The sequence below is a fragment of the Vanellus vanellus genome (assembly GCF_965231255.1).
Source record: "Vanellus vanellus genome assembly, chromosome: 4".
NCBI lineage: Eukaryota > Metazoa > Chordata > Aves > Charadriiformes > Charadriidae > Vanellus > Vanellus vanellus.
This window is the reverse complement of record NC_138909.1, coordinates 83,177,200-83,321,378: the sequence shown is the minus strand read 5'-3', so window position 1 is coordinate 83,321,378 and position 144,179 is coordinate 83,177,200. Positions and strand designations below refer to the sequence as shown.

The window sequence follows — 144,179 nt, the reverse complement described above, 5'->3', positions numbered from 1 at the left end:
GGGTGCTGTTGGTCACTATTACCATACTTGAACAGTTTTTTCTAAATGCACCTTAATACTAGTGTCATGCAGAAAAATGTTTCCCCCTCTATGCAGTTGATATCAAGTAGGTGGAAAGTGAACCACAGAGACCATCTCTTTCATGCTTATGGAGCCTTGTTTGGGTTGATTTAACTTCTCTGTAGAAGTGGCGAATCCTTTTTGCGGCTATGTGGACCTTGTTCTGCCATTTGGATCACCGCACTGTTGCGGGCTGTGGTCTACCTCGTCCTCATGGTCAACCTCAGCTGCAGGTGTTTGGCCACCTTCTATACTGGTGGTAAAGCCACAATTATTTCTGCAGGTTGGTGGAGCAGGCATTGCGTCAGTTAACAGTTGGCTTGAACCGAGAAAGCTGGAGAGGGACTTTTTACAAGGGCATGTAGTTATAGGACGAGGGGTAATGGCTTCAAACTGGAAGAAGGGAGATTTAGATGAGATATTGGGAAGAAATTTTTCCCTGTGCGGGCGGTGAGCCCCTGGCGCAGGGTGCCCCGAGAAGCTGTGGCTGCCCCATCCCTGGAGGGGTTCAAGGCCGGGTTGGACGGGGCTGGGAGCAATGTGGTCTAGTGGGAGGTCTCCCTGCCCAGGGCAGGGGGTGGGAACTGGATGATCTACAAGGTCTCTTCCAACCTAAACCATTCTGTGATTCTGTGTTTGTGTCACATGAAGACTGGTTTCTAAGCAAATTCAGAGATTCTGTAAAAAACAATGGCCTTCCCTACTTGTCTGCTGTAAATAAATGCAACAAGGCTCATTTTGAACATTTTCTTAAATCACAGAATCACCGAACGGTTGAGGTTGGAAGGGACCTCTGGAGGTCATCTTGTACAACCCACTCAGGAGTTAAGTTTTAACAATACCTTTGCAAGTGCGTGCGTTCTTGTTCATAGCGGAGTATGTAAATGGGCTATAGAAAAATGGGCAGGCATGTCTGCTGTAAGTAACATTTTGACATTTTTGTGAATGAAATGTTGGCTTGGTGGGTAATTGGTCTGGCCGGGCAAAGCATTGCTTGGGTTTTTATGTTGAGGTCAGTTGTTGTCTCATTCGGAGCAGAGCTGGGAGTTTGAGACTTGGTTTGGACAGTGAAGGCGTAGTTTGCTATACAGTAATGTTCCACTAAGCTTTGCTTTTTATTTTCCAGTTTTCTTCAACTTTTTTGTTAAGCAGTAATTATTAAGAAAATTGAGAAAGCATCTGCAAAAAGGATGATGATAATAAGTAATGCATAGTTGTTCTGTGCAAGTGGTTTGAAGACCTTTTTAGGCACGTTGCTTAACTTAAAAGTATTAGCTATTTTGTCAAGCTGTCTTTGTGGGGCACGAAGGGAAGGAGAGAGCAGAGGGGGCCTTACTCGGTGATACAGAAAGTGTTGAACCAGACTGCAGTAGAAAATGAAAGTGATGAAGATCGGCTTCAGCTAGTAAAAAATCAAAAACTATTCATGTGCTGTGTCTGTCCCTGTCCACCCCCCCACCCCCACCCCTTTTTTTTTTCTCCCTAATGGATTCCTGTGGATGGTATTAAAATCCCTTTCTTGTGTAGCACTGGAGCCTGCGAACACCTGCTTGGCTTTGTTTCGGCTACCTTCATTTGTACCTCATAAACACAGGATGCTGCTTTTAAAACGTAAAGTCTAGCTGTATTTTTAAGGTATATATGTATACGTTATTCATGGGTACAAAAATGTATTATTCTGTTCTTTAACATCCTATTGTCTTGCTGTCGTCTAATGGTTTTCTCTCTTACAGGCAAAAATGTCTCACGTTAAACAAGTGGGACTTCTAGCTGCTGGATGTCAGCCCTGGAACAAGGATGTGTGTGCTGCTAGTGGGGACAGATTTGCCTACTGTGCTACCCTTGCCATTTATATTTATCAGGTAAGACTATTTTTATTTAACAGACTAGTTACATTTTTACATTGCTGTCTGCCTCGCTTTGAACACTTTCAATCAATGTTTCTACAATGCTTTTGAAAGTATGATTGCTGCTGAGATGATGTCTACGTAAAGCTCGACCTTCCGCTCAAGATACCCCTTCCATATTATTCTTTCTTCTTGTCACAGCTGGTGCAAAAGATTGATGTGAACTTTATATTTCAAGTTGTATGTGTCAAGAATTATTCGTAAAAGACAGGCTCTCGGTGCAGCGAACACTTGAGATGAATGAAGTGCAGTGACAGAAGAGTGGGTTCTGAGGGAGAAATGCAGCAATTCCGCGGTTTCATTTGCAGCTTAGTGTACCAGTAGTCTTTTGAAGTAGTTTAATCCACTCTGCGGAGTTGTGGATTCGGTGGCCCACCTTTCTTCGGTTTGGAACAAGTTATTAATGTCTTCATTTCTGAACTGCTCAGCACCGTGGTCTTCTGAAGTTCGCAGTTCCTATACATCAGCACCTAACAAAGAAATACAAATGCCGTGACATAGAATTTTGAGTCTGAGAAATATGTCAGGAAATAAAGGATGCGCTTATTTTAACTTCGTGAGTTATACCACCAGTAGGATTAAAATAAACAAAATTTACTGCGTCAGGTTTGGGCATTTGATTAATTTTTTTTTTAATTGTACTAAATTATTTAAGAAATGAGAAGGATTTCAAACTCATTTTCATATTCTATCCCATTTAACCCCTTGCAGATTACTAAATGATTGTTACCATGCCTATAAATAAAGCATTTTAGGATTGGGTTTGAGTGCAGTTATTAATGGAATATAATAGTTTATAAGTGATAAGAGGATAGACTATGTTAGTACTGATTGGGCTAATTGAATATTTGCCAACTTTTCTGTCCAAGTCAAATGTATACGCATTTAATTTATTGAGGTGTCAGGTACTGACATTTGTTAAATCCACTATAAATTCATCTGTGAGTCTAATACTGTTGTATGAACTATTCTCTAACCCAACAGTACTTACAGTGAGTTTACGTAATGTGTATTTCTAAAATGATTTCTACTTTTTGTTTAGCTGGATCACCGATACAATGAATTCAAGCTCCGGGCAATTATGTCTGAGCATAAGAAGACAATCACAGCCATATCTTGGTGTCCCCACAATCCCGACGTGTTTGCAAGTGCCAGTGCAGACAGTTTGGTGATTATTTGGAATGTGACCGAGCAGAAAGTTGTGGCCAAGCTGGACAATACAAAAGGTATTTCAGACATGGAGATCTATTTGATCCATACAGCTTTTCATCCACAGCTATCAGAAATACTTGATATAGAGTAAACTCAAAGCAGTTGGTAGGCCAGAGGTTTAACAATTGCATAACGCAATATTCTTGTCAGATTTGTTGCAGTTCATTTTAGAAAATAATGATAGTGTGTTTAAGTAAATTGCTCCAATTGGTAAGGAAAGAGGGTATTCTTTTTTTCTAAAGTACTTGACCAATTCAAGAATTTACTTTGCCATTGACTTCTTGTTGAGCAGGAAAACAAGAAACAGTTTTTTTCCATCGCTGTATAAAAGCATAAATAATTAAATTTTAAATCTTGTGTGTTTTCATGATAATTTGTGGAAGTGAAAGCAAATCACAGAATCACAGAATCACCAGAGTTGGAAGGGACCTCTAGAGATCATCTAGTCCAACTCTCCTGCTAAACCAGGATTGCCCAGAGCACATTACTCAGGACTGCATCCAGGCGGGTCTTGAAAATCTCCAGGGAAGGGGACTCCACCACCTCCCTGGGCAGCCTGTGCCCGTGCTCTGTCACCCTCACCGTAAAGAAGTGTTTCCGTGTATTTGAACGGAACTTCCTGTGTTCTAACTTGTGCCCAATAAAATGTAGCCTTCAACAGATTCAAGTACAAATTATCAGCAAATCTGAAAAATGTTTTTTGTTTAAATACCCTAATTCTTGCATACCTGTGTCTTCTCTCAGGGCTTGAAACTGCTGATTAGGAGGTTGTAGTAGAAGTTTAGGGGGTTAAAAGTCTGTATTTTCCACCGTTCCCTGCTCAGTTCGGATTCATTCCCTTCAGTCAAAACCAGTACCTGTATTTCTGTTCTTACAGTCAGGCTCTTGACATTTGCATTCTTGGAAAACAGGTGCTACCCAAGAACAGTCAGTATCTCAGGAACTTCTAAGACATTTCAGGACCCTCTATTCTGTTCTTTCTAAAGCACTTAGGATACCTCTGAAAATCTTGAGCATCTTGTATATCTCGCAAAAGGAATAAGTAGAAAAAAACCCATATTGATTTATTCTAAAAGGAATATTGTACCAGATTATGCATTAATATAAAAACTGATACTTATTTTTCAATACATTCCTTGTTTAAAAAACTACTTCAGCCAATGGCTACGTGTGAAAGAAGTGTTAGTATTATCTTAAACTTTTTACAAGCTGATTTACTTTTAGAATAATATGTTTGAATCTCCTATTAATGCGGCTGTTACTGTATTTGACACTGCCATATTAAAGTGTCTAATAACAAACAGGTTTGAATTTTCAGCTTCAGGAGTTTGTCTTGCTGTTACTTATTTCTTCAGACACGCACTGTTAAATTATGAGGATAATGATGGTCGGAGATGTTAAGGTCAAAATCCTTAAACTGGCATTGTTACACTCAGGTGTTAGGCACCTGAATTATAACTGTCATATATCCAGAAGGAAGCTCTCAGGAGTTCCCTTTGATTACAGAGCTAGCATTCTGATTTTGTCACAAATATCTGCCTCTGTTATATTTATCTCTAAATTCAATTTCATCATGTTTTTCAAAAATAGACATTTTAAAGTTTTCAATATTTTACCAGCTTAGTGGCAAAAAGCTTACAGTAAAGCGTAACGGTGAATGGAATTGTGAAAGAATGAAAGTGTTGTTTATAGGATGAGGATTATCTCTTTCATATGTGTGATTGTCTTTGGCACTAATGAAATCGAGTATAGGTATCATAAAATACAGCCCATCAAAGTAGTATTAAAATAATTCTACGTCATGCCTATGGATATATGCAGTTTACTTTCACACCGTAAGATGTTCACACAGTTGTCTAAATTTCATCTGATCATTTTTATGTAGAAGAATATTTATTTCTACAGCTTTTCAAGACAATTGTGGATACTGAGTCAAGCAGTAAGACCCTGAATTTCATATCCTTGGTTCTTACAAGGTTTCCCTGTATGTTCCAGGAATTCCTGCCTCACTTAGCTGGTGCTGGAATGCAGGTGATGCAGTTGCATTTGTGTCCCACAGAGGTCCCTTGTACATTTGGACTATCTCAGGACCTGACAGCGGGGTAACTGTACACAGAGAAGCACATAGTTTCTTGTCAGATATCAGTCTGTTTAGATGGCATCCAAAGAAAAAAGGAAAAGTAGTATTTGGACATACTGATGGAAGCCTATCTATTTTTCAGCCAGGTAAAAACTGATACGGTAAAATATTCATTTTTTATATATATATATATTTGTATATCTTATTTTTGTCTCTGTATAAGTGTGTAATTCTGCAAATTTTTTTCATTTAGGTTTTATAATGTGTGCACATACATAAAACTTGTTCCTCGTTCATAGTATTCGTACTCCTTCCATATCACAAAAATATTTCCTTAGATAAAGAGTGAAGAGCATTTTCTTTGTATCTTCTCCATTTTGTGACTAAGAAAACATTGCATTTTTCAACAACTACAATAAGCTGCTTTTTTAGGGAATAATAACATCCATGATCTTCTACTGAACTATATTTCCCAGCAAGTTTGTTCTTCTGAATGGACTGACTTGCTTTGTCTCTTACTTTGTTTGCATTTGTTCTAGAGTCTTCTGCTTCAGATTCTAGAGTCCTCTGCATTTTTGTAGGTAGAATCTCATGTCATGCTTCATATTTCAATATTCTGTTCTACCAGACAATAATAAAATATTTATCTTTATGTCAGAAATCCACTGAGCACATTTGTGCATACTTCATAAATAGTCCAGTGCTCTGCTAATGAAGGTACCTTGTTAAGCTCCTCGGAAGCTAAAATTTAGCACTGTTTTCTAAAAAGATAGATATCTGTATGAGCTGGACTGTTTCAGTTGGTTTTTTTTCTGAATACTTTTTTCCTCCTGCTTTTCAACTTTGTGATAAAAATTGTTCTTTAAATAATTTTACATAGTATTATGCAAAATTTATTCTCCTTCAGTTCAGTCTACCAAATTTTCAGTGAAGATGTCACAAAGAATAGATTCTCTTCCTTCAGTAGCACTGACTGGATTAGTATTGGCATTGGGAAAAGAAAATCTATTTAACATGATAACTTCTAAATATGCATCGAACCGAGACTTTTCATAAAGTTTGTCTAGAATGACTTGAATATGAAAATAGAAATAACAGGAAAAGGATTTAAAATATCAAAATTATATTCTGCAAATGCAAATATAATATTGGCTAAAAAAGGTAGCCGCAGAGGCAGTTTTGTGTGTACCACACGTATGTTGCTATAAAAATATGTTTATTGAAAATTGTCCATTACCGCCGGGGAAAAAACTATTTGCACCAGCTTGAAATTGAGTTTAGATTATCACAGAAATTTTGCCTGTCTCTGTATTTAGGATAGCTTTCCTTAAATTGTAAATTAAACCTATCCGTTAAGATCATTTTAAAATAAAAATAAACCATAAAGTTTGTTTCCTGTTCTTAATTTGTATAATCTATTTGGTTTGAAAAAGAGAAATAAGGAGTTGAAAGTTTATACACAGTTGGGGGAAATTTTTTGTCAGAACTCTTTTACTGAAAGCCCTGGATTTAAGTAGCGCAGTTTACTTCTACTTAATAAATTCTTTAAAACTAAAGAGAAAATGTTGCACTTTGGCTTTTAAAACTGAACTTTCTAGGTTTTTGTTTTTAAACTGTTTAGAATTTCACACAGTAGGCTTCCTGTTGGATCATGTTAAGTGTTTTTCACTTCTTTTAATGAAACGGGTGTAAAAAGCTTTTTAGTCAAACAGGATTTTTATTTGATTTTATGTAACAAAAACATCACTGATCTGCAGAGGTCTACTTACAAATTAATTGTCAGAACTAAGCAGCAAATTTTACTATGGGGTAAATTAGTACAGCAAATTCAGATGCATTCAAGAACAACCACTAATTGAAGTACCATATAGCTGTCATTCTAAGCCCCGACTTGCGTGCAATATGAAATTTAAATATCATAATGACTTCGGAAGAACACAGACCAGTATTAGTTTTCTTTTAACTTGCTTTCTTTACACTATTAGAAAAAGGTGAAAAATTTGTGTACATAAAGACCTAGATGTATTTAAGAATAGAGCATGAAAATTTTGGTGACCAGATAATTTCATTGAAATATGTTTCAAAATTAGGTAATACTGACAAATAGGTTGTGTCACTATAATCAAAGTACCATTAATGGGGTTACGCTTTCATAAATTATTTTAATATGTGTCGTATCATTCAGATATAATTGAAAATGTAGGCTTATCCAAGTTGCCTATTTTGTCAACTGCGGGTTTCTAGTTTGCAATTTATAGTTGAAATTCAGCTGACTCTTGTAGATAGCTTTAAAAGGTAACAATACTTAGAAGAAAACCGTATCGGTGGGATGACTATAGGGCCTCTATGAAACAATAAAAATACAAGGGACGGGGAAAGGGACACAAAGAATTGGTACTTTTCATTAAAGAGTAGAAAGCTAATTTTTTGCTTTGATCTCAAAGTTCAGCCCTCACCTACCTCATGTCAAAGTCCACCATTACTGGACAGAATTGAGTTTGTCACCAAGTAAAATCAATTAAAAAAAAATCCTATTCCTTACTTTTAAAGGTTTCAGTCCTTTTGTAGCATGAGGAAAATATTATCGTACAAAACACTGTCTTGAGGGAACCCGAACCTGAACAGGTTCCTGTTAATTGCTTGAAAGTTCGGGGTGACTGACTCTATTTTGGAAGGCTCTCAGCTTTCCATTTAGCTGTGACTCACTGCTACATAATTAGTAGATGACAGAACTGTTTGGGTTTTTTTCCATCGTTGTTACCTATTCAGGTTTTTCTCTTGTGGCTGTACTTTCTTTTAATTAACTCCAGACTATCCATTATTGTAGCAGAACGTTTAGTGTGAAGAAAAAAACATGCGAGGATTTAAGATTGGTACCCTATTTTTAAAGAAATCCAGCGCGGTCACGTAGAGCCACGTGTTCCGTACTGGTTTACCTTTCATTTGTTCTCAGAATAAGCGGAGCTTGCTTAAATGACCTGTGACTCAGCTGCATGATTCACAGGGCTGATGGCTTCTTTTAAGGGAAAATAAAAAATTAACAGTTAGGCTTTCCGTCAGCTTTGCTGCCAGCCTCTTTTGTGAAGCCCAGGTGGAAGTGAGTGGCCCCTAGATATCCATACTACCCCACCAGCCGATCGTCCTCTCTCGGGGCTGGAGTGTTTGGCCATGACCGGCTTTCATCGCTCGAGGAGTTTTTGCCTTTGGTTCTTCCAAAGCTAACGGGAAAACGACAATTTTGCTTGGTTGTCAGTTCTTGGGTTTCATTTGAATGGTGATTTTCATTCAATAAAAAATCTGAACCGAAATGTAAGTGGGCGACATCGTTAAAGAAGGTGGGAATCCCCAAATTTTTGGCAAATTTAAAGCATTTCCCTGGTGGTATTTCTGATGTTATTCCTGTTGTTTTTCCTGATGCTTCAAAAGAGACAACTGCACCTTTGCAGCTGTCTTATAGACAAACATAAATGGAATGGAGAAATCAGTTTATGCTACTAATTGTTGTGCAGTCTTAAATTATTTTCCCCATTTCTGGTAACTGATTTATAAAGGTAGCCTAGATATAATGTGCACTAATAGCAGTTTCCCTAGAAAATCATAGTGAGAGTTATTTTAATATTCAGGGTGTTCCCCAGTGACCAAAAAACTTTCCAGCATTTTTTTTAATATGTTTTGGAATAGGCTTTGTTCTACATCAATCATTAAGGAATATAGGTAGGTCTTGGCATTTATGACAAACTAACTGTATTCTTCATTATCAAAATTGGAAATTAGATTAAAAGCTGAATAATGGAAAATGTCAATTCATTAGTTCTAGAAGAGGGGTACAATATTAGTTTGTTTTTTTTTTAATACAAGATCACAACTTAAAAAATACAGATCTAAGATGTTAATTTGTTTGGACTGTACACTATCTTATAAAACTAAGAGGCCGCTCTCTGTAGAAACAAAACGTGGGAAATAAACGTGATGTTAAAAATTGTGGTTCTTGATGATATCGATCATCAAGGGAAATATGTCTTCTGTTTTGCAGGTGTCAAATTAGGTATTTAATGACCTGTTCTGACTTCAAAATCTATGACCGCTTCATAATTGTGCACACAGTTTTGAGGAAGAAAAAAAATCTAAAGGCAGTTGTTCATAAACACCTTTTTGACTGCTACAGTTTTTTTTCTAGTTCATACTGCTCTTGTTTTGCTGGTATTTGCTGTGGTATGCAGATTTATGTATACTCAAATAACTTGTATTTTTGGCTGTGCTGCAGCCCTTTAATCATGGAAATCGTTAGGGCAATGTATATGATGTAACATACTTTTCTTTAGTATAAGATTATGTTAATAAACCTGACAGCTGTCTCTGGTTTTTGCTGTATTAAAAAGAAAGTTGGATCTGTGAGCCAGAACTACTTTAAGTCAAATATTGCTAAAAATTCCAGGGAGAGACAAAAGTGCTGGTTGCAAACCTTGTGACTATTGAAAGGGTAGACTTGATTTAATTTTGACATAATCTGTTTTCTTGTGCTCCTGAAGGTTCTAAAAATCAGAAACATGTCTTACGACCGGAGTCTCTAGAAGGAACAGATGAAGAGGATCCAGTAACAGCGCTGGAGTGGGACCCTTTGTCAACTGACTACCTTCTTGTTGCGAATTTACATAACGGGATTCGACTAGTCGATTCTGAATCTCTGTCCTGTATCACAACTTTCAATTTTCCCAGTGCAGCAGCGTCTGTTCAGTGTTTAGCCTGGGTTTCCAGTGCACCTGGAATGTTTGTAACTGGAGGTAAGCCTTTTTTTTTTTCTTGATTTATATAAAGGTCATAAATATAGGACCGAGTCTTCCAAATTGATAGTTCAAGTTTGGTCTTTGTTTCTTAACATTTCTACAAATAAAAGCATACATGCATCGTATAAAAAAAAAATACATTAAACTGTAAAAAAGAACGGAAAACTACTGAGTGTTTTTTACTTATTTTGTATTTGTTAGGTACATGAACGAGTGACTTGAAACTATTTTTTTAATACTAAATATTTTCCTCATGCACAAATTAGCAACAAATATGAGAGTTACTTTGGGAATAGGAATAAAATGCGCTGTCCTAGTAGTGGATGTCAGTTCTTGCTCCCCAGCTTTTCTTTCTCTATTTTTTTTTCTTTCTCTATTTTCTGCCTTTTCTACACCATAGATGTTAGTGCTCAGATTAACTAACGAATAAGGAGACACTGAGAATATTTTATAATGAGGGAGGTTCCTCAGAGTTTTATCTACTGAAATTTAAATAACTAATACTAATAATTATTGTTGTTAACAGTGATACCACCATGGAGATGACAGTGCCTGCTTATAAAATTCTTCTTAGGTTTCTAAGTTTAATTCTTTGTTGTATTTTTGCTTTAATCAGTCCTTAAGCTGCATACCTCTGTGTAGAGTAAAAAGAGAAAAATCAAAAATATAAATGTTTCTGTATGTTTCTTTAAACCTCAGATTCTCAGGTTGGTGTGTTACGTATTTGGAATGTTTCACGTACAACGCCTATAGACAATTTTAAATTGAAGAAAACAGGTTTCCACGGTTTGCATGTGCTAAGTTCTCCTCCAAAGAAAAAGTGTAAGTGTAACTTTTATTGTTACTCCTTGCAATGGCTGCAAGTCAAGAAAAGTCGTCTTTGTGATTCTTGTTATATCTGAGTCGATTTCTGTAAGCTTGTGTTGGCTCTGTAGTTCTTAATTAAACAACGTACCCTCTGGTGCCAGTGGACTAGACAAATGTGTAAAGCATCAAGCGCTTTATAAGGTCTGTATTTAGTAGGCCAGGCTTCATACAGGAATCCTCCATTTCGTTTGGTTTTAATCTCATAGGAATACAAAGTATTTTACTCTTTATATTTGTTACTTATTACTGAATGAAAAAAATATTAAAAAATAATCATATCTGGTTATATCTCTTCCTTTATTTTCTTAAGCCTGTTCATCACAGTATCCTACTAAAAATCACCATACATCCTCAACGAGTGAGGCTGTTCCTCCTCCAACTTTAAGCCAAAACCAAGCATTTTCTCTTCCTCCTGGTCATGCTGTCTGTTGCTTCATGGATGGTGGAGTGGGGCTTTACGACATGGGAGCCAAAAAGTGGGATTTCCTTAGAGATTTGGTACGTTTCACCTCTGTCTTTGAAATGAGAGTTTATATGGCTTATACACTTTCTTCTAAGAGCAAAAAAAGGAGAATGAAGTCTTTACAGCACTGTAAAACAGTTTCTATCATTAAAAAGAGTCTAAATTTCTATGAAACAAAATGATGGTTCTGAAGTCGAAAGTAATTCCTTATTGCAAAAGACTGAATCCTGTTGGAAGTATTCTGGCAGTTTTCACCCAGAAATAAAGATGCAAAATAAAGATTTGGGTTTGTTTTTTTTTTAAACTGAAATTTTATTTTGATGGCCTTCTCAGAAGTATTATCTGAAGGGTTTTCTGTAATCCAGATTATAAGTTCTGGTCAACTCCGAGAGAAAATACATGCAGCCTGGATGGTGATGTCACTCAGTTTAAAATAACAAAGACCAAATTATTAAACCTGCTTTGCAGCAGAAATTCAAAACTGGGTTTATCACATACTAGGTGAGCCTCTTCTTCACTGGGCTTTTGGTTATTCTTGAGGATTTTTCTCTTTTCCTCTTTCCCCATTCCCGTTTCATTGGAAGAAATTGAATAATTGCCAGCTGTACTCCCATGCGTGATTGAATAGAGGCTGCTGTGCAGTGTTTGTTTTCCATTTTTAATGGTTTTGGTCCTATAAAGCAACTGAGGCTTAAAAATTTTTTTTACATATTATCTGTTTCTCATGTAGGTGTCAAGTTAAATACTACAAATGTGTGTCTTAGAAAACAATCAATTGACATGAAATTTCTAATGTTTAAAGTGTAATTAGAATACAGAAAATTCAATGGAATCTGAGAAAACTTGTAGAACATGTTCAACATACAAAGCTTTATTTTTTCAGTCAGATACTTTTTACCTAAAGGGCAAAATTATTTCTGTTTTAAAAAATTCTTTTTGTTCCTGGTTATTTTTTTTTTTAGCTTAACTTTTTAAATTCTGGTTTTTTAGCAACTCGGTTCCAATGGCAAATGCTAACAAGTCCTTGGCTTTGCATCACCCTGTTGTTTCAGAGCAGAAATTTTTCTGTCTTTTATTAATGATCTATGAAAGGGAGGAGTGTTAATAGTCCAAACTATTTTATGCCTTCTAATTTTGACTGATGAGCCAGGGTTTTTGGAACTCATAATTGATCTGACAGGTTATAACACAATATATTTTAGAGTTTGATCTAGAGTGGAACTTCTGAAAAAAAGCAAACGTAATAAAAATGGATTAAATATTTGTTTCATTTAAGGGACATGTTGAGACCATCTTTGATTGCAAATTCAAACCTGATAACCCTGATCTTCTTGCTACAGCTTCATTTGATGGCACAATAAAAGTTTGGGACATAAATACTTTAACAGCGGTTTACACATCACCTGGTAATGAGGGGGTTATTTATTCCCTTTCTTGGGCTCCAGGTAAGAATATTTTTGTTTGGGTCTGAATGTTCTTTGAATTAACACTGACTAGCAGCAATTTGTGTTACAAAAGTATTAGTTGTAGATAGAAGTGTATCTTATAAGGTTTAAACATAACAGAAGTGTTATCTGTGAAACCTGGTACCTGTAGAATTCGGTGCTTCAGACATTGTTGAGGCTTACCCTTATGCAGAATGATCTTGGTATTTCATACGGGGTCAGGATGGAGGGAGGAAAATCTCCGGAGCCTTTCCAGTGTTATGTTATGCAGACAATGAAGAGGCTTTCTTTGCATGGGAAGCAGCTGATTAAAGGAATTCAGACTCCATTGTGTGCTGAAGTGGGACATACACATTGAGTTGTCTTCCTCCTTTGTGTAGGATTCTAATCACCGAAGAGCTCTGCTTTTACTTTATTAGAATAGGGAATACTTTTTCTGCTAAGCATCTACTTTTTCTTAGAGAAGTCACTGAAGATAGGGGGAAATTTTCTTCTTAAAACTGTTCTGCGACTCCCTTAGGTAAACCTCGGAGTAGATTTCTGATAGTTACTGAGGTCAGTGGTTGATGATAGAGTAGGCTTTCTTGTTGTGTTTTAATTCTTTGGAATCACGGAGTTTTCAGAGTTGGAAGGGACCTCTAGAGATCATCTAGTCCAACTCCCCTGCCAAAGCAGGACTGCCCAGAGCACGTTCCTCAGGACTGCATCCAGGTGGGTCTTGAAAATCTCCAGAGAAGGGGACTCCACCACCTCCCTGGGCAGCCTGTGCCAGTGCTCTGTCACCCGAACCGTCAAGAAGTGTTTCCGTGTATTTGAACGGAACTTCCTATGTTCTAACTTGTGCCCATTGCCCCTCGTCCTGTCCCTGGGAACCATTGAAAAGAGCCTGGCTCCATCCTCCTTCAGCCCACCCTTTAGATACTTGTACGCCATAATAAGGTCTCCCCTCAGCCCTCTCTTCTCCAGGCTAAAGAGTCCCAGCGCTCTCAGCCTTTCCTCGTAAGGGAGATGCTCCAAGCCCTTCATCATCTTAGTTGCCCTTCCCTGGACTCGCTCCAGCAGTTCCCTGTCCCTCTTGAACTGGGGAGCCCAGAACTGGACACAGTATTCCAGTTGTGGCCTCACCAGTGCAGAGTAGAGGGGGAGAATGACCTCCCTCGACCTACTGGCCACACTCTTCCCTATGCAGCCCAGGATTCCATTGGCCTTTTTGGCAACAAGGGCACATTGCTGGGCCATGGATAATTTACTGTCTACCACAACCCCCCAGATCCTTTTCAGAGCTACTTCCCAGCAGGTCAGCCCCTAACCTATACTGGTGCTTTGCATTCTTCCTCCCCAGGTGCAGGACCTTGCACTTGCTTTTGTTGAACCTCATTAGGTTCTTCTCTGCCCAGCTCTCGAGCCTGTCCAGGTCACGCTGGATGGCAGCACGGCCCTCTGGGGTGTCAGCCACCCCACCCAGTTTGGTATCATCAGTGAACTTGCTGAGGATACACTCTGTCCCCTCATCCAGGTCATTAATGAATATATTAAACATAATTGGATCAAGTATTGACCCCTGGGGGACACCACTGGTTACAGGCCTCCAACTAGACTCTGTGCCGCTGATCACAACCCTCTGAGTTCTGTCCCGCAGCCAACTCTCAATCCACCTCGCTGTCGCCTCATCTAGTCCATACTTCCTCAGCTTCCTAATGAGAATGTTGTGGGAGACAGTGTGAAAAGCCTTGCTAAAGTCAAGGTAGATGACATCTACGACTCTCCCCTCATCCAGCCAACCAGTTATAACATCATGGAAAGCTATCAGATTGGTCAAGCATGATTTACCCTTGGTAAATCCATGTTGACCACTTCCAATAACTTCCTGTTCCTCAACGTGTTTGGAGATGACATCCAGAATGAGTCGCTCTATTACCTTCCCAGGGACAGAGGTGAGACTAACTGGTCTGTAGTTCCCTGGGTCCTCTTTCTTGCCTTTTTTGAAGATCGGAATGATGTCAGCCTTCCTCCAGTCCTCAGGCACCTCTCCTGTTCTCCAGGCAGATGCAATTTTAAACAAGTCTAAATAATTCAGCTCGTTGCCTTTCTCTAAGAAATAATAGCTGACAGGAAGGAGAAAAAGTCTGGTGATGAGAAGTTTAATGTAGTTTGCATATGTGAAATGAATATGCACTTTTTTCATTTCAGAGCATCTCTTGCACCTTTTTCCTCTTCACAGATGATTTGTCTTGCTCTCTGGAAATTCTGACAATATGAAATACGATGTTTTCTTTTGTGTTTTTTTGTTTGGAAATTTAAATTCATTTTGTAGTAGTATCTCACATTGAGAGAACAGTTTATTCACTTGGGGTTGCTTTGCAAGTCTTGTATTCTGATAGTTATTTCTTTTTAAGTAAATTTAAGCTAATTGGAAGCATGTGCTTCAACTTCAATTCCTTACCATCCTGTCCAAAAGTTCCTGTCCATCCCAGACAGAACTTTTCCTGCTTCTTTCACATCCCTTACTCCCAGCAAGTTCCTCTCCACCTTATACTACAATTTATCTTCATTCCTAATATATAATCTGATGCACCCCACCATTTGTATTTGGTCTCAAAAGACCTTTGAACATAGTAGTTTTCTTTTTTTTTTTTTTTTCCCCTGTCATTTTCTTACCTGAATCCATCTTATACATGTACCTTTCTAGACTCTTCCTGCATAGATTGCGTTTTCCACCTCTGAAATGTGGTATAAAGTAACAGTCAAAACTTACATATAAGTATGCCATATGGGTATTTAGGAAAAGTATAGCTATACGGGGACAGAGGCTCACTCTGGTGAGGAGAATTTGGTGCCTTTTGGATCAGGCCTGAATTCGGTTTTCAGGTTCTCACTATGGAGTCCTATATTCAGATTTTCCACCATGTAGAGTTTGGTTACAGATTTAAGTACGTTCTTGATGGGTTTAGGTGCTGCAGTGGTGCAAGATTAAGAAAACAAAGTACTGGTACATGTTCTGTCGCATTCTTCCCGATTTGCCTTAGTACGTAGGGAACTTTAAAAGAAAATGCTCTATTTGCTACAACTTTAAGCTTGAAACATTGAGTTTGTATCTCTTGTTCAATTTGAGTCATATGCATCATGAACGTTATTTTCTTGTCACCTTAACTTCAGGAAGACTTTCAGGAAGCAGAGAGAGTACTTTTTGTGACAATACAACTTTTATTTTGCCCTTTCCTCAAAATAGGAGCGTAGAAAAGCAGGTCAGGCTTTTGTTGAAATTCATATTTGTGACTTAGCATCAAATGCTGGCCTTAAACTATGAAAAACTCTTGTTTCTGTGCCATTGATGTCTTCTGTTTATATTACATTTCTTGAATTTAAAGTAGAAACATATTAGTGAAACAATGTTGTGATCTTATATTTATTGTGAGATCTTACACATATCTTTCTCTAAAGGAGATCTGAACTGCATAGCAGGCGCGACATCCAGAAATGGTGGCTTCATCTGGGATGTCCCAAAAGGCAAAATGATAACCAGATTCAGTGAGGTAAGATGAGATTATATTGGTTTTTGTCTATATGAAAAGTTAGTCATTCCCTCTAGTGTCAATAAAGAAAGATGGGTCTAAGTTCATAAGTTTTTAAAAGGTGCTATAATGTAAAAATCTATAGAAAGAATTAAGTAGGTGCCAGTTTATCTCTGGGGCAGAAGTATTTCTACTTCCTCAGACTGGGTTTGTGATATGAGAATGATGAAGCACCAGGTGGTCTCCAGTATCTTAAAACTGGTCCTGTAGCGATACACAGTAAAAGCATAGCTGATTCTTTCTTAAGCGTGTACATGTATAGGGACATATAGACTTTAAACTGGGTATCAAAATGTAAAATCATGTTCTGTATTTTCAAACGTAAGGCCCAGAAAAAAATTTCAGTCCCTGAAGTCTAGAGCAATAAAGCTCCATTTTGGAGCCCACCAAACAGTATGCCTTCTTTAGAACCTTGCCTCGTATTACTGGAAATCTCTGCAGGCATTTGCAAGCCCTGCAGCAGGAGCATAAATGTTAGTGGCAGAAGGAGCTATTTAATACTGTCTTGTAGTATTTTGTGCTATTTTCTGTATTCTTAGTATATAGCTGTAGTCTTCAGATTATACAGACAAAATTAATTGTAGAATCTGCATTAGAGGACAAAGGATGCTCTTTAAGAAGATGGAGGTAGGGGGGTGGGCAGAAAACAAATATACACACATACATTTGGGAGTTCCTGAGGTCTAACACTCAGAAGATTTTGCACTTATGCTACTAAACGTCTTTTCTCAAACACTCATCCTGATACACGTCCCACTGAAGTTGTCACTTAGCGCAATTATTCATGCCCACTCACTTCATTATTCCGACAAGTAGCTAACCTCTACTCAAGCTTCAGGTCCATATAGCTATGGGTTGCTCATTCTTCAACTTAACCCGTTTTGTCTCTTGGATCCTGGAGGTTATGGTGGTTTTACTGTCCCTCTTCTCAGTCGCAATTTTTTGGGCTTGGATTATCAAATATCCCAACTGTACTGGGGACTCATTATAATGTGTTTTTGTACTGTGTACTTTACTGGGAGAAAAGGGCTGAAGCCCGTAGGAGAATAAAATAAAAAAGAGGAGTCAATAGATGAGAGAAAAAAGGGGTGAATTATTTCTTATTGATAGGTATTTTGCATTTTTTGAAGCATGGAAAGAATGGAATCTTCTGCATTGCCTGGAGTCATAAAGATTCCAAAAGAATAGCAACCTGCAGCAGTGATGGATTTTGGTGAGTGTTATTGGAAGAAAAAAAAATTTCTAATGCACTTCTCAAGTCAGTAAACCTTGACACTACTATCAGTGATTAAGTTTAGAACTGTCCTTACTGGCCAAAACTTGGATTATATTAGTCTCCTGTACTTGTTGCATGTATTTTTCATGATTTTAAGAAAAAAGTAAAGGAAATGTTTACAAAAGGGACTAGTGTCTAAGAAACTCTGATAGTGACAAAGAATATTGATTTTTCTTTAGCCAAGAATATTTTTCTGGGTTTCTTATCAGTAGATATGGAAAACACTTCTCAAAAGCTATCCCACTTTTCTAGTCTTCATTTCTTAAATTTTTTTGAAGTTTGTTGTTGCAAGGACTAGGAATCACTATTTTAGAACAAAGTCATGGCAATTGTACTGTTACAGGGGCATAGTAGTTTATTTGTAAAAACTTGCAAATGTCCATTGAAAACATTGTTGCACGTATTGTGTTTCAGTACCTTTTTTAAATCCTTGTTCATTCTTTTCCTTTGCAACCCATGTTATTTCAGCTCAAACATAACAAAAGCGTGAATTTTAGAAAACAATCAACTTTTTTTTTTTTTGTTAGTTCCCTAAAGATCTATTTATACCTTAAAGCCATAGCAACTTAGATTTTAGGCTGTGAGGATCCTTTCGGGGAGGAAGGTACCACGGTGGCCATCTTTACAGCTCCTCTGAAGGAACGTGGGCTCTGAAGCCCAGTTAAATGTTTTTTTGGGAAATACATAGTTAGCCTTGTAGTTGAAGGGCTGTAGGAATAAAGTTTTCTCATATTCTTTCTGTATACATTTTTCACTATCTGATTTATTTGCACAGAATCAAACTTGACTTGTGGGTAGCCTACTCAGAATCCTTTTTTCCTCATAATGTTACATTGTCATTGGTTTCAGTATTATTCGAACCATCGACGGCAAGGTTCTCCACAAGTACAAACATCCAGCTGCTGTGTTTGGCTGCGATTGGAGTCAAAACAACAAGTAAGTAAAATTAACCCAAAAAATCAATAATATTTACTATTTAAATTGATTACCAATAAAATGACACAAAGGTATTTAGAACGTGATAGTTACTGTGATACTAGAGCTCTGAAATTGTTTCTGTTCCACAGTAGGATATGTCTGTGGCAGCTGTGTATTCCCAGTAGTGTATTTCATTGCCCAGCATATTAATGTGTTGAGCAGGACAAGGACTACTTCACTTTCAAAAGAGGATCTTTTCATATGGATGGGAGGAAAAAAGAATAATTCTCTGGCTGAGTATATAATGGGAGGAGAAAAAACCAAACAGATATTCAATACCAGTAAAGGGGGGGTTAGACTGGCTGCCTTTTGATGACTGGTAAGCTAACAATATAGCAGGCAACTAAATACAGTATGATATGTGTTAATTTTTCAGATAATTCCTAATAACAACATGAGAACTTGTTGTCAAAAAACAATTATACGGTAATTCAATCTAATAATTGTTGTGTTGGGTGCTTGATCAGACTGTAGTGCAAATACTATTCCCTGTTACAACTAATAGATCTTTATGGGGGGGGGAGTGTTCTGATTTAGTATATTTAATATGGTTATCAATAATTGCATCATGAAGAGACAAAGGAGAAGCAAAAATAAGCTATTTTTACAGTCAATTACAAAAGACATCATGCTTATTTTTAAACTAAAAAAAGATGAGTACTTTTGATGATCCCAATTTACTATTTTTATTTTGCAGAGATATGATAGCTACTGGTTGTGAGGATAAAAATGTTCGTGTTTACTACTTGGCAACCAGCTCAGATCAGCCGCTGAAAGTTTTTACAGGGCATACTGCAAAGGTGTTTCATGTGCGGTGGTCTCCCCTGAGAGAAGGAATCCTCTGCAGTGGCTCAGATGACGGGTGCGTAATTCTGAACTGTTAGAAAACTTAAAACCTCAAGCAGGACTATTAGAGAAACTTAAGATCTTTAGTTGTGCTGGTGCTGGCACCTTCAAAAACTCTGTGAATAATACAATAATCTAAGAATTATGCCTTGTTCAGATTCAGGCTGTAGCTTTGCTGTTAGCTTAATATAGTACCTGGGTGGCAGGATAAAATTATCTAAAATTGTCACAACTGCTGTAGCAACTTTCCAAATGCTTTCCCAAGCGTAGTCAGTGACTGGTACCTGTGACACCCAGGAATGATACAAGGAGGATACCACCTGCTTACATTATGTCTAAAGATATGGGTGCAAGACCTGCTCTTACTTAATGTTTTTCAAAAGTACATTTACGTATAATCAGTGGAGATTTTTAATGGGTGCTAGGTACTTCTGTTTTCTTGGTTTTGACATTTTTTGAGGGAGAGCGCATCAGTCTATGGTAAGCAGGAGGAAGAATTCTTCTATGATTCTAAGCCACTTCCCTGCAGAGTGTGCAAAACACATCCGTACAGGATCGTAAGTTTGGAGTATTGGCTTCTATTGCTTTCCCCAGTATCATTCGTTAGATGTCTATGCTTATGGCAAAAGCTGTTAATTCATATTGTAATGATTCATGAAAGAAACCAACTTGACAACCAACTTCTTATGTGTAAATCCTCTCTGTTTCACTTGAGCAAGAAATAGTGAATCCAAAATTCTGTCATAGTATCAGCATGAGATAGTCTGATTTTATTACCAATCATGGCTGTGTAATAAGTCTTGATTACAGAGGGATTTCTGGAACACAGTCACACCTTCACTTTGAGGGAATGGGATTGTTGAATAACTCAGTCCCAGGTAACACAGAAAACAAGCAGTCTTTTGAGTTTATTGTACTTGGTAGCATTTCTGTTGGTAGTCAAACTCAGGACTATTTCAGATGACCTGTTTAGCACCCAGGCTTACGCAGTACAGAGGAACAGTACGCAGGGGTCACACGTGAGCACATATTGCTGTAGGACAATATATATGTAAATACATAAAACAGCCTTCTACTTGGTTAAAAGGGAACTAAAAAATGGTGAGAAAGCTGTATGAATTCTTTCTCATTACTTGTGTAATTGTGGTGGCAGTTTCACAATTTAAGATAGCGTGGTGTCCACTTCTCAAGGTAACAAATGCCACGTTCAAAGGAGAGGAGAGAATATTTCTGTTGGAGGGGACTTACAACAATCATCTAGTCCAACTGCCTGACCAGTCCAGGGCTGACCAAAAGTTAAAGCATGTTATTAAGGGGGTTGTCCAAATGCCTCTTAAACACTGACAGACTCGGGGCATCGGCCACCTCTCTAGGAAGCCTGTTCCAGGGTTTGACCACCCTCTCAGTAGAGAAATGCTTCCTAATGTCCAGTCTAAACCTCCCTTGGTGCAGCTTTGAACCATCCCCGGGCATCCTTATGGATCTCAGCACCTCCCTCTCCACATCCCCTCCTCAGGAAGCTGTAGAGAGCCAAGAGGTCACCCTTCAGCCTCCTCCTCTCCAACCAAGACAGACCCAAAGTCCTTAGCTGCTTCTCATAGGGCATGCCTTCCAGCCTTCACCAGCTTTGTTGCCCTCCTCTGGACACATCCGAGGACCTTCACATCCTTCTGGAATTGCAGTGCCCAGAACTGCACAGAATCCTCGAGGTGAGGCAGCGCCAACGCTGAGTACAGCGGGACAGTCCCCTCTCTTGACCGGCCGGTCATGCTGTGCTGATGCCCCCCAGGATGTGGGTTGCCCTCTTGGCTGCCTGGGCACACTGCTGGCTCCTACTGAGCTGCTGCCCACCAGCACCCCTGGGGCCCTTTCTGCAGCGCTGCTCTCCAGCCACCCCTCTCCCAATTTATACTTGTGGCCGGTGTGACTCCATCCCAGGTACAGCACCCGGCTCTTGGACTTGTTAAATTTCATCCCATTGATCATTGCCCAGTGCTCCAATCTATCTAGATCCCTCTGCAAGGCATCTTGTCCCTCAAGAGATTCAACAGCACATCCCAGTTTCGTATCATTGGCAAACTTGCTCATAGCGCATACAACTCCTGCATCTGGATCGCTGATAAATATATTGAACAGAACCAGCCCTAGAGTTGAGCCCTGAGGAACACCGCTGGTGACCGGTCGCCAGCCAGATGTAACCCCATTACTACAGTCCTTTGAGCTCAGCCCTTCAGCCAGTTCTTCACGCGGCGCACCATGAACCTGCTCATCCCACAGCTGGACAGGTTGTCCAGAAGGGTGCTCTGAGGGACGATATCAAAAGCCTTGCTAAAATGCAGAAAAACTACATCCGCTGCCTCCTCTTCATCCACTAGGCAGGTAACCTTATCACAGGAGGATATCAAATTAGTTAAACAGGACTTTCCCTTTGTGAACCCATTGTGACTGTGCCTGATGATTGCATTGTTCTTTAAATGCCTTTCAATAGTACACAGTATGATCTTCTCCATATTTTTTTCCAGGAACTGAGGTTAGACAAAGAGATCTGTAGTTTCCTGGGTCTGTTAGAGGGCTGATAAAGCCATAGGAAAGATAGATCTCACAGTTTTGATTTGGTTTTCTTTCATTTTTTTCCCCTTGAGAGTCTTAACAGGCAAATTTATTATGCGTGCAGGCGTGTGGGCGAACTTGTCTCTCACTGGCATGTAAGGTAATGGTGCATGAGAGATTTTGAAAGACTATGTGGTGGATCACAGAATCCCAGACTGGTGAGGGCTGGAAGGGCCCTCTGGAGCTCCCCCAGTGCCACCCCCCGCCAGAGCAGGGGCACCTCCAGCAGTGGCACAGGACACCCCCAGGTGGGTTTGGAATGGCTCCAGAGGGGGAGACTCCCCCCTCTCTGGGCAGCTGTGCCAGTGCTCTGCCGCCCCCACAGGAGAGAAGTCCCTCCTCAGGTTGAGATGGAACTGCCCATGGTCACGTTTGTGCCCGTTCCCTCTTGTCCTGTCGCTGGGCACCACTGAAAAAAGACTGTTCCCATCCCCCTGGCACCCTCCCTTTAAGTGTTTATAAGCACTGATAAGATCCCCCCTCAGTCTTCTCCAGACTAAAAAGTCCCGAGTCCCTCAGCCTTTCCGCATAAGAAAGATGCTCCAGTCCCCAGTGGATGGAATAGTTTCTTACTGTGGTGAACTGTCTTTGGTCTATTTTGTACCCCATCCTAAACGTGAAGGGCATTGACTCCAACCTCTCCTGTTACAACTTCTATAAACATACTGCAAACAAATATTCTGATAAATTTGAAGCTTAGACTATTGCTGAAGTAGACAGAGAATCATGTTTAGTCGGTGGTTTGATGGCCATAGGTCTTTTTATTCTGTTTCAGTACTGTTCGAATATGGGATTATACACAGGATGCTTGTATAAATGTTCTTAGTGGACATACAGCTCCAGTACGGGGACTGATGTGGAATCCCGAAATTCCTTATCTTCTAATATCCGGCAGTTGGGACTATACGATTCGAGTGTGGGACACAAGAGATGGAACGTGTTTGGACACAGTTTATGATCATGGTGCAGACGTATATGGTAATATTTTAAAATGTGGTTTTATTTCTGTATTGAAATGCATTTTTAAATATTTTAAGCTTTATAAAATAATTTAATCAAACTGGTTATTAGATAGACTTAATTATTTGACTACATTTTTAAATGCCCTCTCTGCTAGGATTAACGTGTCATCCCAGTCGTCCGTTCACTATGGCCTCTTGCTCTCGGGACTCCACTGTGAGACTCTGGTCCTTGACACCTCTTATAAACCCTCTGCAAATAAATATCTTGGCAGATAGATGTTGGGATGAGATTATCGGTAATACAGGTAAGTAACTTGTATATACCGTTGTTTTAATTTTCTGTATGTTAGTGTACTTCTTTTTCTTTTTTTTCTTAATTTTTAATTGTCATGTATAAATCTTTCTGTGTGTTAGATCGTGCTGTGGAATCTGGGGCTCCTCCTTTGCTGTGTGGTAAAGTTTCCAGGGATATTAAACAAGAAGTGGAAAAATTGACAGGAAATCCTCGAGGAAAAAAACTACGGTGGTTTTCAGAATGTTTTTCAGTAAGTATGCTGCAAACTTAAGGATGTTGTCAGTGTCTGTGACTTTCTCTTCTGAAGGCAGTCTCCAAACTGAAATTTCTTTTTTCTCTACCATTTTTTTTCTCCCTTTCTTGAAGGGAGCTCAGAAAACATGCAGAAATCGATTCTATCACTTAACATTTCGGCATGTAAAAATGTCCATGACTGAATTGTCAGTTGTGAACTCCAATTTTTCACAAATTTAAATAGGCGGGATAGTGAAATAGGTGGGATAATTTAATTTGCCATAGTAAAAGTTTGATTTGACAAGAATTTTCTATTGAAGAAAATGCCGAGATGTATTTTATCAAACTACATTGGAGTTTTTAATTTCAGTCCATCAAAAGGATACCCTCATTACAGGTTAGGTTTGAACTGCCCAAGTGTCAGTGCCCCAACTGCTGTGTTCCCTTCCGGAGCTGTAGATCTGGATGACCCGTGTCCCAGTATCCATCTCTTGCTTTTGCTCCGTTGCACAGTAATATTTCCTATAAATCACTGCACCCTTTCTCTGCAATTGAGTTAAAAATGTAAACTGGGAGTGCTTACCTGCATAGGAGCTGAACTTGAGGTAGAAGGAGGACAAAAATGACCAAGATCTACAGCTTGTGTTGAGCACTGTTGTAATTTAAGTCAGTACACTGATCTACAAAGACATAGTTCATCCAAAATACTTGGTTTGATTTCTAGATGAACTGAAGTGTATGATTTAGAAATGCTGAAGCAATATTTCTCACTTAAAAATCATGGAATTTCCTGGTTTATTAAAATATATGTTTTGAGGGAATTCCTTGTTTTACAGAAGTGATACATTTTGATGTCCCATGGTGATTCAAGAGTAAAACTGTTATAAGACGGTTAGAATTTTCAAAGAACAAACTTTTTTTGATCAGCTGTGTTCAGTGCTTTTTAAGTCCAGAAAATAAAATGTAATAAAATGTTGTACTTAAACTATGGGGAGTGGGGAGTCAAGTAAGAACTTTAAAAGGACTGTAAAAAGAGGGAATAGCCTTTTTTTTTTTTTTTTTTTTTTTTTTCCCCCCCCGGAGGATCTTCTGCTTTTTACCGGCTCAGAAATAATTGAACTTCTGAACTTGTAATCCTGTTATTCTTAGAAAAGCTCCTTCAGGTCAAAGGTTGAATGGTTGTTTGGGGTTTTTTTAAGCTTTTAATTACTCACTCTCTTCTAGACCTCATTGACTGTTAAGCCATTGTCCTAGTTCTACAGAAGGATTCAAATGCTAGACCAATAAAAATATTAAAAAAAAAAATTACCTTGATGGCCTGCAAGATTTTGTGCATATACAGTTATACTATACGCGTCTGTTTTAAGATTTAATATTAAGATAGTAAACCAGATTGTGGCAGTCATGCCTTGAAGTTGTTTTTCACCTGGCCCGCACCTTTGCTTTACAGAAAACTCGCATGGCGTGCCCTCAACTATGTCCGCGCATAACCAGATACCTCAGTTGTGGATCTTGCTGTGTCTTCACAGCTTTTAAGAATACTGAAGGAGTTGTAGTATCTTAAATAAACATGAGAAAGAAGTTCTTTCCTGTGCGGGCGGTGAGCCCCTGGTGCAGGGTGCCCCGAGAAGCTGTGGCTGCCCCATCCCTGGAGGTGTTCAAGGCCGGGTTGGACGGGGCTTGGAGCAATATGGTCTAGTGGGAGGTGTCCCTGCTCATGGCAGAAGGGGTGGAATGAGATGATCTTCAAGGTCCCTTCCAACCTAAACCATTCTGTGATTCTATGATCTTGAACTAATTCACATCTTCGTAGTAAAGCTTCTAATCTATAATTGTATTTCTTAGAACTGACTGACAAATGTTTTCCAATATCTTCATAAGTTCAAGTTTCTCTCTTGAACATGACTGTAATACAACTCTTTTTTTCCCTAATAATTTTAGCCTCCAGGAGGCAGCAAAAATTTATGGGATTTAGTCGCCGTGATAAAAGGACAGGATGACAGTTTGCTTCCACAAAATTACTGCAAAGGAATTATGCATATGAAACATCTCATTAGATTTAGAATGGTAAGTGAAGCATAAACAGTATGTGAAAATGGGAGTTAATCCGTATAGTATTTCACTCTTTAAAAATAACGTTTAATGCTTTACAGAAGGGCCACAATTTATTTTAGGTCCAAATGTGTTTGTGCAGTATCGGTTCTCTGTGCAATACTGGTCTGTTAGAACAATTGCAGCTAGCTAAGTCTGCATCAGTTCATGCACACGCGGTGTTCAAATGCTAGGTTATGGTTTTAGCTACAAAAGCATTTTTCAAAATAATGAAAAGAAATTGCAAAGCAAGCATTGCTACAGCTTGAGCTGTGTAGCGAGTTGGTCTTCCCTGTTATATATACAGTACTTCCACATTCAGTAAAATCAAATTATTTGGTTGTATAAACATGAAGTTTGTAGTTCTGTTCAGACGCAGGGACAAGGGAATTCATGTCTGAAAGTGGAGGAGAGTCAGCGAAAATATGCGCTGAAGCTGTCTGGAGGAAGGAGTGGGAAAATTTGAACCTGTCGCTCTTCAGCTGTAGATCTGTATTAACGACTCGGGCGGGAATGTGAGATTGGAGTACTAGAACACAAATTTAGTAGTAGCTGCATGTGCGAATATGGAAGCAGGCACACGATTTGTGCAGCGTGTGGTTCAGTCAGGGACACCTTAGGGATACTACACAATCCCGTACGATGATGTCTGGGTTGGAAAGAGAGGAAAAAGATCTATTGGTATGGATCAGGACCTGCCTAACTGCCCTGCCACCCCCAGGGCTAAACACTGCCAGCGCTTTGCCCCATCCCTGGAGGTGTTCAAGTCCAGGCTGGACGGGGCTTGGAGCAACCTGGGCTGGTGGGAGGTGTCCCTGCCCAGGGCAGGGGGGTTGCAACTGGGTGATCTTTAAGGTCCCTTCCAGCCTAAACCATTCCATGAGTCTGTGGTCACCCGGGTTGCTGCTGCAAGCTCTCTCTTTTGCAAAATCACAGACTTTTCAAATGTCCTACATACCTTGTGACTCTTTAGTGGTGGAAGTGTTTAATTGGTGATGTTAACTGTAATAATAGCAGCTACTCTGCTAATACTGAGACGCTCGAGACGTGTGTCCGTGTGTCCGAAACCCAGTTTTCTCAGCCAGTTAGCCCAAGGAGAAGAAACTCATTCTCGACTCCTGCAGTGCAAGCAGGCTCTTTATCCCTGCGACGTGACTGCATAACTCAGGTGGCCTAGAATAACTGATCGTTCTGTGGGTCTGGATGAAGTGTTCAATTTAGAAGCGTTTTGTCCCCTTTTTGCTGACTCAGAATCTTGCTTGAGAGCGCTAAGAGAAAGTAAGGGTAGGGTGATGCTGGCTCCTTGTGTGCGGCCGCTAACACCATTTTTTCCTTAGGAAACTGGGTAATGGCATTGCAGCACCTAGACATTTCAGGATGAAGTAGGGACCTGAAGCAAGTGTATTTTTCTGTTTGTAGCAGACAGAGAAGGTACACTGGAGACTTCAGCCCAAAAATGACAAAAAAGAGGTGCCAAATAAAATAGTAACATAGTTTGTTTTAAAAAAACAGATGCTCTGCCTTTCTCGGCAGCTGCAGTTGGTCTGCATTGCAGTTTACTTTGGTGAAGAATGTTCAAAATTTGTTCTTCATCCTCCATACATGGTGCTGTAAAGCCATGAATAGCCAAATGCCGTCTCACGTGCATTGATGATAGAGTTAAACTGAGAATTCTCGAGATGTGGAGTGAAGCTCCTTTTGCTGTTTTGTATGTTAAATGTGCTCCTGTTGCAGCTTGTTTCTCAGACTCTGCCAGATGGAGAAATTTAGTCTTATTTCTTCAACTGATATAAAAATTGCAGTGGTTGGGAATATAAATCTTTTATTGGTCTTGTGTTTAACGTGGTATGACAGATCAGGACACATGCTGAGCCTACTATCTTTCTTCTTTCTTTATTTGGACACCATTATAATGGTAATAAGTACAGTTTCTGGCTCTGTATGGTTTATGTTCACAAATTTTAAAAAAAAGAATTCAAAAATAGCAAGATTTTTTATGATGGACATCTGTGTGGATTACTATTACATATGAGAAAATGGTTGAGAATAAAAAAATATGTAAAAAAGATTAAAGGAAGGTAATGGAGGAAAATGTATGTGTGCAACAAAACACTAACACAGTTACTTCAACAATATAAATAGTTCTCTGTAATCTCATTGTAAGCTCTTCTAATTAGTTCGCTGTAATCTCATTGTAAGCTCTTCCAATTAGCCTTTTCTCAAAAGATTTTTTTTTTCTTAAATGCTAGCCTTTATATTCCATTGTAATGTTTGACTGTAGTTCATTCTTAAGAAAAATTGTTTTCGTCACAGAAAACTGTAATTTTTTTTTTTACTTTTTTTAATGTTTTTTTTCCCCCTCAGTCCAAGGCACAAGAACTGACAACAGTAAAAATGTCCAAGTTTGGAGGTGGTATTGGTGCACCAAGCAAAGAGGAGAGGCTTAAAGAAGCTGCAGAAATACATCTAAGATTAGGACAAATTCAGCGATATTGTGAACTAATGGTAGAACTTGGAGAGGTAAAGTATCGGAATGTTATTGAAGAACAATAAAGCATGAGGGTTTCTAAAAACCAGCTACCCTAGCAAAGATGGGGTAGAACAAAATAAGTGCAGAAAAGAGTAATCTTGCTCCAATTATATTATTTTTAACATATACAGTCTAATGCATGGCTCATTCCTTATTTAACCTTCTTGACAAATTTATTTTTAATGGAAGAAACATGAAAATAGTTAAAAATACAGCTGTTTCTCAAAATAAATTGATCATGTTAAATGTATTGCTGCTTTCTTCTAGTGGGACAAAGCGCTCTCAGTTGCACCTGGTGTATCGATGAAATACTGGAGGAAGTTAATGCAAAGGTAAGGTAATAAAAATGTGATGCTGCATTGTAGGTTCTGTCCATAAAAGGACACAGACAAGTGGGAAGAATGGATACCTACGTCAGCTGTGCTTGGCTTTTCTTACAGCATTCTAGTGATGTTACTTTTTGCTCGGTAAGCTTTGGGGTGGAACTGTCGGGGTTTCCAACAATGATTTTGTGTACAGAAATCAAGTTAAAGGGTTGAGCATAAATTGCAGGTTTAACTGGAAACCCTTTAGCGCGGTATCCGTAGTTTGCAAGTCTCCTGAGGTCTGGAAAGGCAGACGGGTTTCAGTGAACTTTATAAGGCTTCATCTAACACCTATACCATAGAGAGAGGTTTAATGATCCATTATGTATGTAGATCTTTTCTTGTTTATTTATTCGTTTGTTTAATTAGGAGAGCTGATCAGTTAATTCAGGAAGAAAATGATGATGTCATCCCATACTGTATAGCTATCGGAGATGTGAAGAAGCTAGTTTCTTTCTTTACTTCAAGAGGCCAGCTTAAAGAGGCTCTGCTTGTTGCACAGGTATTATTATGGATAACCGTGGGAGATGTATTTAGCTATTCATTTCTACCTCCGAAGATGACAAGCATATTTAAAAGGCTACCTCTGTTCACTTCTGCAAAATGGCTAAATAATCATACCCTGCTCTTTACTTTCATATTCTATTGGCCAACTTTTATGCAGAAATCATAAAAAGGTAGCTCATGCTTACAGATTTTAAGCCTGATTCTTCTAAATTGCAATCAAATGCCCATAATGAAAACTGATGTAGTCAGTTTTGGTTGAAGTAGAAAATTAACTGATTTTCAGCAGTTAGTATTGCCCTTGACATCCAAGACATGTAGGATTTCTCTTGCATTTCTACTGAGGTCTTGGTCATACTACTACTTCCTGTACAATTTTGGGGTGAAACCGCTCAATTGCTGCAGTAATCAATATAGGAAATCAAACTTTTAAATGAATGCAGAAAGCAGTACAAGAAATTACCAAAAAGTACATATGTCCCTTCTGCTTCCTAATGTAAGCACAAATTAAAGGGCACACAAAACATGCCAGACCTGACGCTTTGTTTCACTCTTTCTCACCTTTCCTTTATTCTTTTTCAGTAATTTCTGCACACTTAATATCGTTTGTTAAATAAACTGTCAAGATTTGTCCCTGGTTCATTATCTCATGCGTACATGTCCTTGAACGTTCAGTTGCCTCAGAGATAAAAACTTTAATAATTCATGTGAATTTGTCCTTTAGGAATTGTCTGTCTGTACGTTGTTGTTGTTCTGATAGTAGCTGAATAGTGCCCAGAATGGAACTTTGAGGTACACTTAAATTTAATGTCATAATGTTTGAACCTCAGAGCACCTTAAAGCTTTGGAAAGATCTTCTTCTTCTAAGAGAGACATTGCAGGGGTTGCTTTTATTCCAATTCATAGAATAGTCTTTGTCTCAAAGGTTTAATCAAATAATATTATGCGATAAAATAACAGGACTGTTCTGTTTTCACTTTTAACTGAGCCCTGGGTTTTAATGTTGTTATCCCAGCTACATCTTAAAGCATATGAAAGAACTTCCTTTTAAAATACACTGATCTCTTCTCATTTAATGTTAAAAATAATTTATTGCCAGACACGAAAAAGTTTCAGCTTATGCCACTCTATAAACCTTTCCAGATTTGCTGTTATACCTACTGGGAAGTATCTATGGAGTTCATCCTTCACTCGGAGCCACTTGCTCCCTGGGCTGTAAAAATCTAGGACAGCTCTCACTGTCCATTTTAAGTGTATTCAAATGCTGGAAAAATCCTGTACGAATTCCTAGGAAGGAAGAGATCTTGTGCTTTTGTAGAGTTTCTTGTATGGCTGGCTAAAACTAGCCTAAGATACAGCTATGAGTAAGTTCATTGGTTTAAACATTTCCTTTGTTATAACTAAGCTTTAGAAAGATTTTTATAGATCTTAGATGATTTTCTTTTTTTGTTGCTGAAAAAAATCACATTTCATATTCATTTTGGTTGGTGCACTAATTAATCCATTTTTTTATTCACTTCTAGGCAGCTTGTGAGGGAAATATACAAATGTCACCACTCTCCACAACAAGTGGATCTTCAAATGCTGGTGGAAACAATACAGACGATTATAATGAGTAAGTTGTTCTAGTTTACATCCAAAGCCTCATTTTACTGCAGGATATAAAGTTATCAAGGGAGATATACCTTAGTGGTTTAATTTGGCATCAGCAATGTAGAATTCGACAACAAAATATTACATCTTCTAGTACTTAGTTGATAGAGTTACTAACTAACTGAAGCTAGACTGAATAATTCCGCTGTTGTGCCTCCTTTTAGCACCGAATGGATTTTTCATGTGTACGTATTATAATTATAAATATCGTTTTCATTTGCTTGATCTTTAAGGTGTATTGCTGTGCACTTAAATATGTTTTAATATGTGGCATATTGACTTGGAACTTTTGGTAAGGAGAGCAAGATTTAGCATTAACAAGTATCTGTGAGACTCAGTTTTTTGCATCTTCTCCTGAAGCTCCACAGTTTATCATCAGTGAAGTTCTGACGGTGTGCACTCATAGCCATATTTTCCCTGTATTTGCCCACAAAAGAAAACATGTGTCTCCATGTTTAGGACAGTGCTCAAAAACCTAAATCACATTATCAAGTGATATGTGTAGTAACAAAAGCAATTTGGAGGCTGTGTAGTTCCTTCATTTACATGTGTGGCTTTTGACCAATGAGAGATTTATGCGGAGTTCACAAGTACAGGATGAATACCCAAAATATTTGATTTCTCTTCTCTCGGTCTGAAGAGGCATTTCCAGACTGATGTAGATTTTGAGAAACTGATCCACCTGAATATGCTCCAACATAAGTAGTGAATAAAGCTCAAACCGTATTTTGAAAGCTAGTGGTGTCATTATCTGTAAGTCAAATGTAGGAATTTTAGGGTACAGAAGCAAATGTGGTGATTTATATATAAATTAAGAACCTAAGAACTCCACCCTTTAACTGACCTTGCAGAATCCATGCCTTATTTTTGCAGGCTCCTGCACAAAGTCAGCAAAGAACTGGCGGAATGGTATTTCCAGGATGGCCATGCAGTGCTTGCAGCATGTTGCCATCTGGCGGTTGAAAATATAGAGGTAATTATTTTTTTTTTCTTCCTATTTAACTATGGAAGGGCCAACATTGACTCCCTTTTTACATCTCCACATTAACTGTTTTTTAACGTGTATGACCACGTTCTAAAATGTATTGCTTATACTTGGTATTTGCTTTGTATGTATTTATATAGAGTTTGATCCTTACAATATTGAAGTTAGTAGAAAAACTCCCATGATTCTATTAAGTTCAAGATTTCTGTCGTGCACAGAAAGTAGTATATTATTATTAATTGTATTTTCATATATACAGCATCTTGTTATATCAGAAAATATAAGGTACCGAAGTACCTTACGTATATACATATACGCATAGGTATTGCTGTTTACTGTTTATGGTCACTCAAAAGACCCATTCAGAACTGGGACTTTATTGTACTACATAAGATGCAGTCTCAACCTTGAAGAAGTTGCGGTCTAAATGGTGAAGTAAATAGGAAAAAAAAAACAACCCCTCAGCACAAAAATAGGGCTGACATGTAAGAAACATTTCGTTAGCTTTTCTTTTTCTTTTTGTAGTTTTACAAATTGTTTCTTTTCCTCGTTCTGTCTGGAATTTGTTGTTGACTCAACATGTTCTTCCTCCTCTATCCCCCAAAATAAGTAAAATTCCATCTTAATGAGCTGTTCCAAGAGAAAGCAATAATCAGTTAATGCCTGTATTTCAAAATAGACATTTCGAGTCGTTGTGTAGTCTATTACTGTTTAATATTCTGTTATCCCTATCAGCAACTCCAGTTGCCCAGAGAGAACAGGAGAGTCCTTCCTAGTTTGGGTTTTGAGGTTCTTTGTTTTTTGGGGGTTTTTTTGAGTCTCCTTTCATTAAAAGATAGGGGAAATATGTATTCTGAAAGCTAGTATCCTTACTTAAGACTAAAAGGAACTGCTATCACGCTTTTTATGCCTGTGTAATCTCTTTGAATAAAGGAAGATTCTGCTAAAGGAAATCTATTTGGTTATTTAAAAACTAACACGTGGTGCACAATTATTGACTCATTCAAGAGACCCAAATTATATGTAAAGTTTAATTAATGCGTATTTTGTCCTTCTGTAAAAAGCAGCTTCATAAATGAATGTCAGATACTCAATGTGGTGAATCCCCAAGAATGCTTGTGTGCCTTAATGATATAATTTTTTCATTGAGCAAGCTTGCGATGGCAAACCTGATTCGTGGAAACGAACTGGAGTTGGCAATCAGTGTGGGTACTGTCTTAGGAGAAAGTGCAGCACAAGCAACACATTATGCCCTAGAATTACTAGCAAGAAAATGTATGACAGTAACAACATGGTAAGAATTTCTTAATCCAAAGAAGATTTTTATTTTTTTTTTTCCTCCCCCTGACAAAACGATAAAGGTCTTTCATTCTGAAACTTTCATAGACACCAAACCACTGTGGGTAGGTAGAGTAAGAATTGCTGCTCGCATATGAATCGCTGTGTTAGACCTCTGAAGCACAGAGCGCGTAAATGTTCTGATTTAATCTCTAAATATATTATGTATGCATTGCAAATGAGAGAAGAGACGTTGTCAAACAGAGTAAGAAACCCGCTGAAAAACCCGAGGTACTTGGGCACTAGGTAACATAGTGAGTCCTAGTCTGTACTGAGTGAAAATGACTGCTTCAGACAAAGTAAGGCTAGAATTGAATTATAAAGTCAAAGGAACAGAAGCTTAAGTAGGATCTGTGAAGGGATTGTTAAGTACTTGCTTGAAAAATGTAAAAACCTGAGAGGCTGAGGAATTCTTTTGTATTGGTATTGGGAATACAAGGGAGCTGACAAAACTTAAGGATGAAACAAGATTACTATTTAATTCTGCAGGAGCAGGTCATTTCTCTTGCATAGAGGGGAAACTTAGCTCTGCTAAATTTTCTTTTCCTCCTTGCAGTGGTTTCACTTTGAAGGATACAGTTCTGGTCTGGTTTTTGTCTTCCAATGAAAAGCAGAACATCATTCTAAAGTATATTTGGCAGCTGTACAGGTGTTTCAGAATTGACATTTCATAGAAAACAGATATTGCAATTAAGCATCAGCTGGTATTTGCTTAAGCATGTAGAGGTAGCCTGGGAGAAACATAGTGGACCTCCTCCCTACAGAGCATTTAGCCTGCCTTAGACAGCGAAGCGTTGGAGAAAAAGACAAAATAGGACATGGATGACTTGCTGCTCTGGTTTTGCAGTGATTTAGCATGTCTGCATTGCACCAGTGCTAACAGGGTGGTTTTGGTAACTCCATCTGCAGCTTTTAAACTCTCTGAAGCTCTTTCTCTGATCTCCCTGCCTTCATTGTGAAGAGTGATTTTTATGTAGCCTCTGATGGGAAGCACTGGACAGGGAGTTAAGAAGAACAGTGTATATTAGTGCGGGGTCCTGCACCCGGGTCTGGACAACCCCCGTATCAATACAGGCTGGGGGATGAAGGGGTGGAGAGCAGCCCTGCCAAGAAGGACTTAGGGATGTCGGTTGATGAGAAGCTCAACGTGAGCTGGCAACGTGCGCTGGCAGCCCAGAACGCCACCGGCGTCCCGGGCTGCATCCCCAGCAGCGTGGCCAGCAGGGCGAGAGAGGGCATTCTGCCCCTCTGCTGCGCTCTGGGGAGACCCCCCTGCAGTGCGGCCTCCAGCTCGGGGGGGTCCCAACAGCAGAAGGACATGAAGCTGTTGGAGCGGGGCCAGAGGAGGCCCCGGAGATGCTGGGAGGGCTGGAGCCCCTCTGCTGGGAGGACAGGCTGGGAGAGTTGGGGGTGTTCAGCCTGGAGAAGAGAAGGCTCTGGGGAGACCTTAGACCCCCTTCCAGTATCTGAAAGGGCTCCAGGAGAGCTGGGGAGGGACTCTGGATCAGGGGGTGGAGCTATAGGATGAGGGGGAACGGTTTTAAACTGGAAGAGGGGAGATCTAGATAAGATATTAGGAAGAAATTCTTGACTGTGCGAGTGGTGAGCCCTTGGCGCAGGTTGCCCGTAGAGGTGGTCTATGCCCCATCCCTGGACACATTCCAAGCCAGTTTGGAAGGGGCTCTGAGCAATCTGGTCTAGTTGAAGATGTCCCTGCCCATGGCAACAGGGTTGGACTAGACAGCCCTTCCAACCCAACCCATTCTGTGATTCCACGATTCTTTTTTTTCCAGTTCCATAACAAAAGCTTGGTCTGTCTCAGTGCTGTCACACGTACTTACAGTAGTACGGCATCACGTCTATGTACATCAAACTTCTGCAAACTTACGGCATGTGTACACTGGGGTCTACATGGGTATATGTGATAAAATTTCAAATTGGTGTTCTGCATATTGCCCAAGTATCGATCTGGATTTGTCAGTGGGTTTCATACGCTGTACTGAACGGCTGTCACAGCTGCAGCCTGCGATCCCGGGCTCCGATTTGGGGCCTTTACAGGGTATTTTCCTATTCTGTAGGAAAAGATCAGAGATTCCTGAATCCCTTCATATTTTGTAATAAAGAGATATACTGGCACAGCGTAATACCCCTTCATCTACTGCATGTGTGAGATCATGTACGGGGAAGCTGGAGTTCAGGGGCCTCCGATATTTGCGGGGCTCCCGTTTTGGTTTTACTGGTGGTTATGCTTAGGGATATCCATCAGTTGGAAACGTTTCGTTGTAGAGAGGCACTTCATTGTAGGCACCTCAAGGAATACCGAAAGGACCTTGATTGGTCAGTAATGAAATCAGTTATTGGTAGAATGGATTTGGGGGTTTGGTTGTGGGGTTCGGGTTTTTTTTTTATTTTTATTTATTTTTTTAGAAGTGCTCTGAAATATAAAATCCAAACAAAAAAGTCAAAGCTAAACACTCATGCCCTTCCCCATCTTTCCAAATCTACAGCCTTGGGAAAAAGTGTGAGTCTTTAAGAACACCATTTTAATTTTATTTGCGTTCAGCACGTAAATACTGTTAAAAGCAACCTTCTGCTCTTCAGAAGGCTCATGGTATTTTACTTGAGATACTGAATATTGCATATGCAGACTCAGCCACCTGATTTCATTATTTATACTGACAGTGTTTTCAGTTTAATTCTTAAAAAAACATTCCGGGTAACACAATTTGTAGGCTGTTATATGAGAGCTTCTTTGGATTTTTTTTTTAAATGAACATTTGATTGCAGTTTTTTGGCTGAGCAATTTTTAATCACTTTTGAAAAAATGTTTAAATTGCCTGTGAAGATTAGTACATGTGAATAACTCATCTGGAAAATGGTTTAAGAACTTGTGAAATACACTGTATTCTGAACGAGCCCGTCTGTAACTTGGAAAAGTGGCTATTGCATGGTAATGGTATAACAGGTTTTTCCAAAGACCTTTAGGCTGTCCAAAAGCATTTTGTTATTGTTGTTGTTAAACAAAGTCGGTTAACCTGACCCTTAGATCTCCTGTTGTAGTTTAATTATTTGCTATTAGATTATTTTTTTTCCTCTGTAAAGTAAGAATACAAACCAAATTTTTGTTCATTACTGTTTCAATGTCTTCCTTTTAGCTTTCCATCACTTGGATACAGGCATTTTGCTTGTTTATAGAAAGAGAGAGTTGAAAAGCGTGTGACTTTACAAATGCTAAAAATAAGCTTAAACTAAACATTCTGATTTTTTAATTGTGATGAATACTTGGCAGCGGGCTAGAAAGCAGTTGCAAATATTGGACAGTAGCTTACCAAAACATTTCTAAGCCAAGGACCGCACTCTGAAAATCCAGGGGAATCCAGCAGGAGTTTTGCCTTACACAGGGGCGAGTCAGTCTTGTGGGTCACAGGAGAAATGGTGTCTGCAGGAATAGAAGAGTCACAGAACAACCAGAATAATCAGTTATTAAAAGCTCAATAGAATATTTTTTTTCAAAATAATTTATTAATATTTACCTGTGTTCCATCTAGCTACTTGTTATGTTAAGGAGAGGGTAACAAATGGTAAAAGGTTTGGAATATTTCAGAAATGTCAGGTTGCTAAACCCCAGTTTTCCTTTCGGAAGGATGAAAATAAGCATCACATAGTTTTCCTGTATAATCTCTCTTTTGTAATGTCGCAGAAGCAGTAGCCATTTGGGGTGACTGAGAGATGCTTTGTGCTGGTGCCGTGGAGCTCGAGAAGCCTGGAAGTTGGAGGATGGTTTCATGACGCAGAGCCCCATTAACATCTCCCCTCTTTTCAAATTGGAGAGGTCCTACTCTCCCATCCCACCCTGGCTCGCGTATTCATAGATTAAGCTTCATTTATTGCACCAAAATAGTCGTAGAGACTGGGGTTGCTTCTGCTCTTCTCTGGAAATAGTATTTTTTTTTTTCAGTAAACTCTTTGTTATAGAAGGAATGTAAAAGAGAAAAGAGAGTTTCCTCCTGTTACAAGGCAGCAAGAGTAACGACGTGTCATCTTTTGTTTGTGCAGGGATTTAGCAGCTGATCTTCTTATGATGATTCCTGATAATAAACTGCAGTTAGTAAAACTATGTGCTTTTTATCCTGGATGCGTAGCAGAAATAAATGACCTGCATGAAAAGGTACAATGAAAAAGAATTTACCTGAACACTAATGAGAGGTTTCGTTTTGATTTGTTTACTAATTTCAGAAAATTTAAGGCCAAATGAATCTGTGTGATGAATTTGTCACTACCAGTCTTATATGTTACATATCCTTTTTTGCTCTTTTAGTCTTTATTGACTTAATTTTCAGTATTGCACAAGAAGAACTTTAGTTCTTGAATTCTGCTCTGTGTGTAGTCTCCCCATGTCGCGGGTTACCTCCTGGAGTAGCTTATGACCTTCAGGATCACCTATCAGTGTGATTTATAACCGCCTCCCCACTGAAGTGCAGCCTAATTGTGTCTTGCCAGATCAGTTTTCTGTCCTATCCTGAATTGGTTTACATCTCGTGTCTGTAATCTCCTTAAATTCCCCCTTTCCTCATCATCAGCAGAAGGGTCTGCTCCACCAACTCCCCTAATGTTCAGCTCAGACTGTACATCTCTTAAGCAGTAGTAAAAAGTTCACAAAAACTTTAGTGATGGAAACTGATACTGCTTAAATTAAAGTTACAGACCGTTTCCTCCTGTGTTGTTCTCTGGTCTAGATGGCTTTCTTAATGCGCATTGTATGCAGGTACGTCCTTCAAACAATGACGCTTCTTTCACAGAGAGTTTGATCCTACTGTTGACAGGCTGGGAGAGTTGTTCAGCCTGGAGAAGAGAAGGCTCCGGGGAGACCTTAGAGCCCCTTCCAATGCCTAAAGGGGCTCCAGGAGAGCTGGGGAGGGACTCTGGATCAGGGGGTGGAGCCATAGGATGGGGGGAAATGGTTTCAGACTGAAAGAGGGGAGATTTAGATGAGATATTAGGGAGAAATTCTCTCCTGGGGGGACAGTGAGCCCCTGGCGCAGGGTGCCCCGAGAAGCTGTGGCTGCCCCATCCCTGGAGGTGTTCAAGGCCAGGTTGGACGGGTTGGGAGCAACCTGGGCTGGGGGGAGGTGGCCCTGCCCAGGGCAGGGGGGTGGCACTGGGTGGTCTTTAAGGTCCCTTTCAACCCAAACCATTCTATGTTTATGTGCAAACTTCAGTATTTCTCCTCATCTTAAGAAAATTGTTGGAATATTACAATAATTCTGTGGTAAAATCTTTGTGTTCCAGTGTAATCTTCCGGATGTAGAAGAATGCCTGCGATTGGCAGAGGCCGTTCAGGCAGACGGGGATATATTCGAAACTATAAAGTACTATCTGTTAAGCCCAGAACCTGAGAAGGCTCTCCCTGTTGGCATTCAGTATGTGAAAGGTAGGGGCTTGGAGGACGAAACCTTGTGAAGCGCGAGTCATGTGCGTGGCTTGCCTCTTGACATCTTTTTGTTTCTATTTTTCAACAGAACAACTTTGTGGCTCAGATTGGACTTTAGATTCAGTCTGTCCGTATCTTGATCTTCTAAGTTACATACGCACTGAACGATTAGTGTTGCATAAATGTAGTGAGTGAGTATATTTTCCTTACTTAATAGAAGTGGAAGTTTCGTTAAAGGCAACTTGAAATAAAAAAAAAAAATATGGGTGCATGTTGTTATTATCATTTTTTCTTTACCAGAAGATGGGTACAAAAAAAATTGCAAGAAGCAGGCTAGTTCCCAATCTGGGGAATAGAATGTGGAATTTTCCTAATTTACCTCAAACCGGGACAATTGTCAAGGTTTACCAAGAAGAAAAAAAAGATATTTTACTGCTCTTTTCTCTGTGGGCATTTACAATGGGTGAATCAATGTTGGTCTTATTTGAAGAATCTCACTTTGATCAGCTCTGGTTTCAGTTTCCTCAAGAAAAAAAGCAGTGGTACCACACGTAAGATGGGGTTTATGTCAAAGTGTTAAGGGAATTTGAGCTGTCACTCAGAATTAAGTCTGAAATGGTTGGATAGCTGTGGTTCACCTTTATGCCCGATGGCTGCAGCTGCGCCTGAGTCCCTGCACAGGTGGGAAGAACTAAAAGGAGCAAAAAGCTTAACTCTTTCCTGCGGGGAAACTTGGCAAAACTGAAGTCCACCCTACTACGTGGGGCGATTTTATTTACATTTAGAGTTTTGTCACGTTAAAAGAGCTGAGTGACATTGTTTTTGTAACTTTCCATGGTTGTGGTTGATAACTATGCATTGCACGTGCTATTTAAAATATAATAATTGAGGTCAATATAAAGCAGATGGAGTCTGTTTTACCAATTACGTCACACAGACAATAAGCATAATCAGCAAACAAATATTCTCCACAAAAGATGGATGGATAAGTTAGGTTTTAAAATTATAATTTGAATATAAAGTTGTTCAATGTTTTTGCAAATGCTTGTTATTGTTCCTGATTAATACTTATCCATTTATAGATTTCGGAATGAGTTGCTGATTTTGTGTGGCTACATTGGCGCTTTACTTGCTATCAGAAGACAATACAATAGCATTGTACCTGCACTGTATGAGTATACAAGGTAATATTCTGTTTTCAGTAACACTGAGAAATCCCAGGCCCTATTATGGTGTATGCCATACGTTGTCCCCACTTCTCCTTCCACCCCACCCCCCTCAAAAAAAAAAAAAAAAATCTGAGTTCGCAGTTCTGTTATAAAGTTCTGAGGGCATACCCATGCCGGCATAGTGAACCTCCTTTACTTTCTTTGTGCGTTGTACATGTACAAGTCCCTCAGGTAAGGCAGCAAGTTGTGAATCCAGGATTTCAGTCAAACTCTTAGCTGTGTAAGAAAAACAACTTTGAGAAGTAGATAAGTATTCAGCACTACCTCCATGCATGATTATATGGAGATGGTAGAAGTTCTACTTTTGTATCTATGTGTAGACCACTTGCCCAGACTTGCTCAGTAGCAACAAGGACAAGCTTTGCATTTGGAGTTCATGGCTAGGCACTAGCTTGATTCCCACCAAGAAACCTGGCTAGACCTTCTGTTACTTAGTGGGCTAAGGTTCCCAGACATTAAGACTTGGCCTGACCCACTTGATCTGACCTGGGCCAGTCCTGCCCACTTGGCCCAGCTGAACCCCAACCAGTCACCTGACTTGACCTGTCCTGACTAGACCCACCTGACTAGACTTCACTGACTTGAACCAGCTCAGCCTGACCCAGTTGACTTGACTTGATTTCACCCACTTGACTTAACCTCATTCACTTCACGTGACCCGACTTGGCCCACTTGACCAGACTTGGCTTGACTTGACCCAGCCCACTTGACTTGACCAGACTTGGCTTATCCCAGCCCGATCTGGCTTGGCCCAACCCACTTGACCCCACTCAACCTGCCCCACTTGATTTCACTTGGTACACTTGACTCGACTTGACCCCATTTGCCCCACTTCTACTTGAAATGACCAACTTGGGCATGAAAGGAGAAAGATTAAGATCAATAATCTTTATAGTTCTGGTGAGACACCACCCCATCCCACCCCCCCCCCCAGCAGTGCTGCATCCAGCTCTGGAGCCCTCAGTACAGGAAGGACATGGAGCTGTTGGAGCGGGTCCAGAGGAGGCCCTGGAGTTGCTGCGAGGGCTGGAGCCCCTCTGCTGGGAGGACAGGCTGGGAGAGGTGGGGGAGTTCAGCCTGGAGAAGAGAAGGCTCCGGGGAGACCTCAGAACCCCTTCCAGTGCCTAAAGGGGCTCCAGGAGAGCTGGGGAGGGACTCTGGGTCAGGGAGGGGAGCCATAGGATGAGGGGGAACGGTTTTAAACTGGAAGAGGGGAGATTTAGATTAGATATTAGAAAGAAATTTTTCACTCTGAGGGTGGTGAGCCCCTGGCGCAGGGTGCCCCGAGAAGCTGTGGCTGCCCCATCCCTGGAGGTGTTCAAGGCCGGGTTGGACGGGGCTGGGAGCAACCTGGGCTGGGGGGAGGCGTCCCTGCCCAGGGCAGGGGGGTGGGAACGAGATGATCTTTAAGGTCCCTTCCAACCCAAACCATTCTATAGTCTTAGCTAGTAAATAAAACAGGTGTACATACGATACTTCACTATTCCTTCCTCAGAGTATAACCGCGGTTGTTTAGTCTTCCTGTCTGGTTTGGTAACGATGCTGCTGTCCAGCTGACTAATTGCCGTTTCTTCCTTACACTTTGGGACTGTCAAACCCTTTTGGTTTTGTCACCCAACTTGCTGGGTGGCAGGGCCAGCCCCAAGGTGTCACTGATTTCCTCGCGCAACCAGCCCTGGCATTGCTCGAGCAGTTACTGCTCCACCCGCTGCTCTAACGGCCCCCGCCAGCCTCGCTAACCATTCCAGCTCCTTTCTCTCTCCATCACGAATAAACGTTGCGTGTGTGTTGTCCGGTCCTTTCCAACCTTGCTAGAATTGGGAGCTGTCCTACGCCTCCTGATATTTTATCAGAATTGCCTCGTAAGGATGATTAAACAACAGAAATTTAACATGCCTTAGATCTGTGTGTTTGCCCCTTTCCTTCGGCTCCTCTCAATCTCGGCAGCTCTCCTTTCCTCTCTGCTGGCCTGGGATCTTACAGAAGGGCTACCTTGATACGGAAATTTATTAATTGTTACTTAATTATCGTAACAAGCCATCTTTTAGACTCAGTTTGTGGTACTTTGGCTGGCAAGCTTTAAGTTCTCCTGCGGTTTGAAGAACCAGAGAACAATACTGCTCGAATTTTTTTCTCAGATTGCCCAATATTTTCAAGATTCACAGATTTTTAGATTCCAGCCCATCTTAAACTGGACACTTCTATGCTTAAACTGGACATTTTTAACGCATCCCAACACAAATGGAAGTTTGCTGAATTAGGTCAGGTAATAGCTGTCTCTTGTATTATGTTGTGATAAATCCAGAAGGCAGCCACTGCCGGGGTTTGAAACGGGTTCCCGCAAGTCACCGGGGGAAACAAGGCTGTCCCGGAGCACGTATTGCACCGTCTTACTGGAACTGCATTTTTATTGTATCTGCTATAGAAAGGCAAAGTGGGCCCTTAGTTTTAGTAAAGTTGTCATTATTAAGAAATAGGAACACATACAGGCTTAGAATAGAGAGGAAAAAAAAAAAAGAGCTAATTAAAGAGAAGCTTAAATAAGAAGCGGTAAATAGGGATAATTAAAATCCAACTTATATGGAAATGTATATTTTTTTATATCTAGTAATATAATGTTTCTAAGGTTTAATATAGTGATTATCATAAAGGATCAATTTATTTCCATAAACTTATTTCCATATCCAGTCAAAAATAGCTTTATATTACTCCTATCTGTCTTGTTTTCCTTTTAAGAAAACATTCATTGTTAGAATTGCTTTGGACTTTAATTACGCGTGTGCCTTTTCAGTCAGCTTTTAAAAAGACGGGAAGTGTCTGTACCTTTGAAGATTGAACAGCTTTCTGAGGAACTGGATGCATGGAGAGCTTGCACTCAACTAAACAAGTAGGTGGAAAAATATAAAATTGAACATTTATTGAAATATAATATTTATTGGAATATGAATATTCAGTTGTAAAAACAGTATTTCTTCCCTTTGTAAAATCTGAATATAAATGTAAAAAAAAAAAGAGTACTTTGTGGCTCTTAATTTCTAACAGAGATGTAGAGTTGAAAAACGCATCTCTGTTGTCGACAGGGCTGGCGATGACGTGCCATGCACCCCGCCGTCGGAGTCGCAGAGGGCGGTGTATTCCGTCCTCGCGTCCCGAATACAGGAGGAGCCTCTGAAAGGAATGGTTGGGCCAGACTATGTCACCGGATCCAATCTCCCCAGTCACTCCGACGCTCCCGTCTCCTGTTTGACGGGGCTGAGGATACAGGTACGCCTTCAGAGCGCCGAGGTGCTCCTTCTCAGTGACGGCCGCATGAGGTTGCCATAAATCGAAGATCTCTCCCATCATTTGGGAGGAAAAAGGTTTTCCCTGTTGTCGCTGTAGCAGAAGTTAAAGAGGACAAGTGCTGACATCTTCTGGATAAGGAAGGCTGTGGAGGGGCTGTATTTGTAGGGCAGCGGAGCTGGTGAGAGGTCTTGAGAATAAGTCTGATGAGGAGCGGCTGAGGGCCCTGGGGGTGTTCAGCCTGGAGAAGAGGAGGCTGAGGGGAGACCTTCTTGCTCTCTACAGCTCCCTGACAGGAGGGGGTAACCGGGGGGGTTCAGTCGCTTCTCACAAGTAACGGGCGATAGGACAAGAGGAAATGGCTTCAAGTTGTGCCAGGGGAGGTTTAGGTTAAACATCAGGAAAAACTCGTACACTGAGAGGGTTATCAAAGACTGGAAGAGGCTGCCCGGGGAAGGGGTTGAATCGCCATCCCTGGATGTATTTAAAAGCCCCCTAGATACGGTGCTGAGGGACGTGGTTTAGAAGTGGGCCCAGTAGAGTTAGATAACGGTTGGACTGGATGATCTTAAAGGTCTTTTCCAGCCATAACGATTCTATGATTCTATGTATAAAGAAGAATTTACAATCAAGTAATTGCCCGGGGTCCCAATCCAAAATGTCTTCATTTCCACGGAAAAGACAGATTTCTTTTGCCAATTGTTCCCTCTAAAGTATCCTATTGCCTCCTCCCTCACCACAGCTTGGATAAAACTCAGGAAATGATTTCTCTTCAACCACATGCTAACGTTATTCTATTGTTAGCATTTATCGTTATGGAAATGCAGGAAACAAAACTTGTAATTCATGTTGAATTAAAACCAGATATTAGAGGCTTAAATATTCAAATATACATGTTCATCACCTACATAGACCTTTATGGTCAAAACATACTGGTCCTTATAACGCCTCTTTGGTATACGGTGTTATTTCCATAAAGGGACCGTTGACAGAGCCTGAAAAAGCTCTCTCCAGACAGTGTCTCCGCAGGAATTTACGCTCTTACACGAGGCCGACGCCGTTTCCTCTGTCCTGTGCGAGACCGGGAGTCCTCGCATTAGGCATGCGGAGCAGCTCACAGGTCGCTTCGTTACTGCTATAAGGTAGCGTAGGTGTCGCAGCCCAATTGCTCGGGGCGACAAGTTTTAAGTAGGGGGTTCAATAATTTGAAATTATTGTGTAGAGTGCGTGTAGACTCCGTGTTTTAAAACAATTCGTGGAGGCATTATATTGGGGGGTTTTGTAGATGGGGACAGGCACAGGTCAGCACAGGTAATGACAGACACAATGAAATACGTATTCTGAAGGAAAAAAATCGTGTTACCTCAGACTCTAACTCAGGGTAAACTTAACTCTGGAATGATTGACAAACACATATAAAATACCACAATTGTTAAAAATCAAACCAAAAATGTAAGGATTCTGAAATGTTGGGTCTTCGGATTTTGGAACGTTCACTCAATTTACGATGTGTAACTCTTACCAAAGCTTTCAGTCGGTGGGGTACGGTTTTTGCAGGGTGCAGGCGATAGTTGTAAATGAGGTTTTCGGGTCCTTAGATAAAAGCGAACGTGCTCTCCGTTGGCGCAGCCTTTACACAAGTCCGCGTGTGCTCTCGCTTTTTCCCTCCCTCCCCGACCGTTTTTGCTGTGCAGGGTCCGGTGTTCTTCCTTGAAGACGGAAAATCTGCCGTTTCACTGAACGATGCTTTGATGTGGGCCAAAGTGAATCCTTTTTCGCCACTGGGAACAGGAATACGACTGAACCCGTTTTGATGAGGCGTTTTCCTCTGTGCTTCGTAGCGCTTAAAATACCACTCGGGGGCTTAATTCTGATTTCACCTTGACGGGCAAAGGATGGGAAGATTCCATCCAATGGGACAATTACTTGGACTTTGAAAATTGTAAAATGAGAACAAGGAAAGGATTTCTATACAAACGTTTGTTGATAATCCAAAGAAAAAGTTATTTGAGAATCCAAAGAAAAAACGAAAAGGTCCTAACTTTATAGACAGCCATGTTTTGGGTTTAGTTTTGGTTTTTTCTTAAATAAGAATAGCGTTGTCAGACAATACAGACATATTTGAGTCAGCTCTGGGTAACAGACGCCTTGTAAAGGAAGGCAGGAACTGTCTGCACGTTATCAAAAGATTGATAACAAACTGTGAAACCCACAAACGCGCTTTGAAATCCCGAAGAGTAGAATGACTTTATTGATAGCCGCCGCAACCTGGTTTTAGAATGAGTGCAATCCAGCGGCTGTCCTACACGTTCTGTCCCCCCTTTTTAATTTTAACTGATTTTTACACACTGGGTTCTATAGCAAAAGCGAAACTTTAAAAGCGCTTAGATGATTTTTTTTTTTTTCATCCGTTAATTATAGTGCTTACTAAGATGTTTACTAATGTTTTGTTTAGATAGGTTTGAATATCTAGATTATTATAAAATTCTATTTTCTAATAAGTTCATCTTTGGCATCCCCCTCATGCTTTCAAGGGAAGCTAAAATATATTTATAAAACTTTTTTTTTAAAAAACAAAAAAAAAAACAACAAAGGGTTTGTAAGGAACAAACAGCAAATGTATTGAAATTATTTAAATACGATATGTATATTTAAGAGAGTTGTTTTCTTTTTACATTTTGTATTAGTTATAAATATACATATTGGTACGACAGACCAGAAGTAAATACTTGTGCGTATATTTTTATTTACTAAAGCTGTGCTCAAATGCAAAGAAAATTGTGGCAATAGAATACGAAGAATATTTAAATTTTAAAGCTGTGTCTAGTAGGGAATTTAATCATAAGGCAAATCTTATACCTATTCTTATTAATAATTCTTACAATCAGAATTACCTGTAGAAAAGATGCTTTCGTTATAATATTCTTTATTAGCTTAATTGGTGGCACACAAGCAGAAATCTACTTTATCTGTTGTTACCTTTTTTGCTGCTGCTTTAGAGTAAATTTTAAAATCCTGATAGCGGCATAAAACATAAAGAAGTCGCGATGAAAAATTGGCTGAACTATTTCAAGAGAAACTGTTGTGGAAGTGTTCAGCAGACCCTATCTGAGAAGATCCTCAATGCGTAGGGACTCAACGCCCTCGTTAAACTCGAAATAGCAACGCCGCCGTGCTGGAAGGGTGCGCTGGAGATTAGAAATCACACATTCCTGTCTTTTGGGGTTGTTTTTTTGTTTTTTTTTCCTCTTTAAAAAGTTAAAATTTAATTCCGTCAATGTTCTAGAGTGTTATCAAAGGCTTTGTGGTGTCAGAATATATCGGGGGCTGGGGGGGGGGGGAAGCTTAGCTGGTTTGGAACCTATACAAAACCAGTTTTGTACATATTGAGATGCCGGAACAGAATGTTTGGCTTTTTGCAGATATTGTTTGGAAAATGTTCTCCTTTGTTTAACCTGGGCAATGAGAGTTGGAGTCCGGAAATAAAAACTTGCAGGTCGTGAAAGAATTTTCCCGCAGTCGGTATCTGACGGGTCGCTGCTGGGAGATGAGCGCCTCGCTGTGTTTGGGCACGAGAATTGTCCCACCTCGGGTGTAAGAGTTGTGAGTGCGGAACTGGGCAGCAAAGGTGCGAGCTGAGCGCGCAGCCCCGCGACCGATGGTTGACGCAGCTGCCGCTCTGCTCCAGTTAAAATCTTTTGCCGCGTCCTAAGGATTTCCCCCGATATTTCACAGTCTTACGAGCTGTCGTAGAACTGCATCAATTTGTTGCACGTAAATTGTGCCTTAACGTGGAATCTTGGACAACTCTACTGTCTCTTTAGAGAGTGAGGCTGAAGAACTCATCCATGGCTGAAATACAAAAATTAAGTCAAAGGGCGCTTTTGATACTGGGAATCCATGAGGGAACAGTCATTGGGAATAAAAGGAGGTTGCGTTTTCTTTCAGGCGGTTGTGCCCTGTGCGGTGAGCGAGGGCAACGTGCAGAAAAGGTTGTAATTGTGTCTGCTGCTACAGCTGTGGGTGCGACTGTCCCACCGCAGAGTCATCAGTTTCAAAAATAATTTGAGATTGTTTGCTAACGTGTGACTTCGTTGTCTGGCACAGCTAGCCAAGTACCCATACTTCCCCGTAATATTAAAGAATCCTTCGTCTTCAAATGATTGTTTGACTCTTCTGTAAAAGTCAGAGCTCTATTGGAATAAAGAAACGTATGAAGCTGTACGGCTGGTGCGTGCCGATTACTGTCAAACCTCAGTTAAGTTTAACATCGCTTTATCCCTACAACATCAAGTTCATTGTTCTGTCGAAAAAATCTGCCTGATGTTACTGCCATGTTTGAGAGCTTCACAGGTGCCCAACCCCAGCTGGGTTCCAAAACAATTCCCAGAAAAAAAAAAATATCTATCATGCTGTAAACTCTTCCCATTGCGAAGATTGCCTTTAAAAGGAGATGGGACACTTTAAATCCGTGTTGTTGAATTTCTTCAATTTCTTTAAATCCATAATTACAACAATTTAAGATGACACTAATGCAAAAACGCCCTCCATTCTCTAGTTGCGGTTTGTTTTCTGGGTGCTGAGTCTCAATACCTTCTTCAGAATAGGCATGAGGGTTTTTTTAAAACTTGAAGCTTATACATTTATGTCGCAAGGAAACAAAATTGTCGTATTTGCTCTAGATAAAAATTACTAACACCACTGGGCGGGGGATAGGGATCGAAAAGCAGCTGGGAGGACCAGTATGCGTTTGCACAACAGGCCAAGACATGAAGACATGAATTACGCGCTCAGATTTAATGAAAATTCCACGTGCAACAATTATCCTTTGTGGCTTCTAATGCTGTATCGGTGACATCCGTGTCAGAAAAGCCCACTGAGAGAAAAGTAAAGCAGCTCTAGGATGAAATGAAGCCGAAAAGGAAGTTAGGCAATGTTATAAAGACAATAAATTATAGAGTATTGCAGATATTAAGAAAGAATAAAAAAAGCTTTATTTTAGAATATGTTGATTTCAAAGGGGTTTTCAACGTATTTGCTTAAAAGAGAATTGTTCCCTTAACATACCGTAAGCTGAAATTTCTTTTCCTTGATTATGCAGTCAGCGCTCCTGTGCTCAGAACAGGGTTTGTGTTTCAAAGCTCCACTCTGCGGGTGATCCTTTGGGTGCTCTCCCGGGAGGGACCCAGCACTCATCCTGCCAGGATCTGCCACCTGGTTCCACCCGGGTGTCTTCAAACCCCACACCCGCCTTTACCTCTTGCTTCTCAGGAATCCAGACACAAGTGGAGGGCAAAAAAAGTGGAAAACTATTAAAAGAGACAGCAGCTTTGAAGATTCAAAGTATTAAAAATTCCATAATTTAAAAGTGACAATGCTGCCTTAATCGCCTTTTAGTTTAAATTCTGTGTACAAGTTTAACGGTGAGAGGAGAACACTCCTTCCCCGTGAAGGCAGCGGTTTAGCCCTATACATACACGAAGCCAAAGCACTGCCCATCTCTGGGGCTCCATTATTTCAACCACTTGTCGCAGACGAAGCGATGCACTTCGCTCGTAAGAGAAGCAGCGATGTGTTTATTGATGTAAAACAGGGATTTAACAAAGTTTGATGGTAAATGCAACAGTGTTTTAACGAGATTCGATGGTGAGGCACACTTGGTCATTTACTGCACGGAGGACGGGGTCAGGCAGAGCTGTCGGGGAGACCCTCCCGTTGACAGAGGCTCAGAGAGGACCCCCTTTGCTTTCCAAACCCCTTCTCAGAGAGGAGTCCGGCTGCGGCTGGATCCAGTCCCAGTCCCAGACTCGGTCAGCGCTTTGCGGCTGAAGGACTCCATCCGCGCGGTCAATCCTTTGTATCGCTTAGCTGAGATTTCACAGCTCGGTGTGCTGCCAGTCACTGGCCGAGGAGCTGCTGCGGCAACGAATGGCCGAATCTGGAGGAGTGACCTCGGGGGCGTCCCTGCTCAAGGGGAGGTCCTGGTGCGCAGCCGCTGCCGGGCAGGAGAGCTCCAAGGGCTCTTGGGCTGGTCACTGCTGATGGGGTGAGGTGACTGACCTATAGGCGTATCTGCATGTCGACCCCAGTGCCAGTGCGGTGGTGAGGCGGGCGCGTTGCTCCAGGCAGCCCTTGGCTGTCCTGTTGGTACCTGTCTCAGGTGCAGCCATCGCGACTAGATGCACCATCGTGACCACCACGGGGGGTTATCGCTTGGGCAGGGCCACGGGAGATCAAGGTTCAGGTCACCTTGTGAGCACACCATCACACCACTGCAGACTACTGTTGGTGGGGAAAGGGAAAAATACATACAAAGAACCTGAAAATTGAGCTGACCGATGACTTTGGGCCAGTGTCTGAAGCAGCCACACTCGATGGTGTCTCTGTGGGTCGGGCCACCACACACTTCAACAGCCTGCAACCAGGACTGGGACGCGCTGCGGAGCTGGTTCTTCATGTCCTGCTCTTCCTGCCCCATGTCCCACAGTTCCCCCCGCAGCCAGGATGGGAACCGCCGCTCCCGCGAGGACCGGAGCGCCTGCCCGAGCACATCCCTTCCGTAGCTGCAGGGAGGAATACTGCTTTCAGTGTGGCGAAAGTATGCAGAATAGATCAAAGCCTGAGGAAGGTCATAGAAGCACTTTTAAATATTAGAATAATTTTTGCAGATGCCGTGCCAGGGAAAAACTCAAAACAATTTTATGTTAAAAATAAAAAATACTGGTAATCCCCCTCCAAACTTCCTGTTTTCTAAGAAATTGTATCCGATGCCTTCAAGTTTTTAAACACAAACTCTTTGTTGTCTTTATAGCCAAAGTAAAACAAACCCACGCAACATTATAATCTGAAAAGATTGCAATGAAGACTTACGCCATGTGAGAAACGAATTTACATGATGTGGCAAACAGCTTTCCTTTGGAATACGAGCGGCGTTCTCGGAGGATGGGGAGCAACAAAGGAAGTGACCTGCACGTTGTCCCGAACTTGGTTTAACGTGGCACAGAAGAGACTCGTAGGGGAATGTTGGGTTCCACGTCGGTGCCAGCGTTTTGAGAAGGCTACTGACAACTCACAGGAGTACAGAAAAGGGCTCCAAAATGAAATAAACCAGAAAACTCAATCTTATTTGGGAAACACCATTGATACGGCCATGATGTTTTTCAGTTGAGACAGAGTATCTCCCCCCAAAAAGATGCGCTTTAGTTAACAATCTGGTGAGGAAGCGGAATGTAAGAAAATTCAGGTGAAGTGCAGTGGCCTGCAAGAGAGGTCAAACTCGCCAGGCTCATGGTCTCTTTAGACCTCAAAATACCTGAACCAGTTGCAGTGAGATACATCTACAAACATTTGCAGGACTGGGGGAGATCTTCCCCCTCTACTCCACTCTGGTGAGACCCCACCTGGAATATTGTGTCCAGCTCTGGAGCCCCCAACATAGGAAAGACATGGAGCTGTTGGAGCGGGTCCAGAGGAGGCCCCGGAGATGCTGGGAGGGCTGGAGCCCCTCTGCTGGGAGGACAGGCTGGGAGAGGTGGGGGAGTTCAGCCTGGAGAAGAGAAGGCTCCAGGGAGACCTTAGAACCCCTTCCAGTGCCTAAAGGGGCTCCAGGAGAGCTGGGGAGGGACTCTGGATCAGGGAGGGGAGCCATAGGATGAGGGGGAACAGTTTTAAACTGGAAGAGGGGAGATTTAGATTAGATATTAGGAAGAAATTTATCACTCTGAGGGTGGTGAGCCCCTGGTGTAGGTTGCCCAGAGAAGCTGTGGCTGCCCCATCCCTGGAGGTGTTCAAGACCAGGTTGGACGGGGCTTGGAGCAACCTGGGCTGGGGGGTGGTATCCCTTCCCAGGGCAGGGGGGTGGGACTGGGTGATCTTTAAGGTCCCTTCCAACCTAAACCATTCTACGATTCTATGGTTGTCCCAGGTCATTAATAAAGACACGAAGCATGAAGCAATACTGGCCCAAGAAGTGATCCCTAGGGAGGTCCCTTGTAACCGGCCGTCAGCTGGACTTCATCTAGAACCCTTTGATCACAGCCCTTTGACTACACCAGTCCAGCCCATTTTCCATCCACCTCATCAACCACTTCTCCACTCCATGGCTTCTTAATTTGACTCCGAGGCTACTACACACCATCCACCAGTACCCCTTGAACCCAGAGACATTTACTTCTTCAAAGAACATCAATGACAGGTCATAACAACCCTATTATGGGTAAAATGACTCAGCCAAGAGCGAAGGAACTACAAAACCACTCACGTGGTCCTCTTCCCTCTCTTGCACTCTCATGCACATATTGATGATGCCATTAACATTCTGTCTACTTATGTTAATGCTGAGCTCCATCATTATTGCTGTTCGCCTGGTGTTGCTCTTGGTTGCCTTTGAAGCTGTCGATCCGGTGACATGGGGTAATGGGGCCCCAGAGCAGCCGTCTGTGAAGTCAACTTCCCTGCCTCGAAGCTTTTTAATTCTAAAGAAGAAAAAAAAAAAAACACAAACCAAAAAGCATTCAGGGATTGATTACATTGAAAAAAATCACTCAATATTAGTTATTAATTTTTACAGTTCTATACCAAACTGGGAAACCAAACTGGGAAACCAATAAACAATCATCTTAAATAGCTTCACTGAAGGTACTTGAAGGGAACGGAGCAGCAGCCTGTGAGCCCAACCCACTCGCTTTAAGCTTCTCAAACGCTTCTTCCAGAGCCAAATTCTACCTTTAAACCCATTTTTCATTTAGGACTCTGCTATTTCTTCCCAAATCAGGACGACATACAGAAGATCTCGAGTAACTGGTCAGCGCTAGCGATGGACAGTGACAAAACCACCCGTGGTTCCCCTCCGTCACTCAGTGCCACAGAGACATCCAACACCGGCGCTGCCATCCCCGGCGTCCCGTGGTCACCACCGGGGTGAGGCACAGCCTCCCGTTCACAAAAAACTTTATGGAACAGGAAGTTTTGGGCACAAGCAGGTGTGAAGAAGACACCCGTATGGTTTTGTTAGCCAAACTGAGCTTTCCTGTTTAACTCACCCCTTGAATCCAACCAGAGGCTTTCAGCACGAAGCCCTTATTTGTAAAAATACAAAAATAAGCCAAATATTCCCCAAAGCAACTGCGTAGCGTGGGGGTATGCGTTTTATACATCTTACTCGTGTGCCGTGAGAACTGGCAACAACAGTTTAGGCCGAGAACCCCCTCTGGCGCACGTGCCGCCCCGGCCGTTGGTCCCGTCCACAAAGGCACCCAAAATGTTGTGTATTGGGCCCATTGTGTGAGTCGGCAGTGCGGTGCAGGCTGTGTGTCTCCTGGGAGCAGTGTCAGCGAGCCGGCGGGGTTTCACGGTCAGGTTTTCTTTGCAGGAGTGAGATATTACACTACAACTTTTTTTTTTCTGAAAATTTCTGATGATTTTTTTTTTCCCCCGGTATAATAATTCGTATAATAGGAGATACTTTGGGCAGTAAAGAAGGGTCTGTCTAGACTTGGGTATGCTGCAGTAGTCTTTGACAGTGCTCTGACACGGTTCAGTGTCTGTTTCAGGTCCCGGTTCCTCATATTTTCATCCACAACATTTAATTCATACAAAAAATCCAGCCCATCAGAGCCCTGTGGCATAAGCACATCCTGAGAACAAGACCAAGCTCGTTTCATCTCTGCCTAAACAAGGGCTCATTTTTTGGAAAGAGTTTTACCAAACACCGATGTCGGGTGTTTCATCACTATGTATTTTTGGGAGGTGGCATTGCCATGCTCTGCGCTGCCGGAGCCCTGTTCCAGTGCCCAGTCCTGCCAGGGCAACGCCAGCCATTCCCTGTTTTGTTTGTTCCTGTTACGGAGTAACGGAAGCGATGCCCCTCCGACCGGCCTCAGCTTGCCAAAGCCGCGCTATTTTCATACAATTATCTGACAGCAAAAGATTAAAGATTATGTTGACAACTGCCTATTGCCTGGAGGAGAAGTCGCATTAGTGCCATAAGCCAGTTCTGGATGACTCTTCGAGCCAGTCCACCGTTCTATAGAATTGCGGAGGAAGAGGTACCGAATACCTGTGAACCCTTCAGATGATCTTGTCTGCTCTTTGGATGGCAGCAAGGATGGGTGGGAACAGTGGGAACAGACACCGCCAGTGCAATGAGAGCACAGACACACCGAGAGGGCACGGACTGGGACGCAACTCTCAGCAAAACTGCTGACTTCAGCGAGTTTTGTTCGGAAGGGGTGTTCTGCGGAATGGCCGCGGTTGCTGAAAGCCGACCTTATTGTGTGGGAGTTTTGTAACACTTTTCCCGAGTCAAACTTGAAAAGCGCTGGGCAGACCTGAAGGTGAGGGTATAACTAAGGTCATTCAACATCGAAACTGATGCCGTGGCTGGCTTGGCAATTCCCGGTTGGCTTGGCAATTCCCAGTTTCCTGAAGTCATACACAGGAATGGTATCGTAGCTAAACTCACAAACGACGAGTTTCTGGGTGGAAACCGACCCCGGCCAACTCACGCCATTACAGAGCATGTACGTTATGGACCCCTAAGCAGCTCCTCTTGCTCACATCTGACTTTACAGGAGTAAGAGCCCAGAAGAGGCTCTTACTAGAGCTTCCGCAGGGAACAGAGGCAAGTTAAGATTACCTTTAACAAGGGCAAGTGTCAGAGAGCTGCTCATTTATGAGTTGGATGTAACTGAGCAAGTGAGCAAGCACTCTTCTGTGTGTAAACTTCCTCTATAGCTAGTTCCTCACTTCGCATCTTCCCAGTCGGGACACAAGTACTGAAAGGAGTCCCTGGAAAGGGACGGCAGAGGGCGAATCTCCACGGGAAGCGGTGAAACTACACGTGGCTCAGGCTTTGGTTTGCAGGAATGGCATATCGGTCACTGCGGACATACTCTGCTCTCCAAGGAAGACCAATAGCGCAGGCGGAGAGCGGGAGCGCTGTGTTTTGCTGACGCGGTCACCCCCTGTTCTGACACCAGTGGCAATCGTCACCGCGCACAGGCACCAGCCAGGCTGAAGTCCTCCGGCATTTCGGATGTTTCCGGGAGCTATCAGCATTCCTTCCCTGGCCGGAGAGCCGAACAAGAAAAATTCCACCTGATCACAGAAACGCCTGCTGGAGCATTCCCTGAGTCTGCAACGCGGTTTTTGGAGTTGGGTAATCGTTTATAAATTAAGACAGCATGAGAAATAACGTCATTTTCAGAGCGATGCCTGTCCCCACACAGGGAACTGCCGTATTTCCGGAGCCTTGCAGCCACCGCCTGAACTTACGGTGGACGATTCAGTATTCACACCTCCATGATACGCCTTCAGAAACTGCACAGATCCTATACAATAATATACACGCCTTTCTCCGAGGCAAATAATTAATTAATATACCCATGAGTTGTGATACAGCGTTGTCACAAAATGATAAGGAAAGAGCGCAGAAGATTCTGTTTTACAAGAGGAGATCAAAAGCGTCTTCAGCGTCTTCTGGGATTTTTAAAGTTGCTAATTGTACTAATAGACAGAGAATATATGAATGTGCATGGCTGAAAAAAACGTAATTATATTCACAGCAGCGTAATTCCAATTCACAGCACAGGCAGTGAGGAAAACTAAAGGAAGTTTCTCACTATCATTAAGGAATTGTTTATAGACAGAAAAAGAAGAACAATTGGTATCTATTTGTTTTATTTTATCAATGTATATAGTGCACCTATCACCAAGTATTTTTAGGTACACAAACAATAGAAATTTAAAAACACATAAAATAATGACTCCAAATGGACAAACTTAACAAATAATAATGAAGAAACTCCTTGTGGTTCGGCTGTGCCAAACAGATTTTAAAAGTATAAATACAATTAAAATTAACAGCACTACAGCTATTTAGTAAGTGTTAAGCTAAAGCTATACAATCATTTCCCAGAGTATCAGCACACAATTCAGCCTTATTAGCACCTTGGTACCAGTTGCTGAAGGGCTCCCAATTATTGTTATATACCAACACCAGGTGTCAAAGATAATAGATTATTTTTTTCTAATTAATATGCAAAAGGCTTTTTTTCCGCCCAGCAGTTCTTTAGAGAAAACGAACAATAAACAGAAAGAAGAAAAAGTACTTGTTGTTCAAGTTTTAAAGGTTAATGACTACGTTATCTATACTGTAAGAAGTTCTTCAGTATTGTTGGCAACTGGAGTTGTGGGACAAGGTGCAGTCTCGCTCTTCCAAGGTAATTTCGGATACAGAGTCGGCAGAGCTGACAAAGAGAAGACGGTGTGGCTGCAAATGAAAAAGAAAGGAGCTTAATTAGACAACTAGAAAAGCCAGTACTTTGTTTTACAACAGTCTTGGACAATAATGGGATACCTAAAAAAAAAAACGTTCACATTTTGCAAATTTATCCTTCTCCTTCCTTGCCTTTTTGCCCTCAAAGATGAAGATTAGGGCTGCTGAAACCTTGTTAATAATCGGGGAAATATTCACAAAAGCACGGGCAGGCCAGCAAACGATTTGTGTTTTTAAGTGAACAACCTGCTCCCAGAAAATATCTGATGTCAACAACTTCAAGAACTGCAAAGGTTTTGTTTGGGGGTTTGGTTTTTTTTTATTATTATTATTACTTTATTTATTCCTAGAACAGGTGAAGCAAGTGCTACGGCACTACAAGCTGCACCATCAATGCACCACTATGACAAGACTGACCAGGCAGAACACCCCAAGATCCCGGACCATGTTCAGTGGTCTCAGCAGCTCGTGACACCGCCTTTGTCCCTCGACGCCTCCCCACTCCCTCAAAATGAACACACGCGCGTCTCATGCCAATCTCATTCTTTTGACATCTTTGCTGCGGCTTTTAAAAATCCTACTGAAACTTGGTAATTTTGTGATAACCAACTGTTTTCAGAGGGTGGGTTTTTTTTAGCAGCATTCAGACTACAGAGATGTTTTCTGGAGGAAAACATTAACCAGCGCTCCTTGTCAGTTCACCTCTAACGACATGCTCACAGTCATTGCAATAGTTTCTCTGCTTATTTCCTACCTTTGTCTTGTGGCTTATTTTTACGCTCTACCTAGGTCAGTCTGAACAAATCCAGTTCCCTTTGGGATATTCTCTAAGTCAACAGACCTTTAAGAGTTTTAAGGGACTCTTAAGGGTCGACTCCTATTTCTCAGGTACTTACAAATGCAGTGAAGAAAATTTAGAAAATGAAACATGTGATACTTTTTGCCTACAATCAAAATAAAGTGCTTTATATGCACTTAAAAATATATTTTTAAAAATATTGGGACAGCTGGCCAAAGCTAAATATATATTTTAATCTGAAATTGAAATATTCTGTTTCTTTTTAACAAGGTCTGTAACAGCCAATAAAAAAGTAGCTTTAACGTCTAATTGCGTAAGCACCTAATAAACATAGGATGGGACTTTTTCAGCTTGTATAAATTCTGATGCTGCTCGGTCAACAAGCTCTGGCCTGAGACTAAATATTACCGGGTATTTTTATAGTTAGAAAGGAATTTACCTGAATGTTACTATATTCATGTCATAAAGCACAATGTTAGCTTCTATAACATGGGTTGTTTGGGCTGTTGGAGTGGTTGTTTTTTTGGTGGCTGGGGTTTAAAAATACGAGTTGTAAAAACACACGTGTAAAACTTACCTTCGTGGAGGAGCAGCAGTCTCTCCACTAAACTGCTCGGAGCAGCTAAATCAACAGGCCTCTCAAAATCTGTATTTTTGGCATTTATGTCCGCCCCAAATTCGAGGAGTAAGTTTACGATCTCGGTACTTGAATGCTGGGCAGCCGCGTGGAGTGGAGTCTCCAAATGCTTTCCTTTCTGCACGTTGGCACCTGGTGGGTAGAGGCACATAAAAAGACGTAAGAAGAGATTAATTAACGTTGGCATTGAGTAAAGATGATGTTACAAAACAAACAAAAAATCCCCACTGCCCTAGAACACCACAGCGAATTCAGCCACTTTATTAATTTTATTGCATAGCACTATAGCTAATTGTATCGGTAGTTATTTTTGAACCCATACACTTATCCTAGGTTTTATTACCTAAGCACAACTAGATTTTAAAGGAAAAGACTTTCTAAAAAGAAGGAAAAGAAAAATCAAATGAGGTCGTCTGAGCATTGTTGTTGCCTGAATTATAAAAAAGTAGATTTTCTACATGTTTAAGAAAATTGGCACTACATACAAATAAACTTTCCCTTTAAGTCTTTACAAAGGATCACTTAAATGAAGTTTAGTGTTTATATTTTTGTAAGTACACCAACTCAAGAGGGAATCTTGACTTGGAGACTTTATAGTTTTTCATGTGTTAAAGCTGGCGAAGGGTTTGAAACAGATTCCCATCCCATCCAACCTCCATCAAGGATTTTTCTATAATGGACGACTTAATTTCAATTAAAAATTAACTGGGTTACACAGTCAGGAAAGCTAATAGGGAGAAAACCCCAAACCATTAATTTTCCTGATCCACAGAATTCTAATTACTACACCTTTGTATTAATAAGGAATTGCTAATTTATTTTAAATTAAAGTAGAATAAATTAATTTGCATTAACACATTCATATTCAAGAAAAAATTATCCACACAAGAGTTAACCAAAACTAGCTGGTGTGGAAGGATTTTCCTTACAGGCAAACCGTCCCCCAAAACTGGGTTCGCCCCAACAGTTTTCTAGACTATTCTAGCAGAAGAAACCCCCAGATTTCTTAAGAGAGCTTTACTGATTCTGTGACACCACAAATTGGCTTCTGTACCAACTCTTCTCCCTGAATCAACAATTTTTGCCTTTTTAATTCCCATTTCAGTAAAATAATTGAGTAAGATCACAGGCCTAGCAATTAGATTTGAAATCTGAATAACTCACTCTTCTCAGTATTAACAATTTGAGAATACTTCCACAGTATCGTTCTCTGGCCTATTTCAGTGTCTATTTGCTTTTCAGCTTCTAACACACACTCACAAACTGATCAAATATTAAAACATTCAGATTGACCTAAGTAGTTACTTATATTTTCAATTTACATCCGCTTTTCTCCCTCAGGGCACCCAAGGAATGTAGAATATGCCCCTCTGTTACTGTTTTTAATGTATGGTAGTATTTGAATCCCAAAATATGCTAATTATACTACTGTGATTCTTCAACATAAAAATCACGACATAGGATAGTTAATCATACAGGGAGACTGACTTAATGAGAAACAATTTAACTGCTCACTTAAGTTCTAAATAACCTGCAATTAAGTAGAAAAACAATTCTGGTGCAATGACAGCAAGTCTAATTATTCACATTATTTTTTTTTCTCCATTCATTGTTCTGCAGGACACAAAAGCCCCATATCTCATCACTTGAAAGACAGCAAATGATCTTTTAGCTATGCCGATTGTGTCCTGGGACTTGTGCTGAGCCGCCAACATCTCTTTTCTGTTGATTAAACAAATAATGTGAAATTTAGTATCAAATGCCTTTTTTCTTACCTCTTCTCTCTGCAGCTCAGCCTCAATGCCTTGTAAAAAGATCAATCAGAACACGCTGAAGAATGAAAAAGTGTGGGGCTACGTTGCTAATAAAAGTTCTGTTGAAAGCTCAATGATTACTATGTAAAATTCATTTGTCAAAGCTGATTTTTATTGTTTTTCCTACAGAAAATGAACATCTACAAAGCTGTAGCAGGTTCAAAATTCTGAACACCCATTCTTATTGGTCTCGCTCCCTTTTCCCCTCATATGCTTGATATGAACAAAAGAGATAGTAAGTTATTATAGGAAAACATGCATTACAGAATCAGCTTAGGAGTAGAGCCCTACAAGCAAGGGTTCTAGTTGCCCAGATTGAGCACAGCCCCCTTCAAAGGTGAGTACAGTATGCTTATTGTACAAACTAGTCGTTATTTTTATTGAAATCACGACATACCTGCATAGAGAAGCTTTCGAATACAATGGATCTGCTGCGAAACGCACGCCACGTACAGAGGTGTTCCTAAATGAGGAAGATCTTGGTCGACGTCTATCCCCCAGGATATCAGCACCTCCAGGCACTCACTGTGACCTGTCGGTACAAAGCACGGCACAGTTTGCTCAACTTCAGGAAGCTCTCGCGTAGACAAAACCCGGCACGTCCCTTTACGCTATTCCAGAGACGTTGGTCAACTGCTCCCAGTTTGTTGAGCAGGTAACTCCTTACCTCTGCTGGCTGCTTCATGAGTTGGCGAGGGCAGGCAGGACTCCCACTGCGCTTTGGCACCGTACTCTAACAGGAGCTCAGCACATGCCGCGCTGCCTCTGGAGCACGCATTAAATAAAGGCGTCACTCCGTCAATTGTCGTAGCATTTACCTAGAATATAGAAAATCTACGTAAGAAGAAAATTGAAAGAAAGGTAAATTTTCAAACAGCATATAGTTAGAAATTGCACTGAAATACCAAAATATTACTGGTTAGAATAATGTAGCTTAACTGCTCAGTCCCTGTGCCACTGTCTTCTTCTCACCACACCCCTCAGCTGAAATTAGTTTCCTATTATTCCTGTTAAAATATGTTGAAAAAACCAAAATGCACCTAGAATACCAAAGAGCACCCATTAACATCTGGGCAATAAATAACTTTCAAAAGTCACTGCACTTAGCTTGTTTCATTGAAACAGGAAATTTAAACCTTGTGTGGTGTAAATTCTTCTCCCCACAGCTCTGTCAAGAATGTAAACTCCACATTGAATGTGCAAATTATTTGCCATGTTCTTCTGTGGTTTTAATCTCCAGGTTGGAGCAATATCTCACCGGATGGAGACAAAGCTAACAGCACAGGCTTGCTGTTTTAATACCAACCTCACCACCTCACTGGTTAACTGAATATTCCCAGTATGAGAGAATGAGGAGAGAAACTTGGCAAATTTGTGAGGGCTAACGATGCGAAAGTCCTGGGCCCTCAGCACAGGTAAGGCATGGAGCTGTTGGAGCGGGGCCAGAGGAGGCCCCAGAGATGCTGTGAGGGCTGGAGCCCCTCTGCTGGGATGACAGGCTGGGAGAGGTGGGGGGGTCAGCCTGGGGAAGAGAAGGCTCCGGGGAGACCTTAGAGCCCCTTCCAGTGCCTAAAGGGGCTCCAGGAGAGCTGGGGAGGGACTCTGGATCAGGAAGGGGAGCCATAGGATTAGGGGGAATGGTTTTAAACTGAAAGAGGGAAGACTTAAACTGGATATAAGGAAGACATTTCTTACACTGATGGTGGTGAGACACTGGCCCACGTTGCCCAGAGAGGTGGTGAGGTGGTGGCTGCCTCATCCCTGGAAACATTCCAGGCCAGGTTGGACGGGGTGTGATCAACCTGATCTAGCTGAAGATGTCCCTGCTCACGGCAGGGGGGTTGGACTAGGTGGCCTTTAAAGATCCCTTCCAACCCAAACCATTCCATGATTCTATGCTAAAGGAAGGAGCACAGTTATTTGGAGAGGGTTCCCTCCAGGAGTGTGGTCTCTTCTATGCCCCCCAAACCCACCAAAACAATTAAATGTACTAAAAAAATTCAGGTAGGAAATTTGTTCTTATAGTTTTGTCTATAGTATCTATAGTTTTGTATCTTTAGAATCCTTGTGCTAGCTGAAGCCGAGATGAATTGTGTTTGGAAAGCATCTGTATATATTTTCTTTTTCTGTAATAACATAGACATATTCTACACTGTTCTCGAAACTGAACTGTAAGGACAATAAATATTTCCATCACAAAGATCAGAGGTATGGAAAACTATGCCTTTGAACTCTGATGTCAGCAGAGACTGTAGTGAAAGTGGTCTGTAAAGTCCCATTTTCGTTTCAGGATAACAGCCAGCCAGCCTGACTCAGGAGCACAGAAAAGAGACAGTGCTTTTTTGTACTCAGATCACACAAATCTTAAGAGCACAAAGGTGCAGTGTGACAAAAGATATTCTGGAGATTAAAAGAACAGCCTCTTGCAAGCCACTGAAAGCAAAGGAAACCAGCAAAGGAGAGGGACGCACTCCATATCTTAGAATAGAAATAATGCAATGAAATTCAGAGGTGAAATAAGGCTGGTGACTCACTGCTAGCAGATTCTCTCCTGTTCATTACTCTGTCTCAGTGTCTGCCCAACTCCCACCTATTTTCCCTGTGACTGTTCTTCTGTTTGATATCTACTCTTATACATATAATTATGTGGTTTGTTTGGTTGAGTTTTTTTTTTTTTAACCTAACATCTCTCTAATGATGCTTCTTTGACCCATCACTTTCTTTGCTAGCTTTCAGATGGCAGCTTATTGTAATTAAATGAGAGCAGCGCAATCCATAGGGTGAGTAAACAGAAATACCAATTAAAAAATAAAATAAAATCAAGGAATACATCCTTCTCAGTTAAACCAAGTTTAGCATTAGACTTCATAGAGAAAAAACAAAACCAAAACCTCTTACATTTGCTCCTGCTTCAAGAAGGATTCTTGCACATCCTACGTGATCTCCCAGGCAGGCTTCATGAAGTGGAGTTACTTGGTCAATTGTTAGTGTGTCTACATTGTACCCCTAAAAAGATCACACAAAAGCTGTAAAGAGTTGTCTGCTCACACAACTGTTCAAATGAATAGTTTACAATACTCTAAATAGGCTTAAAACTCTACTTGCAATAAATAAATCTTCAGTGATCATAAAAAGAATCTTTCAATCAATCAATGTGTCTACAGCGTAAAAGTTGTCAGTTCTTTTTTTTTAAATCAGAAATTGGAATAGGATGTAGAGGGTATAAAGAAGATGGAAACAGACTGTTGAGATGCACAGGGATAGGAAAAAAGGCAACAGACACAGTCGGAACATGGTGAATTCCAATTTGTTATATGGAAAAAAATTTCTCTGAGGGGCCAGTGAGCCCCTGGAACAGGGGTCCAGAGAGGCTGGGGCATCTCCGCTCTGGGTGATCTTTAAAACTCAACATGGTCCTGAGTCTGAACTGTCCTGGGATTCTATGATTCTCTGACTTAAGGTATGAAATACCTAAAGCCATAAATTTTGGCAAGGAAAACACTTCTTGCATTGATAAAATCACCAAGCCCTTGAATTTTTGTTTGATTTTTGATTTTGATGTTTGATTTTTAAAGTACTAATAATTGCATCTGTTGGCTTTCATCAAAAGTATTCTGTAGGATAATTTTTCAGTATTGTAGTAGCTAATATTGCAATACTGTAATATTGAAATTTAGTGGTTTACAGTCTCTCCCTTTGCTATTAATGAAATATATTTGTTTTAAATCACAACCATGCAAAACCCAGAATCTTTCAGTGATTCTTCCTCTCAACAAGTATCTTCCCCACCAGCTCTATTTACCTGAGGGCTTAAAGCACTGAACTACACTGACTTACACCATGTAAGGGGGGAAGACTGATATACATTTAGATACAGCTTTGGTGAAGATTTTTTTTTGAGGGGGGAAGTTTTAAAACATACAGAAGAAATATTTTAAATAGTAACTTGTATCTTATCATACAGAAAATTCCTAAATGTGTATTGCTCTGAAAAAATCAAGTCAAAAAAGCAAAGCATACGTAATCTGCATTAATAATAAATGCTGAGAAATTAAGTAACATTAAAAATGAAAGCAATTTTAAGAACACAGCCTTCACCTGTGACAATAAAGTCTTTAGAGAAAGAAGACGTCCTTGACTGGCTGCCTCATGCAGAGGTGAGCGATCTGCCCAAGAACCTATATAATAACAACATTTATTGAGTAAGCCACATGAATTAGAAGGATTTTGGAATGCATAGAGCAAAGCAGAAAATATAATGCACAGAATGAAGTCAACCGTCCTACGAAATTAATTTCTCCTCTTTAGAGACTGTATTTCAAATGATCATTTTCTAGGCAATAAAACTGCTCTATTATTAATTGCCAACATCTTTAACAAATGATTATGTGCTACAGAAAACAACATATTGATATACTGAACTCAGTAATCTGATTTAATAAATTCATCAATTGCCATATTTCCCACTTCCAATTTTGCACTGTTGTTTTTTTTTTTTTTTTTTAAAATCATATATTTTTGCAACTGGCATATAGAAATCTACAGAATTCAACAAATTGATATTTGAACCTAAACCAGACATAAACCTGCCTGAAAAAGTCCTGAAAAAGCTGATGTATATGAAAACCAATGTGGAAACCCTTATGTATGATGAGATTATTCTGCAGCTACCACACAAGTGCAAGGAGAGAAATACAGGGAGAATCACACTAAAAAATTGCTATAGTGGAAATACGATATTAAATCTATGTTCTCATTCTAATAGGTTATTAGGGCTAAAAATAATTGGATATGCGTAATATAAAGGTTTGGCAATTATTTTCATTTCTTTATCACCCCCAAAACAGAAAGAAAAAAAAAAAAAAGGACACCCAACACCAACCCCGTCTTCACACACATATCCCATACTCCCCTCAACTGCCAGCCCAGCCCCAGAGTCACCCAGGGGCTCCCCGTGAAGAACCTGCCCTTCCCTCCAGCACACGGGCCACCAGCAGGCATCTTCCAGCAAGAGAGGGTTGCAGGCATAGCTGATCCCAATTTACTGTATGAACTTTGCATATCAAGCTTTGAGAGACTGTGCAAGGAAAAACCCTCTTCAAAATACATTGACGATACATTCAAATACATTATGAATTACTGGTATTTACTCCTGCAAGAAGAAAATCACTGGAACCATAAAATGCTAATATAATCACTCATGTGAGTTACATCAAGCCCCCCAAAATCCCTGAAGAAACGTAGAGAGAATTAGCTAAGTCTGATGAATCGGCAGCAACAGCAGATGAATCTCCAATTGTAAACACGTTTGACTCTGTCCCTTGCCACGGACCAGGACTGCCTGCAAAGCCACGCACTGCGTGTCGGTGACACGGCAATGAGTTCTAAAGGAGAAGGCTATTGCTCACTCACTGGCAGTCACTGTCCCAGCTCTAAGGTAACGTCTCACTAGAAATAGATTGTGTTTCTGTGTCCTGTTGAGCCCTTCTGACCACTAGCCTGTGTCAGAAAGCACAGGAAATAACCCCCTCAAATCACATGAAGAATGGCCAAAAAGGTTAAGACTACTCAAGCTGAAAAGAAATCACAGCAGGTAAAAACGTATGAAATAGTGCACAATATGATAATTGTGATAAAACCTCCATCTTCCTAGAGGTGTTAGACAAAATAAACTCACTCAGGTGTAAGACTATCTTGTCACAGAACATACAACTACACTGTGGAACTCAGCACCACTGGATGCTATTGGATCAAAAACTCAGCAAAACAAAAGCACCGCTGAGTATTTAAGTTATCATAAGCTGATCACACAAGTTACAAAAACATAGAAGATTAAAGTTTTGTAAACCTGATCTTAAAAATGCAAGGAGATACTTATTATGTCGGAGCATCCAGTATCTGTGAAGCTCCCTGTACTCTTCCACCTCTGGGAGCAGATGGACCATAGGTGAGACTCAGCTTCCAATTCTCTTTCAGAATTATTTGCACTACGCTCTGATCATCTGTCTGTGACTGTGTATGTACACGCACATGCATCGTTCCCTAAACATTCTACTTTAATTTTATTAAATGTAATATTTTGCACTTCTTGTTGCTAGTGAGAATAACAGCTAAAAAAAGCCATACACAAAGTGATCGGGATTTTAAGGGGTATTAGACTACAAAAGCTCAGCTCAGAAATCCTAAAGTGACATGATCTTTACAAAACAGCAGTATTTTCTCTGTCGTCTCAATAAGCTCAAATATGTTTATCCTCTTGTAGGCTGGATGCGTGCAGCCACTATGAAAATTTTAACTAATGTTTTCCTCCTTCTGCAGTAGTATCTGAACCAGCATTCAAATTAATGAGATCCATTAAGTTCTCCTGCTGGTAGCTGCAAAGAATCCCTCAAAAATAATTAAAAGCTGTATTTAGAAGCTGCTTTTGAAATTTTGTCCCCCTATCTCTACAGATGAGAACTTCTCTTGACGCTTTATCCTACTCCTAAATTAACAGGGAGGAAAAAAAGTTTATTATAGAGAAAAACATCTAATAAAATTGTAAGTGTCATGAAGTTTTTATGTCCATTAAATACACTCACACTTTGGACATTTTTGCAGGCATGTATAACTCTAAACGGAACAAAAATGCAGGGGGAATCTGAGAGAAGTATTTTTTTCCACCTTTCCTTCCTTCACCTCCTTCCCTTTTGGATTGCTCAGAAGAAAGTCTGTTAATGTCATTACTCCAGTGACATTTGAGAATCAAATGATGCCAGATCCCACTGTGAATTCGGTTTTGCGCCTCGACCCACCGCATATCCCTGTCTTCATGTAGGGATGCCCCGCAGCAAACTGTTTCTGCTAAATCCATTGAATACAAAATGCTCGTATCGTATCTACTAGAAATAAAATCTGTAAGCCAAATGCTGCAGAAAGATTTTGTGCAAACCAAGTTTGGAACAAATCTTTCACATTCCAACTGATTTATCAATAAACATAGTAATTCATCATTAAATACCACAGGGACAAGAGTATGTTCAAAATAAATACGTATCATAAATAAACATTGAAGGTGTCTTCAAATAAATTGTCTAGATTGCTGCCTTCTACTAATCTACAACCTTGCTATGTCTCTCACTTGGAAAGGGTTACCAAGAATATAAACGAGGAAATTTTTTCCTTCGTTGTTGTCTGTAACAGCAGCATTAGCAAGCACAGGCTATTCCAAAACTGTTAATGCATTAATTCCCTACCGATGTTGTCTCTGACAGATGCTGAATACAAAGTCTCTCCAACTATATTTAGAAGACACGTTAGTTCCAAGCTCTCTGGTGTATAGTTCACCAGGAAGGGCAGCCTACATTGCTTTGTAAACACCAACAAGAAAGAATAAACATATTCACTGCATTAACAGGCAAAGCTAACAAAAAAAATCACAAAGTATCATACAATACCTAGATCTCCATCGCCCCATGGCACTTCCAGCCAATTGCAATTATAAATCCTACTCATTTCTTTCAATCTGAAAAATAAAAAAAAAAAAAGAAAGAAAGAAAAAAAATCTGTTCTGGCTTCGTCTGTTCTTACTAGAGGGCAGCTGTGTCGGGCAGGGGATCAGCAGCTCGCTGCAATACCAACCTTCACCCTCCAGTAAACACAGCTTGGGAGGTACGAGCATACCCAAGTTGCCAGTTTCTTTTCTTACACTAAAGGACGGTGGCCCTTTTTGTTCATTTTTCACATTTCTTTTTTTAACATTAACAACTTTTCAAAGTGTGTTTGCCTTTCAAGATAGCGGAACTGGAATTTCAGCAGAAGAGAAAACTGATAGTGAAATCAAGAGAACCTTGAGCTGAGTAAGAACTGCAGGACAAATGCCTCCTTTTTTAATCTCACGCGATGGGACACATAGTTTTCTATCCTCAAAAATAAGTATTAGTACATAGATTTGTAAGGGAAGCACTGCCAAATGTTCATCTGTTAGTTTACTACTTACTCATAATATACTTTAAAAAGAAATGAGCAAAAATGTTCTGAACCTGTTTCAAATGCTATTGGATCTGTACGCTGAACTGTGTTCTTCTTTTAGCACTTCACTGTTGCCTCCATTATCTTCTAAACAATTCTTTGGTTGTTAAATTGGGGTTTTGATAACTACTCTCAGCAGTGAAAATCCCCCAAAATGGGGATTTACAATTCTGGCTTTGATCCATTTCTAAGTCATTAATGTTATTTTCTTCCTGTTTTCCTACAGACTTCACTCCTTTACATCTACCTGCAAATCATCCCTGCAGTTACGGTCACAGTAGTAAAATACTAAGTAAAAATATTTTTGTGAAAGTCATTAACTCCAGTCATCCCATCCTTTTGTTTTTATTACTAAAAATTTGTGTAGTCATAAAAAAAAAAACCACAAACAAACAAACAAAAAAAAACCAAAACCCCCAAACCAGTTTAAAACGTACATTAAAAAGTTGGGTTTTCAATACAAGGAGGACTGGAAATGAATGAAAGTCTTCTCACTGGCTTCCCTGGGAGAAGATTTATGCCAGGGCTCAGTGCTTTAGAAAAATACTGCTCTAAAGGGAAACAGATGGTGTCCCAGTCCTCAGGAGAGGGAGCATCTTCAGAGTAGAACTGACACCAGAAGCCTGCCACAGCTCATTACTGGGAGACGAGAAACACCAACTATGATAGGATGAAGGGGAATGGCTTCAAACTGGAAGAGGAGAGATTTAGATGAGCTATTGGGAAGAAATTCTTTCCTGTGCGGGTGGTGAGCCCCTGGCACCGGTTGCCCAGAGAAGCTGTGGCTGCCTCATACCTGGAGGTGTTCAAGGCCAGGTTAGACGGGGCTTGGAGCAACCTGGGCTGGGGGGAGGTATCCCTGCCCATGGCAGGGGGGTTGGAACGAGATGATCTTCAAGGTCCCTTCTAACCTAAACCATTCCATGATTCTGTTTGGAAAGTGTTGTAGCTAATATTTATTTCTGCATAACTAGCAAATGCTAGGGATTAATTCCTAGCATTAGATTAATTCCTAGATTAAGCTCGTCACTGTTACCTTTCACTCCTTAAGATCTACTCGGAGTGTTTCAGTTCATGGCATCTGAAGTAACAGATGGGATCAGTAACAATAACAGAAAACCTCTGTACTGTTATAGTGCTGAGATCAATGCACTCACTTCACTCCAGTTGTTAAATCTACCTGATATTTTGTATATCCAATTAAGTTCTAAGAGACTTACTGTGGCACTATAAAATCACCCATTTGTCTAAAGCCCTCACAGGATAAAGAAGTGTGTCAACTACTTAACTGCTACTTGATGTTAAAAACTATTGAAAAGAATCTTAAGTCAAGGACTTAAAAGTTAAGAAATGCACCTGCGGTGATTAACTACTACAATGAGGTATGACTGGCAAAACAGAAGCCACTTCTTTAAACAAATGAAATTCCAACCACGAACACTGAAGTACTCCAAAAGAATCAGAATTTAGGCCAGACATGATTAAAATCCGTCCGAGAGAGAAGATACAGTTCAAGTGACATTTAAATATTTCAATATTTCAAATAATCTTTGTTTTCATTTGACTGAAAATTATGTAGCAATATTTAAATATATACACACAAATACATAAATATATGTATACAAAAAAAAGAAACTTTGATTGGTTCAAACCAATATTCTTTCCAGTGTTTATCATCATGTAGACTTTCAAAATTTGGGGATTTCGTTCCAAATGCAATTGCCAATGATTTCCTACCCTTGAAAACCATACAAAAAAAAATTATTTTCCCTGCCCTGGGCAGGGACACCTCCCCCCAGCCCAGGTTGCTCCAAGCCCCGTCCAACCTGGCCTTGAACACCTCCAGGGATGGGGCAGCCACAGCTCCTCTGGGCAACCTGCGTCAGGGGCTCACCACCATCAAAGTGTTTATGATCCCCCCCCAGTACAGGACCCACATCAGTTTTGCCATTCCAGTGCTGTATTGAATGAATGCGTTAGCATTCAATGTATTTTGTATCTCCCTATCTAGCAGGATCTCCTGCTCTTTAAGCCATGCTATCCAAACAATAAACTGACTATAACATTGTGAATTTTATATTGCCTTTTTCATGGTATTCTCCCAATAATAAAAGAATACTTGAAAACCCTTGCTGAATCTTCATATACAGTGTTTTATAACTAAGTAGCCAAAAGACAGAGTTTTAATGCTTAAATTATAAACCCAATCTAATAGCTTATTTTTTCCAGGGTACTTAAGCATTGCAGTGTACACTGAAAGCATAGTTTAATTACAGCTATGAGACCTCTAAGCTTCTGAAATTTCAGCCTTAGATAATAATAACCATGATCAGTCAAGAAACTTTTAGGTTAGATGATTGGTCTTAAAACACACAGGTGGCACAGCAAAGACAAGAAGAGAATTTGCTTTTACGGACATTAAAAAGTTAACCCTTTTTTCCTACACTTCACACCTTCTTACCTTTGCAACACACAGGAAAACACAGGGCAGATTTTTTCCAAGTATAAACCTAACGAATTCTCAGAGGATTGTCCATCTTGCACCTCCAAGAAAGCAGGCTTTGTGGAAAAGTATGGCATGTGCTTCTGCTGTCAAATACTGGGTTCTAGCGCATTGGAGGGTCAAATCAGCACAGCACAGGCAATGTTACTTTTAACAATTCCTAAATTTTGAGTGCTTTGTCATTGCAATTTAACATCCTTTTCACACAGATACACGAGCCACTAAACCATATTAAAAATCCTAAAAAAACACCCCAGCAATATCCTGCTGGAAACTGGCCTGCTGGAGAGCAGCTCTGATGAGAGGGACCTGGCAGTACTGGTGGGCAACAAGTTGCCCATGAGCCAGCTGTGTGCCCTTGTGGGCAAGAAGGCAAATAGTCTCCTGGGGTGCATCAAGAAGAGCGTGGCCAGGAGGTCAAGGGAGGTCATCCTCCCCCTTTGCTCTGCCCTGGTGAGGCCACATCTGGAGTGCTGTGTGCAGTTCTGGGCTCCCCAGTTCAAGGACAGTGAACTGCTGGAGAGGGTCCAGTGGAGGGCTACAAAGATGCTCAGGGGACTGGAGCACCTCCCTGCTGAGGAGAGGCTGAGAGCGCTGGGGCTGTTCAGCCTGGAGAAGGCTGAGAGGGGATCTCATCAATGCTGATCAATCCCTACAGGACGGGTGGCAAGAGGACGGGGCCAGACTCTTTCCAGTGGTGCCCAGCGACAGGACAAGGGGCAACAGGCACAAACTGGAACATGGGAAATTCCATCTGAACATGAGGAAAAATGTCTTTCCTTTGCGGGTGGCAGAGCCCTGGCACAGGCTGTCCAGAGAGGTGTGGAGTCTCCTTCTCTGGAGATCTTCAAAACCTGCCTGGATGTGTTCCTGTCCAATCTGTCCCCTGGCAGGGGGGTGGACTAGATGATGTCCAGAGGTCCCTTCCAACCCCTGCCACTCGGTGATTCTGTGCTCCAAGCACAGCTCGCCTGTGTCCCAGCAGAAGCAGCATTATGCCATATGAAGGCAATGACAATGACACTGGCAGCAGCCGCTGCAGTCATTGCTGCTGGCTCCTGGCACACATGGGACGAAGCGTGTCAGGCCCTTTCGCTTGTCACATTGCTCATTGCTCATGCACAGCTTGCTTTTTCCGTCTTCTTGAAGGACCAACAACGGGCTGACTATTTTTCCAGCCAAAAGTAGCTTGCAAACTCTGTGTGCCATGGCGTGAGTGCCAAGGTGTAAAATCACATCAACTTCTAAACGCCGTAATCCATTAGACCCACAGCAGAGAGATCTGAGTACATGGAGCAGCTGGTAGCATGCTTGGGCTGTTATCGTTACCTTGGATGAGTCACTAAAATGAAGTAAAGGTTTTCCAGTGGCCTTCCCAACTAGAAGCTGACAGAAAAAGCATACAGACATTCGGAGCTGACATTCCACTCACTTCTGCCTGGAATCATTTTGCTCCTCAAATGCAGTCTCAGTCTTAATCCAGACTGCAAGCAATTTTTCCAGTATCCCCGGTATTTTCCCTGCCTGCAGAGAGTGAATCCAGCACGTGGCATAACCCCTAGCCAGCACCCAGCTGAGCAGCAAAGCTGGGTCAAGTGTGCTGATTTTTGCCACATCCAGGAAGTTTTGGTAAAATAACCTGGTGGCGGACCCTCATACCAGTAGGCTGAAGTCCTTTTCCTAGCCCAACTCTATCCCTTCACCCTTCTACCGAATCTTCTAATGACATATTCCACCCTGTATCACTTTTAGTCCTTTTCCAAGCAACGCATTTAATTACATCCTGCCATGCAATATCCCTTCCTCTTGCTTTGCTCTGCAAGGGTGCCTGAAGAACAAAGTCAGGTTTGGATACCTCCATGGGTGGGAAGAGAGAGGGAAGAAAAGAGCCTTCTTCAGATTTGACATTAGATAGATCTGTTATTCCAGCAAACTGCAACACCCTCAATGCAAGAGAAGTCTCTCAGTAATTCAAGATGTCCATCAATACATACACCCACCCAGTTTGGCAATCCCAAAGAGGCTGTAAGTAGATGGACCGTGTTAATATGGAATCTTCAGGAAATTTTACTTTCCGTATTTTGCTAGGATTTTGAAAATTTCAAAACTTGGCTGACAGTAGCTATTTCTTTGCAAGAACAGCAAAAGGGCCTAACCCTGAACCATATCAAGGAGTGGCTAGGGCTAACATTGAAAAACTTTTGTAAAATTTCTTTCCAGTTGAGGGAGAATGTCCTAGTTTTTTGGAAAATACTGACCTAACTAGCTGAGATCTTCATAAATAAAAGTTACTGTAGAACAGGAAATCTTAGCCCAAACGGTAAACAATATGAGGGTAAAAGTTATGCTACGTATTAAAACTGATGAATAAATATAACCTTACAGTACCATTGCATTCAAATAGTCTCTTGGGAAGTTATGGCAACTGTTGCTTAAATTCTTGAATATTGCTTAATTCTAAAACCCGCAGTACTGGAAATTAGCAAAGGTATTTTTAAGAATAACTCCACTTCCTATAACATATAGCTATGTTTTACACAGCAAATTCATAATTATTTCTAAGCACAATATAGCAAATCTCTCTTTCCTGTCTCCTACTTTCCTTGACTATTTTAACACCTCCTGTTTTTCATTTGGCATCACATTATCAGGAATTTCAAGTTTGATTTCCTTAATTTCTTTGTTGTTTCACTCTAAGCCTCATGACATGGTCAACAGTAACTGGGATTATGATCACTCTTTAAAAAAAAATCTCTATTAGACTCACAGTTACTCAAAGCTCCCTTTTACATACTTGTAAGATGAAAAAAAATAGGAAAATATGGCACAGACAATAGCAGTCCTAAACACTTATTTTACAATAGTTTGTTGCTCATTGCCGAAAACATCAATGTCCAGCAACTTAAATATCTCCTAAGTACTTCTCTGTGCAAATCTTTATAATTATGTCTTTGTATTTACTATCTTAGTACAGGACAAGAATTCTGTCACCTGTAGTTCCTCCATTGCCTTCAATTTCAGCTACCTATAAGCTTCTCTTTATATATAAAAGTCATATGTAGAGCTTACTCCTCCCCCTCCTCCCATTCCCCCCCGCTGCCTGTTGTAAACAATTAGCCTTCAGTATCCAGTTACCTTGTGACAGCACAGCAAAAGTCAGGGTAAGCCAAGCCTTAACCACTTGCATAGAACAAATAGGGCAGATAAACAAGAAAAGGTATTTTAGATCAGCTGATAAGAGGGCAGAAAGAACAAAAATAGCTTCAACACCTTTGCATTAACCCATGCGAGACAATAAAGTGCCACTAACATAAGCATGCATTTATATTACAGCTAGAAAAAAAAAAAAAAACAACAAACAAACCAAAACAAAACACAGTTTAGAGCTAGAACATCAGAAATTGGGTCAGCTTAGCATACTTCAGCACCCGGTCTCTGCAATGGCTGCTCTACTAACCTTGGCTGGTCAGAATACCCCAGCTAGCTTTTCGTTTCGCAGGACACTCCCCTATACTTTCTAGGCGTCTTTTGGGGAGATTCTGGCTCCTCTGGACAGCAGTGTTTGTTGTCATGATTTGGTTCTGCAGGAAAGCCTGGCTGTCATTGGTGCAGGTACGTGGGGCTGACGAACGTCCGCAAATGGATTTCTACTACCTATTTTCCTCCTTCGCTTTTTTTCACAAAGGATCTTGCTGTACGTACTGTAGAATGGCCACAACACTGAAATCCATTCAGTAACATTTACTAGCTTGGACTAGTGAGTACACAGTGGGGGAAGGGAAGAACTGCTCCAGCATTTTCTATTTTTAAAACGGAGAAAGAATCAGCTTAGCTACAGCATGACTCTTAACTATTTACATGATTTAAATGGAAAGAAGGTGTTAATTTTTTAATCATTTAACCAAAAAAGAAACTTAAAGATTCTTAAAGCATGAATATTCAATGCTTTGTTCCTTGAATAACAAGCAATTTAAAACAGAAAAACTAAAACTGCTTTATCAGAATGGCAATTCTTTTAACAATGTAAACAATAATTATTACTGTATCAAGCTTTACTCATATGTAACTTGCAGTTAAAAGATTTTGGAACTCAGAAGAATCCGTGAAACTACGAAGCATTTCTGATTTTTTGTGCTGTGGAGATTTTTGTGTTGTTTTCTTTTTTTTTTAAATAGGGGACAAGGTGTCCTACAGATGTCGACTAAAAACTACCACCTGATTAAATAAAACCATGGTTTGACTACTAAAAAAAAAAAAAAAAAGATATTTAGATATTTCACTGGTTGTTTTGAAAGTCTGATCCCATCATGAAAGTAAGGTTGTAGTTTGTCAGAAGAAGCACAAGTCAATATTTTAAGTAATAACAAAAACTTGTTGAAATAATGACAAAAACAAGGGCAACAACTGGTAGTAGAATTTTTTTTGTTTGTTACTATGTATTAGGCTGATACTATACAACAGAAATCTACAGGGAGAAGCAATCCATGATACAATTCCAGCATGGATAAAGATGACAGTGATTTCTCTGTATTAATAACATGTTAAGGAGCTGCCTTTACCTCCCTGCCACTTCTTTCTAGTATTTCCTCACTATCCTCTTCTACTGATCTAAAAACTAGCCATTTGTAAGCTTTTTAAAAGGAAATTAACTTTACTGGGTTTCACTAGTACTACTCCTTTCAGATACCTGACAAAAATTAATCCCTAAGATGTTGAAGTAATACACAGGTATTCAACGAAATTTTCCATACCCCTCCTGTTTTTCTTTCAGAGAAAATCAGAGGCAAGATTATAGTTAGGTAGGGTAAGGAGCAGCTGCAAATTTCACCTTGAAATGAGAGCACGTGAGCGCTGCCCTACCAGAATGGCACTATCCTCCTGGCAGAACAGAAGCAGGTGGGCTATTGCCGGTCTCGCAAGAGAGGACAAACCTGCGCTCTCCCAGACGTTATGCTGCTGTCAGAAAGTTGTTTTCCTCCAGTTTTATCCAGCTGAATGAACCAGAATGAACCAGAAAATCTCACAGACTGAAATAAACGCTTCTACCCATCCAGCAAGCAGACTCTGCAACTAAGTCTTGAAAAGAGCTTTTGCTCATTATAAAAAGGCACATTATAAATATATCACTTTAATACTACAATTACTTGTTAAATCGTAGTGTTTTCTTCAAGTAAATAAACACTGAACAATGAATTAATAGGAAACCTTACTAAGGACGTGTCTGTGTCAGGAGGACATCTGCCCTGTTCTCCAGGTGAGAAATAACTGATGAGAATTTCTGATGTTGCCATGGCTGTGAAGCTCATCTCGGTTTCACACTTCCTTCCCATTTGGAATAGAATCCCAGGACTTTCAGGAGAAGGTGGTGAAGCTCAGGATCAAGCAAAGCATCTGGCGCTGCAGGGCAGGGATTTACAGTTGGCTGGGAAGACAAGACCTACATGTTTTTGTAGGAGTTTTGTGGGTGAGGCTGTCAGCTGAGAATGAAGCTGGGTCCTTCTAGAGGAGAGGTACAAGCCTGGAAGTAGTTCATACAACTTGCTTTCCACAAATATTCCAGCCCTCTTGGTTATTATTCTCTTTTACTAATTTCAGAGGCTGCCAGTGGAGTTAGACTAACCCCAAAATCGGCCACCTTCAAGGCAAGGGCACAAGGGAATTTATCCCTATTTCCATAGACACCTGCACTCAATATTATTAAGTTACTTTGGAGGACATCAGAATCTTTTTTCACACTTTTACGGAAGGTAAAGCTTATTCCTTTCAGGACTCTAGAAGCAACTTTGCACTAAATTCTGCTAGACATAACTATTCACCCTCTGGGCAAAAGCCATTAAAAAGTCCTATTAAAACAGTACATAAAAAAAGTGAAAGCTAGACCAACATCCAAAATCAACTGGAAATGTATTAAAAACAGAATTGAGATGTCGATATAAAAAGGGGATGAACATACAGTTAAAACTGTGGAGTGAGACTGAAGAAGTCACTACTTCTCTTCCACCTCTGGCATGGAATTTGCTATGTGATCTTCCTCCTGTCAACCATCCATGCACTGCATTACATTAGCCACAAAACAAAAATCAGTATCTCTTGACTTCGTTCAGTAATAAAACTATTAATATTTGAAACCACTGAGGCTTGGTACTTGGATTGTGTTCCTCAGATTTTTCTCTATAAAAGATAAACACTTCCAAAATCCCCCAGAAAACCCATAAGAGAAATCTAAGTAGATATCAAAGTATGTAAAAAATACAGCAGGCCATTACCTTCCTGCTCTGGTACACAAGCAATTAGGACAGTATTCATATTCTAATTATTCACAGAAGCAACGCAGCTACCTGCAGAAAAGCCACCAGAGGAAGGGGCAGACACTGCAGTCTCAGAGTAAGGGAACTGGAGGATTTCACTGAAGATTTTGGAATTCTGACTTAATTTAACAGAGAATTTTTAAATAAACCATTATGTTGCATTTCCCTAATATTTAGTTCTATTCAACTCTTATAACCCAGGGGAAGAACAGTTAAAGGAAACTTTCAAGTGATTTTCTTCACGATCTTTTTCATCCAGGTTTTTATAAAAAGACATGTCAGTACAGTTTCAACATTTCTATGTCAGCAAATAGCTCGGAGTTTACAGGGGCAGCAGCTCTTAACAGGTGGGAATGAAAACAGAAAGAAACTTTTGTTCCTCTCTTTCAATGGGGAACTCATTCTACTTTGAAGACTGCTCTTGAGGCAATAAAGATGCACTTGTGGTAACACACCAAAGAAAAGTGTTAATAAAAACAATGACAAAAAAAAAAACCAAACACCACCTTTCAACACATAATGCAGCCCAATGCAATACAGCCCAAACTCGAGTAACAGCAATTTATCTTAGGAAAAATTGAACAAAATTGCACTATTTTCAAATGTCACAGATCAGTGTTTTGTGTGCACCCCTCCTTCAGTCAGCCAACCGATGAGCCACCTCCCTTCCCAAACTCTCCTGTACTCTCAGGTTCCCTCTGCTTTTATGGCCAGGATTGTTATAGGGTCACAGTGACTGCATGGAACCTGCCACAGGAAACTCTGGAACAGGATGAGAAATCGCCTTTTCCTGCTGACATGATCCACAGACTACAACCCTGAAGCTGAAATTTAAATAGATTCTTGCATCAAGCTGGACTTCACGGCCGACACAATGCCATTATAAGTCATTAGCAGTCCACCCAAAGCTTAAGTATTACCCAGTGGTCACCAACCAGTCCTCTGTCCTCCACATCTAGACAAATAACAGCAGATAATACTTAAAATGTCATTAGTTACTTAAACATAAAATAACATTTCTCCATGCCACCAGAAGCACTAAAAAAGCCTACTAAGCACTCCTGCTCTTTATACAGTATCATCGCGCTCTCTGAGCTGGAAATACAAATTGTTATTATTATTAAGGTAGCAACAGCATGGATGGCTAGTAGTTTTCCTACCTCTTCCGCTGAGACATTTACAGTTGTTAGGCCTTTCTATCCTTGAATGCTGGCAATCGGAATGGAAGGTTTAGAAAAGATTTAAAATTCCGAGATGATAAGGGCTCTGTCTCAGCCACCAGAGAAGTCAAATATGGAAAAATTATACGTTTTCTACATTTTTTGGCTTGTGGATTTGCAATGTGTAACCGCCAGAGCCCTCCACGCAGACCAGCAGTGGTAACACAGAATATTTGCTAATATGTGGGTTAAAGAAAAACAAATCACAGCAGTCATGCTGATGAATCTAGCTAAATCAGTTACCAAGCAGGCCTGGGCTTCAGGTATTGACAGAGAAGACAGACACAAGGTGTGGGACCAGTGGTCAGTGCGGGAGTGGTATAGACCACCACAGAGTGACTCTTCAGCCCACTGCTGTCAGAGAACAGCCGTGAAGAGCGCGACCGTATCTGTTGCCAGAAGGGCTCTACACACAGCAGAGAGTAACATCCACTAGTGCAACAGATGCAGCATGCCATAATGGATTTATGACCCACCAGCCAGTGCTGCTGCAGTCACGAAGAGAGCTCAGTACTTAGGCACGTAATGCATTCCCCCAAAGCCATCATCATCATCTCACCCTGGCAGAAGTTCACTCGCTGCTCGCCTGCATTGCAAATGCTTGAGAACATCCCCAGCGAGAGAGGAGTGTGAATAGCACAACGCTGGCCGTAACAACGCCATGGCCGAGGGGAGGAACATCACCTTCAGGGAGCTAGGCTATTTTGGGCCTCCCCTGTTGCCTAATGCCCCACCGATGCACCAGCGCAGATGGGATGTTTGAGCTTGCCCCGATCCAGTACTGGAATGTCCTAATAGCCTTTCTTTAACAACAGTTGTCTTTAAGGCCTTGCAGACAGATTGCTCCAGGATTATCTTTCAGACTTGTTGCTATGCACCTTTGAAAATCCAGGTTTTAAGCTTCATCAGAGTTCATGTTTCATTTCATACTTGTTTGTAGTTCAGATTTAATCCAGAAAAATAAAGAAATCAATTGAAGGGGGTTTCCATGTGAGTTAACTTAAGACTGTGCACATCAAGCAAGCCAACAACCCAACCTGGTGACAAGTAAAGGTCCATCTTCAGAAGACACATTTCAAGAAGGCACACATAAATGATACTGAGTATAAATACAGCCTGTGGCGATGCTCTTCTCAAGGAGGTCCTGCCATACAAATACAGATAGGAGTGAAAAAAACCAAAACCAACACAAAGGAATCCACATGATAGGATATCTCAGTTTCTTTCAGGGAAACAAATATGCAAACAGGCTCCAGCGGATATATTCACTAGAAGTTTCTGTAGCCTCAGAGATTTTCATTAAGGTGAGGGACGAGTCAATGCTTGCCAAGAGATGTGCTCGGCTTTTGTTCCTGCAAATAGGTCAGGGCTCTGGCCATGCCAGTCTAGTCACATCATACAACTCTCACCGAAATCCCTTTAAGGTAGGTTATGTTCTTCCGAGAAGCATGGTTCTGGTATCTTGCTGACATGTGGTATCATTTGCTTCATTCTAAGCAAGCGTCTTCTTGAGATTTATTTTGAAGTATGAGTTATTTGTCACATTAGGCAAACTTATTTAGCATAAGAGAAGCGTAAGAAAAAGTGATGAGCTCCATTAAAAAAACCTCCCTTCTGAACTTTCAAAAAAGAACACTCACAATATCTTGAGCATTTTTACACCATTAGCTTACGTGCTGCATATGAAAAACAAATGCTAAATGTGGTGCCTTACTCCAAGTGGTATGGTGAATAGGTATGCCATACAATATTCCTGTCATTACTAAATGAATCTCTATTGTATCCAGGAAGCTCGTAGAGGTCTTATATGGCTTTTATTAATAGAACTATGATCTCTGTGGAATGCAAGTTGAGAAAATGCCTCATGCCTATCTTCCCTACATAACAACTGTTGCTGAGTGACATTATCAATTGCAACTTGTTAGAATAAAATAATAGGACAATGTTGCTTTCATCATTCACTACAGTTCGAAATGCAATCAGGCTTTCCAAACCGCAGATCTCTAACAGTGAAACATAGCATTATTTCCTATTTATTAGTTGTATTTAATGGACCGGCTTCTTGGGTCCACCCAAGCAGCGCTTAGCATAAAAGAAAAAGAAGGAAACAGAAGGCATCACGCTATTTACAAGTCTCATAACACTGAAAGGAGATGGGGACTCCAGCCTTCAACTACCACAATCCTGTGGATGGCTTAATTTAGGGTAACTAGGAATAACCAGTGTACTGAGCATTCCTACCATGCCTGGCCAAGGCAGACACAGCAAAGATGGCTAGCTTAGAACTCGCTGTGTTCATTCAAAAGTAGACTTTCTTATTGTAAAACTTAGAAGAAATCAGGGCATGTTCACCTCTCCAGTTGTGCAAGAACAGTATAATATATTTTGAGAAACTATAATACTACAAATTCTGCTTTCAAGTAACTTTCAAATATTACTTTAAAATAGTATAGTTACACATAAAGTGATATTCTATGAAAACTTTTGCAAAGACAGTTTGACATAATTAAAAAATAGAGTATTAAGGAAAAGCATTTTATGTTTTCAGAACTACTTAGCTTGTGCATCACAGCCCAAGTATGTATCTAAGTACACGATTAGTCGTTTGTCAAATATGCTATATTAACTTCTGCAAAATGATTCTTTCATAAGAAAGTTCCTCTATACCACCTTCTGCTTGCAGCTAAAAGCATTTTGACAGTTACTGAGTATCAGGTTTCATTTTGAGAAAATACATTCATTTTGCCTCATAAAAAGTTTATGAATGAGAATGATACCTCCTTCTATGAAGTTATCTGTATTATCAAAGTATGGACTCTTCCATACAAACCCAGCATTTACCAGTATTGGTCAGCACAGTTTATATCTCACAGACCCAAAACACCTGACAACGAATTAACTCTTAAGAGTTACACGTACACTTTGAAATCACTTCATACCACAGTGCTACTACCTCGCCCTAAAGCAACTGAACTGTAAAGCTCAGCCGAGCTCCAATTCAGCGCATGTATATACAGAGTGCTTTCGTGACATGAAGAGCTAGCTGGTATAGTAGGAAAAATCTAAAGGTTGCTTTTGATCCTCCAGTTTGTATCCAACAACAGCTGTACAAAAGGCTGAGCTATTTATTAACTCCTCACAGCCCTGGAAATACCGCCAGAGAAGAAATCTTACTGTGCAGATCACTGTCACTGCAGACAGCCTGCTAAGGAGCTAATTATACCCAAAGTTAATTTGCAATTAAGTTCATTTTTGTAGGCCAGTTTGTAGGGCACAGAAGTTTAAAAATAAATATACATATATGTGCTATGACTTTTTCCATAAAGAAAGAAATGAATAAAACGTTGACTTTTGTGAATTTTCTAGCACAATGAATAAATACATGTTTACTTCAACACAAGAAAAAAAAAGCAAAGCTAGGTACCACAACCTATTTACAACACAGCTATAACCCCTGATTGCAAAGCACTGCACTCTGAACAACTCATCAGTCCCTTTCAATTCAATGGGGCAAGTATGTGCATATCAGTGTTTACAAAGCCAGTGCCAAAGTTAAAAATAATCCAGTAAACGGGACCTTTATAATAGAATGGATCCCTTTTTCATTTAATACTTTTATGGTAGCAATACCTCTGACTTCACTGAAAAAAGAATTCAATTCTGATCATTTATTAAAACATGGATCTTTAATGCATTTTAAACAAATGTAAATGACTGCAGAGTTCTGTCCTGCATTTAGTGGTGTTCAGTTTTTTAATACTGCGGTTGATAGAATATTATATTTCTTTTTATAAAATCAGTAATGACACTAAACTGCAGGTGCTGGAACTGCTCAGCAGGAAGCAATTCAAAGCAGCCTTGAGTAAAATGGAGAAACCGTCTGATATCAAGAGCATGAAATTAGCTGAAGGCCAGTACAAAGTATTACACTAAGAGAGGAAAAAGCAAATGCACAGTACAGTGACTCTGTGTTAACAGGCGGTTTATAGCAGGCTACAAACTTTATCCTTAATACTTTACTGTTGTGGGGGAGCATCATTCCAGGAGGCATTACATAGGGTATCATATATATGGCACATGATGTAACTGTTCCACTTTTATACAAGTAACAGTTCCACTGGTTGCACTAATAAAGTCTCAGCTGGAGCACTGTTTAACATGGGGAATTAGACATCAATAAAGATGTCTCTGAACTGTGTATGAACTGGCACAGGTCCAAAGGAGAGCAACTACAGTATTTCCAGGTCTGGAAAACAAGACTGAGGAGGACAGACTAAGTTAAATCCTTTTTTCTTTATTCTAGAAAAGACAAAAACAGTAGAGGTCGGAAGACGCATGATAATAGTCTTTAAACGGATTACTTTTCATAGATGGAGAAAAACTGATAAATACCTTAATCATATTTTATGTATTTAGTTTGCGGAAATAAAGATTTAGGTGGGTCTTGAGAAGTGTTCCAGTGATGAGAACAGCAAAAATTGTAATTGGTTGCATAAGGACACTGCAGAAATCACTATTACTAAGCATTTTAAAAACAGGTTAGACAAACATTTGCCAGACAACCAATGTATATTTGATCCTAGAGCATCCAAATTACCTCTCAAGGTGCCTTTCAGCTGTACACACGAGAAAAGTTTTACTCAGACTTCATCTCCATAAATAAATTAATGTAACATACAATTAGTAGAGAGAGGTTTTATATGCACTTTTCTGGTCTTAGCTGATGCTGAACATTGATCTAGTTCTTAACTTTCAATGCTGCATACACAGCATAATAATTACTAATTATTGGGATGCTCTCCCTATCCAGCTGTTCACATACATATGAGAACCAAGGGATGGATTTAACACAGTAGATGGGTGACTATCCATACCGGAGAGAAAATATTCCTGAAATATTAAGGAACAAAATATGACCTGTTTCACTACTAGTATCTAACAACAAGACCACAGTAGGCAGACGACACAAATAAAGCTGTCTCCTTGTATTCGACAAAGAACAAGCCACAAAACAAAGGCAGCCAGCCATGAAATGTGTGATCCCTGGGCCTCAAATCCTGTACTGACCTATACATCTTCAGTTTGAGCAAAGGAGTTCCACCAAGTACTACTGCTCAGTACCTAAAATGTCCTCAATTGATACAGGCTTCCTAAAAGAAAGGCTTATTTTAACTCCAGAGTGCAAGTCAGTAAACATGAAATAGTGCCTGTGCCTGGTAGCACATGATTTCCAAAGGCTCTTCTTCAAAATTAGAGCACTCTATCCTAGCCAAGCCATTAGAACAGCAAAAAGCAATTTTGTAGTATTAGAAGCAAACTGAAAATACCAGCACTAACAGAATTAGAAGAGTACGTAATCAGGTTAAAACTAGAAAATGAAAACTAACATTTCCTCTAATTAGAATTACTTCTTGAAACACCATAAACTTCAATTAGGCAACAACAGGCTATTTTTCTGGTTTGGGTTTTTTCTTTTGAGGTTTCTCAGTTGCTTAATAAAAAACATAGAACAGGATCACTAATTAGAAGGATACTCAGTATTTAATTTTATCATTTAATGTTAAAAGCTGTAGCTTCACATTACTTATTGTACATCTTCTAGATATTTCTTTGAACAGGTTATTTTGTTCCACGGTATTGTTTAAACTCTACTGAGGTATCTCGGTGCTGCATTTCACAAATATAAACAAACCAAATCCCACAACATGGTGTGAAATGAGACAGTATCACACCCCCTTCTACAAACACAGAACAAAAGTATAGAAAAGATAAGATAAAATAGTCATTTTGAGGAGCCTTATTTGCATCCCAAAGAGCAAGGATTGGTCCTGCTAATCACAACCAACGGCTGAATTTGCAGATTGTGTAACTTCGGCTGAACATGCGCTTAGGACTGTCCCAATCCAGACCTAAACGCTGCAAGTTGGGCAGTGAAAAATTAAGACACCGAGGTGTCGAGTTGTAAAAAGTACAGTTTAAGCACAAAATAGTTGCATTAATTATTTTCTTTCAATAAACCAAGCAGAAAACCAGAAACTCTACCATATGTTTGAGGCTTTAAATCATATAAACCTCTTCTACCTGAGCAAAACAGTAACCTGCAAGAGTGATAGATTTTCATCTTTGGAATGGGCCAGCTACTAGAACGCTGTATATACATTTATTTAGATATAATAGTTCAGACAAATGACCAAACTAAAGTCTCCTGCATTCAGCAACAGGTAAGAGACTATTTTACTCTCGAACCTAATGCATGTTATTCCCTTCCTTCTAGTTTTTCCCAGTCTTTTTCCTTCCTTACTCAGACTCTGTGTCAGTCTTCCCAGAATGAGCTGCCTTAGAGCTAGCCAGCAGTTTTTGACAAAATAATTCCTGATTTCAGGCGAGGGCTACCACACTCACTGAGAGTTTTTCTGCCAGTGGGACAGTCAGTCCCATCCCACTCTACTGAATACACGTACACACCCCCACATAAATATATATATCTGTACACATGCTCACACACATACATGCCTAAGAGTTAAAAAGATGTGATTAACACACTCAGACATAAAAACTTTGGGTTTCAGACCTTTCTCTCTAAATTGTGCACAGAACACATGATATAAATCCACCTCAGGTAAATCTGCAAAGCAAGCTAACTCCTGCTTTAGGATGTGAGCCTCTCTCTCTGGTTTGCAAATTTAAATCCATAGACACAAAACATCTAACTTTTGTCCCAACATTGAAGACTGAAAAGATCTTTATGTTCGAAACTGTTTCTGGCTTGTTCCTACAGTTTCCCCCTTTGCATTAAACTTGTGTTATTTCCTCCTGTTCACGGTACGTGGGGATGAGTGGTGAAGGCAGTAAGAGGCAAGACAAGTCCTCCTGTTCCATCACCTAACTCAAATGTGATGTCATCCCAGATGACAAGGAACAACAATCAAAGACAAGCGAGGCAGCAGGGATCCCAAGTTGAGCAAAACCATGGGTCAGTCACGCACTGGGATACCAGAACGAGAAGAGAGTCTTCTGCGTTCTGTGACCTGGGCAAAGAAACTGAATGACAATGGTACTGGTTCACCACAGGTGAGCTTGGGGGAACAGCAGCACCCAGCTCTGCCAAAGTTCTGCCTGAGCAAACAGAAAAAGGAATTTTCACAAGAGCTTTCAACCCAGTAAAATTTGATGGGTTTCCACATAGATGCCCAAAAGCTCACCCTGACCAACAATAAGCTTCCGGATACCTGTCAAGACACTGATTCAAAGTGCAGAAGGGCTGTATCTTCTCAAATAAATTATTACAAGAAAATTTTAGCTTAATCAAGAAATAATTCTCAGAAATATCTGGATTAGTTTCACTAAAGTGTTGCAAAATAATCACATGCCAAGCGTGGAAAATTTCAACCACAAATGGGTAAGATGGGGAACCTTACAAGTAATTTGGAAAACTGTCTTAGATTGGGAAGTAACTGGCAACCTTAAATATAGCCATCTTAAGTACAGGCCTCTTTCCTAACAGGACATTGGCTGTACTATTTCAGTTTCATTCTGACTTTAATAACCTAAAAAAAACCCCAAACAACTTAAATAATCTAACAACACTCCTTCAGATAATCTTCGTTAAAAAATCACAGACCTACAGAAAAAAACCCAAACCATTCTTGCATATCATTTGACAAACTGAATATAAGTGAGGTTAGCAGATAAATAATTACCTGGAAAAAAAAACAGTAGCAACAATACCCCCAAACAGTAGTGATAAGATAGTAAGTACAAATATACCTTGTCCTTGAGGAACTCCGTAAAATTCAGCAGCTATCCTTGCTGCTTCCTTACGGTTTCCTTTCACGATGTAGAAATGACTCAGTATGGCAAGGCTGATCTTCACAAAAAGTTTAAAACAAAAAAGGGAAAGTATAGTAAAGTAGACATTGGATAGCTGCTGGGCAAAAGGGCGACTTTCTTCTATGACAGTCATTGCTGCGGCGAAATCTCTCTCAGTGTTTGGGTAGGGCTCTCAAATGTGTTGATAAGATCATATGGCTCCAGCCACGCACTCTTGGGAACAACTGGTCCTCAGGAAAGAAAATATCAGCTGGTCATGATGCTTGCTGCTCAAAATATGGCGATTATTTATACTGTACATAGTATTGAGTTCACTACCGCTCCTGCTAGCCTGGTAATATTCCAGTGGGATGGAATATAACAGATACAGGTTCCAAGACCCTGGATTGGACTTGTTCCACTTAAAAGGTCTGTTTCATTCCAAATTCTGCATTTCTAATTAATTTATTTACCCTATTAACACATTTAAAAATACACTGTCAAAAATATTAGTACTAAGAACTACAACTTCATGTACTAAAACAAGTAACTCAGGTAATCAGTTTTTGCTAAACTAAGCTCTCTTTCTTCTTAAGTACAATTGCTCTTTTGTGCTACTTTATGTTAGACTACTATTTTTGTCTTACAAAACTAGAACCGCATCAGTAAATACTTGAAATACACATTAATAAAGAAACAGAGATTTAATATATACCAGCTTTGACAGTCTCTTACTATTTTGTTCAGAATGAAAATATCTAGGATATATGGCTTATAGCATTACACAAAAAAAAGTATTCAGAGCAGACTATAAAAATCAAACTCCTAGATAATTTTATAAATAAGATCTTAAAGTATCTAAAATAAAATTAATTAAAATGTAATTAAAATTAAATAAATGCAGTGGTAAATATACAACCTCGAAAATTCTAATGCTTATGATAGACATTTCACTGTGCTGCATCATATTATTTTAAACCTATGACATGGCAGGCTTTATTTCTTGGCCAGTTTTAGAAAGGGGAATCTAAATTCCTCAGATTTTTTAAGAATTAATTTTCTTATATACCGTAAAGTTATTACTCATAGTCATCAGCAGTTACGCACAAATTGTTCCATTAGTGTGAGTAACTGCTGAGTAAATAATGGTGTCACAACACGAGGAGCTGCAGGACAGAACTAGATTCCTAAGTAAGCTATAACCCTAAAATAAATAATCGCGGCAGTATAGGAAAGAGTCCTGTTTTAACCTTTTCTATTTCCTTTTAAATAAAAAACATACTGTCTTCAATTATAGTTTAAAATACTCTACCCATAGTAATCTTAAACTTCAACACCCTTTCTAGTCTACCCTGGATTCTCGTTTGACGGTCAGAAAAAAAGCATTTTAGAATGTTGGCAAGTGTCCCTCAGGAACAGAGGGTCTGAGCCAAACGTCCCTGCATCCACAGATCCCCCTGACTTCAGCAAACAGCATCGCAGACATTAAGGATATGATCCAAAATCACATTTCTGTAAGGAAAGTGGCAAAATACAGAACCTCTTATCATCTGACTCCAGAAGTAATGTATTAGAGCAAGAAACTACAATGTCTTATGGAAACTACACTCAAATAAACCTATATAAATGAAGAAAAGACAACGATAAAAGGAAATGTGCTTGGAAATAATTATCAAGATTTTTAACAGACAGGAACCGAATTGTGCTTATCTTGAGAGAAACAGACATTCAGTCTTTTTCTCTGAAAAAAAAAATTAATCCACATTAAAATCAAAAGAGTAGAAAGAAAAGGCAATTAAAAAGAAGTTTACACTGTAAACTCTATTAGTAAGTGAAAAAATATACGCATTTTCTCCTAAATTTCATTTATAGACATTTTCTCATCCAGCCAAAATAGGAACTGCTCTCCTCATACCATAGTTAGAAGCAAGAGTGAGTACTTAAAATGCCATATGAAAATCCCTTTTTATATTTGGCACATTGTTATCTGACACTGAATTGAGGTGTCATGTTTTCCATAAGGATAAATAGGCATTATGTTCTGAGCCACCACTGCCAATTTCCGTTTCAATCATTAATAGAAATGATATTTTCCTTAGTAACACATCCAGTATTGGAATTTCTAACTTCTTCCATACTATTACTAGTATTATTCAGCGTAACTCAATCAGTCCACAGAATTCCCCAGCCATTTTAAGTACCTGTTTTGCGAATTTACCATGCAGAACAAGGAAGAACCTGAATTATCTCAAGGAAAACATTTTTCCTTTTCATAGTGTTTCACCTGACCCCTTTTTTTCCTGAGTCCACATTGTGTCCTCCAGTAACTGTGCTTTCTCATCTGGGCTTCTCTCACGTTTCGTTAATTAACAAAATAGTCTTTCTTTGTACAGGCGAAAATCAAAATAGCAATTACTATAAATAATTAAATATAAATAACATAACAAATACAAAAACATAAATAACAGGTGGAGTTAACAGCAGCGCTCAGAGTTAAACTTCCCCTTACAATTCTGTCTCCTGCTTCTTATAACTGCAGTAGGTATATCACTGAAAAGAAACTCCTCAGTTGTTAGGTTGTCTTCTTCAGGTCAAACTTTCTGTAAAGGGTCAAGAAAAATAACAAAAACCTTTTCAAAAATGGTGCTGTGGATGCATGTAATATTTTGTAAGTGATCTTTCAAAAATCCCATTGATCTGTAGAACTTCTCCTTCTAGAAACAACATGTAAAATGAGCAGCAGGATTATTCCTGTATCACAGCTTGTCTTTCGTCCTCTCAAAAATTTCCCTCCTTAGCTATAAACTACATAAAAATGAAAGAAATTATGAGCTTTGAGAATTTCAGTTCACGTATACTCAGAAACAGCTGGCAAAATTAGTCTGCTAATAATATTTCTTCTTTTTTAAAGTAAGCGCGTGCCAGCTTAACTGGAAACCCTCCCAACTGCACAGAACAATCAAGTTTATCCTAATCTGAGGCTACTAAAGCTCTGCAGCAATTGCTTTTACAGTTTGTTGGCAAACCCACGCTACCAGGCACCCAGGCATGAAAACAGAGCAAGTGCTCAGATGTTAACGCTCACACGGCATTTTGGAAGAATCAACAATGTGAACACTGAGAGTTGAACCCAAAATAGCTGCAAGCAAGCCCATGCCGACTGGGAGAATCAGGAACAGAAAGCTACAGATGCTGTAACGGAAGCAGAAAGTAGAAGCATAAGTAAATACATAAAGGATCTGATGGTCAACGTGATGCCATGGAAGAGTGTAAAAAACTGGCATGGAAGTGTTCCAAATTCTCTACTGCATGGCAACAGAAAGCAATTGGAGTCTGGCCTTGCAGCAGAGCAGAATATGGAGAGCTTCCAAATAGAAATTCATCAGTAATATGTAACAAACATACAACATTATAAAAATATCAGAGCACTTGAAAAAAGCAGTGGCTTAATCTGGACATTCCCGTTTCCTCTATCGTTTTGATTTTCGGGAAGGAAACATCTCTGCCTCATTTCCTCACTTGTAAAATGGGTTTAAAAGGACCCCTGAAGAGGAATATTTTGAACATGACTCGGCTGCTGTTAACAAAACACTCAGACATTCTGGTGAAAACAATACTGAAACTAATTAGGTATCTAATAATTTTTCTTTTAATAGAAAATTTGGATAACAAACCTAAATAAAATGAAATATTGAATGTTCATTCAGGTACAAAAGCCTGTTCATTCAGGCTACAAAAAGGACAGCATGTAAAATTATTATAACATTTCAGGTTTTCTCATAGCACCCAGGAAAATGGCACCAAGCTACACTGCAGATAAACAATATTAGGATTTTTGTTTTGTTTTTAGAACATAGTAATACTGTGACACACAAGGATCCCCATAGCTTGACATACGAGGAAATTCCCAGCAAATAAAACAAGAAGAAGGTAATCATTTATCTGGTATGCCTTCCCCATTTCTGGCAATTAAGTATTTTAATTTTAAAACCACTTAAAAACCATCAAATGCTGTAATTTATCATCTTAAATTCCCTTTTCATGTAGCTTGGTCAGTTATCATTTCTAAAGAACATAACCAGAATACTCAAGATAGCAATATTGTCATTTATAATGACAATAAAAGCAGTTAATTTCAAACTCCGGTGTCACACAAAGTAGCCTGCCCTTTAATGCCTTACTGTGTAGTGGCCAAGCGCAGAAAGTATTCTGCAGCGGTAGCACCTGTTTATGCTAATTCAAACTGTTTGTGAAATCTAGTGCAATTTACCCACAACATATTTGAGTAACTTTTAGAGGAAACTATGCTCTATCTTCCATGATTAATTACATAACCACATTAATAAAGTCCTTATTTTATTCTGGCAATTATTCCTCAATGTTGTAGAAGACTGGCGTGCTAATTTTCAGTAAGGCAAGATACACAAGAAAAATAACACAATTGATATCATATTTAGTCTTTGAAGGCATTTTTTTAATACTAAAGACTGTAAAACCACTAGAAATATGATTTCTTTACACCATATACTGTGTCTTTAGTTCTTGAAAATACACTTACTTCTAATTAAATCTTTTAAAGTAATATCCTTAAATTAGATTCATATAGGCTGCAGGAGAGAAATTATACTTACGGCACAAATTCTGTTCCGGTTAGTCTTAAGTTTGCTTCAGTATTTTGGAGACGCACCTAAATGCCCGAAAGTTAAAATGTTTTTTAAAGACAAGATATGCAATACGGTATGAGGAATTACTTGTATAATTCTTCACCTGCCTGTCCTTCTCCACATATAAGAGATTTAGCTAAAAATACACAAGAAGTTAAAATAGTAGTCCTGGTTTTGAAACTTCTGGCTAGTAACAAATGTAACAGAAGATACTTTAATGAAATAGGATGCCAAGCAGAGGAACAGAAATTCTTAGGTGCTTCGAAGAATGCACTATTTTATACATTATAGACAACCCACCAAGAGAAATTAATAAAACAACGACCTCAGAACAGAAAGAGTTTACAACAAAATCAGGAAGAAGCCACTAGTTCTAGTACTGAGTTTCTGATGTAAGCATACCGTGCTTCATCAAGGACTCAAAAATGCTGAGAAGCCTGAGCCACCAAAAAGGCAATATCTAATTCAGCATGAAAAGTGACCTGATTAGTGACCTGCTGACTTGCATTTTAATAGGTGTATGGGATGCTAATCCTCAATACTTAAAATTTTATCTGACTCATCTAAAGTTATTGAATGACATTTATGTCATTTCCTCCTTGATGTATGTTCTTTAAGCATTTTTTCTATTATTTTCTATTCAAAGCATTTGAACTGAATAAATCTAGACATAAAGCAACTATTTAAAAATGCATTTGCTCATATAGTTGTTATGCAAAACGTTACCTTAAGTTACCATTGAAGGTAAGGCTAAAAAAAAATAGACATACCATAAAACAATTATTAAAAAATACTAAATGTTCTTTTCAGCAATATGCTTCATAAGTTAAGGATATTATGCATCTATGCTTAGACACAGAAAAACAAACAAATCGTATTTATATGATAGCTACAAGAAATTCAGAAATAGGAGTTATTGGAAGACATCAAAGAGCTGCTGGGCCCTTTTCCAAACAGGAACTCAAGCCCATGAGCACAATCCAGACATTTCTCTTTGTAAAATAGAAAGAGGAGAGGTGGCCAAAGTACTGACTTTGTGTGACTGTTTTGGAGGAATGAAAAGAAGAAAAGTGAGAGAACACAAACTTTGATGCAGAGCAGACCAAGCTCGGTTCAGATCCAAACTGCTTTTTCACTGCACCATGCTGCTATCCTTAAAAATTCTAGATTTACTCGGCCACATGACAAAACCATAGTCTTAGCACAAAAACACGAGTTGTGTTGCCAACTGAAGCAAACACACCACTCTAAAACAAACAAACAAAGGGCCTACATCTCCTTTTTACAGCTTTTTTTCCTGAAGTACCTTAATGCCAGGTCAGTCCAGAATGTACACAAACAATGCAGTGTGAAGTTACAACTGATGTCGTAAGGTATGTTTCATTCAGATTGCTGCAGTTCTCATAATTCACGCTAGTCTCCTGATCACCAAAACCCTCTTTCAAAATGCAATGCAATGACACCTTAAGTGTCGTAACAGGGGAAAATCAGAGTAAATGTTGTAAAACATGTTACTCTCCTCCTCTTGGTAGTCACACTCTGACTTCTGACAGTATTCTACTGAACAGCTATGTATTTAGAAACCATTCCTCTTCTCTCATAAGACTATGAAACACACCACTTAATTTAAAAAGCTTTAATGCACAAATATTTATCTTATACAAGTTTTGTTTCATAGTTTCTTTCTGTATTTTGGTGTAGCCCATTATTTCCCATCAGTTCTGAAACTGCTCCAGAAAGTCCAAATTCATGCTGTTGGGTAGATACAGTAGTACATTTTATTTTTTTTTTTAACTCCACTGTATTAAAATCTGCTCTGACACAATTTAGGTTCTATACAAATAAAGTTCTTCTTCATCATTTGTAACATCATGAAAAGTTTGCTTATTCTACTGCTAGCATTTAATGAATTTAAACTGGGTTTATACAGGTGTTTTGTCTTTCCTGTCTGTTGAAAATACTACTCCAAATCTAGAAAATAGTTCTAACATACAGACTTACATATCAGGATTTTGAGAGGATGGAATTACTGGTCAAGGATTTAAATGTCAATCAGTATCTCTAGATGTAAGAGACATTCTCTGTATCACATGTATTTAAAAACATGAAAAGTAACTCAGATATTCAAGCAATTATGAAATTCCAGTTTTCTAATTTTCTCAGTTCTTTGAAAGAACACAGAGAAATTTTAAAGCTTTATCACTTTATTATACACCCACTGGATAGCTACTTCTCACAATGGTGATAGATTCCACTTCAACTACAAGTCTAATATCAAACCATCCCTGCTATCAGCAACATCATCATACGAGCATGCTTGATTCACTTAACCAGCCCAACTAATCACTGACAGTAAAGTTCCATACAGAAGGGAAGCAAGTATAACTGACCTGTTTAGAAGTAAATTCAGTCTGAGTTCTGCTAAGAAACCTGGTGCGTTTGTCCTGCAGCATTTGTTGCAGTCCTCTTTGGATACCTAACACAACCCAATTAGTAAGAGTATTACAGAAGATACCAAGTCATGTGTGTACTTGGAGACATTACTAAAAGCAGAAACGTGTCAGACCACAGGCACACACCGCCTGCTGACAGACAAACTCTAGCAAATCTTGGCCCCCCAGGAGTTTAAGAAGTTCCCACCTCCAGCTGCCCATTCCATTCCTCAGCTGAAGGTTCCTGCCCCTCCTTCTGCCTTCCTGGAAATCAACAGGAAGGAATGTGTATTGGTATTCAGCCACTTCAGTTCAAAATCTGGCAATTTAAACTGTTGTTGAGTTTAAACTAACCTTTTGGACTTCACACTGAAAAAAACACTCGCATCCCCTACCACCCACTCCGCTACAGAGATAGTAACCTCCAGTTAAAAAGCAGCAGCAAACTACGAGGGGAGAGTAATGTCAAAATGCACATACAAGCCGCTGCTTAATAAGGATATTTAGCTGTGATTTTCGATGGCTTAATGTACTGATACAGCTGTATCATTGAAACTTTGAAGAGTCTCCTTTTGCATCTCTTTCCCTTTGTATAGTTCCTTTCTTGGGTCCAAACAAAAGTTTTCATCCCCAACCACATGTCCGCAGAACTCCACAGATTCCTTCTTCAGCAACTGACTCACCCTCTGCCTTAGGTATGTGGTACTAAAGCCACCACGCTTTTGGTATTTGAACTAGCCTGACAGAGCTAACTTTGCTATTTCTCATTTCTCCAGCAGGCAGTGCAACCCTCTATTTATCTAAATTCATGTAACTGAACCTGGCATTTTTTTCAGTTTTTACAGTTAATCTTTTTTTAAACGAACCGCAAAATGTCATATATTCTTATTAAATAGCTGTCTCTAAAGAAATAAGTAAATAAATAAATAAATCAGTAACATGCAAATCCGAGAAGAGCCAGGATGCGATGATTTGGTTTTCATCACCTACACATTAAGTACAAGAGAAATGGACTTGACAGAAATTTTCTGTTTCAACTGACAGTTTTCAAAAGACCAGATTTGCACCTGTAACTAATGCTTCTCTGCCTCTTGTAAACCCAGACAGACCTCTTCAGCTGTTTGAATTAACACTACCTGGACTTTTGAAACTACTTTGAATCTATGGCACTTTTTTATTTATTTATGTGTAAGACCTTTAAATTATGTCATCAAGATGAGACGTCTGGCAATTTTTCTAAAGTGAAAAGTTTGCTCGAAATAGTATCTGAGTTGGAAATGTTTTCTGTCACCAATCTGAATTCCTTTCAAAATTGTTAATTTTATTCTACATTATAGTCTGTCTTTTAGGATTTTTAATCATTTAACTGCCTTTTTTTCTTCATTACAAACTGTTTCTAAAAACAGTGAAATAATCTGTTTTCTTTAACTTTCTTCAAACTTTTGCCAGGTTTTCTTCTACACCAAAAGTGGTTTCATTTGTCTCCTTTCTGCGTAAAGTATATTCTGGTGCCTATGAATGGTACTAATAAAAGGAAATTACAAATTCAGTTTCATGACTTGGTAAGGATGAGAGTTAAAAGATAATTCTGCAAGCATATGTCACTACACGCTGACTCCCGTGGCTAGTGTTCATATCAGAAAGGGTTTTTCCATCCACTAAAACTGGGATCAGTTACGTGGTATCATCGTGACAGAGCTAGCAAAACATTCTTTTCCTCAAGCCGAGGCATGACAGTCTCTGCTTGGTGCTTTTACAAGAGAAATAAAAATACTTTGTGATGAAGAACTCGTAACTGACTTAGGGAATGAGGTAAAACTAGAGTGAGGTGAGTCAGTAGCACGCAGGCTTCTTGCCACAGAATGCAAAGCACAATGAAGTGTGAAAGCTTTGGCTGAATCAGGGATGTTGAGCAACCTGCTCTAGTGGGAGGTGTCCCTGCCTATTGACAGGGGGGTTAGAACTAGATGATCTTCAAGGTCCCTTCCAACCCAAAGCATTCCATGATTCTGTGTATGAGAGGACTTCACCTAACATGGCTTCGTGTGCCATGGAATGGGGTAATAGGAAATCTGCCAGGAGCCAAAAATGAATTGTGCTGGGCTCCAAAAATATACTTAAGAGTTGGTTTTGCAGCCAAAAATATTTGGTTCCACCTCCAATGAAACATTCATTTGCCGCTAAATCAGACAGTGTTATAAAATACCAAGTTCATTCTGAAATCATAAATTTCCTTGCTGGAGGACTAGCAATAAGAATAAAGAGGCAAGTGAAATTTTCTGTTTGCTTATGTTCTTATTCTCCATACTTTCTAGATCCAAAGCAAAAAAATGGAGGTGAGAAGAAGGTTAGAGACAAAACCCTTTCAATGCAGTCCAGGAAGACTACTTCTCTTAGCCACAGCCTTTCCACACCAGTTGTAAAAATGGCCCACCCAGAGAGGTCTAACTGAAAGGGGGCTCTTCCAACAGAGACAAAAATTCCCCGAGTTGCTCACGGCCACATTTATTTTAACCTTCATCTACATACCCAGAGCTGCCTATGACGCTGTGTGTTGCTACTGTTTCCTAAAGAGTTAACATTTCAATTAAAAATAGACAAATTCAATATAGGATTTAGAAATTTATGCTGAAATTTAGGAAGTATTTGCATGGCCCTAGACCAAAAAAAGTTATCTATGCAGTCCTCATCTAACTAGCCAGGTGCCAAAGATGCCACAGGCACCTAGAATTCCATCTGTAAAATTAGGTAGAAATTTAAGCCTCTAGAAGGCCAAAGGTGCTACCACCTGAGCTGAAGTTAACACCTCTCCTTCACCTGGAATTCACAAGCCATACACCCCAAACTGTCAGCCACCTCGAAGCTCCTATCTGTGTGTACCCCCTTGGAACCAATCTGGCTTCAGCAGAAAAACAAGGAACTCACAACAATCTCGGCTGATGGTCAATGTCAACACTGGCCATTTTGTTTATAAATCATTAAAGGAATCGCTCACTAACCTGAACATCAGAATAGAAAGATCTCAACCAAGGAAAGCAAGCCACTCTCTCTCAGAAGACTACTCTGATCATCAGCTGCTGACTTGGATCAATCCTGTTGAAGTGCCAACCCTATAAAAAACAGAACACATGATTAATAAATCAAAGAGTGCATAAAAACACAGTTCCAAAGCACGATAATTCTGCAGGACAGGAGAAAAAGGGAGAATTCTACATTTCAGACCTGCTCCCAATACTATCTCTGTGTTTTGTTCAATTAGTTTGTAATGAAAAATTAGGAAATTTCTTAAAGTAAGAACCAGCCTGAGCACTGCCATGCCTTAGGTGCTCTGCTGGTCTGGGCCCAAGTACGCTGCTCAGGCATACCGAATACCTTACACCACTGCCTCTTGGAAATGGACTCCCAAACTCTTCTGCCTCCCCAAGATTCTATAAATTTGTTTTCATAATTAAAGCATTTGATCCATTCACACAACTTATGTAGCTCACAGTGACTTCTGACGTTAATATCATGACTCTGTTCTTTACAGGAAGAACAGATTTTATATTCTTCACAGAACAATTTGGAACTTGCCAGCAAACAGCTATTGTGAACAATACTCTTCCCTTCTTCCTTCACAACTGCCTTCTTCATTTCAAAATTTTTCTCCTCTTTTGATTCTGCAAGATTTCAGTCATTAAAAAGCTACAGAAGGTCTCTTTGTTCTGAAACAGTAACGGATCAGTCCTTGAATAAATTACACCATCTGTCTTCCCCTGCATACTGTGCTTTTAAGTGACAGTTATTTAAGAGTTCTACTAAAATAAACCCAAAACTACATGAGCAACAGCCGTACCTATTAATTTGTCTCAAAAACACATGCTAACATGAATTTGGCTAAACTTTTTAATTTTGGTCTTCTTCAGGTACTTAACTGCTGCTTTGGATATTTCACTACTTTATTCCTACACATTCTGCCTTAGTTACTTAAGTTTTCCCCAACAACAGAGTTGTTTAATAGCTAATGAAAAACTCTAAGTAGCAACTCTAAGAACTAAAAGCAAGAGCAAAGGCAATTGAGCCTTTTGTTGGTTAGCATTCACATTTGGAACTATCCTTTTGATTACAGCAGAGATTTTACAAGTTCTGAAAAGTTCCCCAGTTTGCAGTAAAAAGCTCCCTTGTTGCTTCTAAGTCTTCCAATATTTAGGGGGAAAGTACCCGCTTTTCAGTAACGGTTGTCCAAGGTTTCAGTAACATTACACTCCAGACCATAAATCAAAAACTTTTACCTCACGAAAATTAATCTTTTGAATAGAAAATCAAAATATAAAATAATAACAAACCTACAAAAATCTTTACAGAAGAAACTCTCTGCGTTTCTGCAACTCTTCTGGAATATCAGGAAGGCTGGGAATTACCAAATGCAAACCAGCAATGAGTTTATATCATCAGAATATTGCTAAAAAGCCCATCCTCTTGGGGCCTGTGACTGGTTTCATTACGGCAAATGCACAGACACACAGAAATCAGCGGAACGGAGGTTCCCAACTGCAAGGAATGTCTCCATAGGTACCTTTGTGTCCTACATTTAATAATAGCGCTAAACAGAGTTGAGCTGCAGATACTTAAGCTGGGTGGAAACACAGAGCATTAGTATATGTTCCCTCTTCCATTCCCTCCCTTTATGTGCAAAGATTTTTCTTCCCTGAATCACAGACCTGACTCTCGGCCACAGGGGAGGAACAGAGACAGCACCATCATCCCAGAACAGGCGCATTTCAGGGTGGCCTGACAGCCCACCCCTTCTTCTCCCTGCACCTTCAGTCACCAGGAGACCTCCCAACATTTTGGGACCCCTGGATCTGAGCTCCAGTTCCAATTCACAGCACTGCAACCTTAAGGGCTGGGAAGCTCAATATAACTGAACCACTGCTGACACCTCTCGTCCGCCCGGAGAAATCCCTGTTGATGGGGCCTGCTGTACTTAACACAGTGAAATATTGGGGAAAAAAGCGCCATTGTACAGGCTGGTTCTCCCTCTGGTTCTCAGGTGGGTGATGCTGCAGGTCTGTGGAGCCCAGGACGAGGAGCCGGGATCCCCTCAGCGCCTCAGCCGAGCTTCGCCATGGTGCTCTCTTCGGTACTCGCACCTTCGCTGAGGTGAAGCTTCCATAGGCCGGGAGGCGTGAGGCGAAAGCCTGCCTCAGGGGTCACACTGCTAGCTGGGAAAGAAAACAGGTTCCAGTGACACGTCCAGCTGCTAAATGAGGTTTCTAGATGAGATTATTTATGTATGGAGCGCGTCCATAACGCAGTGGGAATGAAGAGGAACACCCCATAGGAAGGAGGGGAGGCAGCGGCGAGGCGGACCACCAGCAAATGCAAGGCACAGCCAAGGGAGAGAGCAAGCCTTCACCTCAAATGCTATTATATAAACGCAAAAGCCCACCAGAGCGACAAACACCAACTTCACGCTAAAAAATTAATACCTTAGAAACACAGCAGGTGGCAGTTAATTCACAAAAAAACACTCCAACGTGTAACAACCTTTTATTTATTTGCTCCCCCCCCCCCCCCCCCCAAAGTCACGAAGGAACTGACAAGAACGGACGCTGTCAGTATTAGCGGTGAGAGTACTGAACAGGTACCCCAGGAAGCCCTCCACCCGCTCCCAGAGGGACGCGGGACGCGCTGCCCTGAGTGCCCAGGGCGATAGGACGAACACCGCAAACCTCCCCGCGGCCGGTCCAGCCCCGCCGGGCCTTGAGGGCGGGCGGCCCCTCCCACTCCCCTCAGCCACAACATGGCGGCGGGAGCGGCCCCGCTGTGTGCGCAGGCGCGGTGCGGCGGCAGCGAGGGGGCGTGGCCTCACCGTGGACCCGCCCCAGTTGGGCGGGGCCACGCCCCTTCCTCCGGGGCCCCAGCGAAGCCGCCGCTGCCGCCGCCCGCTTCCCGCCGCGGCCCCCCCCCTTCCCCTTCCCCGCATCCTCTGCGAGCAGCGGCCGGGCCGAGCGGGGAGATGAACACAGTGCTGTCCCGGGCCAACTCCCTCTTCGCCTTCTCTTTGAGCGTGATGGCGGCGCTCACCTTCGGCTGCTTCATCACCACCGCCTTCAAGGAGCGGAGGGTGCCCGTCAGCATCGCCGTCTCCCGGGTCACGCTGTGAGTGCGGGCGGGAGAGGGGCAGGGAGTGGGGCCGGGGTCCCCGAGGGGACGGGCGCGGAGGGCGGCCGCCGCGGGAGCTCCCCGCCGCCGCCGTGCCCATGGGCCGGGGCCGCGGCCGTCTCTGTCCCCGCCTCCCGCCGGGGCCAATGCGGGAGCCCCACGACGGCCTCCGCCGCCTCAGGGCCCCGGCGGGCGGGAGCAGGGGCGGCCCCGCCCCGGGCCTTCGGCTGCTGCTGCTTCTGGTTCTTCACCGGAGCCGCGCAGGCAAAGGGCGGGGAGGGGGCGCTGACAGGAAAATGGGCTGTTTTCACGCAACTGATGAGTTTCTTTAGTTCGGGTTTGGCCGAGTTACCGAGCTAAAGCAGCCCAGAGAGCTTTGGACCAGCCCGAGGTGTGTGACAGGAGCGGGCGGTGAGCAGCAGGGGTTGTGTTCCAGTGCTGTGTGCAGTTTTGGGCCCCTCACGACAAGACAGACATTGAGGTGGTGGAGCGTGTCCAGAGAGGGGCAGCGGAGCTGTGAGGGGTCTGGAGCACAGGTCTGGTGAGGGGCTGCTGAGGGCCCTGGGGGTGTTCAGCCTGGAGAAGAGGAGGCCGAGGGGAGACCTTCTCGCTCTCTACAGCTCCCTGAAAGGAGGGGGCAGCGAGGGGAGGTCGGGCTCTGCTCCCAAGGAAGAGGCGATGGGACAAGAGGGAACAGCCTTAAGTTGCACCAGGGGAGGTTTAGATTGGAGATTAGGAAAAAGTTCTTCACTGAAAGGGTTGTCGAGCACTGGAACAGACTGCCCAGGGCAGTGGTGGAGTCGCCATCCCTGGAGGGATTTAAGATGTGTAGACGTGGTGCTGAGGGACATGGGTTAGTGATCAGTTTGGCAGTGTTAGGTTGATGGTTGGACTTAATCTTAAAGGTCTTTTCCAACCAAAATGATTCTGCAAAAAGGGAGGTGAGTGCAAATAAAGAAGGGGAACTGCTGTTGCATTTTGGATTGGTTTGATATCTTAGGAAAATAAACCCCTATATTTACGCTAGATTGAGGAATGCAAACAGCGTAAAACCAGCATAAAAGCATGTTTTTGGGTGTTCCTGTGAGCTTGAAATATGGAGCGACTCCAGAGGAGGCCATGAAGATGCTCTGGGGACTGGAGCCCCTCTGCTGTGAGGACAGGCTGACAGAGTTGTGGGTGCTCAGCCTGGAGAAGAGAAGGCTCCGGGGAGACCTTAGAGCCCCTTCCAGCACCTTAAAAGGCTACAGGAAAGCTGGGGACAAACTTTTTAGCAGGGCCTGCTGCAGTTGGATGAGGGGTAATGGCTTTAAACTGAAAGAGGGAAGACTTAGACTAGATATAAGGAAGACATTTCTTACAATGACGGTGATGGAACCCAGGCCCAGGTTGCCCAGAGAGGTGATCAGTGCCCCATCCCTGGAGGTGTTCAAGGCCAGGTTGGACACGGCTCTGAGCAACCTGATCTAGTTGAAGATCTCCCTGCTTATGGCAGGGTGGTTGGACTAGATGGCCGTTAAGGTCCCTTCCAACCCCAGCCATTCTATGATTGCAGCATACTAATGTTTAAAGGGTGGCTACAAAGAAGATGGAGACTCCCTTTTTACAAGGCATCACATGGGAAGGATGAGGGGTAATGGGTATAAGTTACTCCAGGGGAGATTCTGATTGGACACAAGAAGAAAATTTTTCACACTGAGAACATTCAGCCATTGGAATGATCTCCCCAGGGAAGTGGTGGATTCCTCATCATTGGACACTCTTGAGATTCACCCAGGAAGGGTGCTGGGTCATCTTGTTCAGATTGGCTTTTGTCAAGAAAGGTTGGACCAGATGATCCTTGAGGTCCCTTCCAACTTGGGGTTCTATGATTCTAATTTGGATTAGATTTATAATGTACCAGTCCCTTCTGTGATGCACAGATCTGGTGTTAATGAGAGGCGTTATACCTTATTTGCTTTTCTTGAATTCCCGAGTTCTGCATACCTCGTTACTCCCCAGATTGACAGTGATTCAGAAATGAAGTCAAGTGCTTGATAAGGGTTAATACTTAAAAAGATGTTGCTTTTTCCAGAGGGATGGAAATACATAGCAAGGCTTAATTTGGGAAATTTTGGTGATTTTTCTTAATACTGTCTCCCAAAGTGGTTTTTTTTCTGCTGGTACTTTTTTTTTTCCTTTGAGATTACTAAGATTAGTTTTAATGAAATGATATTTTCATGGATGAATTCTCAAACTTGAATAAATGTAACTAAGTTCATCATTCGTAAAAATGTTGTTACATGAGGAATTAAGGTTCATAGCTGATTGCCATCCTGCTTATGGTAGTCCTCTTTGTACAGGGTAAGTTTGGTAAATTGATAAGCTTTGTGAATACGTATGAAAACATCTGCTGTGTCTATTTTCCATAATGTAGAAGAAAATAAGCATTTTCTTTATACTGCTACTTAGATGCGTTCCAGGGAGAAATCATCTCTGTTCTGTGAGCTATAAACGTAAACTCTGCTTTTCAGAGTGGTTGGAGTGTGTTGTATGAGACTGGGCACTAGAGGCTTTTATTTATGGAAAGTTGAGAAATAATAATTGAAAATAGTTGCCAGCAGACAGCTATGCTGCTGGTGTTCCAATCAGCTTTGTATATTTGGGGATGGCTAATGCATATTTTATTAAAATGAAATGTGGTGCAGTTTAGGCGTAGATAGATACCAATTTTCATTAACAGGAAAAAGCCTATAGGTTTTGTATAACTTACACCACTGTCATGGCAAGGCCCGTCATTCAAAACTGGGGCACTATAGTTTCTGGAAGGCAGGTTTTATTTTGTAATGTTGATTATGTTTTAGTCAAAGATATTTAAAAGAAAGTACAGAAAATGGATAAGGGAGATCTGTAATAAGAATAATAATTTATGTAATTCATGAAAGAGAAATAATGAGAAATTATAATCTTGTGTTTTCTTTTGTCGTAGAAAAAATGTAGAAGATTTCACTGGACCTAGAGAAAGAAGTGATCTGGGATTCGTCACATTTGATATTACTGCAGATATCCTTAATGGAAAAAATGGTTTGCGAACATTTTGAAATGAGAACATCTTGACATCTATTTTTGTTACCTTACAATCTTCCGATATTCAGGACTTGCGGAGAACTAACAATTTGTCTTAAAATATAAATTTAAAGCATTGAAAAGTAGTGTCTTGCATAGCTAGGGCAGTAAAATAGAACTTGGAATAGCTGTTCTGTCTCTAGTAGATGACCCAAGGCAAGTAGTTTTTTTCTTTTTTTAATGCCTATTTTTAAAATCAGGCTCTGTAGTGAAGTGCACTCTATCTAATAATGGGAAGTGCAGTTTAACATCTGGACAGTATTACTGTTAAGTGACGTTAGTATTGGTGGTTTGACGTGTGAATTAATTACAGGGTTTATATAACAGTGTTTTAACTGTCATACTGAATCTAGAAACTCAGAGGCACCTTTCAAACTCATTTTGTTGTGAGGCTTTTTTCCACGTAATACTTGCATACAAGTACCTGTCGTACTTTAAAAACAAAGAGATACTGTAATCCTTCACTTGCTTAGATGTTGAACTATCAAATTGTTAACGTTGAATAGTACGAAAGTTAATGGGAAGCATATGAAGTACTACAAAATCTGTCACACTACTTTTTGGCCTCTTTCTCATTGCTGTTACATTTTTGCAACTTTTGTATTTCTCTGCTTCCCTGTTGTCTGTTTTTTATTGGGGAAAGAGGGTTGTGTGTGGTTGTTTCTGTTTGGTTTTGTTTTGCGTAGGCTTTTTGACAGTAGAAGGGAATAATTTGTAGGATTTAGGGTCTTGATATGAAACAAATCAGTGTTTTTCTGCAGAGGTGGCTACCAAATATGAGGCAGCATGCTTTACCTCAGGTGATTACACTAAGCCTTGCTTTGCAGCTGGGCTGAGATTCCTGGGATTTTTCTCGGCCTGCTGTTTTTTGTCACTGTGTTAGGCAAGACATTGATTACCTTCGTGTTTCAGTTTCCCTGTTTTGGAGAATACTTCACTGTGTAAGCAAACCAAACAAAATAGAGATCTTGAATGCAACTCCTGGATAAACAGGTTAGTCAGATTTTTGCAGGTGTGTGTTGCACAGGAATAAGGAATTTATTTGTTTTTCAGCTGGAAGCAGGAGAGGTGAACCCTTAAGTCTGAGCTTAACTTCTGAAATGCTTATACGTATTAAAACCAGAGGTTAAACTTCTAAAGTAGATGAATTGTATGCAGTGCATATAGGGGAGGGCAGAGCAAGGCAGGCCAGGACCTCTGAAAGAAATCTTCTTATACAAGGGTTAATCTGCAGTATGCGCACGTAAATATTCCATGTTTTAATGACTTTTAATAGTAGCAACAGTTTTAAAGTTTTTTGATTAAAAACTCTGGCTTAATCTTTCATGCCTGGCATAAATAAACCTTGCAGTGTGTAGAGTTGTAAAATACAACTTTCTGGTAGCTTGGGGTTTTTTTTTTTGACAAAATTTGTGAAGTGATACTGGTACATGGGCTCTCTTAACTAATGGAAATGACACGTTAGTCCTAGGAAAAATTAAATAAAATGACAGTTAGAAAAAGAAAGAGGGAAAGGAAAGGGAAGGAGCCAGTTTTCACAAACTCATTTTAGCTTACTTAATTCGTGGCTGACTTTAGCAAGTGTTACAAAATCCTGTCAAGGGGAACTTCAGAATCTTGTTTGTTGCTTTGAGTTAGATGGTGAAAAATGTTCAAATAAAATAGCTCCAGCTATTGTTGCAGCAACAGCAATTAATTATTTAATTCTTTCCTTACTTGCCTTTTGAGTTAGGGGCTTAAAACCACGATGCAGTCTTGGGGTGAGTGGAATAAGATAGAACAGATTTTGAGGCTGGTTGGGGAATCTGTTTAATTTATTCTTTGAGATAGTGGCAAATAGAATAAAAAAGAGGACTGGGAAATAAAAGTTTACAGCTAATCTTTGTTTTGAGTTAAAAGGTCTTCTCCTTAGCAGTCACACATGGTGCATTTTATTGCTAAATCAACAGACAGGTATTTAGAATATCAGCTTTATTGTACAGATGGTCTCAAATGGCAGTCATCAAGTCTTTACTGTTGATCAAAAATCTGAGCGGAGTTTTGTTCCAGTCTAATAAGCTGACTTTCTTTGTAGTAAGTCAGTAGTTAAATATGCTGATTCCTGGTGTCCCTTCCAATGTGAAATACTTCCCACCTACTAACTTCTCAAAGGTGGGTATTACAGGCCCCACTCTCTACACTCCACCGATTTTGTATTTATGTACTGTTTAATGCTATTGTATCTCGATCCGTAGTTGGATACCAGAGTTCTGTGATAGTATAAATAATAGCTTTGAAGGTATTTACTGAAGAATTGTCTTACCTTTTATGTTTAAGGTTTTACAATAGATTGTCTAGCAGCAGCTTATGGTTACTAGCTTGCAGTGTCAAATATAGAACTCTTAAATCGTTGGAGGAAATAGCTGTTAGATTTCATAAATAGTAAAAAAACCCAACCACCAAACCAAAAACCTGTTGCTTTAATGTGATTAAAATATATGTTAGAACTCTTGGAACTGCTCTGATCTATAAATAAGATGAGGTATGTTGAAATGTAAGAGCTCACTGCAATTATCGTAGTCTATTTAGATTTAGTAAAAATAAAACAAGGTTATGTAAGTACAATATGGTATTTTTCTTAACACGCATACATCTGCAGAGTATATTTGACTGGAATGTTAAACAATTGTTTCTATATTTGTCTGCAGAATATTCAACGAAAAACAATGTAAGTATCAAAAAGAAAAGTTGAAGCAATTACCCATTTTGTACTGCAGCTATTTTTAACGTTCTGAAGTTCTGCTGGGAAGAGTTAAGGCACCAGCATTTCCTCCCAGCTTGGAGTGTTCTCACTGGCCTTCATGACTTGTTTTCGTGACAGTTTAACTTCAGGGGGGGAAGTTCACCTTCGTGAAACCCAACTTAATATGTTCCCAGCAGAGTGGGAGAAAAGTAACACATGCCTTGTTGTTCAGTTGCAATAGTGAACTGTAAATGAGTTTGTTTTTTTTTTTTTCACTTATTTACTCTGTCCATTTTACTTTTCCCCTAACGTTCTGCCGTTGATTGCTGTTAGAAAGATACAGTGGCCTCTGGTCTGGCCAGGTGTGGTGGGGTCTTTCGTTCGTAGATCACAAAAGCGTTTGCCTGTACCAGTTACTGTAGCCCCATAATATATTTATGTGGTCTTGTCATACTTCTCAAAATAATTGGCCATGCTGCATCCTTTAAATTGGTTGCTACTGATATTTCACTTTGGATCGCCAAAGGCTTTTTTCACTGATCTGGCAGGAGCTGTGTGGAACAGCGTATGGAAAATTTAATTAATGAGATGCCATGCTGCCATGGTACCCCTGAATTCTAGTTTAACCTACTGTGGTTACAGTGCGAGGGTCTAGTGAAGGCTTACGGTTTTTTCTTAACTTGCTACACAAAACTATCTCCCTTCCTTTTTTTTTTTTTTTTTAATTTTTTTTTTTTAAAGTTATTTTATACATGCTGGAGGGTATTGTGCTTGTACTAAGATCACTTTTAGGGTTCTTTATTAGGGTCTGGGTCTTCTTTGTTTCGTTTCATCACTTAAATTTTTTTTCACACAAATCACTAGTTCTCATAAATATTGAGAAATATTTTTTCTGAATTGTTCTATAAGGTACTAAACAAGACTTTAGCACCTGACTACTTAAAAGAACAGTATAAAGTTTCAAATACCCAAGAATTTGGGATCTGTCTTTTGAATTGTTCGTGCAATTGTTGGGCTTATGTTTGTAATTCAGGTAGAGATTTTTTTCCCATTAAATTTGGGAAAATGTTAAATACATAGGTGGTGTCACGGTAGCTCAGTTTAAGTCCTTTATTTGAAAGGAAGTCTAAATACCGCTTTAAAAGCAGCATACCTTTGCAATTCAAAAGGAAAACCCATGATACCTTGCAAGTCTTTAGAAGCTTATGAGTTTTTTAAATGGCTTTCTCATGTTTTATTGAGCTGTTCTTTGTTGTTTCTATTTATTCTATGCCACACTTTGGTGTGTAGTAGTACTAGTTTCCCCCACTCTGTAAAGCATTATTTTGTTAAATTAGTTATGGATTGCAAGCATGTACTTCAACTTTGGGGTTTTTAGATGAATAATGCTGTGAAATTCCAGTAGCTGAATACTTTCTCGTGAGGTACCTTGCCAGCTTAATTATAATTGTATTTTTAGGCTCTAAACCAGGTGGTGCTTTGGGACAAGATCATGTTGAGAGGTGATAACCCAAGGCTGTTCTTAAAAGACATGAAGTCAAAGTACTTTTTCTTTGATGATGGAAATGGTCTCAAGTAAGTATATCTGTTTTTTATTATTATTATTCATGGTGTCTTGACTTACTTGCATACATTGCATTTTGTATGGGTGTTTATTGCTGTGGGTGAGGTACATATATTCTATCTGATAATCTGTCAGGCTGTTACATCTTGCTGGTTGGATTGTTAGAAGATGACTTTGGGATACAAGATGCCCTGTTTCTTCTGTAGGCTGGGAGATGTGCTGCTAATATGAGCAATGGGCTTCTGGGTTTCTGTTTCCAGTGTTCTTGTCTGCATAAAGTTGGTTCTGTGATGCACTCAACTCCAAAGGAGTTAGGCAACAGTAAAAAAAAAAAAAAATAGTAATCTTATATGGAAAATAGGTAATACTTTGTGAAGTAACTGTGTAAAATTAAAAAGCCTGTTGTTTCTGGTTGAGGAAAACAATTTGTATCCTAATTTCACAGACTGATGGGGGTTGGAAGGGCCCTCTGGAGCTCCCCCAGTGCCACCCCCCGCCAGAGCAGGGGCACCTCCAGCAGTGGCACAGGACACGTCCAGGCGGGTTTGGAATGGCTCCAGAGTGGGAGACTCCCCCCCTCTCTGGGCAGCTGTGCCAGTGCTCTGCCGCCCACACGGGAGAGAAGGTCCTCCGCAGGTTGAGATGGAACTGCCCATGGTCAAGTTTGTGCCCGTTCCCTCTTGTCCTGTCACTGGGCACCACTGAAAAAAGACTGTTCCTATGCCCCTGGCACCCTCCCGTATTTATTTAATATCCCAATATATCCCAATTTATTTAATATTAGTATTTATTAGTTAAATTGGTTAACCAGATTATTTCTGCTGATAGTCTTTGTTGCTTTTGCAGGGGAAACAGAAACGTCACCTTGACTCTCTCCTGGAATGTTGTACCAAACGCTGGCATTCTACCTCTTGTAACAGGATCAGGACACGTGTCTGTACCTTTCCCAGATACCTATGAAACAACAAAAAGTTATTAAATTATAATACTGAACCCTAAGCAAGATATTTTTATACTTGTATATTGTGAATAAATTTTATTGCGGTTTCTTCTCGCATCCCATGCAACCCTTCAGAGAAAGGTACTTAATTTCCTCAGGTCTAACGGCATAGGAAAAGGAAATGAAAGTTCAGGGTTTTTGGTTTTGTGGTTTTTTTTTTTTTTTTTTTTTTTTTTTTTTTAATACAACATTGAAGCTGAAACTTAAGGGAAAGGTAAATTGTGGAGTAATGGGTTTGGGGGGGTGGAACTGAGGAATTTCTTTTTATTTTCTTTCTTCTGACCATCTGGGTATAGATCTCTTCTTTTAAATAAACATTTTTAAACCGGAAAGATAGTCCTACTGTGGTTTTTTGAGGTACTGTGATAGTTATTTAATCTGTGTAGAGCCTCAAATACACCTTCTGGAGTCGATTTCTGCGAGTGCCTGAAGGAAATGGTTACTCTGTTTGCAACTCTGTATTACAAAACATTTTAATCACCGCTTATAATGCAGCGAACTGGAAGAATAAAAAGAATTTTTTTAGTGCATTTAGCATGTCAGTAAGGAAAGTAAAAGCTTCGGGTAAAGGAAGACTCATTCCAGAGGGGGCTGGGACAACAACTGAATGTGCTGGGGACTTTCAAAAAGAGCAAATGTAGCCTGAAATTAAAATTAAGAGGTTTTAATACTGCAAATCGGGGGGGAAAATTATAAGAATTGCAGTGTGACAAACCTTTCAAAAGAAGAGACGCAAAAGGTTGGAGCAGAGTCTCCCCCTTTGCTGTGAGTTCACCCAAGAGCTGGTGGGTTTTGAGGAAGCCGACTTGCTTTTAAAAAAGGATCTTTAATATTTGTGGGTTCTTCCTAAGCGCTGCTTCAGTACCTTCTCCGTCTTGGTGCGTCAGCCGAGGAGGTCTTGAAAAAACTTCCAAAGAGTGCTTTGTCTTTTTTACAAACAAAGTTTTGTGAAAATGAAAGATATTTTCACAGGAATATTTTAGGACAATTTTTCACTGGTATCCAGCAGATTTACATGAATTTCGGTCGTCTGAACTTGTGCTGTTTTCTACAGATCAGCATAATCGGCACTGAAATATGCCCCGTTTTTTGTGCTTTGGAGTGGAACGTACGTGTTGCTTAACTGTTACGAGAGCACTAAGTTCTCTCTACAGAAGGAAAACAAAAAAAAAAAAATGGTTTTTTTTGAGAGATAATTAGGCACGCTTGTGGAGTTGGTTTCTTAATTGCCGAGTAAGTGGTTGGTTTATTCATGAATTATATCCCTGCGATGATTACCGACGCGTCTGTCTTGTGGCTTGGCCTTTTTCACTTCCCGTAGCCCTGTGGCAGTGCCCTTCCGATGGCCGCAGAGGCGAGGAGGGGAAGGCTGGCTCTTGTGTTGCTGAACAGCCCGATTCAAGTTGAGTTCCTGCCTTATTTTGGGGTTGCAAACGTTTAAAATGTTGTTCTTCCGAAAATGATTTCAAGAGAGGATTTGCGGGAACGGCTCTGTAAAAAGAAAGCTATTTAGATTGGAAATTCAGGTATGGGAGGGGCAATCTTACTCCAAAGTTGTGTCAGAAGATGCATAGAATATAACTATTCATGTCTTTAGCATCCTTCTGGTTTATTTGGCGGCTTTATTTGGGAAGGAAATTGAGATTTTTCTCTGTTGAAAACCGTTTTTAAAGCATTTTAAACTGTTCTTCACGCTAGAGCACATGCCTCTCTGCGTGCATGAGTCTTGTTCTGACCGCACTGGTAAATGCTCGTATTCCACTACTCACACATCATGTGTATTTTTATGAAACAAAAAAATTCCACAATTCCCTTGTGGAAGCCAAACCGCTGCTGCTGGATCGTTTCCTGGTGCCCTTCACCACTCCCCTGGGACGGTCAGGGTGAATCTGACCGGTCTCGAAGTGATGAGGCACGAGTAAAGGCAAGGTAAGCATGCTGCTGTTAAATTAGTGTTTTTCCCTTAATATTGTGTCACGGGAATAATTCCTTCTATGTGAGTTATTATTTAGTTTGTCTACTAATTGTTCTTAATTAGTAATTCTTAAATCACTTTTCTTTTATGTGGAAAGAGAGAACTTTCTTGCGCTCTTTTTTCTCTTTACTCCGAACTCCAAGCGAGTTGTATTTATGATTTCTTTTTCCAAACATTAACGGTCTAATACTGAAATTCTAAACCCTCTATGCATAAGCCATTGAGAAAACCCAACCAAACCCCCCAAATCAATGTAGTTCCATTATCCAGACTTACAAGCTCTTGATTCAAAATTAGAATAGTGGAGCCAATTGCATCATTTGGAGACTCTTTCGAAACGGGGCGGTGGTTGCGGGGGGTCGCTGACCTCCTGCCCCCCAGTTCGGTGCCAGTGTGCGCCCACCGTCCCCTGGGAGCACCGCTGCTTTCTGCCGTGCCCCCTCCTGCTCCAGGGCAGAAACTCTGAAGAATTTTCCTTTAAAATCATAAAACTGGCAAGAATGCATTAGAGGGAATGTATGGATTTCCAGCCCCAAAGGACGACAATGGTGAGCAAGCGTTTCTGTCGTTTGAAGACATATTTACGTTATACCCATAGCTTCTTTAATGGCAATTGTCATTTATTTTGCAGTTGTAATCCAAAGACTTCCAGGTGCTTTACAAGAAAAATGCATATTTATGTCCAGAGAGGGGGGTCGTTTACTCTCGAGTGTTTTACTCTTTTTTTTAACTCTTGCGCCTGCAGTCTCGCTGCCTCTGTGGCAACCACCACACTAGCATTCTTTGCAACAACCGGAATTTCTTTACATTTGGGCTCCAACCCCCCACCCCCCCAAATTTGGCCTTGATCTCCTGTAACACTGCCCAAGCGATAACCACCAGTGGTGCTCACAATGGTACATCCAGTCTTCATAGTGGCATCTACTTTTGATTGTGGCATCCACCTCAACGTGCTTTCGGGGAGACAGGTACCAACAGGACAGCCAAGGGCTGCCTGGAGCAACGCGCCCGCCTCACCACCGCACTGGCACTGGGGTCGACATGCAGATATCCCTTGAGCAGGGACGCCCCCGAGGTCACTCCTCCAGATTCAGCCATTCGTTGCCGCAGCAGCTCCTTGGCCGGTGACTGGCAGCACGCCGAGCTGTGAAATCTCAGCTAAGCGATACAAAGGATTGACCGCGCGGATGGAGTCCTTCAGCCGCAAAGCGCTGACCGAGTCTGGGACTGGGACTGGATCCAGCCGCAGCCGGACTCCTCTCTGAGAAGGGGTTTGGAAAGCAAAGGGGGTCCTCTCTGAGCCTCCGTCAACGGGAGGGTCTCCCCGACAGCTCTGCCTGACCCCATCCTCCGTGCAGTAAATGACCAAGTGTGCCTCACCATCAAATCTCGTTAAAAAACTCTTGCATTTACCATCAAACTTTGTTTAATCCCTGTTTTATGTCAATAAATGTATCACTGCTTCTCTTACGAGCGAAGTGCATCGCTCCGTCCGCGACGAGTGGTTGAAATAATGGTGCCCCAGAGACGGGCAGTGCTTTGGCTTCGTGTATGTATAGGGCTAAACCGCTGCCTTCACGGGGAAGGAGTGTTCTCCTCTCACCGTTGAACTTATACACGGAATTTAAACTAAAAGGCGATTCTTAGGTTTATTGCTCTCTGGATTTTTAACATTGCGTACGCGTGTAAAAGCAGAATGTAATATTGGATGACAAAAATAGGTTGGTTTATGAAGTATCTGTATTTACCTCTGATTTCCCACCACCCCATCCAACTCATCTTTATTAGAAATCTGGGTACTCATGTCATGAACAACTCGTTAAATGAAGGACTTAAAGGCGACTCTGGCTATTTTTACAGTCTTTGTGTTTCCTGACGGTAAGATGCTGATTTAACAATCGGCAGGATTATGTGATATTTATATTCTTCACAGTTAACACAAGTTTCTTGTAAGTATTTAATTTTGCCCCGGTCCCTGTAGGTATTGCACAAATCCACGCAATGTAAGACTATGAGAAATTCTATCTGCATAATCTTAAGTACAAATCTGAAACTGGATTTCAGCTGAACAAATTGATGCTGTAACAGTCCCGGACTGAGTAGGAAGTGTTACAAATACTCTTTCCTAACAATGTTCAAATGCTTTTTGCCAATAATTATATTTAAAGGCAACTTCCTCCTCTCAAGCTGAAAGAGGTTGGAGAATTTGTTACACGAAATTTAGCATTTAGCATATGTCACTGAAAACAGCAGTTCAGTACAGGCAGAAATTCACATAAATAAGGTCAATAATTGTTTTATACCTCTTGTAGCGGTGGATTTTCACCCTTGGGTTTGGGTCTAAGAACTAAGTGTTACTTATAATTGCTAGAAATCCAAGCAGATGGATGAAATAAAAACCCTGAACTGCTCCACGTGGAGTAGCGCTGTGTCTTGGAGAAAGCACAGGGTGGCCAAAGGTTCTTCGATGCTGTGGCCTCTAAAGCCGCCGTCGTTCTGACAAAAGGAGAAGAGGAAAAAGAAAAGAAAACAACCCTCGTGTCTAGAAAGTCGCTTAACCCCTTGACTCTGTGACAAAGTTTGTCATCGCTCTTATTCTGTATTCGGAGAACAGCTCTGTGACAACGCGCGAAGTTAATTTTGCAAAAAGGTGGAGGGTGTCTCTCACAAGCTTGGTTGGAAAGTCTGAAGGCCAAAGCCTGTGCTGCTTCAAGAACGTGCAATAGTTTAAAATAGTTTAGAGCTCAAAATCGCAGCTTTGACCCAGATATAGGATATGTGTTTGCGGGGTTTAGTGCTTTTGCATCTCAACAAGAGGGTTTTTACCGCCCTTCCTTGCTATGCAAACAACCGACCTTATAACAAATAAGGAGAAGCACTGGCGAACCGCTCTCCCATGCGGTTCCGGAGCGCCGTTGAGCTGTACTATGGCTGAAGTCTCTAAGGAAAAAGGGTCGGCAGCTTTCACGTTTGTCACTTTCGTAAAATGGATGGGATTTGTCCTCGCAAATATTTACATCTTCCAAAAGGAGACGGACCTAAAAAGTTAATGAAACTTATTGCGCCATAAGAGCATATAGGTGTTGTCTTCCGCTTGGTGAATTGTCAGCGCTATTGTTTTCCCCTGTCCCCCACTTTCATAAGCTGTTGATCAGAAATTTGAAAAGCAGCTGAAACGGAGAGTTGGCCACTCCTCAAAGGCAGAGATTCCATGTAGGAACCCATCGATATTCATCAAAGTCAGTGGGTATCTTCAGATAAGGTAAGTCTGGGTTTTTTTCCTGGATATTTGGCATAATAACAACATCATGAGTTCATTAGTCATAGCGCTTTTTTTTTTTTAATGCTCTCCCTATCCCATCAGGAGGAGGAATTGTTCAAGTACTATAAAATTTCTGATTTTTTAATATAAAATAAAACAAATAATGGGGAAATTCCATTTGATTTTACGTAACAAACTGTTATCCTTTCAGGGAGACTCAATATCTGTGTATAGTATATATGTGCTTCTGCGGTTCAGTGTAATCCTCCAAGAACGGGCCGATACCAGGGAATTTGAGCAATTCGTTTTCGGTGCTGCTTGTCTGTCTGGGGAACCGGCGTCAAACACTGAGACTCCTCCCCGCCGTTCGACTCGGTCCAACACCAGTTTAACACTTTTGCTCTCGAGGCACAAGAAGAGGGGAAAATGACTTGTTTTCCTGGAGCCAACAAGATTTTTCCTTTTTTTAATTATTTTTTGTTTGTCTTTTTTTTCTTCTCTCTTTTTTTTTTGTTTTGTTTTATTTCATACTTTGATTATTTTCCTTCTGTCAGAGAGTATTGCAGATAGTTTGCATTCAGAAAACCAATCCGCAACCCTCATTAAATTCAAGGTAACTGGGTTTTTTTGGCAGTGTTGTAGAAAACTATGGCTTTTACATTGCACGCTACCAGAACCGCACATCATGATATAGGGATTTAACAGATGTTCTACCAGATTTTAATTCTATTTTATTGTTTTTGTTGGTAAAGAGGAAAAATGAGAAAATAAAAGTGGATGGAGGCAACAGCTTTTATTTTTTTTTTTTTTTCCTCTCTCCATTTCATAGGGTTTGTGATGATGCTTCCACAGGGCAAGAGAAAATCTTGTCAAATACAATTTTATTTTTATTTGGCACGAAGGATCAGCTTTTGTGGCTGAAGGAGTTATGGTATTTGATAACCATAGAGGCTTCCAGTAAAGGTCAGTTGTTAACTTTGGAAGTGTTGAGTTTGTTTTTTTTTTTCCCCCTCCTCTAAACTTTGTCAAATAGAGCATTTTATTTGCTACCTCCATATTAACAGATTCATAAAACGTATTACAATTTTGCGTTTTCCTGCGCATACTCTTTCTTCCTCTCCTACTTTCTGGTTGTGAACCAGCGGGATTATTTTTATTCTGATATGCTGACCCCTTGACACACAAAATTAGTTCCCGAACTATGTTTTACCAAGACATCATATTACACATCTGCTTCATAAAAACCGCAGGTGCTCAGATACTGTAAAACTGAGTCCTACAGGTTTCTCCTGATAAGTCCCAAAATTTTTGAAACAGAACTGTGCAACACATGAAAAAAGTGAAATATGGAAAGCCTTTGGTTTATCAGTTTCTGGGCAGGCCCCTTTTGTTGCTTTTTGTAGTGCAATATCCTCCGTTTTCTCCCACATCTTCGCTGGCTCCTAAGAAGTCTGCTGAAATAAAGAGACTTTTTGTAGCCTTCGTCACAGATGGGACTTTCGTAGGTCAGTATTTTAATGAGCATTCCTGCAGTCCCGTTGGGTTTTGGTAGCACGATGGAAATGTTCCAGACTAGGGTAGAAATAGCTTTCTGAAAAATGTTCCATCTAAACAAAAGCGAACGTGCAGTAAAATAACACTATAATTGCATCTGCTAATTTGTTAAAAATGATGTGTACAAAAATCATGTTGGGCAGAACCTGTTTTCCTGAGGACTGGATTGGATGCGGGGAAATTGTGTAGGAAATTCCAAGATTCGCACTGTCTTGCACCCAACGTACAAAAGCCGTATTGATGCAGTTCAGATCGGAAACCTCATTACACCATGACTGTAATAATTTAAACCTTTTTTTTTAATTGAATATTTTATATATTCTAAAGCGTCTTCCTTAGTCTAAAAAACTAAACTGAAGACAGTTTGATTCCACAACGTACAGTTTGTGTAATGACCAGCAGATGTCAGGCGTTCACTTTACAAAACGACCGAAAAAGAAAAGTGTCCATCTTCAGAGCAGGATAGAAGCAGTTGCGTTTTAAGTTTAGGGATGTAATGCTATTGTGCAGCTTGTTACCCGTTACTTGAGATATTTTAATTTAATGAAAGACTTTTCAGGGTGATTTGTGTTCAACAGTGGTGGGCTTAATCTTAATGGGACATCTTTTTGGAATATTTGACGTGTTTATGAATGCCGTACAGAATATGGTGAAAAATGAGTCAAAATTCTAGATATGTGTACGTAAAGGACATCCTGGCGTTTGTCTTCTCCAGACACTAAATGTCTGGCGACACTTAAGGTAGTACTGTTGAATTTATCCCTGACTTGACCAGTCATCTGTGGCAAATGGAAGAACCCTTCCAGTTAAAGCCCATGACCGGAGCTGGGATCAGGGATGTTATTCTTGGCTTTCCTACAGACCTTTCATGGACTGAAGAAGAAGTTGCCAATGACAAAACTACGGCACACAATTTTAAAATAGATAGGAGCAACGTTTGGTTGCCTCACGAGCACTTTGAACCTTAATTCGCTGCGAACGGAAGTCAAATTTCTCAGGTTTGAATTGTGCGGGGAAGGGTTGCTGTAGGGAATGACAAGACTGGACAACATCCTCTCCTTTCTGATGCTCTGCTGTTGTTGCGAATAGATTTAAGGCGATTTTCAGCGCATTTATTAACTGCCTGTTAAACGTTTCCTGTAGGAAACTAAATAAAAATATTTTCCCTAAATATTTGGGCAGTGGAGCACGAGCAGCTCTCCTTTGAAGTGGGGTGGTGTTTCTGTGCCGATAACCGCACTGACCCCGTTCGTTAAGGTAAACGCCTGTGTTCCGAGCATCCACCCCGGCTAAGTGGGAACAGCTGCTGCCCGGACAGCCCCACACCAGTGCTGCAGCAACAAGAGCCTCGGAGCAGTCGTGGTTTAAAAACAACAGAAAGGATTCGGCACGAAATGCGAACTGCTGCCTCGGCAGTTCCCACCGTATTAGAAACGAACCACTGTTTTTATCCTCTCCCTACCCGGCGTTAGCCGCTACAAATAAAAAGGACCACGATAACTGGCACAAGAAAATACTATATTCTGTATATTCGTGAAAGGAAGAAGGAGGACTACACCTCTTGGGCTTTTTTTGTACCCGTTCCAGAGGTTTGTGGGATTTTCCCTCATGCACAAGCACCAGGAAAGTCTTTTTTGATCTAAAACAAAATGGAAAGACAAAGACTAGATCATCCGCTACACATGGGGATCAACAGTGTTCGTAAACCACTTTGGAAGTGCCCCACTCTGGAAGTGCCCCACTTTGAAAGTGCCCAGATAAGAGATGGCAGAGAATGACCTTAAGTAAAGGTAATGGGCGCGGAAGGAAATCTTACACAGCTCTTCCCCCTCTTACACGCTGGCTCAAGAGCTGCGGCCTGGGTAGCACCAAGTGAGTGGTGGGGAAGTAGAGAACTTTATTCTTTGAGAATAAGGTGGTACCAGAGGAGGGCCACGAAGATGCTGGGAGGGCTGGAGCCCCTCTGCTGGGAGGACAGGCTGGGAGAGGTGTGTGGGGGGGTCAGCCTGCAGAAGAGAAGGCTCCGGGGAGACCTCAGAGCCCCTTCCAGTGCCTAAAGGGGCTCCAGGAGAGCTGGGGAGGGACTCTGGGTCAGGGAGGGGAGACATAGGATGAGGGGAAATGGTTTGACAGTGAAAGAGGGGAGATTGAGATGAGATATGAGGAAGAAATTCTCTCCTGTGGGGGCGGTGAGCCCCCGGCGCAGGGTGCCCCGAGCAGCTGTGGCTGCCCCATCCCTGGAGGTGTTCAGGGCCGGGTTGGACGGGGCTGGGAGCACCCTGGGCTGGGGGGAGGTGGCCCTGCCCAGGGCAGGGGATGGGACTGGATGGTCTTTAAGGTCCCTTCCAACCCAAACCGTTCTACAGTTCTATAAAAACTGTGTTTTATCAGTATAACTACTCTTTAGTAATGCAGAGGGAATCAACTGGTATCTGCCTAAAACTTCACTGAGCAGTTTGTGCTGCTGAGCGTTACCCTCCGGTAACTGACAGCATGATTAGGTTTGCGTTGCTTTCGTTTGGACCTTATTCATCTCTGAACTGCGAGAAGTTCAACCAAATGGCCACCTTCAGTGGCCGAGTCCACAGCCCCGAAACAACCCAGCCGGGGCATCCCACCCTGCCAGCACCTGCCCGACTTCTGGCGAGGAGCGGTCTTTCAAAGATTGCTTGGCACAAGCAATACATTAAGAAGGAGATAAAAGTAACCCCGTCAACCACTTAATTTGTATAAACTATGACAAACCCTTTGGAAATGTCCTCTGTTTGTGGGACTGTTAGCCACAAACCTGTCACTAGGGCGGCCAGAGCAGTGCAGGGCCACCTGATGGCTTGTAAGACGTGCATCAGGAGAAGGTTCCATTTTAAAGTAAAACAAGTAAAAATGCATCTGACCGTTCAGAGCACTTACAGCAAGGTCTGCAACCACGCAAATGGTCTCGTGCCATCTCTTTGCAAAGGAGAAAACGCTAACTTCTGCTTCCTACTGATATAAAGGGCTTTCCCATTAGCAATATTAAAAGGTACCAACCAGACTTCTGAAGAGCTCATCGGGGAAACGCAAATACACAGTGAGAAACAGTCTAAAATCAATCAAATAATAAAATTCCCTTTCTTATTAAACTACATTAATGGTTCAAATAATGTTATTGACGCCCTGTACTAACACACCGAGCCAGATTTCATTAGAGAAAAAGTAACTGGGAGTAGTTTCTCAGCAGAAAACAGCCCTGCAGTATGTCACTAGATGGCAATGTGACATATAGCACCGGAGGCTTCTCTCTGAAGCGTACAAGCAAGATTCTGTCATCGAGATAAAGCAGATTTTTGAGGCAGTTTTCACGGATAAAAGCACAGCAAACAAGAAGAGAGAAAATCTTGTGGCAGGGCTGTTCCCTAAAACCCGTATATTTATGATCCCAGGGAGAGAGCTGTGTTAGCGGTGTTTGTGGTCAGCTATTTTTGAGGACCATCCGTAGCTGGAGTGAAATAGAAATTGCACGAGGTACCTAGTCCGAGTCTGTGTCGTGGTGCTCCATCAATAAAAGGGCAACTGGAAAGATCTCGGCATCTGCTGTCCTTCTCGGTAGCTGGGTACCACTCTGGCTAGGCAGCAACCTCTTAAATGCTGCACATCTTTAGTAAAACTAGACCATTCCCCTTATTTTCATGAGATTTTTTTTCTGTTTGTTTGGTGAGAGTTGTTTGTTTGTTTGTTTTTTAGCCTCCAGACTCAATACGAAGAGGGACCCATAACTGGGGAGACTTGCTGTAGGAGTGCAGCTCTTGAGCGAGCCTGGTGTGACGGTACTGCGCCCCTGTCCTGCTCGGGAGCTCCAGCGGGGATGGACGGGAGTTCCACAGGCATAACGCACCAGGGGGCCACAGCACAAAGACTGCGTGCCATGAATTATAGAGGAGAAACTAAGCTTTTCAGTCTCCTTCGCTTATCCCACTGTGCCTGGCTATTGCACAACAGATGGGGTGGAGTGACCTCTTAATGCACGGACGGACTAGCGCCCATTAATCTTGAAGGGAGGTAAGATTTCGTGGTATGCAAGGACGTTTTTTTCCCCTTGTGCTGAAACGCAGGGATGCTATGGGGAAATGAAGCCTCGATGATGCATTGACTTTACATAAACGGCATATTATTTTAAGATTAAAATCATATTCCCTTTCCTTTTTACTGCAATGTTGCACAATGTTGCACAAGACGGGTGCATTTTATTTGCTGTTCAGAAGTCACGTGGCTGCAAAGTTTAAATGAGTTCTTATTAAACAAGGAAACACATTTCTTAATTCCTACCTACGACCCCAAATGCCAGCAACTAGAATTAAATGTTAACTTTTTGTTAACAGGGCATGTGAAAATCTATCGCAGTAGTTTTCTCAGTCTTTCTGACCAATGGACATGTTTCCATTGCTGTTGTTCATTCATGAGAACAAGGGAAGTGATGCAGGATGAGCCGGTGAGAAAATTTAGAGGAAACAATAATAATGAGTCACAGCTGAAGTCTGGGCTTTAGAGATTCCCACCTTTCAAAGAAGGCCTGCTAAAGAAAACTCAAAGTAATGTTCTAGCCAAATCAACGTTGTATTGAAGAAATACTATGGCATGCGAAGTATTGTTCCCAGAGAGACAACCCAATCTGCTTGCGTTTTTGTTCTGAACTTTTTTTGGATTAACGGCATGCTAAAAATTGCTCGCCCGATCCATTGTCCTCAGAGTCTGCCCTTTCTTTGAAGACTTGCAGCAGTTGAATTCTGCAAAGAGCTGACCGCCTGCTCCGGCGTTAAGTTCCTCTCCACTCTTTGGAGCTGTCTTTTGAAGTGTTTAGCAGAATACGTTTAATACTTCAAAGGCTTAGGTCTCTCAAATAAATTCAGCATAACAATATCGTGAAAACGAGCACTAGAACAGGAACAGAGTGACCGAGAGAAGAATATGCATTGTAACGTGATAAGCCACAGACTGTGATGGAGTTTTACATTTCAGTTGTTATGCACTTTACACGTGTGTGATGAGGGAGTGATGTTTTCAACCACAACTCCCTCTCCCTCCGAGTTCTTCTGTAGATGTCTTTTTCCCTAGCTAGTGTGTACAGTCCCACCGGAGTTCCCCAACGCTCCTCTCTGTGACCACACTTGGGATCAAACTAAGCCGCATTCGTGATGTTACCACTCTGGATAGTGGTTCCCCTGTGTTGCAAAACGGAATAGAATCATATTTTGGGGCCGTTGAGTTCAGTGTAGTACGATTTTTGTCTGCTGCTGGTATGTGTCTCTGCATGTGGCTTCTCTTACACGACTGCTTAGAAGACTTGTTTTCTCATGAACGTTTGGAGCCGTCATGTTAGAGGAGCATTGTTTATCTGGGGGTTGAAGTTAGAATTACAGAAGTTGTGGTTTTGGTGGTGACTTGATGTGTATATAGTGCTGAGGACAGTAATAGGCTGAAGTTGTCTGTTAATCCACTAAAAGGAAACCACACTGTGTCGTACACAGTCATCTTCATCTTAATTTATCAGTGGTCCTGAACTATGTCTGGCAAACTCTTTAAACTGTCATCTGAAAGAGTTGCTCCTAAATGTGTATGTGTTCTGACTTTATATTTTTATAGTACCAAACATATTGAGCTGTTTTTTTTTTTTAATATGGGTATATTAATGTTACCAAGTTACCTGACGTTTCAGTGGTTGTCTACTGAAAATCTTTTCAAAATCTTGGAATGTGATATAGAGTGAGCAATTTAATAAACATACAACCTCAGACCACACACGGATGTCGTGAAATATGAAAGGCAACGTATGCAAATTCACAGAGCAATATTGCCTAAATATATAGACATACCATGATATTTATTAGGTGTGCGGTGGATCACCAACATGAGATAATGTTTGAGAGAGTGGTTATATGGTTGACTTCTGTGAACAATTTACTTCCACATATCAGTACGCTTTTGGGTTTTTTTTAGCTTTTACTTTAATCGTTCTGATTTTAAAAAGTTGTTTTGTATAAATGAACTGTATACAAACTTTCAAATGGATACCTATAAATGGGTCGAAGTGTTATATCATTCTGAAATTCCTAAACATTTTTCCAGTAGAGAAACAAAGTAGCAAACACAAAACACTTCTTGGAAAGATGCCAATTTTAAGGAAATATTTTGGAAAGTGAAATTCTTAAAGAGCATCTACTGTAAAACAATTCAAATTCTAATGCTTTAAAACACTGGATTGTTGAATACAGAAATTATATTTTCCTGCTTTTATACGTTACGAGTTTTCATTTCAAATTTTCATTGTAAGAGAGAAACGGAATGTAGAAGGAGAGGTCGACTGTGATTTTTCTTAATTCTGTTACACAAATGAAGGAAGAACCAAGCGAACTTGCTGCCTCCCCGTGAAATAAAGGGTTGAACTTCTCCCCGGTGCAGTGCCTTCAAGGGTCACCCAGTTTTTATTTTTAAAAATGATATATCTTTATTTCCATTTCTATGTGCCACACATGATATTGTGTAGCCATCCTTATCAAGCAGCCTCTGGTGGCTCCATCAGGCTTTTTTGACTGGTCATGTTTTACAGATGAGTAGTTGAAGTGATCGGATTAGATTACAGAGTTAGGTGTTGAACTCCCGATGGAGTCAGCTGTGTGCGATCGCAGCCCAGAAGGCCAACTGTATCCTGGGCTGCATCAGAAGAAATGTAGCCAGCAGGTCAAAGGAGGGGATTCTGCCCCTCTACTCCACTCTCGTGAGACCCACCTGGAGTACTGCATCCAGCTCTGGAGTCCCCAACATAGGAAGGACATGGACCTGCTGGAGCAGGTCCAGAGGAGAGCCATGAGGATGATCCGAGGGCTGGAGCACCTCTCCTCTGAGGAGAGACTGAGAGAGTTGGGGCTGTTCAGCCTGGAGAAGAGAAGGCTCCGGGGAGACCTTATTGCGGCCTTCCAGTCCCTAAAGGGGGCCTACAGGAGAGCTGGGGAAGGACTTTTTACTCAGGCATGTAGCGATAGGAGGAGGTGGAATGGCTTTAAACTGGAAGAGGGCAGGTTCAGATTGAACATGAGGAAGAAGTTTTTCCCTGTAAGGGTGATGCAGCACTGGCCCAGGTTGCCCAGAGAGGCTGTTGAGGCCCCATCCCTGGAGGTGTTCAAGGCCAGGCTGGAGGTGGCCTTGGGCAACCTGGTGTGGTGGGAGGTGTCCCTGCCTATGGCAGGGGGGTTGGAACTCGATGATCCTTTCCTTAGGTCCTTTCCAACCTAAACCATTCTATGTTTCTATGAGTCAGTTCTGTATTGCCCGTAGTAACGCAGTGGGGAGATGCAAATGAGATGGTTGATGCTGTCATGGCCTGAAAACTGACCTCTGGCAGGAACAGCTTTTTGAGTCTCCCCTCTACTCTACTAATAAATTACTTTGTGCTGTCGTGCTGGTCCTGCTGCTGCTTCTGCATCCGGCGCAGGGATCCCTGTGCTGTATTATACTGTACAATATATATGTTATTCTGTTCCCTTGTGGGCTTTTTGTGTGAATCTGAGCTAAGTGGGCTGGCGGGAAGCAGTAACAGGCTAATCTGTAATCTAAACCAAAAAGTAGAGTGGGATAGAAGCTCTTACAAGGGAATATATGAACATGGAAACTGGTGCTCTCTGTCTGGAACTACTGAATTCTCCCTGTGGCTTTGGACCAGCTATTTATTTGCTATCTTTATTTACTCATCTGCGAAAGAAGGATGATCATTATTTACCTCACTGGAAGTTATAATGGTGCATTGGTTTATTTTCAAAGAGTTTCATGACAGCTGAAGCAGACCAGCACACACACACACACAAATTTCCCGTGGCCGGGACCCAGCAGCTCAGCTACGTTGATCCCTGCCCAAACATCTGCCTCCACTTCTTCAGCAGGGAAGCTAAGGCTGCCTTCAAGATGTCCTATTTTTTTTCCCCATGCCTGCCTCAGGTTTTTATATTTATATACATGTTTCCTGCTGAAATTTGTTCCATGGTGTCCTTTATGGGCGTTACCGAAAGCTTAATTAACTAAACAAAACAGGTACGTAGGTTTGTGGTCACTATAGGAAACAGTCCTGAGTCCAAATGGCTTTTTAAAATTTTAAAGAGCTGGGGTTCTCAGGAAACCTATGATTCAGGTTTTGTAGGAAAAACATGGAAGTTTCATCTGTTTGTAGGGAGGGGACAACGACCAGTGATGGAGGAAAGAAGACAAAGAGTGGGGAGGTGAAGTTAACAGAATAAGAGGGATTCTTTGTCAGGGAGGGGAGCGATAAGACGAGGGGGAATGGTTTTAAACTGAAAGAGGGGAGATTTAGATGAGATATTAGGAAGAAACTCTTGACTGTGAGGGCGGTGAGCCCCTGGCGCAGGTTGCCCCGAGAAGCTGTGGCTGCCCCATCCCAGAGGTGTTCAAGGCCGGGTTGGACGGGGCTGGGAGCAACCTGGGCTGGGGGGAGGTGGCCCTGCCCAGGGCAGGGGGTGGAACTGGACAGTCTTTAAGGTCCCTTCCAACCCAAACCGTTCTGCAACTCTCTGAGTAAAAATAATAGCATCACTTTCTGGCAAAAGTGACCGGAAAACCACAAAAAGGGCCAGGTGAGGCCTGTTTCACTGCCTGTGTAAATGAAAATAAAAGCTGTGTTGCGATAGCAAATTGGGCAGGGTTCCCCTGGCACTCGGAAATGCAGTTTTTGCAGGTAGGGTTTACAAGTTCTCCCGATGCCTGACAAAAGCCTGCTCCTGGCTTGTCGGAGATTACCAAAAAAACTTCGAGGCTTACTAAATTAAAATTGCCTTTGCTTATCAAATAATGGCCATATATTCTATCTCAAATTACACAAAGTTACACAAGATCTGAAATAACGGAAGGCTTTGTGCATTCTTGGTAAGGGTTGGTTTTCTTTTTCTTTTTCCAAACAGGACTTCAGTCTCTAAACAAGAAAATAACCACTGATGGATGCTTGTCCTGCTACAAACAAATTAGCAATGCCAGAAAGCTATTTTTTGAACTAAACCTCTAGTTTTGCCAGAAAATTGACAAAAGATGCCTCAAGGAATTATACGTACCTGTATATGGAAAAATCAATTCTCACAGTGAGGGATAAGTTGTGATATATACAGTATTGATTAAATTGTGGTATCAAAGCGAAGCTCGTTTGACATAAATAAGAGAAATTACTACTCGTTGATGATGTAATGGACCAGAAACTTGGTTGTCCCACACAGATTATTTAATGAAATAGTTGTGGTTATAAACAAATTAAAAGCTACTGAAATGTTTGTATACGAAGGGTAATGTTCTAATTTAATTCTCCTATTCAATTCAAGCAGCCCTTAGGTTCTTCCGGACATGAGAAAGATGTGAAGTAGTGTTGCGAATTCGTGCAACCAGGGCTGCTTCGGCTTTTCGTACAAAAGCCAAAAACAAACGTTGTCTTGTTCTTCTGGAATCTTTATCCCAACAGCCTAGGTAATATGACACGAGGTCCCGTCCTCCCCCATCCTTCTCTCCCCATGGGTTTTAAGGTCTGAGCATTATTTCCAAAACGGGAGAGCCGAATTGCTCCTCGGGGTCAGCTCTGTCACTCTGGTCCTGAATCTTCCGTGTGTTTTGAATGTATTTGTATATTGCTGATAGCAGTAGCAGGGAAAACAGGTAAAAAAAAAATATGCAAACCATGGTTTACAAAAAACAACTTGGCAAATAGTATCCTAAGCTTTCTACTGGCAATGCTGATGTACGGCACTCAATTTTACACAATTTTTAAATGGCAAGTTTCTGGCTGCCAAGTCTGGATGGATTAGACTTAGGTTATTATCTGCAATTTACTGTGTACAAAAATAACAGAAGAGTGTGTAGTGACAACCCGCATATTTGAAATAATGAAAAATCTGCAGATTAAGAGGAAAATGTAACTGTTTTTTAACTGTAAGACATTCATAATTTGTTCCCTCCTCTCTAAGACCAAATTTTGTCTTTTTCCTCTGTGTATGCAAGTGCTGCTCTTTTAGCCTTCTTATAAGCATATCATAAAGTTATTTTCCCCTAATATTCTGACTGTCGGAAGTAATTCTGTCACTTTTCTTTTGCTTATGCAGTGAAGAATTGTCTGCGTGTGAGTTCAGGCAATGATGCTTTAGAGATGTTTCAGCTGGAAGCAGCTTCCAGCACTATCTGCAGAACAAGGACTGTGTTCAGGAATGACATGAAAAATATTTGCTTGAGTTCAGGGGGTGTAAGTACTTGAAAGAGAGGTCCACGCGTGGTTTCTAAGCAAAAAAAAACCATCAACCTTGGGACAGCCTTTGAGATTAAAAAAATTAAAGGGGTTCTTACTTGCACAAGCTCATTTATATTTGCCCAGTTCTTGCAGTTTCCACTGTTGGTGATCAGGGTGCTTGCCTATATGGACCCTTGGTCTCAGCTAATATTGCTTTTATGGTTTGCCAGCTGTGTTCTTACTCTCCTTTTTGTTTATGTTTATTTGTGTAATTAATTAAGAATTTAACGAGTCAATAAAACCAGAAAAATCCAGGAAACGATGGCAACATCTGCAGCTACAGACTTTTCACATAAGTGCATACTGTACTACCTAAAATTTAGCCCTCCCATGGGTGCGTGTATACATGCGTCACCTTCTGATTGGTGGGAAACATGCAAAAGTTGATTTTTTTTTTGCCAGAGGATCTAATGAAAGATTGCTATCTGTGCCACCTTTTTTTTTTTTTAAATTTTATTTTTTCTCTTGCTGCAGCCGCCCTATCAGTTTGTAATCCATAATCCTGGAGAAGGAACGCTTCACTTCTGAAAGTCGGCGTCTTCTGTTTGACACCCGAGATGACTTGCACGCTCTCTTTTCTCTCTGCAGCGTTAAATCCTCTGCTAAAAACACTTCTTGCTTGCGCTCATGGCCTCCTTTCTCTTTCACGACAGTATTGCCCCTCTCCTTCCTCCACGGGCTCTTGGCCCATGCTCTTGCTGGGCAGCGTTGGAGGAGGGATGCAGCCCTGCGGTGGGGTTTGCTCCTCACCCTTCCCACTGCCTCCCAGTGAGGGGTGGTGGGTCCCCTGCCAGTGTCCCCTGGGTCTCCCCGGTGAGTTTGCCAAGCGTGGCTCTGTCCTACCCGGGGGGATGCACGGCTTTCTAATAGCGCTCCTCCACTCTTGCTTTCCTTACAAGATGCGTTTTGTTAAAAATCGGTACTGCGGTACGTTTACCACACACGCGACACGTAGGTACATGAAAAAGCGTGCGGATTTTTCTGTTAAAGAACTTACGTTGTCCCACGCTATACATATAACATTATCAGTGGATCAGTTCTATATGTATATTGAATTGAGATAAACCCAATACTTTTATACTTAGAAAAAATTTTGCAAGAGCCTCGAGTGTGTTACAAAATTTGAATTGCGATCCACTCTCTTCGTTAAAATTTGAAAAAGGATTTTATGACTTTAAAATAACTTTCAGTTCTTCCACATGAAGGCACTCTTTTAAAAATGCGTGCATTCAAATGTGTTTTGTGATAGTCATCGGAAATGAGCACTCTTCTCTTGCAGGTCAAGCGACTGCACGTGAAATGCAGTTTGGGCGTTGTTGCTATTGGGTTTTGTCTCAGACCTTTGGGCAACTAAATATTTTTGAAGTACTTTTTATAATTCAACTTCATTCGGTTGAGCAAGAAACTACGTACAAAATCATCCAATTTCAGGTCAAGTGTTAGGTATGTAGAATACTCACATCTTAAAAAATAAAAAGAAATAACAGACGTTCTTGTTTATTAGTTTTTGTCATCAAGTAATTTAGGTCAGTAGGACTTAGATTTACTTCAGATTTACTTCCTGCAACCTCCTTATCTGGTTATGGCTTATAAGCTGAGCCCTGGCAAACACTTCAGCAGTGCAGAGTAGCAGCATTCCGCATTGGAGAATGCGAGCGTATTAGCAACATACCTCCTTCTCTTAATCACTAGAAAGTACTTTTAAAGGCTTCCATGGCATTGGGTTTGGGATTTGGTAGGACTTACAGGAATAAGTGGTTAGGACTTTTTTTTTTTTTTTTTTTGTTATTCAAATTGACCGTGTCTTTTTTTCTGTATTAGATGAGTTGAGGTTCACTTCTGCACGGAATAATGAAGATCATAGTGGACGGAACAGTTAAACTCTGTTTTAGTTTTTATGTCTATGCATTACATCCTGGGATGAAAATACATACAGTCACCTTCTACATGCTTATTATAGAAGAAATAGTTCTGTCTGATATTACAGCCAAACTTTAGATTTGAAATGCAAACTATGGTTACAGAAGTAACCATAATGTTAGAAATTGTATAACATTTTCTTTGTGGCCCAAAGCTTTTCTCAGAGTGGCAGATGAGGGATTTTTTTTCCTGTTCTTCCTTTTCTCTGTTGAATTCTAAGGCAGGTTGTGTTTCAATGCTCAGGGGACCACTCAAGACCTTTTCATCCTGAAAAGATTATATCAAAGATTTGCACGAAGAAAAATTGTCTTTCTTCTGGCTCTGGTTCCATCTCTGTAGACAGCCTCTGAATAAAAGTATTAGTATTTAAAATTGACGTAGATGAACAGAATACTGGCTAGTACTTGCGTGATTACTTGTTTCCTGTTACACGTTTCCTGTGATATCTTTTATTTCAATTGTAGCTAGGGATTTGACTGTGCAGCTATTTTTTTTTTTTTGGTTACAAGTTGTGTGGTTGAATTCGTTCATCTCTTTTGTAACTCTTGAGCTAAGTCATTTAAAAGGGCTGTATTCCATAAAACATCCCATTTATCTATTGTTATACTTATTCCTGAAATATTTAAAGGTTTGCAGGTGAGCAGAAAATTTCCTAAGCTAGAGTTTCAATGTTTGTTTCCCAATGCTTGCATCAACAACAAAGCTGTGTAACTAAAAACTAAATTGCCCTAATGGTGAGGGAAAACGGGTTTCATTATTTCAGACTTGGCACAGTCTAAGACTGCTGCCAGGAACCTTCAGAGTTGCGCTGCTGGTCTGAGGGCTGGCAGAAGCTCTTCCACGTCCAGCTCTTGACTGCATTCCTGCCACCTCTCATGTCCCCCAATGAGCCAATGTCACAGGCTGAGAGAGATGTTTGTGAATCTAAGAACTTTTTCTTCTTTGGTTTGTGGTGTAAGGAGTGAGCTGATGTCCAGAGGCATTTGCAGCACAAAAACCCAACGTTCAGCTCTCCAAACCCACCTCTACAGGGCACGGTTTTGCCCTCTGCTGTATTGCTGGAGGGAGAAAAGCCCTGTAGAACACTGGGAACACGTTTCCATCTCTGTGAATTTTGGTGGATTACAGGAAGGATGCTCATTTTTCATTTTGAGTGACTGGAGTCCCCAACATAAGAAGGACGTCGACCTGCTGGACCGTGTCCAGAGGAGAGCCACAAGGATGATGCGAGGGCTGGAGCACCTCTCCTCTGAGGAGAGACTGAAAGAGTTGGGGCTGTTCAGCCTGGAGAAGAGAAGGCTGCGGGGAGATCTTATTGCGGCCTTCCAGTCCCTAAAGGGGGCCTACAGGAGAGCTGGGGAAGGACTTTTTACTGGGGCATGTAGTGATAGGACGAGGGGGAATGGCTTTAAACTGGAAGAGGGCAGGTTCCGACTGAACATTAGGAAGAAGTTTTTCCCTGTGAGGGTGGTGCGGCACTGGCACAGGTTGCCCAGAGAGGTTGTTGAGGCCCCATCCCTGGAGGTGTTCAAGGCCAGGCTGGAGGTGGCCTTGGGCAACCTGGTGTGGTGGGAGGTGTCCCTGCCTATGGCAGGGGGGTTGGAACTCAATGATCTTCAAGGTCCTTTCCAACCTAAACCATTCTATGATTCTATGATTCTATGTGTAACACAGGCTTTTGAAATAGTCATGAAAACCATCTGTATGACCATCTAAACTCCTCTTGCAGATCTTAATGTGGAAACATTTAACTTTGTTTCCTGAGGTGACCTCAATCTTTCAGTGGGAACCTGCTCCGCTATGGCCAGGCAGAGTTTGGGAGATGGTTGGGTGTGCAGATACCCCTTGACATAGCACTGAACTTTTAGATATGAAACTTGTCACACAAACGTGCCATAACTATTGGTCACTTGTTCTGACAGCTAAAGAAAACAGAAGTGGCCAGAATCCGAAGTTGATAAAATTTCCTGCTCTTGCTTTTTAGCATGACAAATGAGTGGATGAAGGTGAGGAAAAAAGACAACCACAAGTTCAAGATACTTTTTTTCTTTTTTCTTCTTTTCTAAGATTTCTAAAGTTAGTCTTCTAGCCCTGCATTTAAGATGGTTTAGGAACTTGGATGAAGTTTGGGTTAGTGTATAGTTTGGGAACTTGAATGAAGTTTGGGTTAGTGTACATATTTATGTGTGTTGCTGAAATTATTGCTAAACCCACAGACCTTCATATGGCCTGAGACAGCTAATAAGGCATACTGGACTCTGGGCATGGCTTTTGTGAATATGAAACCCCCGCCCATTCTGTGGGACCATGAATTGTGAGAATCCGTCATCAAAAAATGGAGATACTCAGCATTACTATACTAGGGAATTCTAAAGATATTTGCTAGTAAAATTTGTCTCCTCCCCACCCAATGCAAAAATGCAAATTTATTTTCACCTCCAAATAAATGAGAAAAATCTTTTAAAAAATGATAGTTATTCTGTGAAAATTTCAATTTAAAAACTCTGATTTTCAATTCAAAGCCAATTTTAATCAAAATTTCTGTTAGAGGGTGGTGAGCCCCTGGCGCAGGGTGCCCCGAGAAGCTGTGGCTGCCCCATCCCTGGAGGTGTTCAAGGCCCGGTTGGACGGGGCTGGGAGCAACCTGGGCTGGGGGGAGGTGTCCCTGCCCAGGGCAGGGGGGGGGAACAAGATGATCTTTACTGTCCCTTCCAACCCAAACCATTCTGTCATTCTTTGAATAAAACCAAAGCTTTCAATTACATTAAAATACTTCTTTCAATGAATTTTTATGACTTTAATTTTTGTCTTTGATTTGTAAAAAGAAAACGCTTTCAGAGACAGGAAATATTTCCCCAGACAGAAAAATTTCAGCTTAACCAGCATAAATTGGGTAACAATTATTAATGGGTAGACCTAAAATATTAGAGTATTGGAATCTGGATCTCACTTTCTGTATCTTGGTACTCTACACTCTATGGGAACACATATAAGTGGCCAGTGGCTTGCAAAATTTTGGGGCCCAATTAGCAGCTATCAACTTGCAGAACTTCTGGATCAATACGTACTTTTTGAAGGGCGCCCTGAAAGCACTCTTGAATATGTTTCTGTGAATCACCAAATTCGCACAGACCACAGTTTGGAAGCTGCTGCTAAATATAGTATCCATTGTTTCTCCTTGCGTAGGAGGATGTGAAATAGGCAGAGAAAAACTGAAATCTGTGAAATTTATCTACCTGTAAAATGGGTTAATGACATTTCCTTCCTTTTTTTAAAGTATTTTGAGATCCCTTGGTGAAAAATAGTGTATAAGAACAAAATAGTAGTGTCGCTTGTTACTGCTTTCTTATAAAGAAATGTAATGCAGTTTGTTTAAGTTTTATTAGCTTCAAACTCTCATTGCAGAGGATAAACAAGATGAAAACACCAGAAACATCGGGTTTTTGTTACAAGTAGTTGCTCAGGCTTTTCTCTTTGTAATGAAATAATTCCAAGGCCATAGGTTAATTGTCATTTTCTACCAAGAGTCAAAATAGTAAATGCCATAATTTAAAAGGCTATTTCAGTTGTGATCTAGTGTGAGTTGATTTTTTTTCCAGAATGCACGTGATATTTCATAGCTAGCAGAATTTCACAAAATCTAATAACGCTGTAACGCATTATTTTTTGAAGAGAAGGTTTGGTACCTGATTCTGTTTCCATTTTTTCTGAGGCATCTGGAAATTAGGCAGATAAGCAGCTCAGGTTTTATGGCTTTATTTAAGAAATCATTGTTTTTATAATTACTGTAACATGTAAATATGTTTGCATAATTACTGTAACATGTATTAATTAAGGATAATCTTCTGAGTGCGAACTCAAATCTCATTTACTAATAGAATAAGCCCTTGAAGAGTATGTATCTTACAGTGGAATTAGGACTATTTAGTTATGTACTGTAGCTGTGAAGAGACTTTTCTTAAAGACACCTATTAAGATGAGAAATGCACCGACTTTGCTTAAAAATAGTCCATGTACTTATAAGAAAGGTGGAAAAAAGTGTGTGTCGCTCAGATACTTTGATTTTTAAAGCTTTCTAGAAATGGTTAAACATCTGTAAATAATACCTGCATCGTTAAAACCACCAGAAAATAAAGTTTCTTGGGGGCTGGACTAGATGTTCTCAAGAGGTCCCTTCCGACCTAAACGAACCTGTGATTTCTGTAGCTTAGGAACTTGGTGTCAGTGCAATAGTAAGATGTGTCACCTTTAAGTCACGGAACCCCTGAAGAATTCAAGGTGAAAGAGACCTCAGGAGGCCCAAGCCTCCTCTCAAGGTAGGGCCGCCTTTGACGTTAGGTCAGGTGGCTCAGGGTGTCCCGTTAGCCCATGTTCTGCTGCTTTCAAGGAGGCCCCACAACGTTGGTGACGCTCCTTGTCTGCATCTATATGTCACCAGCTTATTTTAAGTGGCCATTCTTCACAAATGTCTTTTAAAAGAAGATCTTCAGGCTGCAACATATTGCCAAGCGGTAAATACGTTAGCTGTCTACACCAAAGATGCTGTCAACTGTTAAATAGGGTTTATGGCTCAGCTGACAGTACCTGATCTCAAATGTGGGAGTTTTCCCATTACAAAATTGTGTGGTTCAAGCTTGTTTGTATTTGGGCTGATTGTCTTGAAACAAAAAATTAAACTTGCTGTTTAAGCTAAAATTACAGTAATAGTTGTTACATGCACGATATCTTTTGGCCTTGACCGGTTGAACCATCTTTAGTTTGGGTTGCAACACTCTAAACCTGTAAGATTCTCTTATGGTGGATACAGACTCCTTTGTAGCGCTTCGGGTTCTTGTGGCTGAAGTGAAAATTGCATAGTTACTCCAAGAGATTTCTGTTCCCTGCTTGTGTCGGTGCACACATTGTGAATTTTAATTTCGAGTTGGGTTTAGCAGTTTCGTTAGTGACAACGGCTATCCCACAGTCTGTCTTAATCCCTTCCCATGTGACATCTGCCACTTTGTCACCCCTGAAGAGAAAGGGGAGGACTTGCGATGTGAACTGTGTGCGAGACAGCTGTTCTTCCACTTATGTGGTTATTTTTGTAGCCTGTGTCAGTCCTCTATATTCTTACTAGAAGTCCTTTCCCTCTTTGCTGCTCCCACAGGTTGCTGTGATTAATTATGCGGGTGAGTTGTAGTGACCCGCCATGAAGGAAGAAGGCTGATATGGCCGCTAAGGGGCAGAACGGCCACCCCGCACAGCGGCTAGTGCTTGAAACCGCCAACTCCATCAGGTTTTTTGCCCTGCATGCCCAGTGCACTTTAGAAGAGGGAACGGGCACAAACATGACCATAGGAAGTCCCATCTCAACCTGAGGAGGGACTTCTCTCCTGTGTGGGCGGCAGAGCACTGGCACAGCTGCCCGGAGAGGGGGGGAGTCTCCCCCTCTGGAGCCATTCCAAACCCGCCTGGACGTGTCCTGTGCCACTGCTGGAGGTGCCCCTGCTCTGGCGGGGGGTGGCACCGGGGGAGCTCCAGAGGGCCCTTCCAGCCCCCACCAGTCTGGGATGCTGTGGGGAAGCTTGAAACTTCCTATAGTGTCAACCAGAGACCGATGAAGGAATCCGTGTGGTCTGTGTTTCACTTTTAGAGACTTCGAGAGGGTACGCCATCAGGATATTGGATATATACAGGGGCTTGGAGCAACCCAGGCTGGTGGGAGGCGTCCCTGCCCAGGGCAGGGGGTGGAACTGGGTGATCTTTAAGGTCCCTCCCAACCTAAACCGTTATGTGACGATTCTGTGGGAACTTACCAACGTCAGCAGATTCTTGTGAAAGCACTCTAAAGTTCTCTTCTTCCACATACTTTACTTCATACAGCCTTGTGTCTGAGCAGGGTGGAAGATGTAGTTTGGGTCTGTAGAACCATCAAATACAGTGATGACACCTGTGGTATCGGTGTCTGTGATACGAGTATCAAATGCATTGTCCATGCTTTGGAATTGTTTTTCTGGAAAACTTTCAAAACAGATAATGATGATCATAGTTGTTCCCTTTGTTATCTTTAGTGTTAAATGTTTTACTTTTATAACATGTTATCTGTGTAATTCTGCATTATTTTCTAATTCTGTGCGTAATTTTAGGTGGGAAGTTGCTGATCCAGCAGCCTGACCCCGTAAAGACGGTGTGTCTGTGTTGTTAGGTGGGTCTTCTCTATGCACGTGTTCAGCAGTGAATTTTTTGTCTTGGTAATAAAATATTTTTTTTTATTCATGTTTGCCAAAGCAAGTAAATGAAGAATGTTTTTATTTCTCATTCAGACTGAGAATTATATTTCCTGTTTATACACTACATCTGTGGAAGTCTAATGCTATGTTATATATTATATATATCATATGTGTGCCGTTAAGGGCAAGCAGAAGAAAATAAGACTGCAGAGGTACATTTCTCGGATTAACACGTGTTTGCGTTGGTAAAAGTGCATGAAAACAATAGCACCTGATCTGGCTTTTAGTTTTTACTTGGATTTCTGGAGCTTCAGTTTAACTTTCTTTGCTATTTTACTTGTAAACTATATATTTGGTATGAAAACCTTTTTTAAAAAGGTGTTAGACAGTTTTAGGGCTTGTAAAATAGTTTTCAGAATCTTCGTGCTGCAAATCAAGGTTACCGCTTGTTTTAAAAAATAAAAATACAACTGTCCCGGTTTGCCTAAACTATGCGGAGTACAGTTTGCCCGAATACTTTAACGCATAAGTTTCATTTTACTAGGATTTTCAGGGCTGAAGTTTAACATTTTTTGGTATTTTGCCTGTGAACTACATATTTGATATGGAAAGCTTCTTTTTTAAAACAGAACATGAACATCTTCAAGATATCCAAGACATTTTTTTCAGAATTTTTGTGCCAATTAAGCGGACTGATCTTTCTTTTTGAGCCCACGATTTGCTCGTATGTTTACGACTTACAAAGTTAATGATTTCAGATCTGTTTTTCTTTTAATATCTGCATTTGTCTGCTCAGAGTACTACTGCCCACAGAAAAGGACCAACTTTCTCATGCTTGCTTAAACACTTTTAATATAGTTAAGGTGCAGCCTTCAGTGATTAGCATGGTATTTCTCGTTTCCTAGAGACCAAGTGCTAAGTCTATTAGACATTTCCTGCTATTCTTTTGAATTGTAAATACTATTCTTGTAAATTGAAAAGGCCAGTGTAGGCAGATATTCATGCAATTTCCCATCTATTAAAGATGTAGATTTGGGAATGGAGAAACAATAAAACGCAGTTTTTCGTAGAAATTAAGGCACACTATAGGTGGAATTCACACTCTGAGCATTCACAGGGAGCAAATATTTGGAATACCAGCACCAATTATTTTCCTTTTCTCATGATGTGTTTGAAGCAAATATCAGCCCACAGCTAAAGTCCATGGCCAAATCCTGCCCTCAGCCACCCTGGAGGAAAGTCTGCAGCGACTCTTTTTAGCCCCAGGGAAATTATTCAGTGACATAAGTGAGATCAGAATTTGGCCTCCCGCTTTATCTTTTTAGAAAGTCCTTCAGTATACAAATGCAGATGTTGTAATTCTTAAATTAAGCTATTTGGCTAGCATGGGGAATAGCCGCCAGTAAGAACACAGGGAGCTTACAACCCAATGCGCGCTGCTTGTAAGAATTAATGTTTATAGCCGGATACAGCTGATTTTGGGGCCGGCGAGAATGGAGGGAAAAGGAGGAGGTGAAGGAATAAAAGAAAGAAGTCTGAGGAGGGGGAGAGGAGGGAGAATGAAATCACAGAACCTCCTGAATGTCAGCTCTGTCTGTCAGCCTGAGGAGGACGAGGACCACCCATGGGGAGGACACGGGAGCCTAACCTTCGCTTAAATTGCTGGCGGCCTCTGAAAGGCGGCGTCCTGCAAAGCAGCCGCGGCAAAAACTACTAACCAGCCTCAAGCGCAGGTATAAACTGAACGCCATCCAACGCCTCCCGTCAGCTGTGTTGGTGCGCGTCGCTCTGGAGCACACGGCGTTTGCTGGACTTGGTTGATCGCTGCTGATGTAGGAGAGCTCCGGCGTGCTGCGTTTCAGGAGGGCAGGCGGTAGCTGCGTTGTTTCTTTCCTTAAGGATCCTGCCAGGAAAGAGTGGGGTTTCATTATAGCTCAGATTGCCCGGGAACCGTTTAGGAATATGTCAACCATTACCTGAATTGACCGGCTTCGGGAACACGGAGCCCCAGACACTTTCACACGGATCCTGACAACTTCTGGTGTGATTTTTCTTCTTAGTTCTAGCTTGACATTACTTTTCTTCCCTTCTCTAGGCAGAGTTTTGAGCCCTTTAAAGCATTACACCTTTGGTGTAACCTAAACCAACTTCAAGCGCTTTGCCAAGAAACTTTCAGGCAAAAGAGAGGATTTAGCCCCATGCTGGTGGGGGCACCACTACAGCACAAGCAGAGAGGGGCACACATGTGTTGTACTCAGCCTCTTACTCTCCTGCAGCAGTGCCTTCGTTATAACAATTTCTCAACAACCCACTGTAATCCGGATCCTTTTCTGTTGTCTATGTGTTTTGTAAATGGCCTACGTTTTTTTTGCCCGACTGGAACCAAACACCATTGGGATCGCAACAGCAGCCAGAATTCTCTATGTCAGTTTTGTCCTTAAAAAAACCAAACCAAAACAACAACAACAACAAAAAAAACCCACCACAACAAACCCAGGCAAAATAAATTCTACTCAGAGTAACGACCGCATTTCATTTCCCCATGCCCAAGGTTTCAGCTTATTTTTGCACCGCTGGCCTCCCGGCGGTCCTCAGGAAAGGCTGGGGCCGTGCCATGGGCACACTTTGTTCTTAGAAATAAACGTTGGCCAGTTTAGAGAACGTTCTTTTTCCCTGAGACCAGCTGCCAGGTCAGGTTCGATGACGCCAATGGTTCTGTCTTCCCAAGCGCTTCCATCGCTGGACGAGGTGGGCTGGTTGTAGCTCTCCTCTGCTGGGGGAGAGGGGCTGGGAAGGGGAGGGCATTCAAGAGGGATCGCTTTTTCGTCACAACGGCTGTAAAAACCTTATCCCCAACCCTACCGATTTCAGCTCACGCAGTCTCTTTCTCTGGTGCAACACGGCACGCTTTAAAATAACACACTTTGCGTGCATGAGTGATGTTTTCCCCACACTGAATGTACTTACAAGTTGTATCCAGCAGTCCAAAATTTTAGAAAATAGGCAATACAGAAAAAAGAAGAGCAAAACTTTTATAGTGTGTTGCGTCCTCTATCGAAACTCTAGTGGATGTGCGTGTGCCCACACGCGTGTGTTTTACTGCTGAGCTATCCGGATTATTCCTTTATCTCAAAGTAGAGGGGTTTTCATTGCCATTTTGCAGTGGGATAGTGTAAGATGTATAAGAGTTCTTGCCAAAGGTAGCTTGATGAATAAAAGTTGAAGGTACTGAAATAAAACCAACACCTTAATTGCAGTAATTTTTTTTTTTTTTTTTTAAGGTGGTAACATATCTGCAACTGCTATACTATGTGTTTTTTATTAAATTACATTTTTGGAATAACAGGGCATCTTACCTGTAATAACAACTAGCGTGTGCGATCTAAAATTAGTAATTCTTGTATTGTGGTTGCATCGAGGTTTGGGAAAAAAACTCAAAAAATAAACAGTAGGAAACAGTGATTGGTTATGCCCCACCTTTTGAGCTGCCTGCAAACTTTTTTAATTGACAAAAATCTGTATCGGCTGAAGGGTGGGCTGGCTAAGTTCACTCAAGGAGGATCCGTCGAAGGCAAAGGTGACACCTCTGGTGCGGGAAGTCTTTAGGTTGTAAGTTAGCTGGAGATTTGGGAGAGTATTCAGGGGAAATATCACTATTTGCTGGCTTCATTTATCTACTCTTCCCAGACATTTGGTTAATTCTGAAAAAGAGGGTGCTTTTCTGGATGATCCTTTGGGCTGCGCCTGTGCCCCTTTGTCTCAAGTACCTGGATAGAAAAGTCACGTAAATCAACGAGAAGTAGTTGTTCTGGGTTTTTTAGGTTACAATCTGAATTTGTCTGCTTTTGCACGTCTGACAGAAAACGTTCTGACTCGGGAAACCGCAACAGAACTCTTTTATTATGGCATGTTGTAAAAAGTGGGTGAATAAACATTGGGATAGACTGTGTGTTCTTGTAAACGTTTGGAACTCTATTTGAAGTAAGTGCGAAACATAGCACAGTCGTGACTAGTTGCTTGCAACAAATCTAGCCTTAATAAACCAGTGCTGGGGGTGACACATGATTTAAAGTTCGAGCAGCTGGATGTCAGCTAGCACAGACTGGTTCTCACCTTTTTTGGCATAAAGGTGTCTCTCTTTTTTTTTTTCCCCTTCTCTCTTTCTTATAAAACCCTTTTTGAATTTTTTTTATTCAGGAGAATGGGAACGGTGCAGTGAGGTTACTTGACTACAGTGCCACAGGGAAAAAAAAAAAAGAGAAAAACTAAACAAAATTACAATATAATTTCTATAGAAAACCAGAACAGTTTATTTCCCCATTTTTAAAACTAATCTCCCTGTGGTTTTCCACGGCAACCCTTCGAAAGCCTTTTCACTTTTTGGCACGGGATGCGTGCAGAGCAACTGTGGTTTGTAGTACTGTGTTGCACTGGGATATCCTGGTGTTAAAGAATATTTTCCTTTTCCCATAGATGTCGACCAAGACATGCTGGGGGCAGAAGAACTACTATGATGTGAAAATTATCAGCTGTTGTGCTTCATAGCTGTTATTCCTGTCTGGTAATAACCTCTTTCTTAAAGTACCTCCCTACTGGGGAATCACTCACGTTCCCCGTGTATTTCGAAGAGATCGCACTACTGAGAGTGACCCGTTGCTCCATATCGACTTTGATAACTGCGGGCAGCTGTCATTTGTATAATTAAGAGTTTGACGGGCTTGGCATTAGGTGCAGATGTCTGCCCTCTGAAAGTGGGAAGGTAAGGTCATTTGCAAGGAATTACGGAAGATGGGTAAGACAACTACTTCCAACACTACTAGACCTGTTGGAAGCACGACATAAAAGCCTGCTCCATCAATTATGTTACAGTGACGGTGTTCTAAAACCCTTTACCGGAGGTATTTGTTCAGAATATATATGTATGTTTCCTTTTTTCCTTCTTTCTTTTTAACTCTTGGGTGATCTTTTTCTCCAAAAAAGCAAAAAATAAAATACAAACTGGAATGGACTAACATGGTCAACACTGAAGAGACCTATGCAGAGAATAATCGGTCCTTGCATGGGAATGACTGAGTTGTTTCCAACAAGAGGTTAGGTGATAATTAAGTAAATCTACATGAAAGGATCATGGAATAAAGCCAATGTAAAGGAATAGGAGAGTTAAGGGTGTTCAGCCTGGAGAAGAGAAGGCTCCGGGGAGACCTTAGAGCCCCTTCCAGTGCCTAAAGGGGCTACAGGAGAGCTGGGGAGGGACTCTGGATCAGGGAATGAAGCGACAGAACGAGGGGGAACGGTTTTAAACTGAAAGAGGGGAGATTGGATTAGATTAGATTGCGGTGTTTCTCTCACTGTCATAGATTTGAGGTTTCTGTGTAACCATTTTCTGGTTGTGACGATAGCATGGATTCATTCAGCGGCCACATGTGCATCAGTCCTTTCCGTGAGCTTTGGGTCGGTGACTCCCTCCTTCCGGCTGGTGTCTGCCTTACCAGTTTGACGTGGGACTCAGTTTTTCTGTCCGGAGCCAGCTGTGCTTCCACGTGTCCTCTGTTAGATGTAGGAAACAGGAAGAAACCTGACCCGCTGCCCATCAGAAATGGTTGCTTATAATAAGGACATCAGTTGCCAAAATCAGTTCACTTTCAAGATTTTTTTTCTGAGAAAATGTGAGTTATATAGAAAAAATTCCTTTTCCTTCGAGAAAACCTTGTTTAAAATGTTACTGATTATGATGCAGCTGTGCTTTGCATGCTTTGACAAAGGCGAGGTTCTTGCCCCAACTTTGCTTTAAGTTGAAGTGAAGGATAGTTTAGACCTTAATAGAACGGGGTTGTGGCTGGTTTCGGCTGGCTCAGGGCTTTGCAGGCTTCAGTGCCCGCGGTGCCGCCACTCGTGCTCTCCCCCTTCGCTCTGCATTTGGGCACTGCTTTGGGGTGAAGGAGCGCGAGGAATAAACTCTCGCTGACATCTGCAGAAGGCAGTAGCTGTAACTCATGAGAGAGGTCACTGGTGGGACAGGAGGTTTTGTATTGTGTCCTCTTTTCCTGCTGCCAGTCATTTACTTTTTATAGGCATTAAAAGTTAAAATAAAAATGATTGTACATTATAAGCACTTCCTTTGATGAAGTATACAAACGTCCTTTGAAACAAAGTGAACGAATTCTATGACTGATTTAGATTAAACATTCCACCGGAGTAGCTTTATGTTAGGACTTGATTCATTTGCATCCCAGCTGCAACTGCCATTTTAACTGATTTTCCTATTAACAAAGCCCAAATGATAGCTCCCAGGCCAGCCTGTGGGAAAGGCCTGAGGTGAGCCAACTAAACGGGTGAACTTTAGAAGGGCCGTATTTCTTAAATGGCTGTACGCAGAACCTTATTCTTGTAGGTGTGTCAATAGCGGAATACTTTCTGAAGACACTTGTAACTTAATTTTGAGCGGTATTAAGACAATCGTACTGTCGGTCTATTTTCTAAATTTGTACTTTGTTATCTCTTCCTGTGGTTAAACATACTTTTTGTTCATTCTTAGTATCTGTACTAGGTCTCATGGGACAGAATTAATTTTCCTCATAGCAGCCTGTATGGTGCTATGGTTTAGATTTGTGACCAAAACACCAATATTTTTCGCTGTCGCTTATCACTTCTCTGTTTCTCACTCTGTGTCCCCCCACCAGGGAGCAGGTAGGGAGGGGACAGCGCTGGGACAGCTGTCCCAACTGACCAAAGGGATATTCCATGCCGCACAGCGTCACGCTCAGCAATAAAAAAGGCAGCGGAGAGTTTTTTCCGAGGTAGCCTTCGCCGGGGGATCGGCTGGGCATCAGTCTGCCGGTGGGAGGTGGTGAGTGACTGACAGCCTTTGCATCGCTTGGGTTTTTGTTTGTTTGGGTTTTCTTCACTTCTTAAGCCGTCTTTATCTTGACCCGCGGGTTTTTCTCGCTTTTGCCCCCATCTCCCCCATCTCCCCAGGTGGGACTAAGCGAGCGACTGGGTTGGGGTTTAGCTGCCGGCTGGGGTCAACCCACCATACTATTATATTGCAGTTAAAAGCTTGCGCATTCCATTTTTGTAAGGTTGCTAGAATTTTGACACTACATTGTAGCTTAAAATATATAGATTTATGAACTTTGTACAGAAGGAGAAAGAGCCCAAGTATAGCAACTAATGCAAACTCTCTTTTCTTGTGCCAAATTGAAATCCCTTGAGATGGGAAATTTTTTTACATGGGTAGACAGAAGTAGTGTCAGCTGCAAAAACAATGAAAGCTTTTGAACAAACTGGAGACCTCCCCAGAAACTTCACTATGTTTAGGTGAAAATTGTTATTTGCCAACTGAAATATACATTGGGTCTACTTTATTTCTTCGTTAATGAATATACATACATGCAAGCCAAGATTAATTCTACTAGTCAGTTGGTTTGGATTTAGTGTAAAACAAACATGGGCACAGAAACCAGTCGCGGTGCCTGGGCTTTCACCTTATATTCAGTCAAACACTTTTAAAGGTTAAAAGAATGTAATCTTAAATGAGAGGTGTTTGAAATGCTAATCCAAATGAATTCTTGGTTCTTGATCTCTGCTGCAGGGCTCAGAGGGAAAATGTAATTTAATAAGAAAAATGAGCCATTGTAGAGGTAAGCAAATGTTGTAACTTTGGGGGAACCTCCAAAGAATTCAGGTTAGAGCAGGACCTTCTGAACTGTGGTATGCACATCACTAAATGTACTGAAGTGAAGTGTGGGAAGGTACAGAGTTAAAAGTGTCAACTACTAGTGTTGATAGTTGTTGGAAATGCAGTTCCTGTTACTACTACTAGAAGAGTTTTTTCAACTCCTGAATGGGAAAATAAGATTACAAAATAATTTCAATAAAGACAAACTAAATGGCAAATAGGTCTGTGAGAATGAGAGGCATTAAAAACAAAGAAACAAAAAATGACTTTCCAGAAACCTAAAACTAATTAGTGGGGCTTGGGCTGTATTTCTGTAACTTGCAGGGGTTCTCAGAAAAAGTAAACTTATAACAATGAAAGACAAAGATATCTGTTATAAAGATGATGTCCCAAGACCACAGGCAGCGGTGATATGCTTATTATCTCTATCAAACTTCTACTGTTCACAAAAAAATTGATTTCATCAATGGAATAGTTTCACCTGTGACAAATGTGCATCAGCCAAAGCTTCACTCAGGCTTTTCACACCATCAGGTGGTGCATTTAGCTGGTACGCTTCAGGTTACCCACCGTGCAAACTCCCTGCAGACACACGCTGGTCAGCTGGCACCAGACACCAGATTATGTAAAGAATGAGCTATAAAATGCCTTTCCTTTCCAGTGACTGGGAGGAGGAAGTTTCCAGGTAGTTCTTTTTTCCACTTTAAAATGTGTAATGTTCTCCTAAAGATGGAAGAGCTTCAGGGTATCTACTAAAAAACATATACTTTCATTTTCTTCTCTGGTACGATCTACAGCTGTAACTCTTACATGACAGAAAGAGGGTTGGTTCCACAGATTCTCAAAAATTAGAAAATGTTAAGCGTAAGGCTACAAAATATTTGAATTTCACTGGTTTAAAACATATACCAATATGCTGCTTCTTTTCTCTTGCTTCTGTTTTGTTTGTTTCTAATGCTGATAATTTAAATGATAATCTGAGCAATACCAGCTGTTGTCGGATGCTGTGATTTGGTTACTTTTTCTTTACGGTATTGTTTTGGTCACTTCTTTAAGCAAAATGCTATGAACTATTATCTTCACGTATATTTAACATTTTTCGTATTCAATAGAATAAATGTGAAAGAAAACAAATATTTGAGTGAAAATGCTTATACCCTTCCCCAGGAGACAATTTTCATCTGCATTTGTTTGGTTATTGTGATAATATAATTAACGTTTGCAGTTTTGGTGTTTAATAGATATTATCTGATTTAGAATTACTTTTATAATCCTTAGTAATTCTGAGATTTAATTGGTTTTCCCAGCAGGGGATGAGTTTGAGTAGGTTGTCTCGAGTCTCGGTTTTTCTCCCCTTCTCTGCTTGCTCTTGGCTGTCTTCTGCCCATACTTGTTTTATTGTAGGTCTCTAACCAAATCACTTAATGGTTATGTGTTGGAGTGCAGTTGCAGAAAAAGTTATGGTGGTAATGCTGAGATTTGTCAGGAGAGAAGTGAATGGGTGAGAGTTTGTTAAGTGTGATAACCAGAGACCTTGCCAGCGAAACAGCTCGTTTAATCCTCAGCAGTAGAAAGAAATACAACCTGAGAAAATTCTCGTAAAGAAAATGTATTTAACAAAGTCAAAGGAAGAGGAGAGGGAAATCCAACCATTGGTAAATAGAAATGAGGTATACACAGAAAAACATTGATGTGGTAGACTTTTACATACTAAAGGACAGAAAGATGCACTGTGGTACAATTTAGCTCAAGGAACTAGAAAATCTCACAGTAGCTTTTAGAATAGTCTTTAGATTTTCCAAATTTACGGGTTGGAGGTACTAATAGAACAAGTGCATTCTTTTGTGTGTTACATGTGTGCACACACACACATACATATGGATTGTAGTTATAGAACCTATAACATGCTGGAAGACCCAATCTAATGGTATTTGGTTAAAAAAAGTTACCATTTCTTTCTGTATTGTTCAGTTATTTGTACACAGGCAAAAATATCTGAATGTATTTGATGTTGGTATATAAATGGATATTAAAATATGATCATCAAGATTATAGTAAAATGGATTTTGATATGTTACAAAAAAAAAGGTCTCCATCATCTTGTCAATTTTATTTTTAATTTTTTTTTTTTTTTCAGTTCTGGGCACACATTTTGGAAGACAGGGATTTTTACAGTTTAGCAACTGAAACAGGAGGCACAGTTGGTGAATTTGTGTAATCTAGAAAAAAAATTGCCTTTTAGTTTTCAGCTGGTAGAAAGACAATTAATGTAGGAGTGACACTACATTACTTCATGTCATACTTGAGGGAGTACATAAAATTAATTAGAATCTGAAAAATTACTCACCTGTTTGTACACTGATTTATTTTTTGTTGATTATATTGTTCCTTTCATTCCATGTGTGTCGTTTTCCTAATTGTATATTGTCTTGGTTTCCAGATTAAAAAAATAGCTAGATTTTCCCCAATTACAATTTTTTTCCTAGATCTTCCTATAATATGAGTAAGAAAAAATCTATACCATGAAGCATATTTGTGAAAGACATAATGCAAAATACTTCCACAAATTTCAGAACAAGGTTGCCTGGCAGTCATATGTAATTTAATGCCATACATCCACCTTGTATTTTTTCTACTAAACTCCAGCAGAATAAGGTTTGCTGTAGGTAATCAAAAGCTTAGCCATATAAAACTTTATTCTGGTGTACCCATGTAAATTTGTGATCTAATGAAAGGAAAATTGTTGCTTCCCAAGGTGTAGAAATAGAAATGTGCTTTGATTTCCACCCACCCCTGTCATCTTTCTTTTTTTAAGTTGGATGCAGCCTCTCATTATATTTAGCCGAATACAGAGAAAGTGCACGAGAACATCATCTGGTTCTAACCTGCAGGTTTCATAGCGCGATGGTGAGGACAGTAGGGTTTCAATTTCATTTGTGTTGTCACGTTGACGGATTAGCCAGTGCTTGTCAGGGGTTATGTGCCAAGTGATGTCTTTTGAATCTGATTCCAAAGAAAACAACAGGCTTTCCAATCGATGAAAGCTTGAAGGGGCTCTTTCTGGTTGTTAGAAATAATAGATGACTGAAAAACTCAAGCACGTAAAAATGTACACGCTCTTGTGTTCTTCAGTGTAGTTTACATACCGGGTGGAGCATATGCGATAGCTTAATACGATCTCTTGATTTCATTAGAAAAATGTTCTCTAACAATATTAAAATTGATCTTCTGAAAAACAACTCTACAAAAGGTACTCAAGGTGGAATGTATCTTTCAGACCTGTTTGAAGGAAATAGCCATGAAAGATTTATTGTGGGTTTTTTTTTCATCATACAAGTAGGGGCGCGTTGCATTTACAGCCTGTTTGCGCCATCAGTACGTTGGTTAGAAGTTGCAACTTCACTAATGGGGACTCAATCGGAACCGTTAGATTGACCTTTTGATCCTGAAGACTTTATTTTTGGTCATCGTAGAGTCACTCCTGTGCCTGGAAAAAAAGAATGAACATGAGCATGAGAAAATAAAGAAAGAACTAAAGAAGTTGGCAGTATTGGTGGGCTGAAGGGGCGTTAAGGAAAGATTAGTAAAGAAAGGTCTGGACTCCGCAATTTCTGGTATCTGCTACTGTGACTATTTCTGATAGCCAGACAAACTCATTTAAAGTTTCTTTACCTTACGCTGAAAAGTGCTGTGGTGTGTATATTTAGGGCAATTACCTCAACAGAGAGTTGAACTTTCTCAAATAAGTGAAATAAGTGGGGTGGAACACTACAAAAGGTGGAAAACTGTGATGTCTAATAAAGTGCACATTCGAACCCATAAAAATATACCCTTTTTTTACTCTGTCGAGTTTTCTCTTAGTACCATTGAGTCTCATTCAGACAATTTTTTTCTGTAGAGAAAAATATTTCCTTCAACTGGTTTAGAAATGACAAATTTAGATTAGACGTAGTCTTGTTCTTCTGCAGTGAACTAAAGCAGGCGTATCGCAAAGCTATCGCTGAAACTCGTACTGTTGCACTTACAGAAATGCAGTTTATCTGCAACTCTTTCAAAACAGATGAAAGTTTTCATGAATTATGCTTTGGAGCTTTGTATCCGGTGTGTTGTTTTTAACAACTGGACTTCTTAGATCAGCTTCATTGTTCAGGTACAGATGGTGACAAAAATATGGATGAATTAGAAACTTTGCTTCAGATATTTTCAGCCTTCACCTGATGTGTTTACTTCCCTGTTCAGTCACTTTGTATTCTTGATAGAGTACGTCTTCAAATACTTGCTATCTACCATAAACCAAAGCAAATCCACATACAGTTGTCTGACTTGGCTAAAACGATATGGCGCTAAAGGGTCAGACTGTTCACGATATTGTAGGGAAAGCTTGAGGGTTCATTTTGATTTTGCCATACAATGTCAAAAAACAACCTCCGAATGAGAAGAAGCTGAATGCAAACTAGCTGGCAAAGTGATAACCTAATATGACATTCTGGCACCCAAGCATATTCCAAAACGTTTTGTGGTTTCATGGTGTTCAGTGCGTACCATGTAATAATTTGTTTGGCTGATGTGCTAGATGCTGCCATTTAGAAAGGATTCCATTTTAATTAGCTATAATAATGTGCTATGAAATTATTCAAACAGATTGTAGCAGCCTGGCTTGACTCTGCCTGTTGGAGGTATTCTGTTTTTTCTATAAGAGGAAAAAACATTATTTTTAGTTTGGAACACATTCAGGTTTAACTGTTCACAAGAAGAGCACGTAGTACATAGAGGTTGTAGAGAGGTGGGGGCTGACATCTTCTCCCTGGTGACAAGGGATAGGACGAGAGGAAATGGGTTCAAGTTATGTCAGATGAGGTTTAGATTGGATATTAAAAAACATTTTTTCACTGAAAGGGTTATTAAACATTGTATTAGGCTGCCCCGGGGGTGGGGGTGGTTTCGCCATCCCTGGAGGTGTTTAAAAAAGGGTAGAGGTGGTACTTGGGGACATGGTTTAGCAGTGGTTTTGTCAGGGGAGGGTAATGGTTGGATTTGATGATCTTAAAGGTCCCTTCCAACCTCAGCGATTCTGTGATTCTCTGATTCTATTCTGTAGGCTCTGGGAGACATCACAATGAGAATGCACTTTGGGAAAACTCAGAAGTGGGCCACCAGTGCCAAATGAGATATCAGTGTAGCACGTTACTTAAAGATCTGCAAATAAGTTGGCATTTAATAATGAGCCTACTGATTATTTTATTAATGCTGAGAGGCTCTTCCACTCGGAAA

At 40.7% G+C, this 144,179-nt stretch overlaps 3 protein-coding genes across 10 annotated transcripts in view; 2 read left to right on the top strand and 1 right to left on the bottom strand.

The window, feature by feature from the left end:
- WDR17 (WD repeat domain 17) overlaps positions 1–44,813 on the top strand; it is a gene marked incomplete at both ends in the record, with an annotated part of 51,929 nt that extends 7,116 nt beyond the window's left edge. Inside the window, 29 exons of the mRNA XM_082483114.1 lie at positions 1,794–1,922; positions 3,010–3,193; positions 5,175–5,405; positions 9,789–10,040; positions 10,743–10,865; positions 11,221–11,408; positions 12,650–12,818; positions 16,260–16,351; positions 17,521–17,603; positions 18,516–18,602; positions 19,342–19,506; positions 22,876–23,078; positions 23,218–23,367; positions 23,477–23,607; positions 25,533–25,658; positions 28,047–28,202; positions 28,480–28,544; positions 28,947–29,079; positions 30,605–30,696; positions 31,608–31,707; positions 32,874–33,013; positions 36,213–36,244; positions 37,125–37,225; positions 38,347–38,488; positions 38,577–38,679; positions 39,571–39,672; positions 42,509–42,604; positions 42,798–42,981; positions 44,694–44,813. Of these exons, the coding sequence (XP_082339240.1) occupies positions 1,794–1,922; positions 3,010–3,193; positions 5,175–5,405; positions 9,789–10,040; positions 10,743–10,865; positions 11,221–11,408; positions 12,650–12,818; positions 16,260–16,351; positions 17,521–17,603; positions 18,516–18,602; positions 19,342–19,506; positions 22,876–23,078; positions 23,218–23,367; positions 23,477–23,607; positions 25,533–25,658; positions 28,047–28,202; positions 28,480–28,544; positions 28,947–29,079; positions 30,605–30,696; positions 31,608–31,707; positions 32,874–33,013; positions 36,213–36,244; positions 37,125–37,225; positions 38,347–38,488; positions 38,577–38,679; positions 39,571–39,672; positions 42,509–42,604; positions 42,798–42,981; positions 44,694–44,813 (3,879 nt within the window). The remainder of the gene's footprint in view (positions 1–1,793; positions 1,923–3,009; positions 3,194–5,174; positions 5,406–9,788; positions 10,041–10,742; positions 10,866–11,220; positions 11,409–12,649; positions 12,819–16,259; positions 16,352–17,520; positions 17,604–18,515; positions 18,603–19,341; positions 19,507–22,875; positions 23,079–23,217; positions 23,368–23,476; positions 23,608–25,532; positions 25,659–28,046; positions 28,203–28,479; positions 28,545–28,946; positions 29,080–30,604; positions 30,697–31,607; positions 31,708–32,873; positions 33,014–36,212; positions 36,245–37,124; positions 37,226–38,346; positions 38,489–38,576; positions 38,680–39,570; positions 39,673–42,508; positions 42,605–42,797; positions 42,982–44,693) is intronic.
- A 9,848-nt stretch (positions 44,814–54,661) lies between these two features.
- ASB5 (ankyrin repeat and SOCS box containing 5) lies at positions 54,662–96,667 on the bottom strand. 8 transcript variants are annotated; one of them, XM_082482163.1, is made up of 12 exons: positions 96,479–96,667; positions 94,472–94,582; positions 91,431–91,516; positions 89,008–89,063; positions 86,886–86,976; positions 84,335–84,627; positions 62,625–62,704; positions 61,425–61,532; positions 59,194–59,344; positions 58,924–59,058; positions 56,653–56,844; positions 54,662–55,270 (listed from the first exon to the last, which is right to left on the bottom strand). In XM_082482163.1, exons 6-12 carry the CDS (start codon positions 84,528–84,530, stop codon positions 55,143–55,145), a joined length of 990 nt encoding a protein of 329 aa, XP_082338289.1. In that variant the 5' UTR covers positions 84,531–84,627; positions 86,886–86,976; positions 89,008–89,063; positions 91,431–91,516; positions 94,472–94,582; positions 96,479–96,667; the 3' UTR covers positions 54,662–55,142. The 8 variants fall into 8 exon arrangements, with proteins under 8 accessions (XP_082338289.1, XP_082338288.1, XP_082338291.1 ...); XM_082482162.1 differs by having other exon boundaries at positions 84,335–84,621; XM_082482165.1 differs by lacking the exon at positions 96,479–96,667 and adding an exon at positions 96,173–96,403 and having other exon boundaries at positions 84,335–84,621.
- A 541-nt stretch (positions 96,668–97,208) lies between these two features.
- LOC309671136 (signal peptidase complex subunit 3-like) lies at positions 97,209–106,334 on the top strand. Its single transcript, XM_082482317.1, has 5 exons — positions 97,209–97,616; positions 100,588–100,669; positions 103,363–103,431; positions 104,906–105,021; positions 105,857–106,334. The coding sequence occupies exons 1-5, from the start codon at positions 97,258–97,260 to the stop codon at positions 105,987–105,989; spliced, it is 759 nt and encodes a 252-aa protein (XP_082338443.1). The 5' UTR covers positions 97,209–97,257; the 3' UTR covers positions 105,990–106,334.
- Positions 106,335–144,179: the final 37,845 nt, after the last annotated feature.

Coding starts and splice junctions, on each gene's coding strand:
- ASB5 (XM_082482163.1), bottom strand. CDS start 84,530: ATGACTGTCATAGAAGAAAGTCGCCCTTTTGCCCAGCAGCTATCCAAT. Junction 59,345..61,424: donor TTCTTGAAGCAGGAGCAAAT/GTAAGAGGTTTT, acceptor TCTATATTCTAG/GTAAATGCTACGACAATTGA. Junction 56,845..58,923: donor TCGAAAGCTTCTCTATGCAG/GTATGTCGTGAT, acceptor TCTACCCACCAG/GTGCCAACGTGCAGAAAGGA.
- LOC309671136 (XM_082482317.1), top strand. CDS start 97,258: ATGGCGGCGGGAGCGGCCCCGCTGTGTGCGCAGGCGCGGTGCGGCGGC. Junction 100,670..103,362: donor ATATTACTGCAGATATCCTT/AATGGAAAAAAT, acceptor ATACATCTGCAG/AGTATATTTGACTGGAATGT. Junction 103,432..104,905: donor AATATTCAACGAAAAACAAT/GTAAGTATCAAA, acceptor TTGTATTTTTAG/GCTCTAAACCAGGTGGTGCT.